This window comes from Heterodontus francisci, chromosome 1 (genome assembly GCF_036365525.1).
Source record: "Heterodontus francisci isolate sHetFra1 chromosome 1, sHetFra1.hap1, whole genome shotgun sequence".
Classification (NCBI taxonomy): domain Eukaryota; kingdom Metazoa; phylum Chordata; class Chondrichthyes; order Heterodontiformes; family Heterodontidae; genus Heterodontus; species Heterodontus francisci.
The window spans coordinates 124,975,588-125,119,766 of NC_090371.1; the positions used below are offsets into that span (position 1 = coordinate 124,975,588).

At 42.8% G+C, this 144,179-nt stretch overlaps 1 protein-coding gene across 6 annotated transcripts; it reads left to right on the forward strand.

Annotated features, from left to right (window-relative positions):
* The first annotated feature begins 3,299 nt into the window (after window positions 1-3,299).
* On the forward strand, window positions 3,300-96,546 carry usp46 (ubiquitin specific peptidase 46). Of its 6 annotated transcripts, none has more exons than XR_010975361.1 (11): window positions 3,300-3,662; window positions 28,023-28,076; window positions 36,859-36,939; window positions 43,489-43,702; window positions 46,048-46,277; window positions 48,679-48,755; window positions 52,114-52,197; window positions 53,555-53,752; window positions 68,838-68,916; window positions 72,295-72,446; window positions 88,089-88,159. XR_010975361.1 is itself a non-coding variant. In XM_068035426.1 (11 exons), exons 1-11 carry the CDS (start codon window positions 3,627-3,629, stop codon window positions 88,188-88,190), a joined length of 1,227 nt encoding a protein of 408 aa, XP_067891527.1. In that variant the 5' UTR covers window positions 3,300-3,626; the 3' UTR covers window positions 88,191-96,546. The 6 variants fall into 6 exon arrangements, 3 of the variants coding, with proteins under 3 accessions (XP_067891527.1, XP_067891545.1, XP_067891536.1); XR_010975363.1 differs by lacking the exons at window positions 72,295-72,446; window positions 88,089-88,159 and adding exons at window positions 60,699-61,072; window positions 66,096-66,274; XM_068035426.1 differs by lacking the exon at window positions 72,295-72,446 and adding an exon at window positions 70,382-70,453 and having other exon boundaries at window positions 88,089-96,546.
* The last annotated feature ends 47,633 nt before the right edge of the window (window positions 96,547-144,179 follow it).

Below are 144,179 nucleotides of genomic sequence, written 5' to 3' on the forward strand. Positions count from 1 at the left end.
CTCAACATTGAGTTCAACAATTTCAGACTGTAACCTCTGTCCCCTTTTTGTTTCTCTTTTCTGTGCAGGTTTTGGTTTATCTCTCGTTTTTCTCTTGTTTTTGCTTTCAGGTGGCAGCTGTTCATCAGTCTCCCATTCACACCTCCTCTAGACACATCTTTTGTTTCTTTACTTGGCCCATTACCATTCCCTTTGGCCTTGCATAACCAACTCTTTTGCCATTTAATCTCTCCTGTCTTCCACCCTATCACAGACCTTCCCCTTTGTTCTTTTCCTCACCCTCCTCCTTTCACTTGCTTAAAACTGATCACATCTCTAAATTTTCCCAGTTCTGATGAAAGGTCATTGACCTGAAATGTCAACTTTGTTTCTCTCTCCACAGATGCTGCCTGACCTGCTAAATGTTTCCAGTATCTTCTGTTTTTATTTGTGGTTCTGTACAGGTTTAACATAACTTCTCTGCTTTTCAATTCAAATCCTCTAGAAATGAACCCCAGTGCTTTGTATTTTCTTGTTAACTTGTGTTGTTACTTTTAATGATTTGTGAATATGTCTGGCTAGATTCCTTTGCTCCTCTACCCCACTTAAATGTTATTTTTCAAGGAGTAAGTGGCCTTGTTATTCCTTCGAGCAAAACACACCACCTCAAATTTATCTGAATTAAAATTCATTTGCCATTTACATGACTATTCTGAAAGTTTATTAATGTCTTCTTTTGTACACAAACTATATTTCTGTGATGTTTTTCAGTTGCATGGAGATGTGTTAGTGCACTTTACAAACAGGAGACAATGAAAGGTCACCAAGCAAGAAGGAGAAAGGAAGAAGAGGGGCTTGGGAGATAAGAACAGTCAAAGGAAGCTTTTGAAAGCAAGGAGAGTAGTGACGAGGTCAAAATGTTAATGAGGAGAAATTTAGAGGGCAAGGTGATCCAGAGTTGGTGGGGGCGGGCGGGGGGGGGGGGGGGGGGGGGGGGGGTGGGGGGGGAGGGGGGGGCGGGTGGAATGGTGGAATGTAAGCAAAGGCATTACTCAGAAGTCCAGACTCTTGACAGTGGAGGATGCTAGCTGGGATATAGCATTGATAGGGATGGCAGAGGGAGGGGAGAGTGATGGTATGGGAAAGACTTATAAATGAGAATGATGCTTTTGAAATATTTGATAGGTGTTGAGGAATCAGTGAAGGAAAGAATTAAGACTGAACAGATTATGGCATAGAATAAGATATGAGCAGCAGAATTTGAGTTTGTGGAAGGTGGAATTCATGAGGCTAATTGGGAGAGAGTTTTTGCAAAAATATATTTGTCTTCGGGATGTAGATGACACTGGCAAGGTCAACCTAATTGGCTTGAGGGCACTAAGAATCAACCATGTAGCATGGGACTGGAGTCACATGTAGGTCAGACCAGGTAGGGATGGTAGGGGGTGGCAGGTACCCTTCCCTGGAGGACATTAGTGAGCCAGTTTTCACTGCTCTATTATCTGATGTCAGCTCACAAATTACCAGATTTACTGAACTGCTATCATAGGGCTTGAACTCACATGCTCTTGATTGCAAATGCAGAGCTGTAACTACAAGGTTACTATACCCCTCGGAAGGGTATTGGAAACTGTACGTCACTTTCTCTGTCTTTTACTCTTATTGATTTGATTATGTAGTTCAATATTCTGTTCGCATGACAGATTGCTGCTTCACAGTGATTGAGAAGGTTAATACTTCTACTGCTCTTTCAACTTCACATTTAGCCATCTCAACATCATTCATGGAAAATGCATATGGTCTTTTTTCTTTCTCTTTCAAAAAACTTTATAACTACCTATGTTAAATGTTATTTATCTACCAACTTACATATTCATTTTGAGGAACCCTGGTTGCCTCTTCAGATTTGCCCCCCTTTAACCAATTGGTATTATTTCTTAGCTTAACCGATGTGTATTGTTCTTTTGGACACAAGTCATGAATGTAAATTAGAAACATTAGCTTTCCCAATACCAATCCTGGGACATTCAATGGTCTCCTCAACTCCAATCTCACTTTGTTAACATGAATGTGCTGCTTCCTATAATGCAACTTACATGAATTTCTTATTCGATTCAAACTTTACCTGAATGATTGCATAAAGCTTATGAAGACATTTTTCTCACCAAATTTTGCCAAATGCCTTTTGAAGTCTAAATAAATGACATCATAGGGCTTTTCACAGTCCATTTGGACATCACCTCTTCAAAAATATCCAGAGGTTAATCAAGGACTTCTGACTATGTTGGCTGGTATTTAAAATTAGATTAACATACAGATAATACTTTGTATAATCAATTCAATTATTTTACCCGTTCTCCTCAATTTCTTTTGAAGTTGAGCAGGACATTGTTAGCATCTCACAAATCGTAGTCTTCCTTCCTTCTTTCTTTCCTAAGAATGAATATCACTGATCCTTAGGGGCATTTGTTTCAAGCCATATTAGCCTGTTTCCTATTAATATAGGAGTGTTAGTTCCATGCATATCATCATCCATTGTAGAGAGTATGTTGCTTATCGCTTGTCTAGTTGAATACTTAGAGAAAGCAATCATTGAGTATATCAACTATGTTGTCATAGCTGTGCCTGATCCTGACCCCTCACCCACACATGAACTTTCAGATAGGAATTACTGGATAGTGATTAAGAATTCATTTTTGGGGGGAATGGGAGAAGATGGGTGAAGGGAAAGGGTCACTGTTCTCCAATCACCCTTTGCATAATATGTACTGCAGTATTAGTTTTTTCCAGCAGTGGATTACCAATAACTTGTTCGGTTATATATTTAATAAAAACATTGCTCAGCAGACTTTACCCAGAATATTAAAATAATTCAGGGCAGAAGATTAATAGTTGGGAATTGTTGTAAATTACACAGAATAACTTTTAAGGTCGATCATAATTTTAGTTTTAGTAGTTTGAACCCACTTCAATAAAAATATTCTCCGCACCGCATAATCCTGCAATTATTTAAGTATTAAAAGTCACTCATTAAAAGCAAGTTTATATAATGCTCATTGAAATAGCGCAAATTTTCTAACTAAAATGCAGATGTGCATATTTAACAATTTGTTGAGCTGACCTTGAGATTTACAAATATCTTCCCTTTCTAACCAAACTGTTCATGACTGGGACCAAGAACAACAGGACAAACCCAAGCGGGTCCCGCGCATGCTGATTGGCCAAGCGACAACGGCTGTAACATGATTGGCAGCTGCTTCCGTGCTGTGATTGGGGATTCCGGATGTCAATCAAAGGTCGCTTCCTCCGGTTGAGCTGTCACGAGTGATCGAGGAGCAGGGGCAGCAGCTGGAGCTGGAGCTGGGATTTCCAGCTCGCTGTCTCTATAGGGAATCGCCATCATGTATTTAAAGCGGATAACATGGCAAGTGAGCGGAGGCAGCTGCTGTATGGCCGCAAATTGGTAATATTTGGTGTGAGGGGTGATTGGACAGTTGATGGGCCTGGACAGGGCGAGCGAGGCTCGGGCGCTTTGTTTACCTTAGAGTGGCCGGTTCAGCGTTCACCGCCGGCTGCCGGCAAAGCCTCCCCTGCCGGGTTTATAATATTTTCATAAAGATGGCGGTGGAACCACAGGCTGCAAACTAATGACTGTCAGAAACATCGCTTCAATTTGTAATATGGTGAGTAAACGGCCGAGGATATTCCCAGAGTCTGTGAACTGGACGCGCATATGAATTTACTGTTTAGATAAATGGCCACCTAATCCAGGCAGAGAATTCGGCTTTAGAGATTCAGTTTAACTACCAGGACTGAATTGAAGTTCGGTTCCACTGTGTTTTCATTTTGTGGAATACATTTAGGATTAAAAGTCGGTATGTACATGAATAGTTCAAATCCGATGCTGCATTTATGTTATCTCCCGATGTAGTGATATATCCATGAACCTGAATACAATCAAATTGCAGATGAATCGAAATCAAACTTCCTCTAACGCACTTTCACAAGTAGAATTTACCTATTACTGCTTTTGAAAGCATAAGGATAATGATGTATTGTGTTTGAAGAATTAACTTCTGGAAATTTGCTTACCCGTTTTTTTTTTGTGCATATCGCAAACACAGCACTTGGGAGCGAGAAATGTTGGCAGTTTAAGCAATTATACTGAGGTTTGCAGGTGTACCGTAGTATGAAGCAGATTGTATTAAAACGTAGTCGTATTCTAATTTAAGAAAAACAATTATTAAAATGATTTTGAAAGAACCTTACAAGGCACAGGTTGAGCCATTCCTGGATACTACATTATGTCTAACAACTGGAATAGATTTCCAGTAAGAGTTCTGCAGGTGATGCCCAAGAATCATTTAAGAAACGATTAGATGCTGCAATGGTGAACTTTAAGTTCTTTTTAGATAGCTGAATTAAAAATAAACTTACATGCATTAATAAAACCCCAAGGCTTTCTATAGGTATATCAGGAATAAAAGAATGACTAGAGTTAGATTAGGGTCAATCAAGGATAGTAGTGGGAAGTTGTGTGTGGAATCAGAGGAGATAGGGGAAGCGTTAAATGAATATTTTTCGTCAGTATTTACAGTAGAGAAAGAAAATGTTGTCGAGGAGAATACTGAGATTCAGACTACTAGGCTAGATGGGATTGAGGTTCACAAGGAGGAGGTGTTAGCAATTTTGGAAAGTGAAAATAGATAAGTCCCCTGGGCCAGATGGGATTTATCCTAGGATTCTCTGGGAAGCCAGGGAGGAGATTGCAGAGCCTTTGTCCTTGATCTTTATGTCGTCATTGTTGACAGGAATAGTGCCGGAAGACTGGAGGATCGCAAATGTTGTCCCCTTGTTCAAGAAGGGGAGTAGAGACAGCCCTGGTAATTATAGACCTGTGAGCCTTACTTCGGTTGTGGGAGGGCGGCGCAGTGGTTAGCACCGCAGCCTCACGGCTCCAGGGACCCCGGTTCGATTCTGGGTACTGCCTGTGTGGAGTTTGCAAGTTCTCCCTGTGTCTGTGTGGGTTTTCTCCGGGTGCTCCGGTTTCTTCCCACAAGCCAAAAGACTTGCAGGTTGGTAGGTAAATTGGCCTTTATAAATTTTCACTAGTATAGGTAGGTGGTAGGGAAATTAGGGTCAGGTGGGGATGTTTGGTAGGAATATGGGATTAGTGTAGGATTATATAACTGGGTGGTTGATGGTCGGCACAGACTCGGTGGGCCGAAGGGCCTGTTTCAGTGCTGTATCTCTAATCTAATCTAAAATGTTGGAAAAGGTTATAAGAGACAGGATTTATAATCATCATCTTGAAAAGAATAAGTTCATTAGCGATAGTCAGCACGGTTTTGTGACGGGTAGGTCGTGCTTCACAAACCTTATTGAGTTTTTCGAGAAGGTGACCAAACAGGTGGATGAAGGTAAAGCAGTGGATGTGGTGTATATGGATTTCAGTAAGGTTCCCCACGGTAGTCTATTGCAGAAAATACGGAAGTATGGGGTTGAAGGTGATTGAGAGCTTTGGATCAGAAATTGGCTAGCTGAAAGAAGACAGAGGGTGGTGGTTGATGGTAAATGTTCATCCTGGAGTTTAGTTACTAGTGGTGTACCGCAAGGATCTGTTTTGGGGCCACTGCTGTTTGTCATTTTTATAAATGACCTGGATGAGGGTGTAGAAGGGTGGGTTAGTAAATTTGCGGATGATACGAAGGTCGGTGGAGTTGTGGATAGTGCCGAAGGATGTTGTAGGGTACAGAGGGACATAGATAGGCTGAGAGATGGCAAATGGAGTTTAATGCGGAAAAGTGTGAGGTGATTCACTTTGGAAGGAGTAACAGGAATGCAGAGTACTGGGCTATTGGGAAGATTCTTGGTAGTGTAGATGAACAGAGAGATCTTGGTGTCCAGGTACATAACCTGGGTAGCAACTTTCAGGGATTTAATAGGGCTGTTAAGAAGGCATATGATGTGTTAGCTTTTATTAGTCGGGGAATCGAGTTTCGGAGCCACGAGGTCATGCTGCAGCTGTACAAAACTCTGGTGAGGCCGCACCTGGAGTATTGCGTGCAGTTCTGGTCACCGCATTATAGGAAGGATGTGGAAGCTTTGGAAAGGGTTCAGAGGAGATTTGCTAGGATGTTGCCTGGTATGGAGGGAAGGTCTTACGAGGAAAGGCTGAGGGACTTGAGGTTGTTTTCGTTGGAGAGAAGGAGGAGGAGAGGTGACTTAATAGAGACATATAAAATTATCAGAGGGTTAGATAGGGTGGATAGTGAGAGTCTTTTTCCTCGGATGGTGATGGCAAACACGAGGGGACATAGCTTTAAGTTGAGGGGTGATAGATATAGGACAGATGTTAGAGGTAGTTTCTTTACTCAGAGAGTAGTAGGGGCGTGGAATGCCCTGCCTGCAACAGTAGTAGACTCGCCAACTTTAAGGGCATTTAAGTGGTCATTGGATAGACATATGGATGAAAATGGAATAGTGTAGGTCAGATGGTTTCACAGGTCGGCGCAACATCGAGGGCCGAAGGGCCTGTACTGCGCTGTAATGTTCTAATTCTAATAGTTTGAGTGGACAATTTGTCTTTTATTAATAATGCCTCCTGTTGGGTGGGGCAAGGGCACTTATTTCTTTTAGGTCATCGGGCTTCTGCCAGTTTAGAATAGGAAGTTGGGAGGAATGGCCTTTCTCATCTGTTATCTTGTGAACGGGGAGGATGAGACTCTGTTGCTTCAAAGCAGCAGTGTCGGGTAATTTGCACTTTCTCCCTTAGGTCAAGTTATAGAAACCTCTGGGGAATGGTTAGGATCGCGGCTACGTTATTTATATAGGTATTGAACTTTATAGAATAGAATTAAATCGACAGTGCTTTGGTTGTGTACTTACAGTGCTGACAGCTGCTTTGCCTGATTTCTGGTTCTTTAACAGGAATGTGAGAGAGAGCAGTACAGTATGCACACAAGCTATGTTTCTGATATTGCTGCCTGTATTTCCTGTGTGGCTTGAGCTTGCATTGTGATTGGAAAAAATAGAGTACTTTTTCAGTCGGATTTAGAATGTTTTTTGCCTTTTTTAAAAAAAAAAATTAGAAATTTTCAGGACACTTAGTACATATGCAAGGAAAATTTGAGATCATCTATCGCACAATGAAGAAACAATGAGCTAATGCTCTAACTTTTAACAGAAGTGCAGTTTATATTTTCAATTAACATTCAGTGGAATGTTTATATTTCTGAACATGTCAGCATAAACACTCAAAACAACTACTCTCTTCATTTTCTAGATTTCATGCATGGTATAAAAGTTTAAGCTTAAAATATGGATGGTAAGTTTGAGGTTACAAGCTTGGCTAATGTGTGGTTATAGGCTGTAAGATTACCTGTAAACTATCTGCTACTGTACAACCAAGTTTCAGACTAGTCAAATGTAAATTTAGGCCTGATATCAGAAATTGTTAACAAAGAGTGATCGATGTACTGAATGGGCTTCTAGATCGAGTAATGGAGGCAGAGCCCTGGAATTATTTAAAAAACAATGGGCTATTGCAGTGTGGAGATTTGTGATCTTTCTGGATGAATTAATTCAGATGGGCCTGAACTGCCTTTCCCACAAGCATCTATGCACAGCTGTTTGTTAAAAGATATCCATAACTAAGCAGTAAGGAATTTAGGTACCATAAACTAAGAGGAAACCCAAAGGAGGTCATTGGTATATGAGCCCCATGTGATATCTGTTTTGTGTAATTATCTTCAACTTACTAGTTTTGTATAGATTTCTGTGCTTTATCGAAAATGGCTGCCTGATTTTTTTTGAAATATTTGTGTTACACTTATGTTAACATAAGCAAGCCTGTGCTGCACCTGAGGTATAGGATTATTTGTTACTTTGGCTATCTCGGGTTCCAGACAGATCATCATTCAGGCATAAAATGGGCAAATGTGGCGGAATGTTGTAAATTATTGGCCCAGGATTATAGGCAAGAAAAGATACATCAGGCCAAGAGCAACAACATGCACTTATTAGCAACATCTCAGTAAAAATACTGTAAGTTGAAGTTTTGGTGTATTTAGCATATTTTGTGATTGTTAAAGGTGGGTGTTACGACCAGGTGAGAGAGGTCTAGAGGTCCCTTTCAGCCTTCACCTGGTCTCATTCACCAGGGTTTAATTTTAAACACACTGTTTTTAGCTCCCCCTTGGTGAATCCTTGTTCCTCTTGCCAATTTTATAAGGCAAAGAAACCAGCACAAACAGGCTTTCTTGGGTTTAAAGAAGAAAAGTAGCAATTTATTAAACTTAAACTTGTACTCTAATTCGGTTAATGCTTACGGATACAGAGCACTCCCCGTGCTAGCATGCATACGCGATACGCACATGCAAATAGAGACAGAAAAGAGCAGAAGAAAAATAAAGTGGAAAAGTTTAAGGCAATATCTGAAGAGTTGTTAAGGTTCTGCAAGCTCACTGTAGTATCCTTGCTTGTAGGTAGATCTTGCTTTTCGTTGTGGCCCAGTATTCTTCTTAAACCTTGTTCACTGTAGGAGACATTTCTCTCTTGGGGTTGATGTGCCTTCAGTGGATTCAGAGGCTTGTGAGAAAGAGAGATAGGAGCAGACAGGAAAGAGATCTTCTCAGAGCAGGAGCAAGCAGCTTTCTGCCCAAACTGTTTGCACAAATTCAAAAAATGCAGGTTTCCCAGCTGGTTAGTCATGTGACTATAATAAAAACAAGAAATGCGGGAAATACTCAGCAGGACTGGCAGTATCTGTGGAGAGTGAAGCAGAGTTAACGTTTCAGGTCACTGACCTGAAATGTTAACTCTGCTTCTCTCTCCACAGATGCTGCCAGTCCTGCTGAGTATTTCCCGCATTTCTTGTTTTTATTTCAGATTTCCAGCATCTGCAGTATTTTGCTTTTATTTTAGTCATGTGACTAGCTGGTTTGACCATGTCTGTTTGTGTATTCGGCTATCTTAGCAGTCAGCCTGGCATGCGAGCTCCCCCACCTTCAACGTCTGGTGATTAAAGGTCCATTGTGGGTTGAATGTCTGGGAATGGCTGCTTTGTCCTTCCAAACATTGTCTGTTAATATGCAAATGTATTTTCCAGCCATGGCTGATCTGTTCAAGTCCTCTTCTCACTCCAGTAACCGTTTAAAATCAATGTTCATGACAAAATTAATGTGCCTCATTCTTGGCAGGTGGTGGCCTAGCATGACAGGGGACACAATTTTTTTGAATTTGGTTTTGCTGAGCTGACAGTTAATCATTTAAACTGCTGTATTTTGCTTGGTACTGTAAATGTTGTATTGTGAGACTCGGGACCACATGAAATTTGTGGCCTTGGGACTCGCAATGCAATAATAACATTTATAGTGAACAGTAAATGTGTCGCCTCTGCCTATTGTATTGCTAGATAAATTGGGCCTATAAGTACAAAATAGCTCTTGTGACTACCACGTTATATGCTTCAATTAAAAATTTATAGTTAAAAGAATGTGTCTAACAATATGAAAATGAATGCTTGAATTGGGTTGTAGCTGTTAACTGAGGAACTCTGAGCTTCATTTACAATTCTATGGAACTCTCAGCTTTGCTTCTTTGAGCAAAACAATTTTGACTAGACATCAGTTTGCTACTCCAAGATGCTAAGAAATAAGTTAACTAATAGGCTTTTAGATCTATAATGCAAATATTTGAAAATATTACAACGTTGGAGAAAATTACTTCCCTATTGATATACCCACGTTGAGTCTTTTCTTTGCAAAAATGCAGCACAAGCCTTTAAGGTTAAAAATTACTGAAATTTCTTCAAGTTCACAGATCTCTCTTTTTCACTATACTCCTCAAACTCACGATCTCTACAGAAATCATCTATCGCTCAGAAATCTTTTCCATTTGCCCCTTCTATCTCATTGACGATGTTACTCTGCCATGTGAAATGTGTCACCTCACAGTTACTGTTATGGAGGCTGCTTTTTGTTTTGATATGCTTGCAGATCTCCACAATTTGTAACCTGTTCATTTTATTGATCAAGATTCCTGTTACAATTTATGATCGTGAGAATTGAAACTAGGATGCCTTCCAACTGGCATCACTAGGCTTTTAATTGCTTCGATCAGTCTGCCAGGGTTTTCCGGAAAGCTTGCACAAAGCAACCTCTTACAGTATTCACAATTACTACAGTTTGTGAATGTAGGCCTTTGAATGACTTGCAACAGAGCCTCAAAACTGGCAAAGATCACCCACAAAAGAGGCTTAAATACTTAATTTGGGTAAATATGTGGCTTTACTAACCCAGAACAGTAAGGTGCACTTCACTTAGTTATTTCTTTTGAAAACTATAAATGAGAAAGATAGCTGTTATTCTTTTTGGTTAAATTCTGGAAGCACTTCCCAGTTATTCCATCAGAAGACTGAGCGTCTCCATTTCATTCGGTTATTGTTCCCTTTTACAGTACCTGCTTTGTGTGAATGAGATTACAAAATGTTTGAACTCTCTCCAATACTAGTTACAAAAGGATTTGACTAATTTTGAACGCCATAGCAAAAAAAGCTCATGTCATATTAAAATTAAAACTGCAACTGAGAAACTTAAAAAAAAAAATTATCTTTTGGTATTTACAAAAAAGGACATCTTGTCTATGCTAATGGATTATTGCTTGCAATTGACTACACTATGGATTTATTGACTGATATAATTAGATCAGGGCAAAATTTTCCCATTTGCCTCTTACAAGGTTATGTGAGTAAAATTAGACGAGCCCAATGGAAGGGCATATTGCAGGTTCACTTGGTTTATATAAATGCAATAGATGGATAAATGTGAAGATTAAATATTATACTGAGATCAGTTGTCTTTTGTTTGTGGGTGTTGCTGGCTAGGCCAGCATTTCTTGCCTATCTCTAATTAGCTTGCTAGGCCATTTCAGAGGGCAGTTAAGAGTCAACCACATTTGAAGTCACATGTAGGCCAGACCAGGTAACGATGGCCTATTTCCTTCCAATCATCAATGGCTTCATGGCCACCATTAGACTAGCTTTATTAATTCCAGATTTTATTTATTGATGGACAAATTTCACCATCTGCCGTAGTAGGATTCGAACCCAGTCCTCAGAGCATTAGCCTGGGCTCTGGATTACTAGTCCAGTGACACTGCTACGCCACCACCTCCTCTCATGTATATCAGAGAAAGGAATAGAAGGTTATGCTGGCAGAGTTAGATGGAGGAGTTGGAGGGGCTCTTGTGGAGCATAAATGCTGGCTTGGGCCAATTGGTCCAAATGACCTGATTCTGTGCTGTATGTTTTATGTATACCATCACCTGTTTTTAGTTGCTATTGGTATTGAATGTAGTTCTATTTTGGGATGAGGAAGAAGTTGCACTATCCTCATTCATGGTCCTTCTTCAGTCTCTATTCAGTTTAATTCCCATCCAAAGCACATTGAATTCTTGAAACTTTTGCTAGCTGTAGGCACACATTGACTTGGCTACCAATAATTTCTAAATTGGAGGGGTGTCTTAATATAAACAGAGTTTATTTTTCCTCAGAAGTGAGGATGGTGGGACACTACACCATGTGTATATGTGAATGTGGCGCTGCCTTGTACAATGCTTGCTGATTAGGGGAAATTATCTCTGGAGGAGCTCCAAAATGTGGAATTGTACATCTTTCAATCTTTGTCTTCAGAATAAATAGTTTGACAGTTCCATTACCCCACTCCATTCCCAAATAGTTGTCCAAGCTTGCACGGGGCATTTTGAATGCACTAAGATTTTGACATCTACCTGTGGGTATCTGTCAAATTCTTTAGATGACTCAAAGATTAAAGCCATATTAATCAGTATCCAACTACTAATGTGACTACTACTACTTACTAATGTGATCCAGATTTTGCACTTTTTTGAAAACAATTTTTTTAAAATTGAATTTTAAGCCTTTTCAGTGTAACGTTTTAAAATTACTGTTGTAGATTTTGCCCCGTACATCTCTTCTGATATATTTTCCACCGATCCCTGAAAGCTTTTTGGTACTTTGGTAGGATACAGTTCCTTAAGTCGTGGGCACTTGATAGTACCTTTTCCAAATGATGTGGATATAGAGACAGAGCGTTTGTATTCTGTTACCTTCAGTGCTCCCTCAGAGCTTTTGAGGTCATTTTGTAGTGTCCCTTTTCCCCTGGCTGGGGTTAGCTAAATAAGTGCAAACGAGGATTGAACCTGGGACCTTCCTGGTCTATATGGCACAGCTATTTGCTGGTTTAAGTAGCTGGACTATTGGGGGAGGATTCTATTGCTCTGGTCTTCTTGAAACAAATGCACAATTAAAATGCATTAAAATTATGTTCTTTCCTGGTTTATAACCTGTTTAGTATTGCAATAGTATGTCGGTGGAGCACTGAATGAGTCCTTGTTGAAATTGTACCTTTCTTCCATTTTACATATCTATTGGAAAAGGACATGTGTTTTGTCCATTTGGAGTCAAAATCATCAAGTTATTGTTTTGAAGTAGTCCTGTGGCAAAAGTTAAGCATTTTGTGATGCAGTTGGCTTCTTTCTTTCTGTCACAGCACATATTGGGTTTAAAAATCCGGTTCGTTCAGAGATAATGGTTCTGGTCAGTTTTGATAAACCGTAGCCCCAGGAGAATCATTACAGCTGTGAAAGTTATTCACAGGAGAAGCCAAGCCATTCAATTCAAATACAAGCATCCTGTGGGTTGTGTTTAAATGTATTTGATTGGCGGCTCTATTTAACTATCCTCCTGTCTCAGTCAAAATGTTAAAGTATATCTCAGCCTGTCTTGTTTTAATTGAGTAGTCTGTCTGAAGCCATCAGTCAGACATGTTGACAGATGGCTAGATAGAGAAATAGGCTACAGAGAGGGCCGGAATTTGTGCTCATCCCGACGGCTGGTTTTGTGGTGGGGGGGGGGGGGAGGGTGGGGGCGGTTGGCGGGGAATCTGGGCAGAATCGTCTGCCATGGAACCCAACGCCGGAAATCCTGGTTCCGATTGCTTGTATCCGCTGGAGTTTAGAAGAGTAAGAGGCGACTTGATTAAAACAAATAAGATCCTGAGGGGTCTTGACAGGGTGGATGTGGAAAGGATATTTCCCGTTGCAGGAGAATCTAGAACTAAGGGTTACTGTTTAAAAATAAGGGGTCACCCATTTAAGACAGAGATAAGAAATTGTTTTCTCTGAGGGTCACGAGTCTTTGGAATTCTCTTCCTCAAATAGCAGTGGAAGCAGAGTCTTCAAATATTTTTAAGGCAGAGGTAGATAGATTCTTGATAAGCAAGGGGGTAGGTAGGTGGTAATGTGAAGTTGAAGTTGCAATCAGATAAGCCATGATCTTATTGAATGGCAGAGCAGGCTCGAGGGGCCAAGTGGCCTACTTCTACTCCTAATACGTATATTCATATCATTCTCCCAGGGATGGGATAGGCTGACGACGGCCTTCTTGCCCAGAGGCCAAATGAGGGCCTCTTCCCGCCTCTGCTGTGCAGGGAGGACCCCCCCCCCCCCCCCCTCCCCGGTCACCAAGGTGTTCTGGACTGTACCCAGTGACCAACTTCTCACGTACCTGAGGTCTGGGGTTCCAGCGTGGGCCTGGGTCTGAGGGTGCTGCTTGGGGTCGGGAACCCCATCCCTATTAAGTGCTCAAAGGGACAGGAATCCCACCTAAAACTTTCACCTCAAAAGACTGGAGCATTGCAGAGGTGGGGTTCTCCCCAACTTTTCGGCCTGGTGTTGGGAGCTCTGCCTCCTGCACAAAATCCAGCCCAGAGTCTGTGGAATGTCAGCACTGTGTCATCACGTAATGTTTATATGCAGAGGTGTTGTGCCAGATTCTGTTCACATTGAAGTTTAGTGTAGCAACTGTGCCTTTTTTACCTTCTGAGAAGGCATAGTTAAATCTGTAAATATAGAGTCTGTTAATATCACTTATCCATTTATTTTACTTCTGAAGTAGCGGAGGAATAAGTACAACTAGTAGGAAAATCCGGTAATTTTTTTTTTGTTCTTCACTAGATGCAATCCATCTAGATATGGGGCAGGTAAAGATACACTTCAGCCTGTAAGTACTGACACCTTTGTCGGAGTTTTCAGAGATGCTGAACCAGAGTAAAATTCCAAACATATAATACAGGAACTGGAAGTAAAATATAGAGGATCTTGAAAGCAATGAATCATAGATTTATTAAGTGAATAATTAAATAGATAAAATAATCAAATTCAGGGGGCTATGGCATTGTAATGGATCAATGTGTTTGAGTTTCAATGGCATGGCTGATGTATGTAATCCAATTCTATTGAGAGAAAATCTGGTAGTTACCCAGGGCCGTACCAGTATCTGGTCACACAATGACATTGGCAGAGGCATGCAAATAGATTGCATGTTCTCTTGTTAGTTTGTTGAGGGAGCAGAAGCAAAAGAAAAATGTTGAACAGAACATAATGGGCCGGATTTTATTCTCCACCTGACGGCAGGTTTCATAGCCGGGCGTGGGGGGCGGCTGGAGAATCGGTAGCGGCTGCCTCAGAACCCGACGCCTGGATTGCCGGTTCCAATTCTCCTGGCGGCGGGATAGGCCGATAACTGCCTTCCCGCCCAGAGACCAATTGAGGCCCTTAAGTGGCCAAGGGCACCTTGGGGAAAGGAGGCACCCTCCCTGCGGGCTTGCGGGGTGCACATCTTCTCTCGGGTTCCAGTGCGACGTCTGGGTCTAAGGCCTCTGCAGTACCAGCAGTGGCCAACGCTTCCGGTGATGCTGTCGGTCCTGTGATTGGCCGACAGCTCTTGGGGGTGGAATCCCCATCCCTATTAAGTCTTTAAAGGGATGGGGATCCCACCTCCTTAACTTTCTGCAGGATTGCTCGGGGTGGGTGGGTGGGGGGGGGGGGGCGGGGTTGCAGGAAAAATGTAGAGGTGGGGTAGTCCCCCACCTTTTCGGCCTGGCGCCAGGAGATGGGGCTCCTGCACAAAATTCAGCCCAATATTTTAAAGCCCAGTATACTTCAATTGTTCATATAAACTGAATTGTATTTTTCTTGTAATATTAGTTATCATTCATATAAATCAATGGATCAATACCATGTTAGAGATATGAACTATGAAATTTTGTCATGTTATAAATGAGTTACAATTTAAAAATAATGGCAGTCATACAGATTTTAATTTGTTTTGTTTCAAACTGCATGACCTCAGAACTTGTACTTTTGTTGTCAGGAATACTTTGTAAATTTAAATGTGTGCCAGAAAATTTTTTTTGTGGAGAGCTGGCAATTTAAAATAAAACTTAGATGAGGTTTATATACAAAACGGGTGTAATTGCTGCTTTAATCTCTCAGCAATCAAACCTTTGTGGGAGGATTGAATGACACACTGCACAGGTTAACCACAGACATTATTTCAGTCTTAATGTGCATCACTGTTTTTAAATTCTTTCATTTTCCAGGGAAGGATAAAGTTGGCAAACATGTTGGTAGCTTGAAGGATGTTCCTTGGCCAGAAAGTAGAGAATGGACCAGAGGCCAGAGTTGGAGGAATGAAGATTTCTTGGAGGGTTTTGGACTGGAGGAGATTATGGGGAGGGATAAGGCCATGGAGGGTTTTGAACACATGGATGAGAATTTTAAAAATCAAGTCGTTGGCGAGGATGTATGTCAGCGAGTACAGGGGTGATAGGTGAATAGGACTTCATTTTTTTTCTTAAATTTGTTCAAGGGATGTGAACATTGCTGACTAGGTCAGCATTTATTGCCCATCACAAATTGGCCTTGAGAAGGTGGTGGTGAGCCACCTTCTTGAATCGCTGCAGTCCTTTGGATGTAGGTACACCTACAGTGCTGTCAGGAAGGGAGTTCCAGGATTTTGATCCAGTGACAGTGAAGGAATGGCGAAATAGTTCCAAGTCAAGATGATGTGTGGCTTGGAGGGGAACTTGCAGGTGGTAGTGTTCTCATGCATCTGCTGCCCTTGTCCGTCTAGTTGGTAGAGGTCATGGGTTTGGAAGATGCTGTCGAAGGAGGCTTGACGAGTTGCTGTAGTGCATCTTGTAGATGGTACACACTGCTGCCACTGTGCATTGGTGCTGAGGGAGTGAATGTTGAAGATGGTGGGTGGAGATGGCTTCTTCCTGGTTGGTGTCGAGCTTCTTGTGTTGGAGCTGCAATTATCTAGGCAAATGGAGAGTATTCCATCGCTGGCTGCTGACTTGTGCCTTGTAGATTGTGGACAGGCTTTGGGGAGTCAGAAGGTAAGTTACTCTCGGCAGAAATCCTGGCTTCTGCCCTGCTCTTGTAGCCACAGTATTTATATGGCTAGTCCAGTTCCTTTTCTGGTCAATGGTAACCCCCAGGGTGTTGATGGTGGGGGATTCAGTGATGGTGCTGCTGTTGAATGCCAAAGGGAGATGGTTAGATTCTCTTTTTGTTGGAAATGGTCATTGCCTGGCAATTGTGAGGTGCGAATGTTATTTGTCATTTATAAGCCCAAGCCTGAATGTTGTCCAGGTTTTGCTGCATGCGGGTACGACTGGTTCAGTGTCTGAGGAGTCGTGAATGGTCCTGAACACTGTGGCATTGTTAGCAAACATCCCCACTTCTGATTTTATGATGGAGGGAAGGTCATTGGTAAAGCAGCTGAAGATGGTTGGGCCTAGGACACTACATTGAGGAATTTCTGCAGCAGTATCCTTGGGCTGAGATGATTGGCCTCCAACAATGACAACTATCTTCATTCCTAGGTATGACTCCAACCAGTGGAGTTTTTCCCCCTGATTCCCATTGACTTGAGCATTTGCTAGGGCTCCTTGATGTTAAGGGCAGTCACTCTCTCCTCGCCTCCTGGAATTCAGCTCTCTTGTCCATGTAATGAGGTCAGGAGCTGAGTGGCCCTTGCGGAACCCAAACTGAGTATTGTTACGCAGGTTATTGCTGAGCAAGTGCCACTTGCCCGCACTGTCAATGACCCCTTCCATCACTTTACTGATGATCAAGATGAGGCTGATGGTGCGGTAATTGGCCAGATTGAATTTGTCCTGCTTTTTGCGGACTGGCATATCTGGGCAATTTTTCACATTGTTAGGTAGATGCCAGTGTTATAGCTGTAGAGGAACAGCTTGGCTAGGGGCGGGACTAGTTCTGGAGCACATGTCCTTAGTGCTACAGCCAGGATGTTTTCAGGGCCTTTTCTGTATCCAGTGCCTTAAGCTGTTTCAATTCACTCCACATGATATCAAGAATTGGCTGGTGACCTCGGGAGGAGGTGGAGATGGATCATCCACTTGACCCGTGCTGGAAGTGTGTCCAGCTGCAGCTCTTGTTAGACCGCATGATGGCTCTGGAGCTGCGGATGGACTCACTTTGGAGCATCCGCGATGCTGAGGAGGTCGTGGATAGCACGTTTAGCGAATTGGTCACACCGCAGTTTAGGATTGCTGAGGGTGAAAGGGAATGGGTGACCAAAAGGCAGAGAAAGAGCAGGAAGGCAGCGCAGGTGTCCCCTGCAGTCATCTCCCTCCAAAACAGGTATACCGTTTTGGATACTGTTGAGGGAGATGGCTCACCAGGGGAAGGCAGCAGTCGCCAGGTTCATGGCACCGTGGCTGGCTCTGCTGTTCGGAAGGGCGGGAAAAAGAGTGGAAGGGCTATAGTTATCGGGGATTCGATTGTAAGGGGAGTAGATAGGCGGTTCTGTGGTCGAAAACGAGACTCCCGAATGGTATGTTGCCTCCCAGGTGCACGGGTCAGGGATGTCTCAGATCGGCTGCAGAACATTCTGAAAGGGGAGGGTGAACAGCCAGTTGTTGTTGTGCACATAGGCACCAATGATATAGGTAAAAAACAGGATGAGGTCCTACAAGCAGAATTTAGGGAGCTAGCAGCCAAGTTAAAAAGTAGGACCTCAGAGGTAGTAATCTCAGGATTGCTACCAGTGCCACGTGCTAGTCAGAGTAGAAATGAAAGAATAGTCAGGATGAATGCGTGGCTTGAGAGATGGTGCAGGAGGGAGGGGTTCAGATTTTTGGGACATTGGGACCGGTTCTGGGGGAGGTGGGACTGTTACAAATTGGACGGTCTACACCTGGGCCGGACTGGAACCAATGTCCTTGGGGGTGCTTTTGCAAATGGTGTTGGGGAGGGTTTAAACTAATGTGGCAGGGGGATGGGAACCAAATGAGGAGGTCAGTGGACAGTAAGGAGGTAGTAACTAAAGCCTGTAAGGAACTAGATAATGAAGTCAGCCTGACTAAGGAAAAGAGTAGACAGGGAGCAGATGATGAACGCAAAGGGACTGGTGGTCTGAGGTGCATTTGTTTTAATGCAAGAAGTGTAGTAGGTAAGGCAGATGAACTTAGGGCCTGGATTGGTACCTGGGAGTATGATGTTATTGCTATTACTGAGACTTGGTTGAGGGAAGGGCACGATTGGCAACTAAATATCCCAGGATATCGATGCTTCCGGCGGGATAGAGAGAGAGGTAAAAGGGGTGGAGGAGTTGCAGTACTGGTCAAAGAGGATATCACAGCTGTGCTGAAGGAGGGCACTATGGAGGACTCGAGCAGTGAGGCAATATGGGCAGAACTCAGAAATAGGAAGAGTGCGGTAACAATGTTGGGGCTGTACTGCAGGCCTCCCAACAGCGAGCGTGAGATAGAGGTACAAATATGTAAACAGATTATGGAAAGATGTAGGAGCAACAGGGTGGTGGTGATAGGAGATTTTAATTTTCCCAACATTGACTGGGATTCACTTAGTGTTAGAGGTCCAGATGGAGCAGAATTTGTAAGGAGCATCCAGGAGGGTTTTCTACAGCAGTATGTAAATAGTCCAACTCGGGAAGGGGCCAGACTGGACCTGGTGTTGGGGAATGAGCCCGGCCAGGTGGTTGAAGTTTCAGTAGGGGACTACTTTGGGAATAGTGATCACAATTCCGTAAGTTTTAGAATACTCATGGACAAAGACGAGAGTGGTCCCAAAGGAAGAGTGCTAAATTGGGGGAAGGCCAACTATACCAAAATTCGGCAGGAGCTGGGGAATGTAGATTGGGAGCAGCTGTTTGAAGGTAAATCCACATTTGATATGTGGGAGGCTTTTAAAGAGAGGTTGGTTAGCGTGCAGGAGAGACATGTTCCTGTGAAAATGAGGGATAGAAATAGCAAGATTAGGGAACCATGGATGACAGGTGAAATTGTGAGACGAGCTAAGAGGAAAAAGGAAGCATACATAAGGACTAGGCGGCTGAAGAAAGACGAAGCTTTGAAAGAATATCGGGAATGTAGGACCAATCTGAAACGAGGAATTAAGAGGGCTAAAAGGGGTCATGAAATATCTTTAGCAAACAGGGTTAAGGAAAATCCCAAAGCCTTTTATTCATATATAAGGAGCAAGAGGGTAACTAGAGAAAGGATTGGCCCACTCAAGGACAAAGGAGGAAAGTTATGCGTGGAGCCAGAGAAAATGGGTGAGATTCTAAATGAGTACTTTGCATCGGTATTCACCGAGGAGAGGGACATGACGGATGTTGAGGTTAGGGACAGATGTTTGATTACTCTAGGTCAAGTCGGCATAAGGAGGGAGGAAGTGTTGGGTATTCTAAAAGGCATTAAGGTGGACAAGTCCCCAGGTCCGGATGGGATCTATCCCAGGTTACTGTGGGAAGCGAGAGAGGAAATAGCTGGGGCCTTAACAGATATCTTTGCAGCATCCTTAAACACGGGTGAGGTCCCGGAGGACTGGAGAATTGCTAATGTTGTCCCCTTGTTTAAGAAGGGTAGCAGGGAAAATCCAGGTAATTATAGACCGGTGAGCCTGACGTCAGTGGTAGGGAAGCTGCTGGAGAAGATACTGAGGGATAGGATCTATTCCCATTTGGAAGAAAATGGGCTTATCAGTGATAGGCAACATGGTTTTGTGCAGGGAAGGTCATGCCGTACCAACTTAATAGAATTCTTTGAGGAAGTGACAAAGTTGATTGATGAGGGAAGGGCTGTAGATGTCATATACATGGACTTCAGTAAGGCGTTTGATAAGGTTCCCCATGGTAGGCTGATGGAGAAAGTGAAGTCGCATGGGGTCCAGGGTGTACTAGCTAGATGGATAAAGAACTGGCTGGGCAACAGGAGACAGAGAGTAGCAGTGGAAGGGAGTTTCTCAAAATGGAGACGTGTGACCAGTGGTGTTCCACAGGGATCCGTGCTGGGACCACTGTTGTTTGTGATATACATCAATGATTTGGAGGAAAGTATAGGTGGTCTGATTAGCAAGTTTGCAGACGACACTAAGATTGGTGGAGTAGCAGATAGTGAAGGGGACTGTCAGAGAATACAGCAGAATATAAATAGATTGGAGAGTTGGGCAGAAAAATGGCAGATGGAGTTCAATCAGGGCAAATGCGAAGTGATGCATTTTGGAAGATCCAATTCAAGAGTGAATTATACAGTAAATGGAAAAGTCCTGGGGAAAATTGATGTACAGAGAGATTTGGGTGTTCAGGTCCATTGTTCCCTGAAGGTGGCAACGCAGGTCAATAGAGTGGTCAAGAAGGCATACGGCATGCTTTCCTTCATCGGACGGGGTATTGAGTACAAGGGTTGGCAGGTCATGTTACAGTTGTATAAGACTTTGGTTCGGCCACATTTGGAATACTGCGTGCAGTTCTGGTCGCCACATTACCAAAAGGATGTAGATGCTTTGGAGAGGGTGCAGAGGAGGTTCACCAGGATGTTGCCTGGTATGGGGGGCGCTAGCTATGAAGAGAGGTTGAGTAGATTAGGATTATTTTCATTAGAAAGACGGAGGTTGAGGGGGGACCTGATTGAGGTGTACAAAATCATGAGAGGTATAGACAGGGTGGATAGCAAGAAGCTTTTTCCCAGAGTGGGGGATTCAATTACTAGGGGTCACGAGTTCAAAGTGAGAGGGGAAAAGTTTAGGGGGGATATGCGTGGAAAGTTCTTTACGCAGAGGGTGGTGGGTGCCTGGAACGCGTTGCCAGCGGAGGTGGTAGACGCGGGCACGATAGCGTCTTTTAAGATGTATCTAGACAGATACATGAATGGGCAGGAAGCAAAGAGATACAGACCCTTAGAAAATAGGCGACATGTTTAGATAGAGTATCTGGATCGGCGCAGGCTTGGAGGGCCGAAGGGCCTGTTCCTGTGCTGTAATTTTCTTTGTTCTTTGTTCTAGTTGATGTTTCAGCCTCATCTTTTGCACTGCCATAGTGGGCTTCCCCCATCATTGAGGATGGGGCTGTTTTGTGGAGGCGCCTCCTCCGATTAGTTGTTTTAATTGTCCACCATCATTCACGACTTGATGCGAGTTAGGATATGGGTAACAGTTTTGAATGAGCTGAAGTTTCTTGAGGATCGGTGCTTGGCCAGGAGGCCATTGCTTTTGTTACCTCTAGGCAAGACTATACCATAGATGAGGATTTAGCAGCAGATGGGCTGATGTCCACAGGTCATGCTGGCATTCTTTTTATCTCTTTCACTTTCCTGCACTGAAAGAAGTTGCTGAAATGTGTTAAATTGTCCTGTTTTTGATCACTGATTTTGAAGTAAGTGGGTGAGATTATTCACCAATGCAGACCAATGGGAATCTAATAATGGCTCAGAATAGTCCCTGCTGGCTCTCTGCCAAACTGTTCGTCGGTCCTCGTGGCCCTGAGGGTCTGTTTCCTTTGGGTGGCCTTCCAATTTCCTTTTGAAGTCATTGTCTCTGCTTCCACCACCTTTTGTGGGCAGCGAGTTCGAGGTCATACCACCCATTGCGTTTTTTTAAAAAAAAGTGCTTCCTCATATTCCCCCTGCATCCAGTCTGTGTCCCCTAGTCCTTGTGCGAGCTCACATAGAAGTACTCATGGCTTTCAACAAAAGGTACCTCTTGCACTGTTTCCACCCCTGTCCAGTTTCTCTTCACCTTTTTAATACATTATCTCCTGCATTTCTGGTTTTGTGCTGTAGTGGGATTAGTTGAATTATTTAGTTTACCAACAAACATCTTTGGGTTAGACTGATACAGAATGTTTTGAACCTGATACTAAATAATAAAGCATTTTTGATTTTCTTTCCTCATTTTTGGTGCTCTTGTACTATTTCTGATGAGATAATTGACAGTTGAGGATCTCCAATGCAATCCAAGGGGTGAAAGGTTATTGGGGGTAGGCGGGAATGTGGAGTTGAGGTTGCAATCAGTTCAGCCATGATATTGAATGGTGGAGCAGGCTCGAGGGGCTGAGTGGCTAACTCCTGCTCCAAATTCGTAAGTTCGTATGAAAACCAACGATCTAGAGTTGGATGAGGGTTGGAAATTTTTTAGCATTTTTTAAATCTAAGATAACACAATTCAGAGAATATCTAGAATATAAGCTTAGTCATCAATTTTTGGATTGGGGTAATTTATTTACTACAGGTCTCCCATTCGACATTTCTCCCTCAACAACACAAATCTTCACTTCTTAATATTTGATGTTTGTTTCTCAAAGTATTTTTCTGTGAAGTAGGCAATAACAAAGCAAGATTAAAAATGGAAAATAATATATTGAAAATCTCATACTGTAGCCAGTACCAAAACATGAAGGAGATTTTGTTGGATATGCAAAAAAATTGAATCTACTGAGAAAAGTCCCATAGAATTCTTGGTGACTGCATTTCAGCAGGCTTTTTGTTATAACAAAATTTGGGAAGGCTCTGCTTGGGACCGTCTCCCATTTCATTTTAAAATTGGGCCTCCTTGAAACCCTGCAGTCCTCATGGATGATGCTCCCACATTCATTTGGGCAGGAAATTCAAGGATACTGGCCCATTGATGAAGGAACAGTGATCTGTGCCTGCCTGGTAGGAGTTCCACTCTGTGAAAACAGAACAATACTAGGAGTTTGTGGTACCTCAGATTGTCACTGGCCTCCTGAAAACATTTATAATATCATTGCTAACGCAGCTGGCTCTGTACAGACCAAGATCACCAAGATTGAGATCTACATTTATATGACTCAGTTGTTATGGACGGAGCAGGCTCACGTGACCCTTCAGTGATCGAACAGCTTGTGAATACTTGCTATTTAGGCAATTTGAGCGGTCACTTGGGTGTGCTACTAAAAGACTGGCTGTAAGACTGGTAGCAACAGTGGAACATTATGCCCCTCAAGGGTCATGTTAGGATAAAGACTAAAAATCTGCCATATCCGAGGGCAATTTATTTCCAACTTTTGCCTCGCCTGAGGTTCCTTTTTATTTAGTACATGTTCACATGTACATAACTGGAAAACAAGTCATATAACATCTACAGTATCGACACCTGAGTATTGGCATATCCCACCTCAACTTTGTCTTTATTGCATATTGCGGAGAGTGGGGAGAGGCTTCACTTCAAAAAGAATGGGGAGAGGCCAGCCTATCTAGTTCAGTGGAACGAGCGGTGAGTGGCGGGAGAGGCTTCACTTCAAGGAGAGCGGGGAGAGGTTAGCCTATCCTATCCTCCAGCTTATCCAGTATCCTATCCAGTTCAGTGGAACGAGCCCTTCAAAGAAAATCAAGTGTGACATCACAGGCAAGCATGTAGGTGATTGGTTGGGGAAGATGCTAGCTGTTTGGTGAGTATCTGGTAAGTGGTTAAAGTCTATTCTAATCCTAACATTTAAAATAGTAAAGGAACTAGTGGTAAGCTTAATAAAATATATAAAGGAAAATAAAATAAATAATTGAAATAATTCAGTAGTTAATTGAGACACATTAAGGATGGCAGGACAGGTGATGTGTCACGGCTGCAGCATGTGGGAGCTCCTGGATGCCAGTGTGATCCAGACCAAACATGTCTGCAGTAAGTGTTTGTGGCTCGAAGAGCTTCGGTTCAGAGTAATTGAATTGGAGGCCAAGCTGCAGACACTGCGACAGGGAAGGGGAAAGTTACCTGGACACTTTGTACCAGGAGGTGGTCACGCCCCTTAGGATCGGGTCTTCTGATTTAGTCAGGGACAGGAGATTGTGGCTGCAGGTAAGGGCACCCAGAGTGCAGGAGCCTCCGTCTTTGCGGTTGTCCAATAGGTTTGAGGTTCTTTCAGCTTGTTTGGATGAGAGTGGGGGATGCAGGGTGGATGTGCAACTTGACCATGGCACCATGATACAGGAAGCCGTTCAAGTGGAAGGAGAAAAGGGATGTAGTATTAGGGCATAGTATTGTTAGGCGGATTGGCACTGTTCACCGCAGCAAAGAGCGAGAGTCCAGATGGCTGTGTTGCCGGCCCGGTGCCAGGGGTTGGGTCATTTGCTCTGGGCTGGAAAGGGAATTATAGTGGGAGGGGGAGGATCCAGTCATCGTGGCCCATGTCTGTACCAACGACGTAGGCAGGACAAGGAAAGCGGTTCTGCATAGTCAGTATGAGGAATTAGGCCTAAATTAAGAAACACAACCTCAAAGGTAATCTCGATTATTACCTGAGCCACGTGCAAATTGGCATAAGGCAAATAAGATTAGAGAAATTAATGCGTGGCTCAAAGACTGCTGTGGTATAAGTGGGTTCTGGGTCGTGGGGCACTGGCACCAGTACTGGGGAGAGTGGTGCCTGTACCGTTGGGACGGTCTACACCCAAACCGTGCTGGACAGGCTAAGCTTATATTTGCTGGAATTTGACTTGATTGAAACATATATGATCCTGAGGGGTCTTGACAGGGTGGATGTGGAAAGGATGTTTCCCCTTGTGGGAGACTCTAGAACTAGGCGTCACTGTTTAAAAATAAGGGGTTATCCATTTAAGACAGAGATGAGAAATTTTTTTTTGAGGGTCGTGAGTCTTTGGAACTCTCTTCCTCAAAAGGCAGTGGAAGTGGAGTCTTTGAACATGTTTAAGGCAGAGGTAGATAGATACTTGATAAGCAAGGGGGTGGAAGGTTATTGGGGGTAGGCGGTAATGTGGAGTAATCAGTTCAGCCATGAACTATTGAATGGCGGAGCAGGCTCAAGGGGCCTCGTGGCCTACTGCTCCTAATTCATATGTTCCTATGAGTACTGAGCAGCTCTCCAAGTCGTAAAACACAATTTCTACAGCTGCAAAGATGGTCATATTGGTCAAAATCTGCTGTACAATATGTTTTAAAATTAAAATCCATTTTCAATTATTTACTTAAGTAACAAAAATCTAAATTGTAACATAGGAGTCAGGATTCTTTTTTTGACCAAAAAAAAGTTCTTGGTTGAGCTTTTCACTACTTATGCTTCTTATCAGCACATGTACAAAATAATATGATGTGTTTTTAAGTGGAATAATCAAACAATTTTCTTATTTGTAATATTTACTATGGGCTGTTTTTAGTTTGAACTGCTCCTCTTGGATGTTCTCATGGGTTGAACAACACAACTATTTAAAACTGTTGGCTTCCTGATGGAAGTTATTCAGACGAGACAGTGAAGGGAAAAATGTGCATACATTTTTTTTTAAAAGCCTAAATTTGCATTAGAATAGTCATATTTAAGCTTTTACAATCTTTTTCTGCTATCAACTTCACATTCCTTTTTTTAAAAAAAAGCAGACATCATTGTGTTGAATCGTTATAATCTACCACCATGTTAGCAGTAGCAGGTTCTAATCAATTTGAATAAATTCACAAAGCTCTGAAAGAATATTTGTATCACTTTCACATACTTGTTCTCTTGGCTGCCCAGTAGCGCATTAAATGACGAATCATATATTAGCAATTATACCAGTTTTACCAATTGTGAGGTTAGAAAAGTTAGGACTGTTCTCCTTGTAACAGCAAAAGTTAAGAGGTGACGTAACAGAGGTTTTCAAGATGAGAGGTTTTGATTGAGTAGATAGAGAAAAACTATTCCCTCTGGCAAATGGGTCAATAACCAGAGATTATAGATTCGCAAAAGATCTGGCGGGATGATGAGAATATTTTTCACTCAGTGTCAGATCTAAAAGGTTCTACCTGAAAAGATAGTGGCAGTGATTCCATAAATAGTGTTGGATAGGTACTCAGATAAAGAACTTGCAGCATTACAGACAAAAAGTGGGGATGTGGGACTAAGCACAACAGCTTTCAAAGAAGTAGCAGAGGCATGACAATTTTATAATCTGTGGTAAATGATAATTGAAAGTTACTGCTGTTGTAGTAGAGAAATATAAGAAATGGGATCTGTTTTAGGCAAACCACTGTTCTGTAATAAAAACAAGAAATGCTGGAACCACTCAGCAGGTCTGGCAGCATCTGTGGAAAGAGAAGCAGAGTTAACGTTTCGGGTCAGTGACCCTTCGGAACTGTTTTGTAAGTCTGATTTTATGATACAGATGTTGCAACATATTTGAATTGCATGGAGAGGGAAGAGGGAGGACGAATGAAGCACTGAGATGGGTTGGGGGGTGTTTGGGGGTGGGGGAGCTGGAAGGGAGAAATATTTGTGTTTTGTTCTATAAGTTCTATGCCTGTTGAGATAGTACTACTGTAATTCTAGATTGGAAACTGGGTTATTGTAAAAGATCCAGTGAAAAGGGTGCTTGAAGCCATGACAAACTCTTGGTACATTCTTGGGGTGGGGGAGGAAATGAAGTTTGGAATTAAGGCTTTTCATCTGAAGAGAAATCTTGGTAGAACCCTTGTTCAAGAAGGAAGAAAGTGATAAGCCAGGAAGCTAGGCTAACCAAGTCTGCGCCCTGTTCACCTATCCTTGTCCTTCTCTGTGTAATCCAAATTCTTTGTAACATTTGTTTGTTTAATATTTAATAAGGAGGCTTGTTGAGTTAAAATGAGTAATTATGCTGTCTGGACCTAAAAATTAACAAGGTAATTGTAAAGAAGGCTGTAAGTGACTTCAGGAGGACATAACCAGGCTAGTAGATTGGGTCATTAGATGTTAGGTGAAATTGAACAGTGAGAACTGAGAGGTGATCTATCTTGAAGAAGAATACAAAGAGGGAATATGTGTTAAATGTAAAAGTTCAAAAGGAGTAGAGGAGCAGAGAATCTTGAGAGTTTGAAATACACAAATCTTTTAAAATGGGTTGGTCAAGTTGATTTTTTTTTAAAAGCCCAGGTGATAATTAATTTTATAAATATGGTCACAGAGTACAAAAGCAGAGGTCATGTTAAACTTACACAAATCATTGATTAGTCTGAAGTTAGAATATGGTGTCCAGAATTGGAATCCCTATATTCGGAGTGATATCCAGACTAAGGGGAGTGTATAGAAGAGATTTACTCGGGTGATGCCAGGGATGTGATCATTTAATTACAAATAAAACTGTTGTTTTTCCACTAGAACAGAGAAGGTTAAGAGGAGATTTGATTGAGCTGTTCAGAATTAAGGAGATTTGATGAGGTAAGTAGGGGAGAACATTTCTAATTTTAAGATCATTAAAAGAATGAAGGGAGAAGATGAGTTTTTTTTTAATGCTTAAGATTGTTAAATGTGTGCTTTTACCATCAACAGCAGATGTAGAGCCTATAATAGTTTTAAATGAAAATGGATAAATATTTGAAAATTGAAGATTTAAGAATCTGAGGTGAGGTCCGGGAATAGGACTGGGAAGATAGCTGCGAGTTGGGGCGTGCACAATTAACTGTAAAATTCTGTCAGGTTTTAAACAAAAATAATTTCTGGAAATTTACAGAAGTCCAGTCAGCATGTGAAACAGAAAGATAGCTTAATGTTTCAGAATGCTGATGGAAAAGTCACATCTGAGATGTTAGTTTGTCTTTTACAGATGCTGATGGAACATTTGCAACACTTACTGTTAAGAGATTTCCAGCTTTTCCTTTTTTTATCTTTTGTAAAATTTTAAATGAGTGACTCTTGTACCGTATTTATCATTTTAATATCTGCCACACAGCAATTGGAATAAAATAACATGATAACCTAATGGTGAATGTCATCAAATTCTGAGCAAATGAAGAGTAAACATTGCAGTGATTCAGGTGTCAACACAAGCTACCTTTTATCTATATGCAGCTGTGTTTTTATATGTTGTATTTTTTTTGTTAATGGGAGAGGGAGGGGGAAGAGAATTGAGATTCTCATTTTTCTCCCTTTACAGGCCCCTCTCTACGGCGAACTGGGCCACGGTCTTCTCCACATCCGCAGTCAGGAGGTGAGATTGAAGCAGGGTGAGCCAAACCACGTTACTGTAGTCTTTTTATTCCCTTTTGCAGGCTGCTGTAAAATGTCCCCCCTGTAATAGAGCGTGGGGGATACTCTAGGCCATAGCTTTTCTCCCCACTGTGGTTAACTGATACCGATAGGGCCACTTCAAGCAGGGGCAGACAGATAGGATTGATTCTTCTAGTGCTGCATCATTGATCAGTATTTAGATAATTATTGCAATGCAGTGAATTGTTTTCAGTATATACATATTGATTGAATTGAAATCCCTTTATTTACAAATATTGATGGAGGTCTAATCAGAATAGCTTGTAAATAAGTTTTAATTTTTGTGCTTTCTTGGCTAGCAATAAAAGACTTTTCAGGTCAGTAAATCATTGGAGCAATTTAATAGGCTGGATTTTACTGTAGCAGGGCATCTGAAGGCACTAGCTATTGGGCTTACCCCTGCATCCTGCAGCTCAATTTATTTCCCCCACAGAGTTGCTGGAATTGTGACCTTATAACAACGTAGTGAGGGAAACAGGGCATCTGGAAGCTGAGTGAACAGGGCAACTAACAGCGTTTCTCCTTAACAGGATTGAGAAATGAACAGCGGAAGGACTGAAAGTGAATTCACCCCTTTTAATTCCATGTCAAATTAGGTACAGAGAGAAATAAAAAGAAGAAATTTTGGATTGAAAGAGGAAGGAAGAGACTCAGGAAAATTTAAAAATATTACATTTGGCATTTTAAAAAATCTCTGAAAAATTCAAAATCTGAAGGAATGAGACTTGCAGTTGTAATAGTTAATTTTCAGTGTGAGGAAGGTTGATTCGCAGTAATTAACATGTTAAAAGATTACTTGCACAACTAATTACCGAATATGTGACAGATTTTTTTCGTGTCTACCGTGCAAATACAGCAACTTCGTGACATTCAATGTGCATCAAAGGTGAGGCAGACAGATTTTTTTTTTGCAAAGCTAATAGTGGAGCAGTGCAACTTGGACTGCAACTTCTGTGATATTTACATTTAACCGTGCATTTGCTCCTCGTCTGAAGTTGCTGTACCATTTACACATAAATGGCACTATTAGCTTCACTTATTTTGACAGCAAATTATGGCCCATTGCTTTATTTATTTTGAAGAGTGTGAAACTTCACAGTAGAATTGCACGCCCTGACATTGTGGTGATGTTGGACATCTGAGCAGCTAATGTGTATGATTTTCGGATGCAAATTATAATTTCTACATTGAGCTTAGTGAGCCTGTCCGCATTAAATGTATGGAAGAGGTTGGTAACCAAAAAGTACATGATACAAATTTCCAGCTCTTAAAGATTCCCAAAAGAGTGGATTTAAAAAATATGAAACTGCAATTCAAAAAGAATTTTGAATCCATGGCTACTGAACCCAGAGGATAGACATTACTATTGATGCTGATGCTAGCATATAAATGCTTAAAGCTCACCTGTATGATAACTTTCAAAATAAAGTGATTAAAGTAGTGGATAGAGGAATATTGTACAAATAAGTTTAGAATTTGTCAGCACCCATTTCTGGCTTTGTATAAGCTAGTTGCTGGTTCAAGTACTAAGGAAATGGCTTCAGACAGTAATGAGCTGGACAGACCAGAATGTGCTGTGTTTGATTTCTAATGTGCTGTGTTGAGTACATTGATCTCAATAGGAACAGCAGCTGGGGTGCTACTGACTTGCTTTGATGTTCTGGGCTGAAGCGTGGAAAATGGCCAAGGTTGCCTCTCTTGATCTCTATCCAGTGATCCTTGGAGAAAGGCGAATGTAGAGTGAGGGCAGGACTGTACTTGACTTGATACCCTCTGTGATTGAATAGTCTGATGGGAACAGTCTAGGCTCACACATGAATAATTTTCAATAGCTGCTGATATTCAAGGAACCATTTTTATGAGTTGGTGTAGTGGGGATGGGGTAAAATTAAAGTAAGCACCAATGAAGTTCTGGCTAATGCTTTCTTTTGCTTTTGATCTGCTCTATTGTGAATGTGTAGAAATCTTGCCATGTTTAGGGTAACAGTTGTGACAGTTTTTTAATTGATCTAGCACAGGATTTTTTGTCAGTTTTGTTAGTGGATGACAAGAAGCAGGAAAAACCTAGGACACTTGACAGAAAATATTTCCATTGACTTCACTGCTTCAGGAAAATATTAATAACAACAAAACCTGTGGTAGCTTAAAAGATTTAGCACACAGCACAAATAAAACTTTTGCATAATCCTTCATTATCTCCTGTCAGCACTTATGACTTTTGTTAGATAAGCTTGTTTTTCTGCAAAATCATACAATATGGCTCCATGTTTAAGAGAGTCAGTTCCTTGAGTAATAATCTGCTTGGGTTTTAACTTGGATGTGTGCAAATGAATCCAAAGTACATTTTGTCCTTCCATCAGTAGGCCTGCTTATTGTTGAAAATACACTTGATGAAATACAAACTTTTCCTATAGAGCTTAGTGCTTCAGTAAATAATTTTGTTTGTGCTATGAGTCTTGCTTTTGAATTAAGTAAATATTTTACAACGTATGCAATTAACATGCACAAGTATTTATTACAAACGCTTGTGTTTGTCACGGTTGTCTTGCATCTTGTTCTCATGAATAATAGAATTCCTGCAGATTTAGGAGTTTTGAAGTATTAAGTCTGCCCTTTATCACTAGAGACCTAGTACAATGATAGTCACTCATAGCAACGCGGGAAAAAAATAGCATTAAGATGAATGTAGTGGCCTGTTCTTTACGTACTATTCCATAATATATTTCTTAATCATTACACGTTGGCACCATGATTAGTTTTTATGATGACATGAGTATAAATTTCTGCTATATCACTTAGAAAACTTGTCTTATCCTGTGTGTCAAGTCTGTCATCTACATTGTGACAGTTGAACGTATCTTAGTTTTTTTCCATTGGTGAAGTGTTTTGTTTTTCTATTTTCTGATTTATTTTTTTCTACTTTAGTTATTTGCCATATTAAAAATCTTTCTTCCCAGTTATGTCCAAGCAAAACACTTTCTGAGCTACAGCTGCCATGTTAGTTCCCCCACCTACTTCACTACGGATGCTGGGGAAGAAAACATCACCTAATAAAACATTTGAGAAAAAAATGATCAAACTGACAATGAAATTTACTTCTCAAGGTTGTCTCTCTTTTCCCTCTCTCTCTAACATCCAGTGCACCCTGTATGGCCTTCAGCATCCTGAACTATGGGTGCACCAGACCCCACCGCCTGCCTAGAGGAAGAAACCATTTTATTTTGACCATCACCAATGCCACAGGAATCAACAGTAACTGTTAAACTCCAGAAAGCTTGTTGTGGAAGGATAATGCTGGAGCCTATCTTTACTCAGTTTCACATTTATTGTACAGAGTAAAAAGATTACAAAAAGGTAGCTCCTCACTCAAACCCTTCACCAGTCTCAGTAGCTGTCTACTTATAAGTGCTCAAGTAAAACCCCAATTAACACCCTCCACCTGCATATAATCAATTGATAGATTAACAGTAACGAATAAATTCTTCGAAGTACTGTTGCTGAACATCAGCAGTGGTAATATTTTAAAAGTTTTAAATTCTTACTGTTGCATGTTCTTCGCAGTGGTCCCACTACAAACCAAACTTCCAAATGGTAGAATCACTAAGTCACGAAATGTTCATTCCAAAATCTCGATGTTTAAGATTATTTTGAAGTGAAGTTAAGGGGAGTTGAAATTGTTCTCTAAGTTTAGTAATGTAGATCCCGTCTTGAGAATATGACTTTAGGCCATTAAAATACAAGTTATTCCCATTGTACTTTACTGCATAAAGTTATCTTTGCATTTTATTAGTGGACACAACTCTGTAATGAAGGGAATGATACATGAAAGATCCACATGATTCATTAAGGGTAGATTGATAAATGCTGATACTATATTAATTTTTCAGAATTTTAGTTTGAGTTCAGTTCACTGTAGGACGACTGAAATCTTCCCTATTTAAAAAAGTTGTGTAAAGTCAGAAGTGACATTACTGTAGTGGGTAAAATATTGGGATGGAAACAGATCTAATATAGATGACTTGCACTGAGGCTGGACAGAATGTTTTCAGAACCCATCTCAGATGAGGAAAGTATTAATTGCTTCTGACATTAAAGAAGGTTTTTTTTTCTAGGTACCTATACAAAATTATAAGATTACACATTCGCTAAAAGCACCAAGATTGTTTTTCTGGTATTCCCAACAGTAGAACGAACCTTCCTGCTGTTGTGATGCAGGTGCGGGACCAGTTGGTACCAATTTTACTATGATGTACAATACTAGAAATAAAAAACCTTTAGTGAGATCTGAAATCCTACTCTGGAAACATGCTTGTGAGTAGCTAGCTGTCTTAGTTTTGAGAGGTATGGGATGAATGGGTGGAAAAATGAGAGATTCCTGTAGTAAAGCAGTGGAGAAAGACTTTTTGAGAATGCAGTTCTCCATTTCTTTGTCAAGCAAAAGGAGTGACCTGGCTTGCAACTGCTGTGCACTGTACCTGATTTAAGATGCGTCATAGAGTTATGGTGGGGGAGGGGAAAGAGGAAGATTGTTTAGTACCCAAAATAATCTCTGGAGATATTGCACAATTATGCATTGTTGAACAGGTTTCAAGTGAAAAGGTGTTCTCAAATTTCAGTTGAAGATAGTCAAACTGGACTGTGTCAGTGATGGGTTGATCTTGTGACATCCAAGAATTCCACATGAGCAGTGGAATCTGGGGATGGGGCTGCACACAAATCAAAGTTTGCTAACTCTTAAATTTAGTAATTTTTACATGGAGAATGTCAAATAATAGTCCATTGATCTTGCTTTATGATTCTATATTTTTTATATTCTCCAGTGTCCTGGTTTATTTTTAGTGGAGTAAGTGCCGCCCCCTGACAAACAGCATGAGTTGGTGACTTAATCTAGATTAAGTCTGAACTGAATGAAACTGGCCTGTTTTGTGGTTCTGATGGGTTTTTTTATGTATGGTTTTTCCTTGCATAATTAGATGGTGGCAGGAGCTGAAGAGGTTGATTGCAAGCTTACCTCCAGTCTTTTGTCCCTATTCATGGTGAAGGATGTTTAATAATGCAGAATGGAATATTTTCCATTTCAGACACCCAGTGTTGGCATCGAGCACTTCCAGGTCCAGTATAGCATAAAATGTGGGATAAAGCTCTGTCTACATTGTCCCAACCTCAAGAATGCCCTGTACTATCTTTTTTTATCCCCCCACAGTTTCCACCCAACAATTATTGGTCTGAGTGACATTGCCAGTTAGGAATAGTTGCTGCTGTCACTGTATGCTCATATGGAATTAGAATAAGTTTGGCCAGGCTCATTTTACATAGGACCTTTTTTTTAAAGCAGGCATAAAGTGGAGACTTTCATTTTATCACTGAGTTGAATTTGAATCCAGGTCCCATGGATGAAAAGCCAGGGTGAAAGCCCTGAGTTTCCACCAATGCCACCCCGCACCAGTCTGGCTTTTCAATATTTGGATTCTGCACACTTCATGGAGCTCAATAATAGAAAATATATTTGCACCTTCAACTATATCATACTTTCCTGTGGCCCACTTCTGTAAAATGGCACCACCACCGCCCGCCCTGCATCCCCCCTCTCCAAACCCCCTCCCCGCAACATCCTCCTCTCTTCCAGGCCTCCTTATCCCACTGTAGCCATTGCACCTTGCATTGGAACTCTTCTTGTGCACATACGGTCACCTCTGTTGTGCCCCACGGTTCAATATATGAACATTCCAAAACAAAGAGAAGACCAGAACATACATACATAAGCCCACCACATCCAAACAATGGTACAACTTCATACATTGTTCACCCATCCCTAGCCATGCTATTTCCTGAGAAGCAGAAACTTGCAGCAAATTTTGGAAAGCATTGGGAAATTCTTCTGATTTGTAAAGGCAATCAAGCGAGCTATGAGACAGCGCTAGCCAGAGCCTGCTTAATCGCAGCCAATAACCTACCCCCTATATAATGGTAATCCAGTATTAGAAAAATGATGTTCTGTTGTATCTCAATTTTATTCTAGCACAATAGTATATGTCAATGTACCTCCAAATCTTGCCAAACAAGTGAAAGTTTAGCCGCCTTAAAATTAGGAGCTAACATTAGATTATTAGCAATATTAAATCGCCAAAACAACTAATTTAACAAAGCAATTTTTGCTGTTGCCTGGAGTTAGTATACTATTTTAGATCACTATAAATTACTAATACGATGTCCATTCCAGGACTTTCCCTGACGTTGAAAAAGGAAAAATCAATAATATGGTTGACAACAAATTCAGTTTTGCATCACACTCCATTAGGCTGCACCACCTAATGTACAGAGTTAAAACCCTCCATGACAACAACATGACCTTCTTCTACTCCTAATTTGTTACCAAAGTTCCTTATTTTGCTTTTTTTGTTGTCTTGGATACTCATAACATATACCAAGTATAAGCCTTTGGTCAACCAAAATGCTCGATAAAGCAGTTTGCTTGATTGGCAACCCATTCACTTTGTAATTTTGCAGGTGCAACATGGCCATAGTGTGCACCATCTAGAAGATGCATTGCAGCAACTTGCTAAGGTTTCTTTGACAGCACCTTCCAAACTTGTTCTTCTAGATGGTAAAGATCACAAGGGCAGCAGATGCATGGGATCGCCACCACATGCAAGTTCCCTGCAAGTCTCATACCATCCTGACTTGGATATATATCGCCATTCCTTCACACTCACTGGGTCAAAATCCTGGTACTCTCCTCCTAATAGCACTGTGAGTATACCTACCTCACATGGACTGCAACAGTTTAAAAGGTGGTAACCACCACCTTCTCGAGGACAATTGGGGATGGGCAATAAATGCTGGCATTATCTGATGCCCACATCCCATGAATGAATACAAAGAAAGTGCTGTGCTGCACCCAGTGATTCAATTCCCTCCTGCTGGTTATTATCCTCTATTGTAGTTATATCCTCATTTTACAAATAAAGCTGCATGCCCTACTTTGTGATCCAATCTTTTTTTAAGAATCCTGTATTACCTTTCAGCTGCATTTTTGATTTATCACTATTATCCAGCCAGATTTCTGAAACCTATTGCATCAGTTGTTGTCTTTGATCTCCTTATATACATTTTCATCTTCAACATTATCCTTAAACCAATCATACATAAACTGATAATGCTCAGTTTTACTTTTTTTATTCCATGACGGTTGCACTGTTTATCCAACAGCTGTGGCTCTGTGGTAGCACAAAGTCTGAGTCAGAAGGTTGCTGGTTCAGAGATTTGAGCACAAAATCTAGGCTGATGCTCCAGTGCAGAACTGAGGGAGTGCTGCATTGTCGGAGGTTTCGCCTTTTGATGAGATGTTAAACCAAGGCCCCAAATGCCCCCTCAGGCAGACATAAAAGATCCCATAGAACCATTCAAAGCCGAGCAGGGAGTTGTTTCCAGTGTCCTCCTTCCACCAGCATTATTAAACCAGATGATGTAGTCATTATCTCATTGGTGATTCTGGGACCTTGTGTGTAAATTGACTGCTGCCTTTTCTACATTACAACAATAATGCTGCAAAAGTATTTCATTAGCTGTAAAGGGCTTTGGGACAGCCTGAGGTTGTGAAAGGCGCTATAGAAATGCAAGTTTCTTTCTTTAATGTGTATGAGCCATAATTTCTAGCAGTTGGCAAATGAACAGATTGTAATTACTCTATAGGCCTTAACCTTTGACTATGACCCACTTCCCAGCTGCACATTGATACTGTTGACTGTATGCAACCTCTGTGCTCTGCTTGACACTGAGTTAAGGCTCCAAAACACATGCATGTCCAGGGCTAAGGCTGCCTACTTTTCAGCTCTAAAACATTATTCTTTTCTGCCCTGCCTCACCCTCACTGCTGCTGAAATCTTTATTTGATGCCTTTACTTCTAGACTTGACTTTTTTTTTTCCAATATTCTCACTGGCCTCCTGAGTGCCATTTCCTATAAACTCCAACTTATTGAGAACTTCACCCTTGCCTCCTAACCCACTTGCTTATTGCTCTGATCTTTACCAGCCTCCATTGGTTCCCTATCCCTTAATGCACCAATTTCAAAATCGTCATTCTTGTGTTTTGGATGCCTCCACTGCTTCTCCCTACGTACACCTTTGCTCTTCCAAATCTGATCTACTGTGTTTCATCCCTCTGCCCTACCATCCGTGGCAGAACTTTAATCCATTGTGGCCCCACACTGGAACTCCCTTCCTAAACTGCTTTGTTTTGTATTGTCACATGTCACTACATTCCAAAAATTATATATTATGTCATGTGCCTTTCCCCTGCACTGTAGAAATTGTATAAATTTTTTGTTCGCCTTTCTCTCTGATAATCGCAAAACATCTTCGATAACTGATTATGTTGCAGGTGCTATATAAATGCAGATTTTTGTTGTTACATTGCCATATAACTGAATCGCTGTACCAGTGTACATTATTAGATAATTCTTGTCGAACAGCGTTTCTGTTTGAAAATATAAACATAGTATCAAATGGCACGGTTCTTCTCATTCACATTTCACTAGCACGATCACTGCAAATGAAAGATCAAGAAAATATCTGCATTCATGTTTTTTCAAGAGAGGAAATATTGTGATTAATTTCTGCTGATAATTGGTTTTGCAGTCGTGCAGCAGGTTGTCCTAAAATCACCATCTAGCTTGCTGTATCTATTGCTATACTCTCACCAACACTTGTGCTTTTGTTGCAGGGCACCAATGCCTCTGCTCTGGAGAAAGACATTGGTCCAGAGCAGTTCCCAATCAATGAACACTACTTTGGTTTGGTCAATGTAAGTTTATTCCACTTTCTGAAGAAACTAATACAAAGTTGTTTAGGTTGAAATTAAAAATAAGTAGCTGTTTAAAGATTGACCAATCTATGCCATATAACATCGTTCTTTGTTTCCTCCTTCCTGGATGAAGGATCCTATATTGGTGAACTTGGGGTGGTTTTCATTAGAACACAGATTATGGGGTGATTTAATAGAGGTAGTTAAAATTTAAGAAAGAATTGGACAGATGGAAACAACTGTTTCCAATGATTGAGGTGTCTAGAACAAGGAAACATAGATACAAGATGATATGAAAGAGATTTAGAACCAAGAGCAGGAGAAACCTCTTTAAAACAGAACTGTGAGCCTGTGCAGTGTGGAGTTAGTGACTGAAGGAGAACTGGCTGGAATTTTTCATTGGGTGGGAGGCCCTGCAAGAAGGCTGCCTGGTTTTTGCTTTTGCCACCAAGGGTAAAATACCCACGGCGGTGGGAGTCGGCCTTTAAGTGCCAGTTCATTGGCAGCTTAAGGGCCTTTTTTTGGCTTGGGGTGGGCAGGCCATTACTTGCCATCACCGCCTTGCATAAAATTGCAGTGGGGGTGGAAGGGGGTCGGGTACACAAACACCCCCACCCCCGGCCAACCACCAGCTTGCTCATTTAGGGGCCATAAAATTCCGGCCAATGTCAACATTTAAGAATAGATAGGTTGTTTGAGGAAAAGAGAATAAAGGGATATGAGAATGAGTATATGAGACTAGGAACACTGCTTGTGTGGAGTAATAACACATACATGTTTCACTTAGCTCATTTTTCGTGTTGCAAATTTCTGTGTAAATCTGTGGTTGGAAAATGAGTTTTTTCCTCTTCTGAAATCTGAGAAAATCTAGGTGTATAATTTCTGAAACTAATCCGGAAACCGCCTCAGGATAAGGGATCGATGATTTAGGACTGAGATGAGGAGAAATTGTCTTCACTCAGAGGGATATGAATCTTTGAAATTCTGTACCCCAGAGGGCTTTGAATGCTCCTTCGTTGAGAACATCAAGGCTGAAGACCGACAGATTTTCCATCTCTCGGGGTCAAGGGATGTGGGAAGCTGGAAAGCGGAGTTGAGGTAGAAGATCAGCCATTTTCATATTGAATGGTGGCGTAGGCCCGAGGGACCATATGGCCTATTCCTCCTATTTATTATGTTATCTTCCTAAAATAAGTTTATCGCCAAAAAATAAGCATTTTAACAAGTGTCCAGTTCTCCACCTGTGAGTAACCTGATTTTAAAATCACTTAAAATGACTTTAAAGGCAGGACTGAATCATTAATACTTCCATTGTGTGCACTAGTCAGTTTTTTTGGAAAATTAAATTTTTTTTTCATACTTTAAAAAAAAATGCTTACTAGTGCCTGAGTGTTTAAGTAAATGGGTGCAATTTGAAGAGTCTTCCCAGACCAGAGCAATTGGTGCGGTGGAACGTCCCAATTTTGACCTGGGGGGGGTGTGGCAAGTATGTGGGTGAGGCCTGAAGAAGTTGAATCCTAAACCAGCGCAAAAGATTGTGATAAGTGGTTTTGGGTGTAAATGAGTTGAGTTTAAAATTCCTCAATCTTTTGAGCTGATTTGGCTGATTTTTGTCCACATTACACTAATATTACATGAGAGAATTCTTCTTCAGGTGGAGAGTGAGAGAGTTGATTCAGAGACTAGGGTCCTGAATCTAAATAAAGGAAACTATGAAGGTATGAGGCGTAAGTTGGCTATGATAGATTGGGGAACGTTACTTAAAGGATTGACAGTGGATAGGCAATGGTTAGCATTTAAAGAGCGCATGGATGAATTACAACAATTGTTCATTCCTGTCTGGCGCAAAAATAAAACAAGAAGGGTGGCTCAACCGTGGCTTACAAAAGCAATTAGGGATAGTATTAGATCCAAGGAGGAGAAATATAAAATGGCCAAAACAAGCAGCAAACCTGAGGATTGGGAGCAGTTTAGAATTCAGCAAAGGAGGACAAAGGGATTGATTAAGAAGGGGGAAATAGAGTATGAGAGTAAGCTTGCAAAAAACATAAAAATTGACTGTAAAAGCTTCTAAAGATATGCGAAAAGAAAAAGATTAGTGAAGACAAATGTGGGTCCCTTACAGTCAAACAGGGGAATTTATAATGGAGAACAAAGAAATGGCAGCATACTTTGGTTCTGTCTTCACAAAGGAGGACACAAATTACCTCCCAGAAATGTTGGGGAACATAGGGTCTAGTGAGAAGGAGGAACTGTATGAAATCAGTATTAGTAGGGAAATTGATGGGATTGAAGGCCGATTAAATCCCCAGGGCCTGATAATCTACATCCCAGAGTACTTAAGGAAGTGGCCCTAGAAATAGATGCATTGCTGGTCATTTTTCAAAATTCTATAGACTCTGGAACAGTTCCAACGGATTGGAGTGTAGCTAATGTAACCCCACTGTTTAAAAAATGAGGTAGAGAGAAAACGGGGAATTATAGACCAGTTAGCCTGACATCATTAGTGGGGAAAATGCTAGAGTCCATTATAAATGATGTAATAGCAGAGCACTTGGAAAACAATGACAGGATTGGACAAAGTCAACATGGATTTACGAAAGGGAAATCATGCTTGACAAATCGACTGGAATTTTTTGAGGATGTAACTAGTAGAATAGATGAGGGAGAACTAGTGGATGTGATGTATTTGGACTTTCAGAAGGCTTTCGATAAGGTCCCACAGAAGAGATTAGCGTGCAAAATTAAAGCACATGGGGTTGGGGGTAAGGTACTGACGTGGATAGATAACTGATTGGCAGACAGGAAGCAGAGAGTAGGAATAAACGGGTCTTTTTCCGATTGGTAGACAGTAACTAGTGGGGTACTGCAGGGATTAGTGCTAGGACCCCAGCTATTCACAATATATATTAATGATATAGATGAGGGAATTAAATGTAATATCTCCAAGTTTGCAGATGACACAAAGCTGGGTGGGAGCGTGAGCTGTGAGGAGGATGCAGAGAAGCACAAGTGTAATTTGGACAGGTTGAGTGAGTAGGCAAATACATGGCAGATGCAGTATAATATGGATAAATCTGAGATTATCCACTTTGTCAAAAACAGAAAGGCAGATTATTATCTGAACGGCGATGGATTGGGAAAGGAGGAGGTGCAGTGAGACCTGGGTGTCCTTGTGCACCAGTCACTGAAAGTAAGCATGCAGGTGCAGTAGGCAGTTAAGACAAATGGTATGTTAGCCTTCATAGTGAGAGGATTAGAATACACGAGTAGGGCTGTCTTGCTGCAGTCATACAAGGCCTTGGTGAGACCACATCTGGAGTATTGTGTGCAGTTTTGGTCTCCTTATATGAGGAAGGATGTTCTTGCTATGGAGGGAGTGCAGCGAAGGTTCACCAGACTGATTCCTGGGATGGCAGGACTGAAGCATGAAGAGAGATTGGGTCGATTAGGCTTGTATTCGCTCGAGTTTCGAAGAATGAGAGGGTATCTCATAGAAACCTACAAAATTCTAATAGGACTGGACAGACTAGATGCAGGAAGGATGCTCCCAATGGTGGGGTGGAGTCCAGGACCAGGGGTCACAGTCTAAGGATAAGGGTAAGCCATTTAGGACTGAGATGAGGAGGGATTTCTTCACCCAGAGAGTGGTGAACCTGTGGCATTCTCTACCACAGAAAGCAGTTGAGGCCAAATCATTAAATATATTCAAGAAAGAGTTGGATTTAGTTCTTGGGGCTAATGGGATCAAGGGATACGGGGAGAAAGCGGGAACAGGGTACTGAGTTTGAATGATCAGCCATGATCGTATTGAATGGCGGAGCAGGCTCGAAGGCCATTTGGCCTATTTCTATTTTTCTATGTTTCAATATTACTAGCATAAACCAGTGGAAACTCTACTGTCTAGGGCTAAATTTTATCAGACCCTCGATGCTGGGGGTCGTGGCGGGGAGGCCCATAAAATGTTAGCAGAAGTGGCCCACCTCGACCCACAATGCAGAGAAGGCCCTGCCGATATTAGTGGTGGCAGCGAGGCCTCGGTGCGGCCCCGGCGGGGCTTTCGTTAAAATATTGAAATGAGTTAAATTAAAATTCAAATTAATCTACCTGCTGCCAGCGGCTGTCCCACGTCAATTTTACGGCCAAGCGGCTGCAACTCGCACGTCTTTGGAACTCCATTGGAGTTCCGAGGCAAGCCACTGGTGCGGAGCGGGGTTGTGGGGGGAGGGTGGGGGCGAGCGGGGAATACGATTCCTATTGGTTGTGGGGATGGTGGGAAGGGGTTGAGGGTCAAAGATACTGAAGTTTGGCGGGGGTGAAGTTCAGAATTTGTGTATTTTTTGGGGGGGGTGGGGATAGGTCAATTTTTATATGTTTTTGGACTGGGAGGGGGGGGCGGTGGTGTGGGTGGGAGAGGGGATTCAATGTTACATTACAAGTTTTTTTTTAAGCTCACCAGCACCTTTTAAATATTAAATATATCCTGAAGGGCTTGATGCCCTTTTATAAATGGCACCTGTGTGGTGGTGCAGGACGCCGTTGACAGGGACGCAGTGGCCATCCACTCTGTCATCAGGGGTGGCCGCTCCGCCCCCTCCATTTAAATCAGCCGCTGCATGTAATATCGCGAGGGCTATGCGGCGGCACTTCCGTGTTGGAAGAGTGCCGCTGTGGAGCATGGCGCGCTGATAAAATTTAGCCCGTAGTATTTAATCCTGTAAAATACAAGCTTTTAACCAATGGATATTTAGTATGCATAAGCCTATGTATTTTAGCAGCATGGTAAATGATGGGTCTATTGCAGCAGAATAACTATGTAATATAGTTGATCCAAGATTCAGCTCTTGACTGAACGAAGCCTAAAATTACAAGTACCAGATCACTTTCCTCCACCTCCTGTAGATGAAAACAGAAAATGCTAGAAATACTCAACAGGTCAGGTCGCATCTGTGGAGAGAGAAACAAAGCTATCTTTTCAGGTCAATGACCTTTCACCAGAACAGGAAAAAGTTAGAGATGTAAAAATGGTTTTAAACAAGTACAGTGGCAGGGAAAGGGTGAAAAGGAGGATAGAACAAAAGGTCTGCGATAGGGTGGCAGACAGGAAAGAGCAAATGATCATGTAAGGCAAAAGGAGACGGTAATGGGACAAGTAAAGAAGCAAAAAGATGGATCTAGAAGAGGTGTAAATAGTAACAGCAAAATCATTATTAAAAGCTGCTGTCTAAAGAAATGGGGGCAGTGGATATAATCTGAAATTGTTGAACTCAATATTGAGTCTAGAAGATTGCAAAGCATGTAATCAAAACCTGTCATACAGTATCTTAGGCTTCCGATGGGCTTCATTGGAACGGTGTGGGAGGACAGAAAGGGCAGTTGTTGCATCTCCTGTACTTGCACCAGAAGGTGCTGTGGGATTCCTCTCCTTTTACATCCTGCCTTCCCACTGCTTGCTTTGCCAAACACCTCCGTTCAGTCCACAAGCTTGACCCTGAGCTGCCAGTCACCTGTCGTTTTTTAATTCTCCACTCCATTCCCACTCTGACCTCTGTGTCCTTTGCCTCCAACATTATTCCAGTGAAGCTCAGTGAAAACTGGACGAACAGCACCTCAACTTTCAATTAAGCACTTTACAGCCTGCTGGCCTCAAGTTGGAGTGCAACAATTTCAGATGATAATCACTGCCCCCATTTTTTTTTTTTTGTGCAACAGTTGCTGGTAATGATTCTGCTTTTACCATTTATAACTCCTGGACCCTTCTTTTGTTCCATTACCATCCCTTTTTGCCTTGCACAATCATTCTTTTTGTCATTTAATCTCCCCTGCCTTTCACCCTATTACAGATCTTCCCTTTTGTTCTTTCCTCCCCTTTCCCTGCTTCTCCTGTTGCTTAAAACCTGTTACATCGCTAACTTCTATTTCTGATGAAAGGCCATCAACCTGCAACTTTAACTCTGTTTCTCTCTCCACAGATGCTTCCTGACCTGAGTATTTCCAGCACTTTCTGTGTGTTTTTAAATTTTCAGCATCTACAGTTATTTGCTTTTGTACTCTAAGTGTAAAATGTTGCCCAGGTAAGAAAAAATTGTCAGCACTGCCAGAAGTTGGATAATAGCAATTTGAAAATTTCTTGTCCTGTGGTTCTTTTGTAGATGTGATAATTTGAATGAAGACCTTCATTATTCTTATCTCACATTGTCTAAATTACATTGCTGAATGATTTTAAAATGGCTAATGGTGTATGAAGCTGGTTACTTTTGGCCTTTTTTCAAAACAAATCTTGATTTCAAGCAAAACCAGTTCTGTACCTCATTGTCAGTTGTGTCTTCAAAGCAATGCATGTTGTAATGAAAATGTACAGCTTTAACTATAATATGTTATGAAATATACTTGTGATTTAATGAAAATTTGTGAGACTCTTGATCACCATTTAAGCAAATATTCCCAATTTGTGGTTGACTGAAAAATATATTTTAAATTAAGGAATGTTGTTGGTTTGGAATGGTCTTAATATATGATCTAAATGCCACATGTCTTTTACTGTGGTAGTTTGGGAACACCTGCTATTGTAACTCTGTGCTGCAAGCTCTCTACTTCTGCCGACCATTTCGAGAGAATGTGCTTGCATATAAGGCACAGCAGAAGAAGAAGGAAAATCTGCTGACGTGTCTAGCCGACCTCTTCCATAGCATTGCTACCCAGAAGAAAAAGGTCGGTGTGATTCCTCCCAAGAAATTCATTTCAAGGTTACGTAAAGAGAATGGTGAGTATTGCAATGAGAAGATTATGCACATTCTGAATGTTTAATTGCTATAAATTTTAGTTATTACTTGCCCAAATAATCAATTTTTCATAGTTTTTAGACCCACATTGTGTAGTGTCATACTGAAGGTATAATTATAATCGTCTTAGACTAACTTTGAAAATTCTGCAGGCGATTTTTTTTTTTTTTTTTCAGCTGATATTTACATAATAGCTGTTTTGGTATTTGACTGTATTGCATATCAACTGGAATATACTACACCATCTTATAGATAATTACATTACATCATCTTCAGTCTTCATGTCGAAACATATTGTTACATATCGTATTGTTAGGTATACATCAGGTAATGGGGAAAATTCTGCAGAAGTCAGTTTGTTTTTGTCATTTTCACTCAGTTGATGTCCAGTTTTATGACTTTGCTGAATTGTTTATATTAACTCTTGCACTGGGTATCAGATTTCTTTTGAACTAGTGCTAACACAGACATGAATAATTAGTACTGCATGTAACAATTGTTACGACTATTTACAAAAACCTCCCCAAAAGTAGACTAATGAACTTTGTAAGTGGGATCTTGGCATGTGATCTTGATATGTGAAGGATGCTTTCAGCTGGCATAAATATATATACTCTTGCGCCCTCTAATATTGCAGGCAGCTGCATCAGTATTGGTTGGACAAATAACAGCTTGATCAGGCCATACCCTGAGTATAGGGGTGGTTTGTCTTCTCTCAGGCCCCACTATGGATCAGGCACCAAACATTATAGGATGATGATGCAACCACACTTACTACAGTTTCACTCAAAGTTGGTCATAGTTGACAGGTTGTATTTCCTTTTGCCCTGCACCTTCAACATGTCACCTTTCATAGTGCGGAAAGTAGGCAGTGGCACTCTGCCTGTGGAAAACTGCTCCCTGGACTACATATTGATCCTTCAGTTCTTTAGGTTCTATATAACTGTATACGTGAAATGGTCAAATTGTCCTCCACAGGAACATTAGCTGTCTTTCAGAGGTGACAACCTGGTGAAGGTATAACACAGCACTGTCTGCATGCTATAAACAGAGCTAAGTGATCCTGCAACTAGCTGATCACGTCAAAGCTTAGCAATCCTGCCTCATCCAGTTGTGAATAATGGTGGGCAATTATTCTGTTCTTGAGTTCACTGTCATCACAGATGCCAGTTTTCAGCCAATTCGATTCACTCCACATGATATCAAGAAACTGTTCTGTGCGTTGGACACAGAAGGAAGGCTATGTGCCCCACCAACATCCTGGCTGTAGTAAAAGACCTGTATTCGTGAGCTAGCCATGCCGCTAGCTAAGTTGTTCCAGTACAACGACTACACTGGCATCTACCTGACAATGTGGAAAATTGGCCTGGTATGCCTTGTCCATAAGAAGCTGGACAAATCTAACACTGACAGTTACTGCCCCATGACCTACTCTAGGCTGAGATTAGCTAACTTAATGCAGACCAGAGATCTTTATGACTCTACATTTGTACTGGGTAGTGAGTTCTTTTCCCATCAAACATTTTTAATATAATTTTATTCTTGACTGTGAATGGCAAAGATTTCCTCCTGAAAGGTGCTAAGTGAGCTCAGTATGGAAAAGCTGAACAGAAGTAATTTGTCCCAGAGAGCTTTTAACTGTTAGCAGACGCCACACATTGCCAGCTCAGTAACTCCTACGAACAAATGTCCTGGATGTTATTAGGCAATTGCATTTAAAGCAAAACATCATAACCTGAAAATAGGACAGAAATAAACTCAGCGGTGCTAGTGATGGTGGCTGCTTAAACTCCTAACCATGCAGGAAAGATTTATTAATTTGCAAAAGACTGAAGCTAACATATTTAGGATATCTGGGTGACAAATATAGTGATTAATAAACCAATCTGTATAACAACTGATCCATGAAGTTTAATGCTGGAATAGAAGGCATGGAACTAAATCTCAAGGCTCACTGCTTTATTTAAATCTTTATTTATTCCAATTCTATTATAAAATAGTTGGATCATTGTTCGATAAACAAGTATAATGTAACAAAAACATACTTGTAGTAAAATCTTAAATGTGCTATTTATAAGTGCATTTATGATTTTGCTACAAGTAGGACATCGGGAAATCTCTACCTTCTTTCCCATGCTCCACACTGCTAGTATGAGAGCAGTCTTCAGATAGAGCTGAAGCCAGGTGTTTTTATATCATGTGGGGAAGGAAGGTCATGCGATGAATGCCTTAGTGTTGGTAATGCTACCCTCATTTGCTCTGCAAACTGTGTAACCCCATTCGAAGTTGATCAAAGTAGACAGTTACATTTTTTTTTTAACTGTAGACTTGTTTGATAACTACATGCAACAAGATGCACATGAGTTTCTGAACTACCTGCTGAACACCATCGCTGACATCTTGCAGGAGGAGAAGAAGCAAGAGAAACAGAATGGGAAATTGAAGAATGGAAATGCGAATGAAATCGAAGAGAATAATAAGCCTGAACCCACATGGGTGCATGAGATCTTTCAAGGAACACTAACTAATGAGACACGATGTCTGAACTGTGAAACAGTAAGCAAAAATTTTAAGAAAATTTACATATTTCTTCTTGATCATTTTGTAGATGTTTTCTTGGCTGTTTCTCAATACTACTTCATTCCCAGTTGTGGATGACTGACTAAGGAGAGTTTTGTTTTGTTCTACCTGTGTGCACTTACTTGTCGTGTGTCTCCTCTGCTTTGTATCTTCCCTAATACTAGTTTTCCGCCTCTTGGCTAAGATAAAGTCTGATATCTTTCCCAGACAGTACAATTATGATTATGAATTCAACAGAAATTTCTCAGCATTTCTAAAGCAGGAGAGTATCTGAGTGTAGCTGAATTGTAATTTTTTTATCACCTAATATTTTTATCTTGGCTTAAAAAAATTAAAGAGAATTTATTCATAGAATGCAAGTTTTAACTTTTTTTTTCCTGAATTGTTCAAACCCCAATCCAGGGCTGAGAGTGCTATGTTGTCAGCAGGGCTGTTGTTTGGATAAAATGTTAAACTAAGGTTCAGGTCAATGTTGAAGATTCCATGACATTAATCGAAGAAAAAAACTGGACGTTCTCCCAGTGTCCTTGCAAATGTTTTTTCTTTGAATACCAGCACCAGCTAAAACTGATTAACTAACTGGTCGTTCATCACGCTGTTGCTGTGGAACTTTCCAGCATTCATGCACCTATGACTGCATTCATAGCATTTTATTTTACATGGTGTTTTCCGACATTGCGGAGATGTCATGGGTGCAATATAAATGCTATTTTTCTCACTACTTCCTTTGAGCCACAGACATTCCTTGTATCCAAATAAAGACAGCAGAATATCATAGAATTTATCAGTAAAGGAAGTCAGCACAAATGTGGTGAAAGTTTGTTTTCTCAAGATGGAATATTGTTTAATCTTTCCATGAAAGTCTTGTGAAAATTATCTGTCCTTTATCTCTTCTATTTTGTATTTTTGGCCTAGACGTAGTGTTCTTTCAATACGTTCAATTACAGAAAATGGCAGCACGAAATGTTGATACTTTGTAAAGGGAAAAGATAGCCATGATAATCAGATCAAGGTACAGAATGTTGTATCCTGCCATAATCAAGATTTTTACATTTTTAGGTGTGCATTAATTTAAAAAAAGTTTGCTATTGTTGCTTGGGGGGAAAACATCAAGTTTCAATTTTGAATACAATAAATGTACAAGGATTCAAATGATCTGTAATTGGAACTACCGTGTCATAGTGTCAGTCTCCTTACATAAGGAAGGACATACTAGCCTTAGAGGTGCAACAAAGGTTCACCAGATTGATATCTGGGATGAAAGGGTCCTCTATGAGGAGAGATTGAGCAGAATGGGCCTATAGTCTCTGGAGTTTAGAAAAATGAGAGGTGTTCTCATTAAAATGTCTGAAATTCTTCGAGGGCTTGACAGGGTAGATGCTGAGAGACTGTGTTTCACCTGGTTGGACAGTCTAGAATTAGGTGGCATAATCTCAAAATAAGGGATCAGCCATTTACGACTGAGATGAGGAGAAATTTCTTCACGCAGAGGGTTGTCAGTATTTGGAATTCTCTCCCCCAGAGAGCTGTGGATGCTCAGTCGTTGAGCATTTTCAAGACTGAGATCAACAGATAGGTTTTTGGACATTTTAAGAGATGTGGAGATGGGGCGGAAGTTGAAGGAGAAGCTCGACCATGATCTTACTGAAAGAGCATACTTGAGGGCCCGTATGACCACCTCCTGCTCCTTTCCCCTTAGATTTTTATAGAATCATAAAGTTTTACAGCACAGATGGAGGCTATTCGGTCTGTCGTGCTTGTGCCAGCTCTTGGAAAGGGCTGTCTAATTTAGTCCCATAACCCTGCAATTTAGTTCTCTTAAAGTTCATGCCGGATTGCCTTTTGAAAGTTACTATGTGGAATCTGATTCGACCACAACTTCAGGTAATGCGTTCCAGATCTTAACCCTCTGTGAAGGGATTTCTCCCATTTTACCCTCTAGTTCTTTTACCAGTTATTTTAAATCTACGATTTCTAGTTACCATCCACTTGCCAGAGGAAATCGAGCAAGTTGGGAGAAACTGTCAAAACTCTGCATAATTTTGAATACCTCTGTTAGTTTCCTCTTCTCCTCCTTTTCTGCTGTAAGGAGAACAATCTCAGCTTGTCCCATCTCTCCCCATAATTGAACTTCCCTCATCCCTGGTATCATTCTGGTAAACCTCCTCTGCATCCTCTCCATGGCTTTGACATCCTTCCTAAAGTGTAGTGCCCAGAATAATACACTATTCTCTGGCTGAGGTCTAACCAGAGATTTGTAAAGGTTTAACATGACTTCCTTTTTTTTTGTATTCCGTGCCCCTATTAAAAAAAGTTAAAATTTCTGTTGAAGTATATTTTGATCTCCTATTTTACTGCATAAATGGGTATTCTACAGGTTAGCAGCAAAGATGAAGATTTTCTGGATCTTTCAGTTGACGTGGAACAGAACACATCAATTACACACTGCCTCAGGTAAGTGGTGTTCAGATCAGTATCTGGAAAATTGCGTACATGAAGATGTCTTTTTAAAGCATTAATTTTGACTCTCATTGAGGCCTGCAGTGGCCGGTTTTATTTCAAAGGGGACATTTCTCTCTCTCCTTTGCTCTTCAGTTTTTTAAAGTATAACTTGGCAGAAGCAAGAAAAACAAACAGGAAACCTGAATTCCCTATTCTACAGAATAGACATGCTGAAGGATATGTCCCTGTTTGATTTCAGGCTGGTTCTAGATTCATTTTGCTTGTGCTTAATAAAGTCTGCTTCCGTAGGCAAGCCCTCACTTCCCATGAACTAAAGCATGACCTCAAGTGTGAAGCAAGCTGGGGTAGCAGGTCTCAGAGCAAATAATTTCTGCTGCTAAAGTATCCACTGGCAAAGGACCTTGTGTGCTCCTGATCTTGCAACTGATGGACAATATATTTCAGGCTGAAAACTGAATCAAGTGTATTGAGTAAAAATATAAAGAAAAGACTGACTGGCTAATTTACAAAACGTCACTTAACATTCCAAACAATAATACCTTGGAGCGCTAATGCTTTTGTAGCATAAGTTCTGATGTGTCTTCTGGACTCTGCCTGTATAGTGATACAATAACAGTAGACTGGTGAATTAGGAAAAGAGTGCCATACTTCCACACGCTTTTCAGGCAGCTTCCATCTACAGAATTATTAATGAAAATGAATTTTAAAGATATCTTAGTAACTCTTTACACCCATGCTGGCTGGTAGCCTGTTTCTCACCATTCAACCACTTCCAGTATGAAGTAGAGGTTGGTATACAAAAATTACAGCTCCAGGCTCTTTATTGTAGCAAACCTTTTTAAAAAGTTTGTAAAAATGGGCAGATCAACTCTCCATAAGATCCCTATTGATATTTTGATTACCTGGAATAAAAACAAAAATTGCTGGAAACACTCAGCAGGCCAGGCAGCCTTTGTGAGGAGAGAAACAGAGTTAATGTTTCCGGTCGATGACTTCTCATCAGAAATGAAAAATGTTAGAGATTTAACAGTGCAGAGTCAGATAAAAAAGGTGGGGGAGGAAAGAACAAAAGAGAAATTCTGAGATAGGATGGAAGGCAGGACAGATTAAATGTCAAAAGGGAATGTTAATGGGACAAGTAAAACAACATAAGATGGATCTAGAGGCAGTGTACATAGATTGCAGCAAAATCATCAACGGCTGCTGTCCACAAAAAAAAAATGGTGGCTATAATCTGAACTTGTTGATTTCAGTGATTCCGGAAGGTTGTAAAGTGCCTAATTGAAAGATAAGCAGCTGCTCCTCGATCTTCCGTTGTGCTTCATTGAAACAGTATAAAGGCTCAGGACAGAGAGATCAGGGTGGTGGGGGGGGGGGGGGGAGAATTAAAATAACAGGTGACTGGAAGCTCGCGATTACAGTTACGGACTGAATGGAGGTGTTCCTCGGAGCGATTGTCCAATCTGTCTTTGTCTCCAATGTAGAGGAGACTGCATTGTGAGCGGCTAATATGGTGTACTAAATTGACAGGTATGAATAAATCACTGTTTCACCTGGAAGGAGTGTTTGAGGCCCTTGGCAGTGGAAAGGGAGGAGGTAAAGGGGCACATGTTTCATCTCCTGTGCTTGCATGGGAGGTTGCTGTGGGAAGGGTTATTGTGATCGAAGAGTGGACCAGGCTGTTGTGGAGGGAAGGATTCCTTTGGAATGCTGAAAATGGAGGGAAAGATGTTTAGTGGCATTATGCTGGAAGTGGCAGAAATGGCAGAGGGTGATGCATTGAATGTGCAGCAAGTTGGAACCCTATCATGGTCCTGGGAAGGAAGGAGTGAGCAAAAATGCAGGCAATAGGACAGACATGGTTGAGAGTTCTCAGTTGAAGAAAACTGAAGCCATACCTGAAACATGGGTATGGAAGGTGGCATCGTCAGAACAGATGAGTCGGAGAAATTGGGAGAATGGAATAGAGTCTTTTTTAAAGAAAGGAGTTTCAGTTGGAATCCCAGCGGAATAATTCAGAACTGGAAACCGTTGCTGAGGAAAAAGATACGGCTATGAAAGTGTGTTTGATCAACAGCCCATCATAGTCCTTTTTGTTCTTTCCTCCCTGCCTCCCTTTCCCTGCCACTGTACTTGCTTAAAACCTGTTACATCTCTTGAATGTTTCTAGTTCTGACAACAAGTCATCAACCTGAAAAATTCACTCTTTCTCTCTCCGCAGATGCTGCCTGACCTGCTGAGTATTTCCAGCATTTCCTGTTTCTATTTCGGATTTCCAGCATCTGTGTGTATTTTGCTTTTGTAAAGGTTCTACATTTGCATTCAGCATCCCTGGAGGAGATGGAATATTTGTTTCTCCCTCTTTCCTTTCCTTTCCCACCCCTAAATCCTGTTGAAAAGTACATTTGGGAAAGATGGAATGAGGTTGGGACCTTATTTTAGAATTGAATTTTTTTTTTCCTGTCCTTTCGACTCCCTATCCCCATAGAGAAATGCTTGACTTCCAGTTGTCAACAGTCAGCAACTTGCCAGTGTTTGGGTTCATGAGTTGAATCCTGTTCCCAGCATCTTAATACATTGTTTCATAGAATGGATACAGTACAGAAAGAGGCCATGCTGGTTCTCTGCAAGAGAAATTCACCTAGTACACACTTTCCCCATAGCCCTGCAAACTTTTTCTCTTCTGCTTTTGAAAGCCACGATTTGAATCTGCTTCCACCAGACTCTCAGGCAGTGAATTCAAGATCATAACCACTTGCTGCATAAATGTTTCCTTGTCTCACCGTTTTGCCATTCACCTTTTATATTGGTGTCCTCTGGTTCTCGACCCTTCCACCAATGGGAACAGTTTCTCTGTATCTACTCTGTCTAGTCCCCTCATGATTTTGAACACCTCTATCAAATCTCCTCTCTGCCTTCTCTAAGGAGAACAGTCCCAGCTTCTCCAGTCTATCCATATAACTGTAGTCCCTCATCCCCCATTCCCATAACACTTTTCTGCACCCTCTCAAAGCCCTCGCATCCTTCCTAAAGTGCGGTGCCCAAAATTGGACACAATTCTCCAGTTGAGGCCGAACCAGTGTTTTATAAAGGTTCATCGTAATCTCCTTTTGTGCTCTGCCTCTATTTGTACCTCAGTGTGGTAAAGTACATGGCTGTGTAATTTACCACACTGCACAACTTTCTTTTACTGTTTGCTGATGTATTTCAAATCTCAGTTGTCTTTTTCAAATGATTGAATCTTCCTGTACAGCTTTTTTTCAAAAAAAGGCACTTAAAACAATCATGATTTCTTCAATGTTTTACATGCATTAGTGCACTGTGATAGTTTTGCAACTTTAATTTGCAGAGATTTCAGCAACACAGAAACACTGTGCAGTGAACACAAGTATTATTGTGAAACATGTTGCAGTAAACAGGAAGCTCAGAAAAGGTGAGCATATAACAAGTGCTTAGTCTGTAATTCAGCATTATATCTACAAATTTCATGAATTATAAATGCCTTTCACTAATTTTGGTATCTCGTCTTGTTCTGTGGATGTTTTATTTTTAAATAGAAAATGTTTCAGGAGACAAAACTGCCAAACAAATTAAATTGCTAGGCAGTGCTTAATCGATGCTTAGAACAGTTGAAAGCATAGACATATAAGGGGAATGGGAATCAGATGACTATTGTGTTTGTCAATCCATAGCCATATGAATAGAAAGAAAGAAACCTGTATTAACATAGTGTCATCACATCTTCTGCATGCCCCAAAATGCATCATATACAGTTTATCACTTTGACACAACTGGTATGTGGACAACACTTTCAAATGACTCTTCATTCCAGCATTCAGCTGTTGGAATATTCTATGATCCATGGCATTACATTGTGTGATTTACCAGTTTTCACCCGTTACTCTTCCAGATGAAATTGTTTCTGTTACCTGTTGTATTACTCTGCAAAATGTCTTTGGCTGGGGTGCAAATTAATGCAGAGGCTCAATTGACCATCTGCTGGAACTGGAGTCAAAATTTCTTTACGCAAGAAGGTTTCTTGCTTTTGTCTTCTGCAACTAATCACCAATGTCAGGACATTTTTTTGACGTTACGACCGAGGTGGGAGGAGTGCATTGTCTTTTCTAGTTCCACTTCTCCACAGGTCACAACATATATTTAAATGTTACCCATTTACCGATGAGATCAATCATATACTCTAGTCTTTATCCCAGAATAAAATACACTAACCAAGTTTCTTTAATAAACAACAAAATTATCAGTTTATTATAAAACAAGTCTTAACCAGTAACGAAGCAAAGCATTAACACAGATTGGAATATGAAAGTTCCCTTTTTACCGTAGGCCCTCAAACACACACACAAACACACACACACACACACACACACACACGCTCTGTTACAAAGAAAAAAGACCAAAAAAGAATACTTTGACCAATTACTTGCTAATTCTTGAAGAAAAAAAGATATGGAAAGATGTCAGTTGTCCCCTTTTGGTTTGGCATCCTGAATACGCATAGACGGCCGTCACTGGGATCTTTCTAGAACCACTCTTTCCAGGCGACGTTGAAGATCAGTTTGGCAGGCTTTCCAGGAGAAATACCACACGGGTTTAACAAAAATGTAGAAGCACCATCATCTCATTGAAAATAATGAGATTAGTTATTTATTTAATTTAGTGGCTCTAAGTGTCATCTTGGTTGTTTGGTTTTAAAAGATCACTGGATGACCAACAGTGTGTATGCATTTTTATATAAACCATTCTATACTAATTTTGTCTTTGGTTGACAGAATGTGCGTGAAGAAGCTACCCATGATCCTTGCGTTACACTTGAAGAGATTCAAATACATGGAACAATTACATCGATACACAAAACTCTCTTATCGAGTGGTGTTTCCGCTGGAGCTGAGGCTGTTCAATACATCAGGAGATGCTATTAATTTGGACCGCATGTATGATCTGGTGGCTGTTGTTGTTCACTGTGGCAGGTTTGTTTGAGGAAAGCTTTTTCATTAATTGCATCTGAACCAGTTCTTAGAGCAATTTAACTGTACTCCCATTACATAAGGGGAATGGATTTCATAAGTGAGAAACTGTGTATTTGGAATAGTAGAACGTGCTGCAATGGAAGCTGAGACATCGATCATCAGGAACTGCATCACTGTTGGATCCGCAAGTGTGTTAATGGGGTTCGCCCCACTTCCTTGCTGGAAATGTTGGGCTCCAAGCTCTACGGAAAGCCCTGTGCCAAGTTGGTGCCAGACTTCTTGACATTGACCACAGGCTTTCTGGCAGGCTTCCCAATGCAGCAAGCATTTCAGTGTGCATTCCCATCACAATTTTCTGCATGGTGCCCCATTGAAGTCCTTGTCTGAGTCCTCTGCTGTAAACTTGTGCATGACCTCACCCTCTGGCAAGCTGACACTTGCGCTATCCTTGCCTTCTGCCCTGCCTTCAGCGCACTTGTGCCAAGTGTCTCACCACGTGCAGATCCCGTTTCTAATCTATCCTCTTAGATACACAGTGTGTCAATATCTGAGCTGGTGGCTGCAAGTGTGAAATGCTAAGTGTGTGAGGGTGAGGCAATTGAATGTTCATTTTGAATTCTGATAAAGATTGTTGGTAGGTGAGTGATGGAGGTGTGGTGAATTGAGCAGTGTCTGAGGCTTGTGGTGCAGCTAGTGGGATATGGCATTTAAAGATGCATTCACTGACTTGACCACTTGCATGAGGTCATTAAACTTCTTGCAACACTACACCCAAGACCTTTTGGAGCTGCTTTCATGGCATCGACCTCCAGTGGTTATCTGCTTCACTGCCTTCTCACCATGTGTTTGGAGGACCTCTGGGAACCACTGAGTTTACAGGCCATCTCTCCTTTCCACTTCCTCCACCAGGAGCTCCAATGTGGTGTTGGAAAACCTTGGTGCCCTCTCTCTTCTGGGTCAACTATTTTCTTTTGTTGCGGGTGGGCTACTACAATGTCCATCACCGAGTAGCTTGATAGCACCACTACTGACCAAGCTGGCCAATTCTTGCCAAACTGAGCTTGCAGCAGGTGGTGAAAGAATTAACATGAGGGAAAAACCTACTTGACTTCATCCTTAATCTGTCTGTTGCAGATGCATCTGTCCATGACCATATTAGTAGGAGTGACCACCGCACAGTCCATGTGGAGATGAAGTCCCATCTTCACACTGAGGATGCCCTCAATTGTGTTGTGTGGCACTACCACCATGTTAAATGGGATAGATCCAGAACCGATCAAGCAACTCAAAACTAGACATCCCAAGAGGAGCTGTGGGCCATCAGAACAACATAATCTGTAACCTCATGACCTGATATATCCTCACTCAGTCATCATACAGTGTATCATCAAGAGTATTAGCACTGAGCAGGTCTAGAGGTATTAAAATTAATAGTTAAAACAAGGTACTAGCTAAATTCTAAAAGAGGGAGTAGATGTTTTTTACATCCTGGATGGGCAGCTGAGACCTGCTGCTTGTAATTTTTGCACCATGTAGCAACTGCAGGCCACTTCATGTGTCGTGTTCCCCCAAGTGTAGGAAGTGTCTCCAGCAGATTGAGTTCAAGCTCCAGGTTTGAGTTTGAAGGGCACCTGGCGTCACTGTGGAGCATCAAGGAGTCTGAGAGTTTCCTGGATAGTACATTCCACACCACAGGCACAGAGTTTGAGAGTAGATGAGTGGCCCTCTGGAAGAGTAGGAAGAGGCAGGAAATGCAGGACTGTTCAGGCTGTGTCCCTTTCAAACCAGTACTCTGCATTGGAGACTGCTGGGAGTAACGACACCTGAAGGAGTGCTGTCCAGACCATGGCACCAATGGGTAAGGGATTGAGCAGGAGGGAACAGCAAAGAGTAGCAATGCTGTCTTTATAGGAGATTCCATAGTTAGGAGAACAGACAGGCATTTCTGTAACCATCATGTGTCCCACATGGTGTGTTGCCTCCCTTGTGCCAGGGTAAAGGACATCATGGAGAAGGTGCAGACTATTCTGCCGGGGACAGGGAGTGAGCCAGAAGCTGTGGTACCTGCCGGTACCAATGAAATAGAGGGGGCAAATATTGAGTTCCCACGGTCAGACATTCAGGAGCTAGGGAGGAAGTTTGAAAAGTAGGACCTCGAAGGTCTTGATTATTCTCCGATCTCTGGATTACTCTCAATGTCATGTGCTAACGAGAGTAGTAATAGGAAAGATCAATGCATGGTTTAAGGAACGAGGGCTTCAGATTGTTGGGGCACTGGGACCAGTTCTTGGGCAGGAGGCACCTGTTCAAAAGGAGCGGGTTGCACCTCAACAGGACTGGGACCCATGTCCTCGTGGGGAGGTTCATTAGTGTTGTTGGGGAGGGTTTAAACTAAATTGACGGGGGAGGGGATGGTGGGAACCAGCATATAGAACTGGAAAAGAGGAATGAAGTGCATAAAGGAGTGAGAGTGTCGGATAGTACTAGAGAAGGAAGTAGTACCATTTTAGATAGCAGACTAAGGAGGACTATAAGAAATACAAAGACAGGTTTAGAATGCATGTATGTAAACCCACAAAGTGTGGTGAATAAGGTTGGTGAGCTACAAGCAGGAATATGATGTGACAATAACAGAAAAGTGGTTTAAAAATAGTGAGGTCTGGGTGCTTAATATTCAAGATACAAAGTGTTCTCAAAAGATAAGGAAGGAAACAAGGGGAGGTGGGGTGGCAGTACTGATTAGGGAAGACACTGTAGTTTTAGGAAGGGAGAATGTCCTTGAGGGGGCAAGGAAAGAATCCATTTGGTTAGAGTTGAGAAGGAAAAAGGGTTTGATCATGCCAATGGGGGGGCTAATCTATAGGCTTCCAAGTAGAGAGAGAAATCTGCAGGGAAATCACACATGTGCAAGAACTAGAGTATTCGTATTGGGGGCTTTCATTCCAACAAAGGGGAAAAGCAAGCAAACCAAAGCCAGAGCGGCTTGGATGACAAAGGAGATTGAGATGAAACTCAAAAAAAGGGTGTATGATGCACACTGGGTGAATTCTTCAAGTGAGAACCAAGCCAAATACAATAATTTTGGGAGGGGAAGTGAAGAGGAAAGTAAGACTGGCAAAGAAAGAATATGAAAATAGAATGGCAGTTAAAATAAAAGGTACCTCAAAATCTTCTACTGGCATGTAAATAGTGAGCAGATAATAAGCGGGGTGGGGCCTGTCTGGGACAAAGTATGCGGAGAGGTGCAAGGCAAGGCTAGAATACTTAAGTATAAATAAAAACTAGAAATGCTGGAAATACTCAGGTCTGACAGCATTTCAGATCAGTGACCCTTCATCAGAAAAAAAGTTCTGATGAAAGGTCACTGACCTGAAACGTAAAATCTGCTTCTCTCTTCGCAAATGCATTTCTAGTTTTTATTTATACTTAAGCATTCTAGCCTTGCCTTGCACCTCTCCGCATACATCACCTTCTTTGTCCCTAACAGGCCCCACCCCACTTATTATCTGCTCACTATTTACATGCCGGTAGAAGATTTTGAGGTACCTTTTATTTTAACTGCCATTCTATTTCCAGTATTTTTATTTCAGATTTCCCGAATCTGCAGTGTTTTGCTTTTATTTATATTAGAATACTTAAGTACTTTGTTTCAGTGTTGACTTAAGGAGGAGGATGCTGACAAAATATTGATGGTAGCGGTAATGAGGTGAAAATTGATGGGCAGAGTTTACTGGAAAGACTAGCTATGCTTAGTGGATAAGTCACCTGGCCTGGATGGTTTGTGTCCCAGATTGCCAAAGGAAATGGGAGTGGAGATAGTGGAAGGGCATAATCTTGCAATCTTCCCTTGATGTGGGGGAGGTGCCAGAGGTTTGGAAAATAGCAAATGTGACACTCTTATTCAAGAAAGGGTGCAAGGACATTCTGAGTAGCTACAGGCTAGTCAATTTAACATCAGTGGTGGGTCAGGTTTTCGAAGCAATAATCAGGAAAGCATCAACCGGCAATTAGAGAGGTTTGAGTTAATTAAGGAGAGCCAGCAGATTTTGTAAAAGTTTGACTATGTTTGACTAATCTAATTGAATTTTTTGATGAAACAACAGAGAAGGTTGATGAGGGGAATGCAGTGAATGTTGTCTTTATGGATTTTAACAAAGTGTCAAAGTACCACAAAAGGCTGGTTATCAAAATTGAGGCTCATGCAATAGGAGGGTCAGTGTCAACTTGGATAAACGAATTGGCTTAAGGACAGGAAACCAGGAGTCATAGTAAATGGTTGTTTTTCAGACTGGAGGATGGTAGACAGTGAAGTTCTCCGAGGCTCAGTGCTAGGACTGTTGCATTTTTGGATGTATATAAATGATTTCTATATTGGAATACAAAGTAAAATTTCAAAATTTCCGATGATGCCAAACTTGGAGGTGTGGCAAACAGTGAGGATGATACCAATTAACTGCAACAGGATATAGACTAGCAGAATGGGCAGACAAGTAGCAGATGGAATTTAATAGAGAAATGTGAGGTGATGCATTTTGGCAGAAGGGATAGGGAGAGGTGATATAGACTTAATGGCATAGTTCTAAAGTGTGCAGGGACAGGGACCTGGGGTTTATATGCATAGATCTTTGAAGGTGGTAGGATATATTGAGAGAGTAGTTAGCAAAGCATATGGAATCTTGGGCTTCATAATAGAGGTATTGACTAAAAAAGTAGGGAAGTTTTGCTGAACCTTTTATAAAGCTCTGGTTAGTTCCCAGCTCGAGTATTGCGTCCAGTTCTGGCCACCACATTTTAGGAAGGATGTGAGGGCCCTTGAGAGAGTGCAGAGAAGATTTACCAGAATGATTTTAGCTACAAGGATAGGTTGGAGAAGCGGAGGTTGATCTCCTTGGAACAAAGGAGGTGGAGGTGTACAAGATTATGACAAGTTTAGATAAGCTAGACAAAAGCTGTTCCCATTCACTGATGGTAAAAGGACAAGGGGACACAGATTGCAGGTTTTGGGCAGGAGACACTGAGGAATTTATTTTTATTTATTTATTTATTTATTTAGAGATACACCACTGAAACAGGCCCTTTGGCCCACCGAGTCTGTGCCGACCAACAACCACCCATTTATGCTAACCCTACAGTAATCCCATATTCCCTACCTACACTCGGGGCAATTTATAACAGCCAATTTACCTATCACCTGCAAGTCTTTGGATGTGGGAGGAAACCGGAGCACCCGGAGAAAACCCGGGTTGAGGAATGAGGAAGAATTTTTTTATGTAGCGAGTGGTAATGACCTAGAACTCGCTGCCTCCGAGGGTGGTGGAAGCGGAGGTGATGAATGATTTCAAAAGGATTTGAAGGAAATACACTTGTAGGGCTACTTGTAGGGATAGAGTGAGGGAATGGGACTGACTGAATTGCTCCACAGAGAGCAGGCGCAGACTTGATAGGTTGATTTCCCTCCTTCTGTGCCGTAAATGAAACTATGGGCTGAATTTTCAAATCTGGATTGAGAACCTGTCGCCGGAATAATTTCCGGGTCCAGACACCCTCGTTTCAGCTGTGTTGCTAACAGACACAATTATGTAAAGGCCCTAATTAGCATAAGTCAAGTTCGGCACCAAGCGTCTGCAGAGTGCAAGCAGCAAAGGCTGGCAGCAGCCATGATTGGGCTGCTGCTGCCTCCTTGCAGATGAGTGCAGGAAGCTGCATGGAGAACCTGTGGAATAAAAAGGTGAGGCAGTGCTTAGAAAATAAAAAAAGTCCTACACTGGGCCTGGTACTAGATTCCCACAGGCCCAAACCATTTCATCTCTTACCCAAAAGGTTTGCCACCTACCCCTTGCAAGCCCGACTGCTGTGCACTACCATGCACTAGACTGGTCAGGCTTGCTGGAATCTTCACAGAAACGTACCATGCAGAACTCCAGCCCCTTAACGAGCTCCTTCATGGGACTATTAGGCCCTTCATTGGAGGTGAGCAGCTTCCCCGTTCCCTCCCCTCCCCACCCCCAGCCCTCACATTGAAGGCATCAGGTTCCAGACCTCCGGGACTGCAATTTTCGAATTGTGTCTGCACCGGCTCCTGACTCTGTGGCCTTTTGTGACGAAGTGAGAAAGGGGTCCCGGGGTTCCCCCTCGGCCTTTGCCTGGTTTAACCATAACCGGGTTTAATTTTTAAAACAGTTTCAGTTCCCCCCTCAGTTCACCGCTTTCTAATTGTAAGGCAAAGAAATCAATTAGACAGGTTTTCTTAAACTTTCACCTTTCTTGTTTAAATCTATTAGCCTTAAACTCTAATACGGTTCATGACTACAGAATACGAGACTTGACCACGCTAGCATACATACGCAATAAACACACTCCGATAGAGACAGAAAAGGTAGAAAGAATAAAGGGGAAAAGTTTGAGGCAATAGCTGGGTGTATTTACAGTCCTTTGAGTTCAAGGTGGAGTCTTTGGTTGCCGGTAAGCCCTGCTGTTCTTTGGGGCCCAGTGCACGCTTTAACTTGTTTCTTTTCTCTCTTGAGGTTTGTGAGAAAGCGAGGGAGAGCCAGCCAGAAGAGAGGCTCTCTTGTTCCAGGTTCAGTTGCAAACTGCAGTCTGTCTTCAAACTGTCCTGGGGCACAATTCAAAATTCCAAGTTGGCCAGTAAGTTAGTCATGCGACTAACCCCTTATTTGGGAACAACCGCTTCTGCGGTTTGTGGATTTCAAAGTTCTCAGTGGGGGGTGTAGTGCTGTCTCTTGCACCGACCAAGGTGTGGATTGCCGTTGCCCAGACCAATCTCTGTTAATTGAATCAGTGAGCATTCCCATTGTCTTTTCCTAGGTATACAAATATCCTCCAGCCAAATGTCTGGTGATCTCTTTAAACAAGTCATTTCTTCACTCCAGCAACAATTTAAAATTAATGTTCATATGACGAAATTAATATGCTTCATTCTTGGCAGGTGGGGGTCTTCATGACAGGCCCTTTGAAAATTCAGCCCGTGAATCTAAGTCCGGGGAGCAATCCTGGTTCTAACAGGAGTGTAGAAGAGCGGACTGGCTTTTAAGCAGCCCTTGATGTCGAGATCCGCGACGGGCTCTGGATGAGGCCCACCACGGACCTAGATGCCGGCAGGGTCTGGCCCAATCCTCTCTGTGGCAGTGAGGCACCGTGGTGGCCGCGCCCTTGCTGCTTGAGACAGGACCACACTCAGCATCTTCAAATCAATAAAACTGATGCATTTACCTCAGATGTTGAGGGCCACAGCAGCTGGCACTCCCACTCCTTCGGATTCCCGTCCAGGGAAATGAGGCACCACACTGGTGGGGAGGGGAGGTAAGTTTCAGTGTAGAGAGACAGGTTCAAATAAACATCATGGGTATAGGGATGGTAGGAAGGGGTTGTACTTTAAACTTTGTGCAGTTTGTGGCGTGGTGTGCGGGTGGGGGGGTGGAGGTCAGATGTTAAAGGTAAGTGTTTTTGGGGGGGGGTGGTGGAGGGCAGATAGTTAATGTAATTGTTATTGGGGGTGGGAGAGGGGCAAAAGAAATGTATGTATTTAATTTTATTATGTCTTTAAATATTTAAATTAGACAGCAGGGCTGGCCGCCATTTTAAAAATGGCATCAGCGCACAGGCAGCTGATGCCATTGCTGCACTTAAAATTGGCGTATGGCCCGTATGGGCGGGCCACCATTTTTTGAGCTCTTGGCGGCAGGCTCATAGAATCCAGCCCAGCATGTCAGGAGCAGCAGCAGGCATCACACCTTAAAAAATGAGGTGTCAGTCTGGCCAAGCTACAACACAGGACAACATGCATGCTTAACAGTGGTAGCAACATGCTATAGACAGAGCTATGAATTCCCACAACGAGTGATCCGATCATAGCTCTGCAGTCCTGCCATATCCAGTCTTGAATGCTGAAAGTTTTGCAGTGATGTGACAGAAGGAAAAACTTTTTTTATGCAACGAGTGGTTAGGATTTGGAATGTACAGTCTGATAAGGTGGTGGATACAAATTCACTAGTAGCCTTCAAAAGGGAGTTGGATAAATACTGGAAGGAGAAAAATTGTAGGGATATGGGGGAAAGAATGGGGAGTGGGACTAACTTGATTTCTCTTTGGAAGAGCTGGTACAGACTTAATGGGCCAAATGGCTGTATTATTGCATGATTCTATTCTGCATGATTTCAGCACCTTCAGCAGATACAGTGCAGCTTCTAAAGAGGTCCGGGCTAGCTTTACGTAGTACTAGCAAGTAATGATTTAGGGGCTCCATGCTGATGCGTGCAGTCAATAAACAGCACTGTTAGTGCTGGCTGTGTGGCGATATCATAACGAATAGGTAGCACAAAGATTCACTGCTGCCTGCATTACATCAAACAGGCACAGGCTAGTCGAGCATCGCAATTCTTTGCACCCGTTTTTGGGGTTTATCCAGTTTAGTCCCCAGTAGCTGATGCAGTGATAATTAATAAAAGGACAAAGGAATGCGCAAATAGTATTCAGTGAAAAGACAGGATGGGTTCATCCAACCAAAAGTGCAAGAAAATGAAGAAACCTAGAGAAGGCAGAAAGAAATCGGTGCTGCTGGTTTCGAATCAGTAATGTGGCCAAAGGAGATTAATCGAGGTGTTCTAAATTGACGGGTTTTGTTAGATTCAATGGGGAGAAACTGTTTCCAGTGGCAGGAGAGTCAGTTGCCATAATAGAGATTTAATGCAATTGACAAAAGAACCAGAGGGGAGATTAGAATTATTTTTACCGAGTGAGGTATTAGAAATAAAGGGTGCGGGAAGCAGATTCCATAATTCCTTTAAAAAGGGAATTGTATAAATATTTTCAAAAGGAATATTTTGCAGGGACTGGGACTAATTAGATAGCTCCACCAATGAGCCAGTACAGGAACAATGGACCAAATAGCCTCCTGTGCTGTATTATTCTATGAATAAAAATCTTCAATAAATTAGTAACCTAATCTGTATCAGGTATCCCTGTCTGCACATCATGAGAAGTGGGATTAGTAGAGTGACATCATCCCACCAGATGTACCAGCAGTTTTGTTTTCATTTCCCACAATGGAAGGTGTCGTTTCCTTGCCAGCATTACATATGGATAGAAGTAGGCCAATATTGCTTTGCGAATGGCAATTAGTCGCAGAGCAATCCATGTGCATTTCAAAAACTGGTAAATGTCAATTTGTTTATCCTGGGTGTAGGAGAGAGGAAAGACTACTTCCCAACCGGACTCCCCTCACAGCACCAAACTCTGGCTGCATTGTGGCCTGTCAGGAATTTTGAGGCTGTTTTTCTATTTGCTCTGATGTAATCTGTGATTTCTATATTTTGTATTAGAGAGAGAGAGAGAGAGAGCAGTGGGAGCAGAGATTTAAAAAGCGGGCCAAGAAATCAGAGGCCAGAGAGAGAGAGAGAGAGCAGCGGGAGCAGAGCTTTAAAAAGTGTACCAAGAAATCAGAAGCCAGAGAGAGAGAGAGCGAGCAGCGGGAGCAGAGATTTAAAAAGCGCGCCAAGAAATCGGAGGCCAGAGAGAGAGCAGCGGGAGCAGAGCAGGGGGAAAAAAAATCGAAAAACAACATCAGAGTTACGTCACTGTCGACAGAGAGCAGGGAAACAGAAAGCCGCCGGGGTGAGTATACTGGTAAATTTTTAATTTAATTTCATCTAAAGCGATCAAGTACAAAATAAGCTTTGATCGATTCATTGGTATATAAACTTAAAAAACTAAAGCGGATTTGATAATTTATCATAGTGGGAGAGACTGACCAGCAGGGAGTGTATTTGCTTAAATTCAGACTGCTTAATACATAAGCTGTATTAAGTATTGCTGTTTATCAGTACTTGTAAAACTTACTAATAAGACTTATTAGAATTGGCAAGCGCTCTTACCAGTAGGAAGGTCTACATATCTATATAATCAAGAAAAGTATAACTTTAGTTGAAGGTGGTGCTAGCATTTAATAAGCACAGTAAGTTCTATGATATATAGGAATTATTTTAAGTTAATTAAGAAATTAATCAAAGTAAATTAACTAATAGTATAAGTAGCAATGCCAGGACAAGTGTTATGTTGCAGCTGTGCTTTGTGGGAGCTCCTGGATGCGAAGGTGATCCAGGACAAGCACGTCTGCAGAAAGTGTAAGAAGCTAGAGGAATTCTGGATCAGGATTATTGATCTGGAGGCCAAACTACAAACACTGTGCAACATGAGGGAGGTGGAGAAATACCTGGAAATTTTGTTCCAGAGGACGGTCTTAGGCTCTTAGAACAGGGTCATCTGTTTTGGTCAGCAGTGAGGGACAGGAGGATGTGACTGTGAGTGAGGCAGGTAAAGGGACTGAGCAGACAGTAGTGGAGGAGCCTCAGACTTTGCAACAGTCAAACAGGTTTGAGGTGCTCTCAACCTGTGTAGATGAAAGCCAAGTCTGCAGGGTGGATGAGCAGACTGGCCATGGCACTGGTACAGGAAGCCATCCAAGTGGGGGAGCAAAAAGGAGTTTAGTGGTAGTAGGGGATAGTATGGTGAGGGGGATTGACAATGTTCTGTGCAGCCAAGAGCGAGAGTCCAGAAGGCTGTGTTGCTCGCCTGGTGCCAGGGTTTGGGACATCTGCTCAGGGATGGACAGGAACTGGGAGGGGGAGGATCCAGTTGTTGTGGTCCATGTAGGTACCAACGACATAGGTAGGACTAGGAAAGAGGTTCTGCTTAGACCATATGAGGAGTTGAGCAACAAATTGAAGAGCAGAACCTCAAGGGTGGTAATCTCTGGATTATAACCTGAGCCACATGTCAATTGGCAGAGGGCACATAAGATCAGTGAAATGAATACGTGGCTCAAAGACTGGTGTGGGAGAAGTGGGTTTCAGTTCGTGGGGCACTGGCACCAGTACTAGGGAAAGTGGGGGCTGTATTGTTGGGTCTGCACCTGAACCGTGCTGGGACCAGTCTTCTAGCAAACTGTAGAGAGGGCTTTAAACTAAACAAGGGGGGAGAGGGATCCAGCTTGGGTAGATGTAGCCAATCAAGGGGTAGAGTCCAGGCAGGAGAGCAGAATAGTAATATGGGAAATGAAGGTCAGAGAACGGCAGGAAGGGACTGAGGAAAAAAATCCAAGAATACACCAATAGTCAAGACTAGATGTTACAAAGATAACAAAGACAAAACTAAAGGCTGTATCTGAATGCACATAGCATTCACAACAAAGTAGACGAACTGATAGCACATGTTGAAGTAAATAAATACGATCTGATAGCCATTATGGAGACATGACTACAGGATGACAAGGATTGGGTCCTCAATATCGAGGGGTATATAACCTTCAAGAAGAATAGGAAGCTAGGTAAAAGTGGAGGAGTAGCGCTGTTAATCAAGGATGGCATTGGTGCAATAGTTAGAGATGATCTTGGTTCAGGAAATCAGGACGTAGAATCAATTTGGGTGGAGATGAGGAATAGTAGGGGAAAGAAGTCACTAGTGAGAGTGGTCTACAGGCCCCCTAACTGTAACCACAACGCAGGACGAAGTATCCAAGAAGAAATATTGGGTGCTTGTGATAAAGGCACGGCAATAATCAGGTGATTTTAATTTACATATAAACTGGAAAAATCAGATTGGCAATAGTAGCCTGGATGAGGAGTTCATAGAATGCTTTCGCGAGAGTTTCTTAAAGCAGGGCGTTCTGGAACCAACCAGAGAGCAGATTATATTAGACTTGGTATTGTGTAATGTGACAGGATTAATTAATGACCTCAGAGTAAAGGCACCTCTAGCAGTGACCACAATATGATTGAATTTTACAGCCAGTTTGAAAGAGAGAGGAGTGGGTCGAAGACTAGAATTTTAAACTTAAATAAGGGCAACTATGTGGGCATGAAAGCTGAACTAGCTAAAGTGAACTGGGTTACTAGGCTAGGAGATGGATCAATAGAGAAGCAGTGGCAGACATTTAAGAGGATATTTCAGAATAAGTATATTCCGACTATAAAGAAAAATTCTAAGGGGAGGACCCACCATCCGTGGTTAACTAAAGAAGCGAAGGAAAGCATCAAACTTGAGGAAAAAGCATATAATTGTGCAAAGATGAGTGGCAGGTCAGATGATTGGTCAGAATATCAAGAATGGCAGAGAATGACTAAAGGGTTAATCAGGAGAAAGAAATTAGAGTATGAGAGGAAGCTAGCTAGAAATGTAAAAACGTATAGCAAGAGTTCCTACAGGTATTTAAAAAGGAAAAGAGTAAGTAAAGTGAGTGGTCCTCTAGAGAATGAGAATGGGGACTTAATAGATAATAAGGAAATGGCGGATTAAGTGAACAAATATTTTGCTTCTGTCTTCACTATAGAGGCTACAAAAAACATTGCAGTAATCGCTGTAAATCAGGAGGTGGAAGGAAGAAAGGAACTTGGTGAAATTACAATAGCCAGGGAAGCAGTACTGACCAAACTGATGGAGCTGCGGGCTGACAAGTCCCTGGGTCCTGATGGGCTTCATCCTAGGGTCTTCAAAGAGGTGGCTAATAAGGTAGTAGATGTGTTGGTGGTAATTTTTCAAAATTCGCTAGATTTTGGAAAGGTTCCATCAGACTGGAAAGTAGTAAATATAACCCTTCTATTCAAAAGTGTGGGGGGAGCAGGCAGAAAACTGGTAACTATAGGCCAGTTAACTTGACATCTGTCGTGGGGAAGGTGTTAGAATCAATCATTAAGGAAGCTATAGCTGGGCACTTAGAAAAACTCAAGGTCATTGGAAATAGTAAGCATGGTTTTGTGGAAGGGAAATCATGTTGAACCAATTTTTTGGAGTTCTTTGAAGGAGTAACATGCGCTGTGGATCAAGGGGAGCCCGTTGACTTGGATTTCCAGAAGGCATTTGACAAGGTGCCACATAAAGGGTTATTGTGTAAAGTAGGAGCTCATGGTGCAGAGAGTAAAATATTTGCATGAATAGAAGATTGGCTGGCTGGCAGTAAACAGAAAATAGATAGGTCCTTTTCTGATTGGCACGATGTGGCAAGTGGAGTCCCGCAGGGGTCTGTGCTGGGGCTTCAACTTTTTACAATTTATTTCAATGAACTAGATGAGGGGAGCGATGGCATGGTAGCTAAATTTGCAGATGACACAAAGATACGTAGGAAAGTATATTGTGAAGAGGACATAAGTAGGTTGCAGACTGATGTAGTTTGAGTGGGCAAAAATCTGGCAGGTGGAGTATCATGTGAGAAAATGTGAAGTTCACTTTGGCAGGAAGGATAAAAACAAAAGCGGAGTATTTCTTAAACAGGGAATGACTGCAGAATTCTGAGGTGCAGAGAGATCTAGATGTTCTAGTGTGTGAGTCACAAAAAGTATGCAGGTACAGCAAGTAATAAAGAAGGCTAATGGAATGCTATCCTCTATTACGAGAGGAATTGAAAATAAAAGTAAGGATGTTATGCTGCAGTTATACAGGGCATTGGTGAGACCACATCTCATACTGTGTGCGGTTTTGGTCTCCATTTTTAAGGAAGGATGTAAATGCGTTGGCGGTTCAGAGGAGGTTTACTAGATTGATACTTGGAATGAGCAGGTTGTCTTATGAGGAAAGGTTGGACAGACTGGGCTTGTTTTCACTGGAGTTTAGAAGAGTGAGGGGAGACTTGATTTGAAGTATATAAGATCCTGAACGGTCTTGACAAGGTGGATGTGGAAAGGATGTTTCCTCTTGTGGGTGAGTCCAGAACTAGGGGGCACTGTTTGAAAATTAGGGGTCGCCCTTCTAGGACCGAGACGAGGACAAATATTTTCTGAGGGTTGTGCGACTTTGGAATTCTCTGCCTCTGAAGGTAGTGGGGGCGGAGTCATTGAATATTTTTAAGGCAGAGATAGATAGATTTTTGGGCAATGGAATCAAAGCTTATCGGAGGTAGATGGGAGTGTGGAATTCGAGACAGAAACCGATCCACCATGATCTTATTAAATGGTGGAGCAGGCTCGAGGGGCTGAATGGCCTACTTCTGCTTTGAATTCGTATGGCATTGCTCGCTTTAAATCCTAGAAAGTTGAAACTGATACTGGGTCTTCAAAAGGTTAACTATCTCCTATTGGTGGAAAGTGAGAAATCACACTGCTCATTTTGCTAATTGTGCTCCAGTGTATTGCATTTATGTCTGTGTATAATGTGATGAAAGGCCTGTTCTCACATCTTCTCCACATGTGTTTCCTAAGGGATAGCATATGCTGACAACAGTTTGCCATGGCAGCTATTCATTTAAGAAAAGGTACTATATCCCCCATCATTTCTGCTGCCCATTCTGACTACAGCTACAAGGCATGTTTTTTTTTTATAAGACTTGATTTCTGGGCATCTAGCCAGTCCATTATCTGTTACTGTTAGGATTTAAGTATTGATCAGAACCTTTTTCCTTCCTGCCCATTTTCTAGTGCAACCCAATTATAATAAATTGTTATCTCCTCTTCTTTCTTATGTTCCGGCTACTTCCTGTAAACTAGCTGTGCAGGAGGGGATTTGCTTGCTAAACGACTTAATCTTTTTTTTCTGCTCTGCTGAAGCACTGGAGATTAAAAGAGGCCAGAAAAAGATTTGCACAAGCAATATAAACTTGAGTTTAAAATGAGAGAGATTTAGAAAACTAGATGGAAATGGAGAGAAAGGAAGATTTATTGAAAAATTGCAAAATAGAATGCTCCTATTCTTTATGTTCTTGGGAGGATGCTGAGAATAGAAATGATATGAGCTATGAAAAATACCAAAGAATAAAGAATGCTGTAGATTTACAAGAGGATCTCCCTGCATTAAGTGAAATTGATATGTTGGTTGAAAACTGGTTCATTCTTGTATAAATTGACATTGACTCATTAACTATTATGGTCACTTAAAAGTGAGCTCTTCCTGACCATGTCTACTTTTTTTCTAGCAAAATCCATAATCAAATATGAGTAACAGTTTTTCTGTGGCGATTTTAAAATAATAAAGCAAGAATTTTTAGCTACAATGCAGTTGTATAAATTTTGCTCAGTTATCTTATCTACGTTGTACTTAATATTTGGTTTGATGTCCTAATTTTTTTTTTTCCCTTCCATTTCAGTGGCCCTAACCGTGGACATTACATAACTATTGTGAAAAGTCATGGCTTCTGGCTTTTGTTTGATGATGATATTGTTGAGGTTAGTCTTGTAAATATTTATGCTTTATAATAAAACAAGTTTAAGCGGGCAGAAATAAAGTAGATTTTCGTCTAACACATGGCCATTGCACAGGGTGGAGAATCAGATGCGGAAGATTGCACACCCATAATGGATCTTGCCTGTTTTTTTCCTCCTTTTAAATTAACAGTTGGATTAGGGTGGCGCAGTGGTTAGCACTGCAGCCTCGCAGCTCCAGGGACCCGGGTTCGATTCCGGGTACTGCCTGTGTGGAGTTTGCAAGTTCTCCCTGTGTCTGCGTGGGTTTTCTCCGGGTGCTCCGGTTTCCTCCCACAAGCCAAAAGTCTTGCAGGTTGATAGGTAAATTGGCCATTATAAATTGTCACTAGTATAGGTAGGTGGTAGGGAAATATAGGAACAGGTGGGGATGTTTGGTAGGAATATGGGATTAGTGTAGGATTAGTATAAATGGGTGGTTGATGTTTGGCACAGACTCGGTGGGCCGAAGGGCCTGTTTCAGTGCTGTATCTCTTTTTAAAAAAAAAAAAAAAATCTGTTATGGGGGGGCTCTGTTAAGAGCATGCAGTCTCCCTACCTGATTTTTTTTTTTCCCCTCTGTGCTGTGGCCAGGTGGTGATCCACATCCTTGCAGTACAGGGGAAAACTTACTCCAGACAGTTACAAGCGGACAGTCAACCATCTCCCAGTCCTGTGGCGATGTCCGTCCCAAAATCACTACAAGAAGAATCATAGGAAAAGGCTGAGCTGACATACCTGCTGTTTTGTTTTCTTTCATGGCAGACATTAATTGTTGGCTGCTTTTGTTTTTCGTCTTTTTATAAACCATAGATTTTTGCAAAATTCAGATGACTTTCTGGGGACACAGAATTAATTGACTGTGTGCAAGTGGACTACAGTAACCAGAACAACTTGCATTTATTTAGTGCCTTTAATTTAGAAAAATGTCTCCAAGCAGTTCACAAAGGTATGATCAAGAGAAAAGTGTACATGGAATAAGAGATATTATGAGGTGGGCCGCTAAAGATTTGGTTGGAGGTGGATTTTAAGGAGGGTCTTGGAGTATAAGAACATAAGTAAGCTATATGGCTCCTGAGCCTGCTCCACCATTCAATAAGATGATGGCTGATCTTTGACCTCCACTCCACTTCCTGCCTGATCCCCATATCCCTCGACTCCCTTAGTGTCCATAAATCTATTGATCTCCGTCTTGAATGTACTCAATAACTAAGCATCCACAGCCCTTTGGAGTAGAAAATTCCCACCCTTGTGAGTGAAGAAATTGCTCCTCGTAGTCTTAAATGGCCGACCCCTTATCCTGAGACGATGCCTCCTAGTTCTAGACTCTCCAGCCAGGGGAAACAGTCTCTTAGATTCTATCCTGTCAAGCCCCCTCAGAATCTTATTTCAATGAGATCACCTCTCATTCTTAACTCAAAAGAATATTCTATTCAATCTCTCTTCATAGGACAAGAAATGCTGGAACCACTCAGCAGGTCTGGCAGAATCTGTGAAAAGAGAAGCAGAGTTGACGTTTCAGGTCAGTGACCCTTCTTCGGAACTGATCCGAAACGTTAACTCTGCTTCTCTTTTCACAGATGCTGCCAGACCTGCTGAGTGGTTCCAGAATTTCTTGTTTTTATTTCAGATTTCCAGCATCTGCAGTATTTTGCTTTTATCTCTTCATAGGACAACTGTTTCATCTGGGAATCAATCGAGTGAACCTTCTTTGCACTGCCTCTAAGGCAAGAATTGAGAACAAAATTGTACAGCCGTGTACAATTGCAGCAAGACTTTCTTTCTCTTGTACTTCAATGCCCTAGCACTGAAGGCCAACATACCATTTGCCTTCCTAATTGCTTGCTGTACCTGCATGTTAACTTTATGTTGTGAACAACAACACCTTTGAATCCTCTGAACATTTAATAGTTTCTCACATTTAAAAAAAAAAAAAATTGCTTTTTTTTTCTACCATAATAAATAACCTCTCATTTCCCCACATTCCACTCCATCTGCTATCCTATTGCCCACTCACTTAAACTGTCTATATCCCTTTGCAGGCTCCTTGTGTCCTTCTCACAGCTTACTTTTCCACCTAGTTTTATATCATCAGCAAACTTGGCTACATTATACTCGATCCTTTCATTTAAGTTATTTATATAGATTGTAAATAACAGACCTCAGCACTGATCCTTGCAGCTCACCACTCTTAACAGCTTGCCAACCTGAAAATGACCTGTTTACTTCTACTCTGTTTACTATCCTTTTAACTATTCCTCTATCCATGCTAATGTATTATCCCCAACTCCATGAGCTTGTGTTAACAACCTTTTGTGTGGCACCTTATTGAATATTTTTTGAAAATGTAGATACACTACATCCTCTGGTTCCCCTTTTTATCTACCCTGCTAGTTACATTCTCAAAAAACTCAATAGATTTGTCAAACATGCTTTCACTTTTATAAAACCATGTCTTAAAGGAGAAGCAAGGGGTGGAAGGCTTTGGTGAGGAGATTTCAGAACATGGGGTCTATTTGTCTGCCAATAATAGGTAAAGGGTTATAGGGAATATACAAGAGGTCAGAGTTCGAAGAAATGAGTTCTTGGGGTGGGGAGTGTGGTTTTACTGTTGCAGGAGTTTACAGAAATAGGGAGGGCAAGGCCACTAATGTATTGAAACACAAGAGTGACTTTATATGGGAGGCATTGAGGCATTGTAAATCAGCAAGGACTGGAGTGATGGATGAGTAGGACTTGTTGTGAGACAGGATTCAGGTGGAAGTAGGCGGACTTTGATGGAGAGGATATGGGGTCGAATAGGACGTTAAAATTGTGAATGATCAGGTTCAGCTTAAGTTAATGGCTGGGGAGGGGTGTGAAATCGGTGACAAGAATACGGAGTCTGTGACTGTGCCAAAGTCAGTGCCTTTGGTTTTCCCAGTGTTTTAGCTAGAGGAAGGAGAGACTTATCAGACTGGATGTCAGATAAGGAGTCTGACAACACACGGGAGAGATAGAAGTCTATCTTATTTAGTACTTGGACTGAACTGGTTAATAATTGCCTTTGTGCATAGGACCAGTGAACTCACGCCACCAAATATGATTTTGGTACAGTCTTCAGTATGGTACATTTTGTAAATTTCAAATTACATTTCTCATTCTTCTCAGTTGCTAAGAGTCCAGATATCTCTCAATTGCATCTGTCTCCTCAGAACATTTTGCTTTCCACCTAATTTAATATCCAAAAACTTCAATATTCTATTTACAATATCTTTGGCCAATATTATTCACTTAAATATGATGGGACCTAGGATTAATCCTGGGGGAGTGGGAGCTCTTAGAATTCACTGCTACCCATCTATTAACTATCTTCTTCTTCAGAGCTTTCAAGTGTCAGCTTGGCTCACTGGTAGCTCGTTCACCTCCTGAGTCAGAAGCTTGTGGATTCAGGACCCACTGCAGCACATAATCTAGGCTGACACTTCAGTGCAGTACTGAGCGAGTGCTGCATTGTCGGAGGTGCCATTACTCAGGTGAGATGTAAAAGATCCCATGGCTCTATTTGAAAAAGAGCAGTGGTGTTCTCCAGACATTCTGGCCAAAATTTATCCCTCAACCAACATCACCAAAACAGATTAATTGGTCATTTATGGGACGTCGCAATACACAGATTGGCTGCCACATTTGTCTACATAATGTCAGTAATTTCACTTTTCACCGTTCCCAACCAGCCTGTGCTTGCAAAACTGAAAACCGTGTCCAACATTAGAAGTGATTCTGCGATTGGATAACATTTGCTAAATAATCCTCAGTGTGCTAAGAATTATGCTGACAACCAATTTAAGATTGTTAGTTGGGTTCGCAGTGTGGCGCATTTGCATGTACTGGAAGCTACATATATTAATACACAGGGCCCTGTTCTTTGCAGACAAAGAATATGTACAAACATTGCGCCTGTTTCAACTGAACAAAATAAGTGACAGCCATTTGCGGGTTCATTCCTCAGGGTAATGCCTTGACCAAACTGGGTCAAGCTGCTTGGTTTAAATTTCAGACAAAGCTTGGCAGTTAACTTGGTCACCATAAACTGGTGCATTCTCCGTGGCAACGCCTCTACCAATCAGCACTCTCTTCTCATGCAGTATGTTTTTTTTTCCCTTACATTGGTTATTGCAATTATCCTGATGAGTGCAAGACGAAAAGCTTTGACAACATATCTCTATTTTCAGCAATACTCATTTCACTTTTAAATAAATTCATTGATTTTGAGCTCTTTGAGACATCCTGAGGATAAGAAAGGTGCCATTTTTTCTTTTTCACTCTTGTCTCCTTCCCTGCTCCTGCATTGAAGGTGTTGATATCTTACTGCTATACATTTCCTTCGGCACCTTGCACTACCTCACTTAAGTTGCCAATATTCATAAATGAGCCTTGCTGATGAAGTCTTAGTATTCACTAGGTAGGCTATTTAACCATAGGCAGAGCGAGAGTGGAAAAAGAGGGGTTATTCAGCAAAAACAAATCCTGTCCTTGTGAATGCTGAGGGGGTGATGGCGAGCAGTTATAGGGAAGTAGTGACACCACCTAAGTTACAGGATAAAGGTAGCTGGGTGACCGTCAGGGGAGGGAGAGGGAATAGGCGCACAGTGCAGGGATCCCCTGTGGCCGTTCCCCTCAATAATAAGTATACCATTTTGGATACGGTTGGGAGGGGGGGGTGGGCGACCTACCAGGGGAAAGCCACAGCGGCCAGGTCTCCGGCACTGAGCCTGGTTCAGTGGCTCAGAAGGGAAGGGGGGAGAATAGGAGAGCGATAATGATAGGAGATTCAATGGTTAGAGGAACAGACAGGAGATTCTGTTGTCGCGAACGAGACTCCCAGATGGTATGTTGCCTCCTGGGTGCCAGGGTCAGGGATGTCTCGGATCGAGTCCACAGGATTCTTAAGGGGGAGGGGGAGCAGCCAGAGGTCGTGGTACATATCGGTACCAATGACATAGCTAGGAAAAGGGATGAGGACCTGAAAAGCAAATATAGGGAGTTAGGTTGGAAGCTGAAAGGCAGGACAAGCAGAGTAGTAATCTCAGGATTGTTACTGGTGCCATGTGCTAGTGAGGCTAGAAACAGGGAGCGAGTGTAGCTGAACATGTGGCTAAAGAACTGGTGTAGGAGGGAGGGCTTCAGATATGTGGATCATTGGGATACCTTCTGGGGAAGGTGGGACTGTACAAGAAGGACGGGTTGCATCTGAACTGGAGGGGCACCAATATCCTGGGCGGGAGGTTTGCGAGAGCTCTTTGGGAGGGTTTAAACTAGTTTGGCAGGGGGATGGGAACCAGAGCCACGGATCAGTGGATGGGGTAGCTGTTGAACAGGCAGATACCGAGTGCAGAGAGTCTGCGAGGAAGGTTAGACAGTTGACAGGGCAAAGTTGCAGCCAGTATGATGGGTTGAAGTGTGTCTATTTTAACGCAAGAAGTGTCAGGAATAAGGGTGATGAACTTGGAGCATGGATCAGTACTTGGAGCTACGATGTTGTGGCCATTACGGAGATGTGGATATCACGGGCAGGAATGGATGTTGGATGTTCCGGGGTTTAGATGTTTCAAAAGGAATAGGGAGGGAGGTTAAAAGAGGTGGGGGAGTGGCATTGCTAATCAGGGATAGTATCAAAGCTGCAGAAAGGGAGGTCGTCGAGGAGGGTTTGTCCACTGAGTCATGATGGGTGGAAGTCGAACAGGAAAGGAGCAGTCACTTTGGGAGTTTTCTTTTGACCCCCCAACAGCAACAGAGACATGGAGGAACAGATTGGGAGGCAGATTTTGGAAAGGTGCAGAAGTAACAGGGTTGTTGTCATGGGTGACTTCAACTTCCTTAATATTGATTGGAACCTCCTTAGTGCAAATAGTTTGGATGGAGCAGTTTTTGTCAGGTGTGTCCAGGAAGGTTTCCTGACTCAATATCTAGATAGGCCGATGAGAGGGGAGACTATGTTGGACTTGGTGCTTGGCAACGAACCAGGCCAGGTGGCAGATCTCTCGGTGGGAGAGCATTTTGGTGATAGTGATCACAATTCCCTGACCTTTACTATAGTCATGGAGAGGGACAGGAGCAGACGGGATGGGAAAATATTTAATTGGGGCAGGAACTGGGGAGCATAAATTGGGAACAGATGTTCTCAGGGAAATGCACGACAGAAATGTGGAGGTTGTTTAGGGAGCACTTGCTGCGACTGCTGGATAGGTTTGTCCCGATGAGGCAAGGAAGGGATGGTAGGGTGAAGGAACCTTGGATGACAAGAGATGTGGAACAGCTAGTCAAGAGGAAGAAGGAAGCTTACTTAAGGTTGAGGAAGCAAGGATCAGACAGGGCTCTAGAGGGTTACAAGGTAGCCAGGAAGGAACTGAGGAATGGACTTAGGAGAGCTAGAAGGGGACATGAAAAAGTCTTGGCGGGTAGGATTAAGGAAAATCCCAAGGCGTTCTACACTTATGTGAGGAACAAGAGGATGGCCAGAGTGAGGGTAGGGCCGATCAGGGATAGTGGAGGGAACTTGTGCCTGGAGTCGGAGGAGGTAGGGGAGGTCCTAAATGAATACTTTGCTTCAGTATTCACTAGTGAGAGGGACCTGGTCGTTTGTGAGGACAGCGTGGAACAGGCTGATATGCTCCAACAGGTTGAGGTTAAGAGGGAGGATGTGTTGGAAATTTTGAATGATATGAGGACAGATAAGTCCCCGGGGCCAGACGGGATATACCCAAGGATATTACGGGAAGCGAGGGAAGAGATTGCTGTGCTTTTGGCGATGATCTTCACTGTCCACTGGAGTAGTACCAGATGATTGGAGGGTGGCAAATGTTGTTCCCTTGTTCAAGAAAGGGAATAGGGATAACCCTGGGAATTATAGACCAGTCAGTCTTACGTCGGTAGTGGGCAAATTATTGGAGAGGATTCTGAGAGACAGGATTTATGATTATTTGGAAAAGCATGGTTTGATCAGAGACAGTCAGCATGGCTTTGTGAGGAGTAGGTCATGCCTCACAAGCCTTATTGAATTCTTTGAAGATGTGACAAAACACATTGATGAAGGAAGAGCAGTGGATGTGGTGTATATGGATCTTAGCAAGGCGTTTGATAAGGTTCCCCATGGTAGGCTCATTCAGAAAGTAAGGAGGCATGGGATTCAGGGAAAGTTGGCTGTCTGGATACAAAATTGGCTGGCCCATAGAAGTCAGAGGGTGGTAGTAGATGGAAAGTATTCAGCATGGAGCTCGATGACCAGTGGTGTTCCACAAGGATCTGTTCTGGGACCTCTGCTTTTTGTGATTTTTATAAATGACTTGGATGAGGAAGTGGAAGGCTGGGTTAGTAAGTTTGCCGATTAACATGAAGGTTGCTGGAGTTGTGGATAGTGTGAAAGGCTGTTGTAGGTTGCAACGGGACATTGACAGGATGCAGAGCTGGGCTGAGAAGTGGCAGATGGAGTTCAACCTGGAAAAGTGTGAAGTGATTCATTTAGGAAGGTCGAATTTGAATGCGGAATACAGGCTTAAAGACAGGATTCTTGGTAGTGTGGAGGAACAGAGGGATCTTGGGGTCCACGTCCATAGATCGCTCAAAGTTGCCACCCAAGTTGATAGTGTTGTTAAGGCGTATGGTGTAGAACATAGAACTTTACAGCGCAGTACAAGCCCTTCGGCCCTCGATGTTGCGCCGACCTGTGAAACCATCTGACCTACACTATTCCATTTTCATCCATATGTCTATCCAATGACCACTTAAATGCCCTTAAAGTTGGTGAGTCTACTACTGTTGCAGGCAGGCAGGGCATTCCACGCCCCTACTACTCTCTGAGTAAAGAAACTACCTCTGACATCTGTCCTATATCTATCACCCCTCAACTTAAAGCTATGTCCCCTCGTGTTTGCCATCACCATCCGAGGAAAAAGACTCTCACTATCCACCCTATCTAACCCTCTGATTATCTTATATGTCTCTATTAAGTCACCTCTCCTCCTCCTTCTCTCCAACGAAAACAACCTCAAGTCCCTCAGCCTTTCCTCGTAAGACCTTCCCTCCATACCAGGCAACATCCTAGTAAATCTCCTCTGCACCCTTTCCTAAGCTTCCACATCCTTCCTATAATGCGGTGACCAGAACTGCACGCAATTCTCCAGGTGTGGCCGCACCAGAGTTTTGTACAGCTGCAGCATGACCTCGTGGCTCCGAAACTCGATCCCCCTACTAATACAAGCTAATGCACCATATGCCTTCTTAACAGCCCTATTAACCTGGGTGGCAACTTTCAGGGATTTATGTACCTGGACACCAAGATCTCTCTGCTCATCTACACTACCAGGAATCTTCCCATTTGCCCAGTACTTTGCATTCCTGTTACTCCTTCCAAAGTGAATCACCTCACACTTTTCTGCATTAAACTCCATTTGCCATCTCTCAGCCCAGCTCTGCAGCCGATCTATGTCCCTCTGTAACCTACAACATCCTTCGGCACTATCCACAGCTCCACCGACCTTCGTGTCATCTGCAAATTTACTAACTCACCCTTCTACACCCTCATCCAGGTCATTTATAAAAATGACAAACAGCAGTGGCCCCAAAACAGATCCTTGCGGTACACCACTAGTAACTAAACTCCAGGATGAACATTTACCATCAACCACCACCCTCTGTCTTCTTTCAGCTAGCTAATTTCTGATCCAAAGCACTAAATCACCTTCAATCCCATACTTCTGTATTTTCTGCAATAGCCTACTGTGGGGAACCTTATCAAACGCCTTACTGAAATCCATATACACCACATCCATGGCTTTACCCTCATCCACCTGTTTGGTCACCTTCTCAAAAAACTCAATAAGGTGTGTTGGCTTTCATTAACAGGGGGATTGAGTTTAAGAGCCGCGAGGTTATGCTGCAGCTCTATAAGGCCCTGGTTTGACCACACTTGGAATATTGTGTTCAGTTCTGGTCGCCTCATTATAGGAAGGATGTGGAAGCTTTAGAGAGGGTGCAGAGGAGATTTACCAGGATGCTGCCTGGACTGGAGGGCATGTCCTATGAAGAAAGATTGAGGGAGCTAGGGCTTTTCTCATTGAAGCGAAGAGGTGACTTGATCGAGGGGTACAAGATGATGAGAGGCATAGATAGAGTGGATAGCCAGAGACTTTTTCCCAGGGTGGAAAGGGCTATCACCAGGGGGCATAATTTTAAGGTGATTGGAGGAAGGTTTCGGGGAGATGTCAGAGGTAGGTTCTTTACACAGAGAGTGGTGGGTGCGTGGAATGCGCTGCCAGCGGTGGTGGTAGAAGCAGATACATTAGGGGCATTTAAGCGACTTTTGGATAGGTACATGGATAATAGTAGAATGAAGGGTAGGTAGTTAGTTTGATCTTGGAGTAGGTTAATAGGTTCGGCACAACATCGTGGGTCGAAGGGCCTGTACTGTGCTGTTCTATGTTCTATGAAATGTGCAACCACATGCATTTCCGTTAAGGGTCTCTAAATAATGATAGGCCATTTGTAGTGCATCTAACTCTAGTACAAATGGCTCTCTGAGTGATGGCCTTGATCGTTGTTAAAGAGATCTTGTTGGGAGTGCACATGGTTGCATATTGCATGAGGATATGGCTGAGATCACCTAATTCTGTGGACTGAAGTTGAACTGTCAGACTGACCATATCTGTGTGGCTCTGCTACTCACTGCCGCCTTCAGTTGAGCTTCAGTTTTCATGTCAGTCAAATATTATTTGTGAAGGTCCTTGCAAATGTTTTCTGAAAGTTAAAGTGGGCAGTAATCACCACTTTACCCCCTTCAACAACTTTGCATCTTTTAAAGATGGGCAAATTGTCTTTCATTCTGTTGGATAGTTGTAGATTTGAATCTGGTTGTGTATGAGTTGTATTAGCTTGCATCACTTAAGTCAGGAAATCTTAGTGATTTTTTTTAAATGGCACCATTTGGTTGATGCTCACTGTTTCTACCCACTTTCATTTAAAAAAAATTATGCAAATATAAGCAACCGTGTCTCCGAGAGAACAAATCCCTAGATAAGCTCAACACAAAATAAGTTCAAAATTGATCAGAATTACTAATCTTGAGCAGAAACTACAGGACCTAGCTGAAAGTTTCATTTTGTTTGAGGGGAGACTGTAGCTTGACTGTTATTTCCTTCCCTCCCCCATTCCCAAGGTCATATAACCTGCTAAAACTCACTCTCTAGTCTTGCACAAAAAATCATACACCTTTGGGCAAGGTACCTAGGGAATAACTGCACCCCAGCAAGGTATCAATGTCTGGAGGATGGAACTGTAAAAAGTGGCAGAAAAAGATGCTTTGTTTGTAGAAGTCCAAGGAGTTTGAGGGTTATTACAATAACTGGCACTATTGAAAAGACTTGGGTGGAATTGAACCATTGGCTGGTTTCTGTGCTGCAGCATTCTATTTAGTCCATCGGCTCTGTCCTTTACATGCCAGCTAGTCTAATCTCGCTCCCCTACTCAGTCCTCATACCATAGGACCATAGAAAAATGATGGCACAGAAGGAGGCCATTCAGCCCGTTGTGTCTGTTGCGACCATCGTGTCCCACCTTCCAGCACCTGGTCCATAGCCTTGTAGGTTAGAGCATTTCGGGTACTTTTAAATGAGTTGAGGGTTTCTGCCTCCACCACTGATCCAGACAGTAAATTCCAGACACCCACTGCCCTCTGGGTGAAAACGTTTTTCCTCATGTCCCCTCTAATCCTTCTACCAATCACCTTAACTCTGTGCCCCCTGGCAATTGACCTCTCTGCTAGGGGAATCCGGTCCTTCCTGTCTATCTACAATTAAGTCACCCCTCAGCCTCCTCTGTTCTATTGAAAACAACCCTAGCCAATCCAATCTTTCCTCATAGCTGCAATTTCAAGCCCTGGCAACATTCTTGTAAATCTCTTCTGTACTCTTTCCAGAGCAATTATGTTCTTTCCGTAATGTGGTGACCAGAACTGTATGCAATACTCCAGCTGTGGCCTAACCAGCGTTTTATACAGTTCCGGCATCACATCTCTGCTTTTTGTATTCTATACCTTGTCCAATAAAGGAAAGCATTCCATATGTCACCTTCACCACTTTATCAACCTGTCCTGCCACCTTCAGGGACCTGTGGACATAGAACAAAGAAAATTACAGCACAGGAACAGGCCCTTCGGCCCTCCAAGCCTGCGCCGATCCAGATCCTCTATCTAAACCTGTCGCCTATTTTCTAAGGGTCTGTATCTCTTTGCTTCCTGCCCATTCATGTATCTGTCTAGATACATCTTAAAAGACGCTATCGTGCCCGCGTCTACCACCTCCGCTGGCAACGCGTTCCAGGCACCCACCACCCTCTGCGTAAAGAACTTTCCACGCATATACCCCCTAAACGTTTCACCTCTCACTTTGAACTCGTGACCCCTAGTAATTGAATCCCCCACTCTGGGGGAAAAAGCTTCTTGCTATCCACCCTGTCTATACCTCTCATGATTTTGTACACCTCAATCAGGTCCCCCCTCAACCTCCGTCTTTCTAATGAAAATAATCCTAATCTACTCAACCTCTCTTCATAGCTAGCGCTCTCCATACCAGGCAACATCCTGGTGAACCTCCTCTGCACCCTCTCCAAAGCATCCACATCCTTTTGGTAATGTGGCAACCAGAACTGCACGTAGTATTCCAAATGTGGCCAAACCAAAGTCTTATACAACTGTAACATGACCTGCCAACTCTTGTACTCAATACCCCGTCCGATGAAGGAAAGCATGCCGTATGCCTTCTTGACCACTCTATTGACCTGTGTTGCCACCTTCAGGGAACAATGGACCTGAACACCCAAATCTCTCTGCACATCAATTTTCCCCAGGACTTTTCCATTTATTGTATAGTTCACTCTTGAATTGGATCTTCCAAAATGCATCACCTCGCATTTGCCCGGATTGAACTCCATCTGCCATTTCTCTGCCCAACTCTCCAATCTATCTATATTCTGCTGTATTCTCTGACAGTCCCCTTCACTATCTGCTACTCAACCAATCTTAGTGTCGTCTGCAAACTTGCTAATCAGACCACCTATACTTTCCTCCAAATCATTTATGTATATCACAAACAACAGTGGTCCCAGCATGGATCCCTGTGGAACACCACTGGTCACACGTCTCCATTTTGAGAAACTCCCTTCCACTGCTACTCTCTGTCTCCTGTCTCCTGTTGCCCAGCCAGTTCTTTATCCATCTAGCTAGTACACCTTGGACCCCATGCGACTTCACTTTCTCCATCAACCTACCATGGGGAACCTTATCAAACGCCTTACAGAAGTCTATGTATATGACATCTACAGCTGTTCCCATATCAATCAACTTTGTCACTTCCTCAAAGAATTCTATTAAGTTGGTAAGACATGACCTTCCCTGCACAAAACCATGTTGCCTATCACTGATGAGCCCATTTTCTTCCAAATGGGAATAGATCCTATCCCTCAGTATCTTCTCCAGCAGCTTCCCTACCACTGACGGCAGGCTCACCGGTCTATAATTACCTGGATTATCCCTGCTACCCTTCTTAAACAAGGGGACAACATTAGCAATTCTCCAGTCCTCCGGGATGTCACCCGTGTTTAAGGATGCTGCAAAGATATCTGTTAAGGCCCCAGCTATTTCCTCTCTCGCTTCCCACAGTAACCTGGGATAGATCCCATCCGGACCTGGGGACTTGTCCACCTTAATGCCTTTTAGAATACCCAACACTTCCTCCCTCCTAATGCCGACTTGACCTAGAGTAATCAAACATCTATCTCTAACCTCAACATCCGTCATGTCCCTCTCCTCGGTGAATACCGATGCAAAGTATTCGTTTAGAATCTCACCCATTTTCTCTGACTCCACGCATAACTTTCCTCCTTTGTCCTTGAGTGGGCCAATCCTTTCTCCAGTTACCCTCTTGCTCCTTTATATATGAATAAAAGGCTTTGGGATTTTCCTTAACCCTGTTTGCTAAAGATATTTCATGACCCCTTTTAGCCCTCTTAATTCCTCGTTTCAGATTGGTCCTACATTCCCGATATTCTTCCAAAGCTTCGTCTTTCTTCAGCCACCTAGACCTTACTTATTCTTCCTTTTTCCTCTTAGCTAGTTTCACAATTTCACCTGTCATCCATGGTTCCCTAATCTTGCCATTTCTATCCCTGATTTTCACAGGAACATGTCTCTCCTGCATGCTAATCAACCTCTCTTTAAAAGCCTCCCACATATCAAATGTGGATTTACCTTCAAACAGCTGCTCCCAATCTACATTCCCCAGCTCCAGCCGAATTTTGGTATAGTTGGCCTTCCCCCAATTTAGCACTCTTCCTTTCGGACCACTCTCGTCTTTATCCATGAGAATTCTAAAACTTACGGAATTGTGATCACTATTCCCAAAGTAGTCCCCTACTGAAAGTTCAAGCACTTGGCCAGGCTCATTCCCCAACACCAGGTCCAATATGGCCCCTTCCAGAGTTGGACTATTTACATACTGCTGTAGAAAACCCTCCTGGATGCTCCTTACAAATTCTGCTCCATCTAGACCTCTAACACTAAGTGAATCCCAGTCAATGTTGGGAAAATTAAAATCTCCTATCACCACCACCCTGTTGCTCCTACATCTTTCCATAATCTGTTTCCATATTTGTACCTCTATCTCACGCTCGCTGTTGGGAGGCCTGTAGTACAGCCCCAACATTGTTACCGCACCCGTCCCATTTCTGAGTTCTGCACATATTGCCTCACTGCTCGAGTCCTCCATAGTGCCCTCCTTCACAGCTGTGATATCCTCTTTGACCACTAATTCAACTCCTCCACCCCTTTTACCTCCCTCTCTATCCCGCCTGAAGCATAGCTATCCTGGGATATTTAGTTGCCAATCGTGCCCTTCCCTCAACCAAGTCTCAGTAATAGCAATAACATGATACTCCCAGGTACTAATCCAAGCCCTAAGTTCATCTGCCTTACCTACTACCCTTCTTGCATTAAAACAAATGCACCTCAGACCACCAGTCCCTTTGCGTTCATCATCTGCTCCCTGCCTGCTCTTCCCCTTAGTCACGCTGACTTCATTATCTAGTTCCTTACAGGCTTTAGTTACTACCTCCTTACTGTCCACTGACCTCCTCATTTGGTTCCCATCCCCCTGCCACATTAGTTTAAACCCTCCCCAACAGCGTTAGCAAAAGCATCCCCAAGGACATTGGTTCCAGTCCGGCCCAGGTGTAGACCGTCCAATTTGTAATAGTCCCACCTCCCCCAGAACCGGTCCCAATGTCCCAAAAATCTGAACCCCTCCCTCCTGCACCATCTCTCAAGCCACGCATTCATCCTGACTATTCTTTCATTTCTACTCTGACTAGCACGTGGCACTGGTAGCAATCCTGAGATTACTACCTCTGAGGTCCTACTTTTTAACTTGGCTCCTAACTCCCTAAATTCTGCTTGTAGGACCTCATCCCGTTTTTTACCTATATCATTGGTGCCTATGTGCACAACAACAACTGGCTGTTCACCCTCCCCCTTCAGAATGTTCTGCAGCCGATCTGAGACATCCCTGAACCGTGCACCTGGGAGGCAACATACCATTCGGGAGTCTCGTTTTTGACCACAGAACCGCCTATCTACTCCCCTTACAATCGAATCCCCTGTGACTATAGCCTTTCCACTCTTTTTCCTGCCCTTCCGAACAGCAGAGCCAGCCACGGTGCCATGAACCTGGCTACTGCTGCCTTCCCCTGGTGAGCCATCTCCCTCAACAGTATCCAAAACGGTATACCTGTTTTGGAGGGAGATGAACGCAGGGGACACCTGCGCTGCCTTCCTGCTCTTTCTCTGCCTTTTGGTCACCCATTTCCTTTCTCCCTCAGCAATCCTAATTTGCGGTGTGACCAATTCGCTAAACGTGCTATCCACGACCTCCTCAGCATCGTGGATGCTCCAAAATGAGTCCATCCACAGCTCCTGAGCCATCAGGCGGTCTAACAAGAGCTGCAGCTGGACACACTTCCAGCACGTGAAGGAATCAGGGACATCAGCCGTGTCCCTAAGCACCCACATTGAGCAAGAGGAGCATAACACGGGTCTGAGATCTCCTGCCATTTTTATTCTTAAGCTTAACTTAGTCTTAACTTCGATAAATGAAAAAGGAACGAAAAGTTTTTACGAATCACACGAAAAAAAAAATAGAAAAAGCCTTACCTTATCTACACACCACCGAGTCCTTTTTTTTTTTGGTTAGAGGAGGAGGGCAGGTGGGAGACACTACAGGTGTAGTGTCTCGGGTTTAGCCGCTGCCCAAATATATAGGACTTACTTACCCAGCTGCCACCTTGCTCTCCCTGTCGCCGCTGCAAAACATGCACTCCAAAGTCTCACTTCTTCTACCCCTCTCAACATCCTCCCATTTATTGTATATTCCCTTGCTTTGTTTGCCCTCCCTAAATGCATTACCTCACACTTCTCCGGATTGAATTCCATTTGCCACTTTTCCGCCCACTCAACCAAACCACTGATATCATCTGGAGTCTACAGCTATCCTCTTCACTATCAACACAGCCAATGTTTGTGTCATCAGCAAATTTCCCAATCATGCCTCCCACATTTAAGTCCAAATCATTAATATATACCACAAACAGCAAGGGGGCCAACACCCAGCCCTGTGGAACGCCACTAGAAACCACTTTCCATTCACAAAAACAGCCGTCGACTGCTACCCTTTGTTTCCTGTCACTGAGCCAATTTTGGATCCAACTTGCCACATTCCCTTGTATCCCATAGGCTTTCATTTTTTCTGACCATGCGGGACCTTGTCAAATGCCTTACTAAAATCCATGTCGACCACATCGACTGCACTACCCTCATCAATCCTTCTTGTTACTTCCTCAAAAAACTCAATTAAGTTATTAAGACATGACCTTCCCTTAACAAATCCATGCTGACTATCCTTGATTAATCCGTGCCTTTCTAAGTGGCAGTTTATCCTGTGTCTCAGAACTGGTTCTCATAATATACCCACCACCGGTCAGACTGACCAGCCTATAATTATTTGGCCTGTCTCTCGCACCCTTTTTAAACAACGGTATAATGTTCGCAGACTTCCAATCTTCTGACACCTTGCCCGTATCCAGTGAAGATATAAAGATGATCCTCAACGAATCCGCTATTTCCTCCCTGGCTTCCTTTAACAACCTGGGATGCAATCCATCCGGCTTGGGCAATTTATCCACTTTCAAGGATGTCGGAACCTCTAGTACTTCCTTATCGTATCTAATATTTCCTCTTTTACTACAATGTCTGCATCATCCCTCTCCTTTGTGAAGACAGAGACACAACAACTCATTAAGAACCCTGCCCACATCTTCTGCATCCATGCATAAGTTCCCTTGTACAAGTCTGTTGGGCCCCACCCTTTCCTTAATTATCCTCTTGCTTTTAATGTGCTGATGAAAAATTATTGGCAGGTAAAATCAAGGAAAACCCAAAGATGTTTTATGTCCCCTCTTTGCTTTCCTAATTTCTTTTTTTACTTTACCCCTATACTTTCTATACCCCTAGGCTTTCTGAAGTATTCAGTTTTTTTTAAGATCATGATAAGCTTTCGTTTTCTGCTTTAACTTACCCTGCATGCTTCTAGATAACCAGGGGCTCTAGATTTGGCCGTACCACCCTTTATCTTTGTGGGGACATGCCTACACTGTGCCTGTAGAATCTCGCTTTTGAATGCCTCCCACTAGTTTGCCACTGATTTTCCTTCAAGTAGCTGTATCCACTTCACTTTCACCAGATCACCTCTCTGTTTCATAAAATTTGCCTTCCCCCAATTTAGAACTTTTACTCCTGTTTTATCTTTGTCCTTTTCCATAATTATGCTAAAACTAACTGTATTATGGTCACCCACTGCTGCTTTATCCACTTGACCAGCTTCATTACCGAAGACTAAATCTAGAATTGCACCCCCTCTCAATATCCTTTTGAAAGAGTTGTTGAAAATTGCTTCAACCACATTCTAATAATTTTTTTTCAATTTTGTGATTATTGTAAATTTTGTGCCTTCTGTTGCCATCTTGCTGACCAACGGAAACATATCTGTTGTTATACATCCTGGTCGAGGGCTAACCTACTAGAGGCGTTTTCTTCAGTGGAACAAAACCCTTACCTCTCAACTCTGTTCATAACTGTAACCCTCTGCTCCCTGGTAACAACATCCTAGCGAATAAAGGCGGCTGCTTTTCCATTACTTTAATATCCTTTATATAACAGTGTGCCCGAAACTGCATATAACATGCTTTATTGCAGCCTCAAATCTGGTACACATTTAACATGATAAATCTATGATTTTATTTGCCATCTTCTCCTTTTCCATTTAGTCTGAGTAAGATCCTTGTTATCGTGCTAAATTTACTTCAACCAACCAAGTACCCTTGTCCTCAACTTTTTGTGTACTCAACCTGATTCATATTGTGGTTACCTTCTCCCAAATGTTTCTCTATTCTTGCGTCACCTATGTATTTCACTTCATTACCCAGAATCTGGTCATGTTGTACTTCTTTCCTTGTTGGAATATCAATTTATTGAATGAGAAGATGGTCCTGAATTCATTTCAAAAACCCTCCCTTTTCATCACAACTATTTTCCCCACATGGATAATTAAAATCTTCTACAACTGTAACTCAGTTGTTTATATATGCTCTTCTAATTTGTCATCAGATATCATTCTAAGTTTAATTTCTGCTATGGCAATGTATAATATACTTCCAGTGGTGTGACTGATCCCGTGTTATTTAGTTGAATTCAAAGGGATTCTCTTTGGATCACTTTTCTATTAAATCCTTATGCATTAGTGCTACGGCATCATCTACAATTAATATCACCACCAACGTCACTTTTTTTTCCCTATCTCCCCTAAAGGTTTGATATGCAGGGATATTTAATTACAAATTCTGACCCCAACTGCACTTAATGCTTGAATATTACAATTTTCTACTTTAATCAGTTACTCTAGTTCCCTAGTTTTGTTTCTTAAACTCTGCATTAGTATCAATAAATCTATTCTGTTGCTAGAAGGGCAGTGAGGTGGGATTTCTGACTCTCAATCTGGCCTAGTGTTGATCCAGCCTCAAAAACCTGGGAATTGGGTCATTTACATAAAGCTGGCAGGCACCAACATAAATTATGGCAATCCTTTGGTATCTCCCTTGTATTGAGTTGGGAAGGGGTGCAGGTGGATGAGTGCCTTGAATATTGAAGCAGTTCCTGTTCCTTCGGGAGTTGAGGAAGGTGGACCATTTTGGCTGAAGATTTAAAGCTAAAAAAAATGCTGGCAGTTTCTTGAGTTTTCGTAATAGAAATTGATTGATAAACTGGCATGAGCGCCAACTTCCATATTTGCATTATGCAGGAATAGATTCCCCTGGTTTGCAGGAAAGATGATGGTGGCAGAAAAAGACATAATCCTGCAGTCTTGCCACTTCCAATGACATTGGGAGGGAAGGGGCTCGGGGTAACTAGCAGCTACTCCCTCCCATCAGAATTTTTAACAGTGGGTAGAAATAATTGGAGATTCAATGGAACCAGGGTCCTGCCCTAATTTCTGCCCCTGCAGCTCCACTCCACCTCATCCCACTCACCTTCACTGAATTTTGATAGACTGAACAGGGAATGTGTAGGATATTGATGAGGAATATGTGATCTAGGGCTAGGAGCGTGTGGAGAGCATATGATGGAGGGAGTATTTGCATGAGAACTGAACATTTTGTTATGCTGAAATTAGATTGATTAAAGATCAACTGGTTGTAAGATGGAGACTGCAAAGTTTGGGGAGTTAACAGTTTTTAAACAAGCTGCAGGGTAGAATGAATTATTTTATCTAACCTATCTAATTGTGTTTGGTCGGCATGCAAAATATTTGTCTGACATAATAAAAAGTCACTTAAATTTTCGAAATAATGAGGCTGAGTTCTGCATTTAAGCAGTGATTGGCCAATACTGGTATTTTAGAGAACGTAACTGTAAACGTCCACTTGGCAGAAATTCTCTCAGTTAATGCATTGTATTACTTGAATTTTTATCTGGTTATATTCATAATTATTCCAAAATTACTAAAAAAATTCTATTTCTTTTACAGAAAATTGATGCTCAAGCTATTGAAGAATTCTACGGTCTGACTTCAGACATTTCAAAAAACTCAGAGTCTGGATATATTTTATTTTATCAATCAAGAGAGTAAATTGTAAAGTACTGGTTTGAATAATCAGATAGATGAATAGTTAGCCAGTCCAAAAGTGCTCAGACCATTGCCAACTAATGATTAGGACATGCATTGTCCTTTCAGGGCCCTTTTGTATAGGGCATCAGAACCGGATTTACGATCATACTCCGGGCATTTGTAGGCTACTGGCAAATGTGTGATCTTATGAAAGAGTTCTGTAAGTCAGAGTAGCTTTGGCAGGGAAATATCCAGTCAAAATACTAACAAAAGTAATGCAAGTACGCATGCAAGACTGAATAAGTATTTTCCTAATACATGACAGTAAAGCAATAACAATGGTAGTATTCCAGATTTTGCTCACTGAGGTGTACTTTCGTTTACTGAACCCAAATACTATTTATCTTGCTAATATTAGACCTTGGTTTTAGAGGAGGTTGGGGAAGAGAGAAGATAAATTGCCTCTATACCATGTTGAAGTGGGAGTTTGCCTAATCTAGAATGACTGTTAATTCACTGGATTGTGGAACAGAATTAATTGTATTCTGTTTGATAATGTGTTTTTCTCTCAATGGAAATGTAACTGCAAATATTATTGCACACTGCTTCACAACGTGATTTGTTTTCTTCATGTTAAAGGCCCTTTAATGGCAGACTGGCATATAGCGGGAGTGTGTCACAGAAAATGAAACTTGATTAGTTTGATTTTTTTTTAGCAACTAAATGATTATATTTTCTGTTATTTGCATGTGTAGTAAGGTCCTGTCTGCTGAAAGATCAAGAGAGTGGGAACAAGTCTTGGACATTATTTTATCCTGATGTGCAGTGAAATCATTTTCAAGCAAAATTTGAACCTCATGAACAGTCACTTTTAAATGATGCAGTATCATATTTGGCTGTAGTCTAATGGTTTAGGCTTATATTCTATAGGTGGCTTCCCATTATAGCTGGATAGTACTAAAGGATTATGTTGATCATTGTTAACGATCAAGTATATTGTGGTTTTTTGGGATGTTATCTAGTGTCTCATTTTAATCATATCCTATTTATGGGAAAATGTATTGGATGGAATAGTATGGCATTACTGCTAGAGATTTATGAATTATAGTATCTGGTCTTTGACAAAGTGAGTAGATGTTAGCTGGCATAAATAACTTTTAAAAAGGAACAAAAAAAATTCAACAAAAATGCTTAGTCACCTAACTGAAGCCAAATTCTGTACACTTTCAGTTGAAAACATTGGGTGCTTGATACAGTAGGTCAGTTTTAAAGTATATATTCTCTTATATTTAAATTATGGTTTATATTGTGCAGTCAAATGAAAGCTTAACTTAAAATCTAATGATTAATACTTTCTATTTGCAAATTTGATACTCTCACTTTTTAAAATCTTTACAAAGTATTTACTGTTCTCTTATTTACTTTGTTTCTAAATTAAGGTTGCTAGTTGTAATCAGTAGTCCACATCAGACTGATCTGGTATAAAAGGATTGTGTCCTACTCAAGATATCTTCAATTTTAAAACCGTAAACTGTGTCATATCTTCCTTCTGTCTCCTCCCCCTCCAAAAGTTGTCTTGGTTATTGGTTACTTATGCTGTTAAAAATGTGTTTGTTTACACTTAATGATGAACTTCCAAAGTAAGAACTAACATTTTATAATAGCAAAATTCAAGGAAGCTTAGTGGAAAAGAGAAAACTTCAACAGATTCTTCCTTTCAGCTTTTACATAGAAAGAAGTGGAGTGTTGCACAGCAGAAGAAAAACACCTAGAGACAATGTTCCTTACAAACGCTGTACAGCCTTGGTTGTACATTTTAAATTGTACAGTTATTGCCTTTATGAAAGTTCTAACAAATGTTGGTTTCAGTTGCGTTTGAAGTGAATCTGATCAATAGCCTGAGGTCTGGCCTCTAAGATTTTTCTGTGATCAAATTATCCTTGGTTCCAATTCATTTGAGTCCTACTTTAAGATCTGTTTTATATATTAACTTCTTACTTATGACAACATCTGTAGCACTTGCTTATATTTCCTAGCAATGCTGCACTGTTTTTATAAAGTCTGCTTTAAGTTCAACAAAAAGGTCTGCTTGACCATTTTAATTTGCCAGGAAAAAAATCCATGAAGATTAAAATTACCTCTTTTGATCCTCCATGCAGTGAGACTACAGTCATTAAATCAGCTTGCTAATGCAAATCCTGTAAACATAGGAAGATGTGATCAACTGAAGATTTGTTGCCCTTGGAACTTACCTAAAGGATTTCCTGAAGCTATCTCCTTGGGTGTAAAAAGTTTTTCTGAATGCCTTGCAGGAATTATCAAGGCAATGTCTTTTCCAGCATTGGTGTCAGTAGATATTACAAGTTCCTTGCGAATACTGGCCAAGATTCCTGGACTGTTTGCTGTATAAATTAACCAAAGCTGGTGGGATCTGTCCACAGTTTAGACTTTCATTGAATGGGACATATGACAAAAGAGCATTTATGCACATTGTGTCCTAGTCACAATTTGATTTGATTGGAATTTCTACACCCTCTTAACTAGGCCTAGTCATAGAGTCTCTGCTAAGTCTCCATGAATATAGTGAATATTTTTAAGTTTATCTGTCTCTCCTATTCATCTATTAAGACTTCAACAAAGATCATCTGGCATAATTGAGATCAGTTTGTCTTGGTCTTATTTGAGCCTGATGAACTGTATAGTCTGACTAACTTCAGAATACTCTCTCTGGATTCAGCTGTTGTTAACTTCCCTTTGTCTTACCATAATTAGGCTAAATATTAGACCCAGCCAATAACACACAACAATCTTGTGGTCCTCAGATGAACATTGTCTTATCAGATGGTTGGATGATGGAGATTGTAAGATGTCTGTGCCTTACATTTCAGATGCCCCTCTTCATGCTCCCAAAGATTCAAGTCATTTTCTTGGGATTCACATTGTTAATTCCAGGAAATTTTGAGCGTAGAAGTGTATTTCCAGACCAGGAAACTCCAGTTCAGTTTCTAAGAAGATTCCAGTCCTCTCTGGATTTATGAAAATTGAACTCCTTTGTTCTGAAGGAATGTTCAAGATAGCATTATTTTGCACAAGTTATTTTGGAGCTGCTTAGTGGCTGTGCACTTCCAGGATTTGAGAAGGTCAGAGAAGCAAGTGTTTCTGACCTTGGGCGGAGGAGAAAAAAGAACAAAAGATAAGTGCTCCTGCACTTGGATCTTAAAAACTTCCTGCACCACTGAAATTACTTGACCCTCAATGTCCAGGAATAACATACCAACAAGTACTGTTTTGTTTTACTCCTGGCTCACTCTCTCTCTCGCTCACACACAGGGTGGTCTTCCTTTAGTTTAGATCATTCACTCATGGTAGTTACTGCTAAAGATTGCATGGGCAGCTGTTAAGCAGATTTGGTTTTTTTTTGGAAAGCCCAAGCTATCTACCATAGCAAATTCATCCTTCTTGATTTTTGCATTACATTGATTTCTCAGCCCCTATTTTGTGATAGCGTTATTTATTTGGGACAACAGTAACTAACCCTCGTTTGGGGGTAATCGCAAATGTCTAATATTCCAGAATGCCTATCAACCAGAAGCTAGTAAGTGCCTTAAAATGGCCTTCGGGCACATGTATTAAATGGACGATGTTTAGACACAATACTATAATCTCTTCCCCACCCTCCTTTCCTTCCCTGTCTCTCTTTCCCCTGCCCCCGCCCCCCCTCCCCCCCCTCAAAAAAAAAGTCTTGTCCTCACTGAATAAGGGCATAGATGGAATTTGGAACAACCACAGATGGTATAGCATGCAAACCGGATCAAACTATGTACATTATTGAGAATAAAAGAACTAGCAACAATTCAGTTTGAGCTTGGAAAAATGCCAGTGTCGTGAGCAGGACTGTCAGTGACACTGAGCAAGGCAAAACTTTCTCATTAGTCAACAATTTTGCAGTTATAACTGTAGTCATGATTCTTTGTTCAACATGGTTCAAGGATGATGCCTATAACTAATTGATTTTGCATTGTGAAATAATACTCCTGTTGGGAATTGAAACCGTATTGGGCCGTTCAGCCTATTCTACCATTCAATTTGATCATGGCTGATCTATATTTCAACTCTATCCATCTTTGCTCCATCTCCCTTGATACCCGTGCCCAACCAAAAAGTTATTTCTTTTGGTCTTAGAAATTCTGATTGATCAAGCATCAAGCCTTTTTTGGTGGTGGTTTTGGGGGGGCGGGGGGGAAGAATCAAGAGTTTGATTTCCACTTCCGTTCTGCATTTGAAAAGCTTCCTGATTTCACTTCCAAATGGCCTAGCTCTAATTTTAAAATTATGCCCCCTTGTTCTGGATTTCCCCCACCATAAGAAATATTTTTATCTGTGTCTACCTAGTCAAATCCCTGTATTGTTTTAAAACCTCGACTTCGATAGTTCTTCACCCTTTGAAACTGTAGGGAATGGGAAAGTTGATACAACCTATCATCATTTAACCCTTTAAGCTCTGGTGAATCTACACTGCAGCTGTCACTCTATCTCTGATAGATTCCAGTAACCTGCTCATGGCAGATGTTAAACCTTTACAGGTCTGTAGTTACACGGGTTTTCCCTCCCTCCTTAAGTAAAGGAATGATATTTTAATTTTTCAATCCAAAGGCACAATTTTTGTATCCAGAGAGCTTTGGAAAATTGTGACTAATCAATCTGCAATTTCTTCCCTTTTTAATACCTTGAGGTAAAAACCATCAGGTTCTGGAGCTTTTCTTTTCTAAAGTCCTATTATTTTCTCTATTAAATTAAATCTACTCAGTTTCTCCCTTTGACTTATTTTTAATTTTCCTTGTATAGCTTCTATTTTAACCTCTTCCTCCACTGTATGAGAAAATGTAAAGTACTAATTTTAACAAGTTAACCATTTCCATATTGTCCATTATAGTCTTGCCTACATCTCCTTTCAGTAGCCCATATTTCCCTTTACCACTCTTTTTTTTAATATATTAAAAACATTTACTGTTGACTTTGACATCCCATGCAAGTTTTTTTTCATATTTTTCCCCACCTTTTTATTGCTTTATTTGTATCCTTGTTGATTTTTATAGCTCTCTGATGTTCTGGAAATTGAATAAGTGGGAGTACCCAGAAACTGACCTCTATAATCTATTAGAAAAAATGATTATTGGCATTCTGTTGCAGAAGCCATAACTGTTGAGCACCACCTTTCAGTGTTCAGCTGGTCGTCTGGTGCAGTAAGTTGCTTTTTTTTTTAATGTCAAGTGTGGTTAAGCACAGCATTATTAGTATCTTTTCACCTCATGTCTCCCCCCCAATCCAATTCAGAAAATCTTGGTTCTCAGGCCTTCCTATTCTGAGCATCATTTAATCATTCCAGTTCCTGTACAAATGGAACACACTGTTTCTGATACACTATCATATCAGGCGCTGCATCAGCCCACATTTGAGGGTGCAGCTGTTGAGAGGACCAAACTGAGTCGGCATGCTTTCCTCTGTGACGGGGACCATTTCTATTATCTTAAAACTTTCCGTTTTAAAACCCACAATGGAAAAGGGTTCTTTCACAGGTGTCAAAATCTCAATGACAACCTTTTGAGGTGTGACTTTTCAGTTATCCTGTGTGTTGCTACTTACTAGCTCTGCCTCAACAACTCTTGAGAATTGATGTGATTACTGTTTACATCTCATCCAAAAGGACAGAGGTTTAGCATACAAGCATGTCTGCTGATTCAGCTAATGATCCCATGGTACTTAGAAAAACAGTTCTCTCGCAATCATGGCCAACATATTTTCCCTCAACCAGTATCTTAAAAACAAGTGTCCCTTCATCTTGTTGCTATTTGTGGAATATTGCAGGTAGACAGACAAGCTGCTGTTTTGTTGTAAATCTAGTGCCTGTATATCTATGATGTGCTATATAAAGGCAAACATTTTTCAAGTTTTTTTAAAAATCAGATTCATTATTGAACATAATGGTTACATTAGTAAAAGTCACTGAGTAATTTAGATCATTTCACCAACAGCTAATGTTCAATTTTAATTATATATTGGTAAACTTATCTGATTTTATGTAAACCTTTTCAGTTATGTGTATTCTTAGATTTAAGATTGCTTCCTTCAGCAGACTATTGGTAAACTTTGCCTTGCTTTGAGATTCGAGAAAAGCTTGTCGTGACACTGTGACCCTGGTTTTCTGTGGAATTCTTCCACTCTCCTACTGTAACTTCAGGAGATCAGAGGAAATCCTGGAGAAATGGCACTTTCAGCAATTGCTGCTATGTCTACGGGGGTTCCGCCAAGCTTATAGCATGAGATTCGGAGAATTTGTTTGCAAATTCAGGGCTCATAACTTTAGTCTCTTGCAAGTTTCACTTGCCTTAGGAAATAACTGCTGCAATCGTACCAGTGACAACATAATGCCTCCCACTGAAAGAAATCATAATTTTGATGTGCACATTGTGATAGTATTTTATGTTAGTAAAAGAACAGACATTTGTCAGACAGAATTTGTTTCCTATGAAGATCAGCAAATTGAGTTGTGGAATGTATCTCCACATATACCATTCCCTCGCTGATGGAAAAAACTATCAGAAAATTTGAACCTGTTTTACTTGTGTAATGGTCACATTGTTAGCTAAAATATGATGGTTTTTTTCTCTGCACAGTATCGAGAAGGCAACCAATTGGAGTGACTTGCTAATTGTGTTGGTTAGACAGTTCAAACTGACAGGTGCACTAGTCTGATGCTGAACTTTTGAGTTCATGCCTCCTGTGTTTTTTCTCAGTTTGATGTAAATATTTGTACCTGGAGGATGAAATCTGTCTTGATGCTGCCTGTAATTGGAATTAAAGATTGGACCAGGATGAGGCTTTGCAGTGAGGTGGGGTGAAATGTCCAAGCAGGATGGCCACACATGGTGCAAAGTTTATAGAGGAAGACTACCTGTTGGTGTATTTTACCCAGTTGAATGACTGACTGACTGAGTATTCATTTGCATTTATCATTGAACAATTTCAAAGAATGAAGTAGACTATATCTGTGGTGGATAATTTAACCTTGGGCAGTGTGTGCTGTATAAATATTTAGCTATTGTCTGGCGAAGTACACTGAGCACTAGGGATATGCTGAATCCTAAACAATAAGAATTTCCCTGCCAGCAGATCATTTGCACTATCAACATTTTTTTAAAGCAAATATTATAAATTGAGGATGGCTCTTGCCAAAAGTCTTGCTCAGGTTCAGCTGAAAATGTCAGATGACATTGTGAACAAACAATGGGGGCGGGGCGGGGCGGGGCGTGGGGTGGCGGCGAAGGAAAAAATGAATGTTGGCCACTTACGGCAATAATCTATCAATCAACGTGTGATTCGATTTCGTCAATATGAAAAGCAAAATAATCACAGGACAATACTGTTCATTTCCTCTGCGTTCAAAATATTTCTGGAGTATTTATGTAGTCTTCACACATTGCAAAATAAGTTAGGAAGCCAATTCAAGTAACTCAAAACTAAGGTACTGTATTAGAAGTTGAAGGAGGATTTGCAAAGGTTGTTTACTGAAGTGTTGGATGAACCTGCAAAGTATTTCTGACCACTGGGACTATGGAGCATCTCAATTGCTTTTTTTTTGAAACCTTTGTTTCATAACCTGTTGCTTTGTGAGTTTACATGCAGGGATGTAGGAGCAGCCTGTGGACTTTAAGCGCTAGTTAATTTTAACATTGGTATCTTGTGATTATATTTCTTCCCTCCCCCCCCCCCCCCACACACACACCCAGGAACACTGGTCAAGGCCGATGGCCATGTTTCCTCCATTTACATGTAGCTAATGTGTGACTGTCTACAGGTCTACCAAACAATGGGTGGGGAGGAAGGCAACAAGTGTAGGTTACTACTTTCGAAGACTGTTTTGATATTTAAATTTGTACCTACATCTGTGCCTACCTGTACTGAGGAAACTTGTGCTTATGTTTTATAAATTTATTTTGGTTATAATCAAAATCATGCCAGTTTAAAAAAAAAAAAATGTTTTTACCATACATTCCAGCTACTGATTGATTCGGTAAAGTCTGGTCACGAATCACAAAGGTTTTGCACTCATCACTCACATGATTAGGCTTTCCGATGCGAGGACACTGGTAATCAGTGTGGTTTTCAGCTGTTTATACATCCACTGCCTTCCCTTTAGTAAAGTATTTTTGTCCATTAAATTGTTTATTTGGAGTTACGAGAAATAAGGAAGTTACTCAGCTCATCCTCCAGTCTTCCTTACCAGTAACTTTTCTGCTAGCATTTCACCTTTTGAGGTATTTGGGGTTTAAGTAGATTATTGCATTCAGCTGTTTGTGCCACAATGTATTTTTTTTTTTATAAAAGTCCTTTCCTTTCAAATGCGGGCAGTTTTGCTATTTATTATATCTCATTGTTTAAAATTGGAGCATTATGACGTAACTCAGAACAGTTGTCATTGTAAAAATGGGCTAGTGCAATTGTGAATGAAATGACGCAAGGTACATTTAGAAGGAATAAAGTGATTAGATTTAGTGCTGTCAGTTCAAATAACTGTTTCAATGTTTTGTATCTGCACCCTTACTAGCAATAATCTAGTTTCTATATGTGGTGCCATGACTTGTAAAATTGCCTTCCAGTCAACATACATTGCGGTTTTTAAACTGTGTATTCCTTTTGAGTGTTGAAGCAGGACACTGATTGAAAAAGATTATCAGGTTGGCCATTTACTGGCGAGTTACCTTTACTGTATACACATTTTAATTGATCTATAATACTGCTGACATTGTTGCAATAACAAACTAAATGTCAACATGTAAATTTGCTTTTTCTTTTATGGCTGGTCAATGATTTTTTTTTTAAACCGGAACGTAAATGAACTGAGGTTGATTCAGTATGATTTTTAGCACATCCCTGTATGTGGCATTCAATGCACACCTTGGGAACCTTTTTCTGTCCTAGTTTGCACACCTTGATACAAATAAATGCTGCAAAAGTCAATATTTTCACGGTACTATTTGTCTCAGCATGATGGAGTATATTTTTCTACATTGTCACAACCATTGAATTGAAGAAACTAACACAATTTCTTTCTGGCCAGATGTAATATTGCTGTAAATGTTTTTGTTCGACAGTAATCAATTTGCAATGTATACATAGTTCTATATATTTCTTGCATTGGTATTGTAAGCAGCAGAAATTTACAGAAACCAACTACTGACAAATGAAAATGGGTATGGTGTGAAAGATACAAAGCCTTTTCAGTGTTGAGAGGGTTAAATATACACAATCTACTTTGCGATTCTGTTAGATGCTGTAAGAATTAATTGCAGGGTTAGAGATTTAAGAGGTGCCAAAACTAGACTTCAGTGGATATGTATTGGAAAGGATTTCTTTCAGGTTGCCTTAAGTGGTTAAAACAGCAGTGCGATATCCAACGTGGGTTTGACATTGTAATCTGCTTTAGTGAAATTACATCAACATGCTCAAATGTCAGATTAGCTTTGTATACACTTAAATCTAATATAATCCTTGGATCACTTTGGAAAAGTTAATGAACATATATATATTATAAATACTTCAAGAAACATTGTTAAATTGGCATTCCAAATGTGATATAGTACCAACAGATAAATTATGCATTCAAGATAACTTCAGACATATACACAAGGGCAATAATATTGTAAACCTGGTCAGCATAATGAATAATTTCTCATAATCTTAGTCTGTCTTTTTTTTTGTTTCATTGTTATATTTGGTTCAATCAGCATTGAAATCTGAGTGAATAAATGTGTATCAATAGAAAGCAGGTTACATGTAAAACTTCCAAGATATCAACATTTGGCTTGCAAACCTGAACTTGGAAGGGGGAGGGGGGGTAAATTTTTAAATATTAGCGTACCTGTGTATGTATATCCACTCAATTTGATTTTAAATGTAATATGCCCGTTTAAATGGGGGATGGTAACAGTGGATGCATACAGAACTTGTTCATAATCTGTATTTTGTTCAATAAAATCTAATAAACTAGTGTGATTTATTTCCTTTAGATCTCATTATGAAATGTTAAAACAAATACTTTAATTTAAACTTTATCATTAAGCAATTGGCAGCAAGTTGTCAAAAGTTGCTTGCTATATATTTTAATATCATTCTTTGAATAAGGGTGGTGCTAGGAAGGCTAGCATTATTTGGCTGTCCCAAGCTGCCCTGAGAAAGTGATGGGCTGCCATCTTGAATTGCTGCAGTCTGTGTAATGTTTCCACAGTGTTTTTACATATGGAGTTCCAAGATTTTGACCTAGGGACTATGAAGGAACGGTAATATGTCGAAATCAGGATGGTGTGTGAATTGGAGGAGAACTTGCAGGTTACGGTGTTCCCCTGCAAATGCTGCCCTTGTCCTGATGGGGATCGAGGTCACTGGTTTGTGGGAGGTACAAACATCTGTTATACTGTCTGATTCTCCTTGTGCTTAAATTTTATGACAATTTAAAATACTACACTGGAATCCTGCTATAACATGGGTCAAATCACAAGACCATCTTACAGGTAAGACCCCATTATAATGAGGTCCTTTCAAAAACGCTAAGGCAGTAGCCAGAATAATATACCAATCGAAATGAAGGTAATTAATTCAAATAAAGTTTATTAACAGAAATGGGAATATACATGAAGCATGCTCTTGTATGCCTTGCAATGTTAGAGACTGATTACAGAGGGCTTTGAAGCAGAAAGCTTGCCTTGTTTCTCTTCGGCTAAGAATTGTGTAATCAGTGGTGGAAAACACAGAATTAAAAATCGGAGATAAACAATGTCCAGTTTGGGCTAACTTATCCAAAATGTAAACTGTTCATTTTATTCTCCAAGAAAGTTGAGCAATTATTAAAGTTTTTTTTCTTCAATTCATTTTCAACAGCAACAAAACAATCCTGAGAACTTAAACCATGATGTCACTGAACCTCTGCCCTGCCCAGTCAAGTTTTGGGTTTAGCAACAAGGTGTGAATGTTGCATTGGAAATCGCACAGGCTGATAACAGACCACGGCTGGATCAGCATTAGAAAAGTCTGCCGTAGAGCCAAATAGATGATACAAATGCAATAGGAAGATGTCCCTTTCCTGTTATTTTAACTTTTAACATGGCTACTTTTGTGGGGAGTTTTCTTTGTGATGACAATGGCCAGAGTGAGTACGTACTCAGATTTGCCCAGTTATAGGAGCCACATCACTCCTACCACTGCTGCTGCCCAGCTTGGTGGAAATCAGTGACATTCTGAGAGGCCACAGTTAAAGATTCTTTATCAACCTGTTTAAGGTGCCAAACCAGTTGGCATCCAGTCATGGTTTGCACAGATTAATTTGAAAGCCTTGCTTGAAGCTCCATGGTGATTACACACACTCTCCATTTAGAAATTCTCGCAATTCTCTGCCCCACCAATCCACCAGTGATTGAGTTGGATTTTTCCATTCTCCCTGCTATTGAGGGGTGTGTATGGGACATATCACTCAACACCTGGCTAAGTTGCTGATGCACCTCTAGCATTCTGCTTGTCAACGATAGCCTGCTGGGTTCAGCATCTGTGTGCAGCTGAGCAGAGTTGGTTAGAGAGCATGAAAACAGACTAGCAGCTAGCATTATAGGAATCGCATAGTTTTCTATGGACATATAAATAGTAAAATGAGGAGTGGGGCCAATTAGGGACCATCAAGGGGATTTACACATGGAGGCAGAGGGCATAGCTGAGGTATTAAATTAATACTTTGTATCTGTCTTTACCAAGGAAGAAGATGCAACCCAGGCAATGGTGAAAGAGGAGGTAATTCAGACACTAGAAGTGTTTAAAATTGATATAATTGTTATATAATTATATAATAAAATTGTTAAAATTGCCTGTACTTAAAGTGGATAAAGCACCAGGACTGGATGAGATGCAGCCAAAGATACTGAGGGAAGTGAGGGTGGAAATCACGGAGGCACTAGCCATAATTTTTCAGTCTTCCTTAGACTCGGGGGGTGGTGCCAGAGGACTGGAGAATTATAAACGTTACACCCTTGTTCAAAGAAGGATGTAAAGATAAGCACAGCAACTACAGGCCAGTCAGTTTAACTTCGGAAGTGGGGAAACTTCTAGAAAAAATAATTTGGGACAAAATTAATAGTCACGTGGACAAATGCAGGTTAATTAAGGAAAGCCAGCATTGATTTCTTAAACATGATTTTCCCTTAACTAACTTGCTGGAGTTTTTTGAGAAGGCAGATCAGTATCCAAAGATGCACCCATCACTTTGGCTAGCGCTCTGATATCCAAGTATCCTGAGTGTTTTGACAAGATCGGCAGTTTTCAGGGACATGGAATGCACTTGAGAAAGGATGCCGTAACACTGATCTATCACGCAAGTGCAGCATCCACATGCAGGCAAAGTTGAAAGTCGAGGTGGACAAAGTGGGAACAGATGGGATAATTTGGAAGGTACAAGAGCATACGGATTGGTCCAGCTCAATTACGTGTGTCGGCAAGAAGGACGGGTCATTCTGAATCTGCATGGATCCGAGACGTTTGAACAAAGCGCTAAAGTGTTGTCCACATTGAATCCCTACTTTTAGAAGAGCTCAATCTGAAATTTGCAGGAGCAAAGTTCTTTCCAAAACTTGATGCAAAACATGAGTATTGGTCAGTACATCTGGCAGAGAAGTCCCAGGAGCTGACTATATGTTTCGTGCCCCATTTGGTTGTTGTTGCTTCCAACGGCTTCTTTTGGGGCTCTCCGTTAGTCAAGATCTTTTTCAAGCGCCTATGGATCATATCACCCGTACAGTACCGGATGCATATGCACTGCAAATGACAGCTGTTGTGGGAAAGACAAAGCAGAAGCATGATTGAAATTTACATCTGCTGATGCAAGTGTAATCCTGTTTTTTTTTTTGGGAAGTATGCAGTATGTCTAAGACAGCAAAAGATCAGTACTGCTTTAAGAACAAGCCAGCCTCCGATGTTAGCAGGAGTTATAGAGAATGTGCATTCTGATTGCCATTGGATACAACCTGACAGCGAAGAACCAACCAATTTCAGCTAGTGCGCCCTGGTTGCTTGGACACAGCCACTCAAACTAAGGATCGAGATACAATGTTGCAATTATTTTTTGAATTTTTTTAGTGGAGACAGTCTGTCCTAACAGACAGCTAGACCAGCATAAAGGAACATCTCTGATCATTTAAACTGAAAGAAGGGAAGTTAGATTCTGACAATCTTTTATCCCTCAAAAATTCTAAAGCCAAAATGATTCATTGAAAAGTGTTTGCGAGTGGTTGATCTACAATGGTCATCGCTGGAGGGACGAGGAGTTGAAGCTTCGAATGTTGGACATTGTGATTATTCCCATCGGACGGCTGCGAGGACTTCAAGCAACCTTGGACTGTTCGCATTGGAAGATTTCACTTTGGCAGGAGCATAAATCTGCACGGACTTTTATCGTATTTACTATTTTTAAAAATGTTGTTTATATCTCAACTAAATTCTTAAACACTAATTAAATAGTTAATTTGTTCAGCTAAAGACACCTGGTTTGGTTTGCCTTTTTTAAAAAATTCATTCATGGGATGTGGGCGACGCTGGCCAGGCCAGCATTTATTGCCCATCCCTAATTGCCCTTGAGAAGGTGGTGGTGAGCTGCCTTCTTGAACCGCTGCAGTCCATTTGGGGTAGGTATACCCACAGTGCTGTTAAGAAGGGAGTTCCAGGATTTTGACCCAGCGACAGTGAAAATACGGCGATATAGTTCCAAGTCAGGATGGTGTGAGACTTGGAGGGGAATTTGCAGGTGGTGGTGTTCCCATGTATTTGCTGCCCTTGTCCTTCTAGTTGGTAGAGGTCGCTGGTTTGGAAGGTGCTGTCTAAGGAGCCTTGGTGCATTGCTGCAGTGCATCTTGTAGATGGTACACACTGCTGCCACTGTGCGTCGGTGGTGGAGGGAGTGAATGTTTGTGGATGGGGTGCTGATCATGCGGGCTGCTTTGTCCTGGATGGTGTCGAGCTTCTTGAGTGTTGTTGGAGCTCCACCCATCCAGGCAAGTGGAGAGTATTCCATCACACTCCTTACTTGTGCCTTGTAGATGGTGGACAGGATTTGGAGAGTCAGGAGGTGAGTTACTCGCCTCAGGATTCCCAGCCTCTGACCTGCTCTTGTATCCACAGTATTTATATGGCTACTCCAGTTCAGTTTCTGGTTAATGGTAGCCCCTAGGATGTTAATAGTGGGGGATTCAGCGATGGTAATGCTGTTGAATGTCAGGGGGAGATGGTCATTGCCTGGCACTTGTGTGGCGCAAATGTTACTTGCCACTTATCAGCCCCAGCCTGGATATTGTCCAGGTCTTGCTGCATTTCTACACGGACTGCTTCAGTATCTGAGGAGTCACGAATGGTGCTGAACATTGTGCAATCATCCGCGAACATCCCCACTTCTGACCTTTTATGATGGAAGGAAGGTCATTGATGAAGCAGCTGAAGATGGTTGGGCCTAGGACACTACCCTGAGGAACTCCTGCAGTGATGTCCTGGAGCTCAGATGAATGACCTTCAACAACCACAACCATCTTCCTTTGCGCTAGGTATGACTCCAGCCAGCAGCCAGTTTTCCCCATAATTCCCATTGATCTCAGTTTTGCTAGGGCTCCTTGATGCCATACTCGGTCAAATGCTGCCTTGATGTTAAGGGCAGTCATAGTCATACTCACCTCACCTCTTGAGTTCAGCCCTTTTGTCCATGTTTGAACAAAGGCTGTAATGAGGTCAGGAGCTGAGTGGCCCTGGCGGAACCCAAACTGAGCATCACTGAGCAGATTATTGCTAAGCAAGTGCCGCTTGATGGCACTGTTGATGACACCTTCCATCACTTTACTGATGACTGTGAGTAGGCTGATGGGGCGGTAATTGGCCGGGTTGGATTTGTCCTGCTTTTTGTGTACAGGACATACCTGGACAGTTTTCCACATTGCAGGGTAGATGCCAGTGTTGGAACAGCTTGGCTAGGGGCGCGACAAGTTCTGGAGCACAGGTCTTCAGTACTATTGCCGGAATATGGGTAAGGCCCATAGCCTCATCTGGGGGTTAATAGATGATTCAATTCGGCTGCGCATTTCTTTAATTTGGAAAGTTTAAAGTTATATGTTAGGTGATCTGTGGCGGGACAGGTCTGAATTGACTGCGTTTCTCCCGCCGCAATCAGAATCATATATTTTGATTGGGAGCTTTGTCTTGAGCGGTCAGTTGTAACACAAGCGGTACGTAAAGAAGGGCTGCTGTTCAGTCACAAATGCAACATTAACATGCAGTAAATCTTATGGAACCTGGGATTCTTCCCACCCATCTCTAGGAATCCTATTGACAAATTCCGAAGTGCCCCATGCCACACGTGGGGTAAGGGTCCCTATATATTGGCCCCTGCTTGTAAACGCTGTCAACGTAGGTATGTGGGTTGAGCAGGCAAAATAGAAACTCTACAGATGGGTATAGCAGCTTTCTTAGCAGTTCGATTGGAAGACTCTTAAACAAGGTGAATTGTTGTGAAAAGGGGAAAACAACTGCAAATGTTGGAAATCTGCACTAAAAACTAGAAAATATTGGACATACGCAGACCTGTCAATATCTGGGCAGACAACAGACCAATAATGTGTCAGGCTTTATCCTATCTGAAAAGAAAAAAATAAAGCTGAAGCGGATTAAGAACACACACATTTATATATTAGATATCTATCTCCCGGGGGACGGGGGAGGTGTTCTTCGCCCTCCTTCCGTTTGCCAAAAAATTAATTCCTTCTCTGACAATCTCGAATGGGGTAGGGGTAGGGCCTGTAATCGTTGCAGGAACGTTATGTACCTTTTGATTAATAGCAAAGAAAAACGTTTGGAAAATGTTAATGAAATCGTCGTTTAAGTCCTATCTGCATTGTTCATTTACCACCTAGGCTGATGAATTCCTTCATCTTAAACAAGTTGCCAACTGACAGTAATAATTGCACAGACTACTCAACTTCGATAACCTATTCACTGCCGGCTCCCTCAAGATTTACTTTGAGTTATAGCAACACACACACTAAAAACCGAAGATACAATGAAAAATCACAGCATTCTTGAAAATGGCACTATATTTTACAGTATATATGGAAAAGTGCAATTACTTTAACGATGATTCGAACTTCACACCCACCAGGTTATCTTCCCCATTCGAATCATCTGGCCAGATTCCTAAATCTGGCACGTGACTGACTATTCAGCTGTAGGAGGATGCAGGCACTGGGAGCGCGCATTTCCGGTTGGCTTTTGTAGCTGCTGCCCCATAGCAACTGTCTAATACACAGCCTCCAGGTAAGTGTTTATTAACGGCGTCTTCAAATGGTATGTCATCTCATGAAGGTGGCAAATATACAATGAAATGTTTACAGGGAATTAATATACAGTTCACACGGCAGAGGCTCACCGCTGCTTTTAGCAAAATCAGAACCGCTCCAGTTCTGCACTCATGTTGGCCATCGGGTAACTTGGCTCGAAAACCAGACTTTAGTGGACCTAACTTGCCAATGTAGTGGAACAGTTGTTTTTAAGAATTTGGTTAATTGGTGCTTCACAATTCGTTGGACACCGCGGAGATACTTGCTCCCAGAGTTTTAAGGTCTGGCTTCCGAAACGTGTTGAAGTGACCGCGACTTCATTTTTAACAGAAGAAAAATGCTGGAAACACTCAGCAAGACCGACAAAATATTTGGGGATATCGACGCTGCAACATAAGTTGATGCAGTGACATGGACATTAGAAATTAGGGGATAACATACAGGATTAAAAATTGTTAGGAGAAAACAGAGAATAGGAGTTAAGGGCTGCTTTACAAAGTGGTTGTTTTTGGGTAGTGGTATCCCTGAGGGTTCAGTTCTTGGACCATTTATGTACATTTGTATATATCCAAATTTTGCATATAGACCTAGAGGGTGTGGTGTTCAAATTTGTAAATGATACCAAGATAGGAGATATAGCTGGTAGCTCTTTCAGAGAGCTGGCATAGGCAGGATGGGCTGAATGGTCTTCTGTATTGGATGATTCTAGTCCTGTCACATCCAGTCATGAATGGTGGTGGATAATTAAACAACTAATGGGAGGAGGAGGCTCCACTAACATCACCATTCTCAATGAATTGGGAGCCCAGCACATCAGTGCAAAAAACAAGGCTGAAGCATTTGTGACCATCTTCAGCCAGAACTGCCGAGTCAGTGATCCGTTTCTGCCTCCTCCTGAGGCTCCCAGCATCACCGCTTGTCAGCTAATTTAATTCACTTCACATGATATCAAGAAGTGGCTGAACACACTAGATACAGCAAAAGCTGTGGGCCCTGACAACATCCTGGCTGTCGTACTGAAGACCAGTGCTCCAGAACTAGCCACACAGCCAGCCAAGCTGTTCCAGTACAGGTCTAACACTGGCATCTAACTGACGATGTGGAAAACTGTCCAGGAATGTCCTGTCCACAAAAAGCAGGATAAATTCAATCTGGCCAATGACTGCCCTATCAGTCTACTCTCCGTCATCAACAAAGTAATAGAAGGTGTCATTGACAGTGGTATCAAGCGATACTTACTCAGCAATAACCTGCTCAGCAATGTGCAGTTTGGGTTCTGCCAGGACCACATAGTTCTAGCTCTCATTACAGCCTTGGTCCAAACATGGACAGAAGAGCTGCATTCCAGAGGTGAGGTGAGAACGACTGCCCCTGACATCAAGGCAGTATTTGATGGAGTGTGGCGTCAAAGAGCCCTAGCAAAATTTGATGTCAATAGGAATCGGGGAAAACTGTCCACTGGTTGGAGCTATACCTGGCACAAAGGAAGATGATTGTGGTTGTTGGAGGCCAATCATTTCAGCCCCAGGACATTGCTGCAGAAGTTCCTCAAGGTAGTGTCCTAAGTCCAACCATCTTCGGCAATGACCTTCCTTCAATCAAGGTCAGAAGTGGGATGTTTGCTGATGATTGCACAATGTTCAGCACCATTCACAACTCCTCAGATACTGAAGCAGTCCGTGTAGAAATGCAGCAAGACTAGGACAACATTCAGGCTTGAGCTGCTAAGAGGCAAATACCGTTCACGCCTCACAAGTGCCAGGCAATGACCATCTCAAACAAGAGAGAATCCAACCATCTCCCCTTGATGTTCAAAGACACTACCATCGCTAAAACCACATTGACATCCTGGGGGCTACCATTGCCCAGAAACTTAGCTGGAGCAGCCACATTAATAGTGTGGCTACAAGAGCAAGTCAGAGGCTGGAAATTCTGCAGCGAGTAACTCCTTTCCTGACTCCCAAAGCCTGACCACCATTTAAAAAGCACAAGTGAGGAATGTGATGGAGTAATCTCCACTTGCCTGGATGAGTGCAGCTCCAACAACACTCGAAGCTCGACACCATCCAGGACAAAGCAGCCAAGCCTCCTTTGGCAGCGCCTTCCAGACCTCTATCACCTAGAAAGACGAGCAGCCGACGCATGGGAATACCAGTACCTGCAAGTTCCTCTCCAAGTCTCACATCATCCTGACTTGGAACTATATCATAGTTTCTTCACTGTCACTGGGTCAAAATCCTGGAACTCCCTCCCTAACAGCACTGTGGGTGTACCTACCCCACATGGACTGCAGCAGTTCAGGAAGGTGCCTCACCACCACCTTTTTGAAGTGCAATGGGCGACCATCCAATTTCCTCCTGAAGTTATTGTCTCTGCTTCCACTACCCTTGGGGGCAGTGAGTTTCTGGTCATTACCACTCGCTATGTTTAAAAAAAGTTCTTCCTCATATTCCCCCTGCATCTCTTGCCCAAAAGCTTCAATCTGTGTCCTAGTCCTTGAACCATTAGTTAATGGGAATGGTTTTTCCTTGACTACCTTATCTAAACTTGTCATAATCTCATGCACCTCTATCAAATCTCCCCTCAACGTCCTTTGTTCCAAAGAGATCAACCTCAGCTTCTCCAGCCTAACCCTGTAGCTGAAGTCCCTCATCCCTGGAACCATTCTGGTAAATCTCCTCTGCACCCTCTCAAGGCCTTCACATTCTTCCTAAAGTGTGGTGACCAGAACTGGATGCAATACTCCAGTTGGGGCCTAACCAGAGCTTTATAAAGGTTCAGCATAACTTCCCTGCTTTCATACTCAATGCCTCTAGTTGTGAAGCCCAAGGTCCCATATGCTTTACTAGCCACTCTCTCAATATGTCCTGCCACCTTCAAAGATCGATGCACTTGCAGCCCCAGGTCCCTCTGTTCCTGCGCACTCTAGAACTGTGCCATTATGTATATATTGCCTCCCCCATTCCTTCTGCCAAAATGCCTCACCTCACGCTTGTCAGCATTAAATTGCATCTGTCACCTGCCTGCCCATTCTGATAGCCTATCTATGTCCTGATGCAGGCGATTCATATCATCCTCACTGTTGGACACACCTCTAAGTTTGGTATCATCGGCAAATTTTGAGATTCTACTCTGTATTCCAAGATCCTAGTCATTTACATATAGCAAAAAAACAGTGGTCCTCGAGTATGAAAAACAACCATTTACTACAACTCGCTGTTTTCTGTCCTCAAGCCAATTTTTTATCCAATTGGATAAATACCCTCCTATTCCATGAGCCTCAATTTTGTCAACCAGCCTTTTATGTGGTACCTTATCAAATGCCTTCCTAATTTCCATGTAAACAACATTCACTGCATGCCCCTCATCAATCTTCTCTGTTACCTCATCAAAAAAATTCTTAGATTAGTCAAGAATGAGCTGTCTTTTACAAATCCATGGTGGCCATCCTTAATTAGCTCAAACCTCGCTAAGTGTCTGTTGATTTCTTCTCTAATTTTTGTTTCCCAAACCTTATCCACCACTGATATTAAACTAACTGGCCTGTAATTGTTAGGACTGGCCTTACACCCTTTCTTGAATAAGGGTGTCACATTTGTCACTCTCTAATCCTCTGGCACCTCCCCGTATCCAAGGAAGATTGGTAGATTATTGCAAGCCCTTCTGCTATCTCCACCCCCAGTTCCTTTAGCAACCTGAGATGCAAGCTGTCCGGACTAGGTGATTTATCTACCCTAAGCATGGTCAGCCTTTCTAGTACATTTCTCCGCCCCCCACCCTCAATTTTTACCCTAACCATTGCCTCTAGCCTCTCTGCTTCCCCTGATATTTTGTTAGATTACACTTCCTTATTGAACACTGATACAAGGCACTCATTAAGTATATTAGCCTTGCCCTGCGCCTCTAAGCATCTATTACCCTCTTTGTCCCTAATAGGCTCCAATCCACCTCTTGCTGCCAGCTTACTATTTACATGCCGATAGAAGATTTTTGGGTTCCATTTTACGTTTGCCATTTTATTTTCATATTCTCTCTTTGCCAGTCTTATTTTCCTTTTCACCTCCCCTCTCAACTTATTGTATATGGCCTGGTTCTCCCTTTAAGAATTCACCTGACTTGCATCATCAATTTTTCTTATTATTCACTACTGAAATGAATTTTATTTTGGTCTGAAATATATTCCATTGTTGCAACCATGTGTAGTAATTTTCAGTTTAAGGAATTTTACAACCTCTTGGAAATTTCAATTTACCTACAGAAGGCTAAAAAACAATCATATGAGCATTAGTTTGTTGGATTCAACAATTGACCTTCAAAATATGAATACACCATTTCAGGGTTGTACAACCTGGGCCACTGTTGCAGCTGCTTCTGTGATTTGGAACAGCTAAGAAAAATAAACCAATAGGTAGATGCGTAGAAAATGTGTCACCGGTCTGTTTGACTGATGTTTTACTGCACAAATGTGCTACGGTTTTGCTTATGTTCCTGTATGAAGGATTTTCCGCACATGTATGGGATGCCATTTCTATGGAGTGGAATTTTGTTTTATTTCATGCCATCGGAATCCAACATTTACAGGCAAGATGTTGTATTTGTTACAAGTGGAGTAAAGCTTCTCGCTTTGTCTCAATAACATGCCTGAAGAATGCCGTCTGATATAGCATTGTGACCTTTCTGTTTCCCTCATCAATTATCCGTATGGTCTCTGAGATAATGTGACATTCGGGGCAAGTTTGTGTAATGTATGGGTGCTATGAAACTGGGTGGTGACTGCCTAAACCCATTATCATCGCAATAGTTTGATCCAGACTCAGAATCCAACATTTCACCAGGAAATCTTTTTGAAATTATAGGTTAGTTTGCAATTGTTATAGCAGACTAAACAGTCGTTTGACTTCAACTATTTGGGAATCTACCACTTTTTAACTTAGACAATCACATTTACAGAGAGAAGTAAAAACTTACAGGACCAGTACCAGTTACTGGACAGTAACTTTTGGTAGCTGATCTAAGTTAGAATGATACGAAACAGAAAATGCTGGAAATACTCAATAGGTCTGGCAGCAACTGTGGAGAGAAAAACAGTTAACATTTCAAGTCTGTGACCTTTCATCAGAACTGGCAAAAGTTAGAAATGTAATAGGTTATGAGCAAGTGAAAGGGGGGATGGGGGGGGTGGGGTTGGAAAAAGAATGAAAGAGAAGGTCTATGATGGGGCGGAGGGCAGGAGACATTAAATGACAAAAGGTTTCATGGTACAAAGCCAAGGGGAGTGGTAATGGGTGGTACTGACCTGGAACTTGCTGCCCATGAGGATGGTGGAAGCGGAGACAATCAATGACTTCGAAAGGAAATTGAATGGCCACTTGGAGGAACTAAACCTGCAGGGCTACGGGGATCGAGCGGGAGAGTGGGACTGACTGGATAGCTCTGTGGAGAGCTGGCATGAACTCTGGGCCAAATGGCCTCCTTCGGTGCCATAAATGATTCTATGAAGAAACAAAAGATGTGTCTGGATGAGGCGTAAATGGCAGGATAGCAGCCATCAGAACACAAAGTATAGGGATTAAGAAAGAAACAAGGGGCGGGGGAGAAAGAAAAGAACAAGCAAAAAAAATAGGTAAAATGAGAAAAAGGGTTAGAAGTTGTGATCTAAAATTATTGAACTCAATGTTGAGTCTGGAAGGCTGTAAAGTACCCAGTTGAAAGATGAGGTGCTGTTCCTCCAGGTTGTGTTGACCTTCATTGGGACACTGTAGCAGGCCAAGGACAGAAAGGTCAGAGTGGGAGCAAAGTGGAGAATTGAAATGACAAGTGACAGGAAACTTGTGGTCACACTTGCAGACTGAACGGAGGTGTTTCGCAAAGTGATCGCCCAATCTGCGTTTAGTCCCCCCAGTGTAGGGGAGACCACATTGTGAGCAGTGAATACAGTGTACTAAATTGAAAGTACAATGTAAATCGCTACTTCACCTGGAAGGAGTGTTTGGGGTCCTGGCTGGTGAGAAGGGAGGAGGTAAAAGGGCAGGTGTTGCATCTCTTGCTCTTGAAGGTGCCATGGGAAAGAGGGGAGGTATTGGGGGTGACTGAAGAGTGGGCCAGGGTGTCGCGGAGAGAACGTTTCCTTTGGAATGCTGACAGGGGCGTGGAGATGTGTTTGGTAATGGCATCACGCTGGAGGTTGCAGAAATGGTAAAAGATGATCCGTTGAATACGGAGGCTGGTGGGTGGAAGATGAGGACAAGGGGAAAGCTATCATGGTTCTGAGAGGGAGGGGATAAGAGCAGAAGTGCGTGAAATAGATTGGACACAGTTGAGGGCCTGTCAACCATAGTAGGGGGAGAGGGGTGGAATTCCTTGGTTGAGGCAAAAGGAAGACATATCAAAAGCGCTGGTATAGAAGGTTGCATCGTCTGAAAAGATGCGACAGAGCTGGAGAAACTGGGAGAATGGAATCAAGTCCTTGCAGGAAGTGGGGTGTGAGGAAGTGTAGTCCAGGTAGCTGTGGGAGTCTGTGGGCTTATAGTGAATGTTGGTTGATCGCCTATCCCCAGAAATGGAGACAGAAGTCAAGGAAGGGAAGGGTAGAGTCAGAGATGGACCATGTGAAGGTGAGACAAGGATGGAAATTGGAAACAAAGTCAAAGAAATTTTCCAGTTCAGGGCGAGAGCAGGAAGTGGCACAGATACAGTCATCAATGTACCGAAAGAAGAGGCGAGGGAGGGGGGTGCTGAGTAGGACTGGAACAAGGAATGTTTCACACAGCCCACAAAAAGGCAGACATAACTAGGACCCATGCAGGTACCCATAGCAACACCTTTTATTTGGAGAAAGTGAGTGGAGTTGAAAGAAAAGTTATTCAATGTGAGAACAAGTTCAGCCAGGCAGAGGAGGGTGGTAGTGGATGGGAACTGGTTGGGCCTCCGTTCAAGAAAAAAAGCAGAGAGCCATCAGACCATCCTAGTGGGGGATGGAGGTGTAGAGAGATTGGATGTCCATGGTGAGGAGGAGACCGTGAGGGCCAGGAAACTGAAAATTGTTGAAGTGACTGAGGGCATTGGAAGAGTCATGGATTTTGGTGGGAAGAGACTGGACAAGGGGAATAAAAATAAGAACATAAGAAGTAGGAGCAGGAGTAGGCCATTCGACCTCTCAAGCCTGCTCTGCCATTCAATAAGCTCATGGCTGATCTGATTGTGGCCTGAACTCCACTTTCCTGTCTGTCCCTATAACCCTTTACGTCCTTGTCAATCAAAAATCTGTCCAACTCAGCTTTGAATATATTCAGTGACTCACCCTCCACTGCTCGCTGGGGAAGAGACCCTCAGAGAAGAATTTCCTCCTCATCTCCATATTAAATGGAAGACCCCCTTAATTTGAAACTGTGCCCCCTAGTTCTAGATTCCTCCATGAGGGGAAACCTCTTCTCAACATCTACCCTGTCAAGCCCCCTCAGAATCTTATACATTTCAATGTGATCACCTCTCAATCTCCTAAACTCCAATGGGTATAGGCCCAACCTGCTCAAACATTCCTCTTAAGACAAACCCCTCATCCCAGGAATCAGCCTAGTGAACCTTCTCTGTACTGCTTCCAATGCAAGTATGTCCCTCCTTTAAATAAGGTGACTAAAATTACACACTGTACTCTAGGTGCAATCTCACCATTGTCCTGTACAGGTGTAGCAAGACTTCCCTACTTTTCTACTCCATCCCCCTTGCAATAAAGGCCAACATTTCATTTGCCTTCCTAATTACTTGCTGTACCTGCATGCTAACATTTTGTGATTCATGTACAAGGACACCTAGGTCCCTCTGTATCACAGCATTCTGCAGTCTCTCTCCATTTAAATAATATTCTGCTTTTCTATTCATCTTGCCAAAGTGGAGAACCTCACATTTTCCCACATTATATTCCATCTGCCAAATTTCTGCACGCTCACTAAATCTATCTATATCCCTTTGCAGACTTTGTATCCTCCTCACAACTAGCTTTCCTACCTATCTTCATATTGTCAAAAATTTGGCTACAATGCAGTTGGTCCCTTCGTCTAAGCCATAAATATAAATTGTAAATAGTTGAGGCCCCAGCACTGATCCCTGTGGCACTCCATTAGTTACAGTTTGCCATCCTGAAAATAGCCAATCCCCTCGCCATGCTAGTATATTACCCCCAACACCATGAACTCTTGTGTAATAACCTTGTGTGGCACCTTATCAAATGCCTTTTGGAAATCCAGTACACTACACCTACTGCTTCCCTTTTATCTACCCTGTTGTTACATCCTCAAAGAACTCTAATAAATTAGTCAAACAAGATTTCCCTTTCACAAAACCATGTTTACTCTGCCCGATTGTATTGTGATTTTCTAGTTTGTTTTTTTTATTCGCTCGTGGGATGTGGGCATCGCTGATTAGGCCAGCATTTATTGCCCATCCCTAATTGCCCTTGAGAAGGTGGTGGTGAGCTGCCTTCTTGAACCGCTGCAGTCCTTGGGATGTAGGTACACTTGCAGTGTTAGGAAGGGTGTTCCAGGATTTTGACGCAGTGACAGTGAAGGAACGGCGATATAGTTCCAAGGATGGTGTGTGACTTGGAGGGGAACTTGCAGGTGGTGGTCTTCCCGTGCATTTGCTGCCCTTGTTCTTCTAGTTGGTAGAGGTCGCAGGTTTGGAAGGTGCTGTCGAAGGAGCCTTGGTGCGTTGCTGCAGTGCATCTTGTAGATGGTACACACTGCTGCCACTGTGCATCGGCGGTGAAGGGACTGAATGTTGAAGGTGGTGGATGGGGTGCCAATCAAGCCGGCTGCATTGTTCTGGATGGTGTCAAACTTCTTGAGTGTTGTTGGAGCTGCACCCATCCAGGCAAGTGGAGAGTATTCCATCACACTCCTGATGTGACCTGTAGATGGTGGACAGACATTGGGGAGACAGGAAGTAGTTACTTGCTGCAGAAGAGCTGACCTGCTCATGTAGCTACGGTATTTATATGGCTACTCCAGTTCAGTTTCTTGTCAATGATAACCCCCTGGATGTTGATAGTGGGGGATTCAGCGATGGTAATGCCATTGAACATCAAGGGGAGGTAGTTGGATTCTCTCTTGTTTGAGATGGTCATTGCCTGGCAGTTGTGTGGTGCAAATGTTACTTGCCACTTATCAGCCCAAGCCTGGATATTGTCCAGGCCTTGCTGCATTTCTACATGGACTGCTTCAGTATCTGAAGAGTTGTGAATGGTGCTGAATATTGTGCAATCATCAGCAAACATTCTCACTTTTGACCTTATGATGGAGGGAAGGTCATTGATGAAGTAGCTGAAGATGGTTGGGCCTAGCACACTACTCTGAGGAACTCCTGCAGTGATGTCCTGGGACTGAGATGATTGACCTCCAACAACCACAACCATCTTCCTTTGTGCTAGGTATGACTCCAGCCAGCAGAGTTTTCCCCCTGATTCCAATTGACTTCAGTTTTGCTAGGGCTCCTTGATGCCATACTCAGTCAAATGCTGTCTTGATGTCACCTCCCTGCCATGCCCCCTCCATTTCCTGCTACTACCTCTTTAATAGTGGATTCTCGCATTTTCCCAACGACAGACATTAGGCTAACTGGCCTATAGTTTCCTGCTTTCAGCCTCCCACCTTTCTTGAACAGAGGTGTTACGTTTGCGGTTTTCCAATGTGCTAGGCCATTTCCAGAATTGAGGGATTTTTGGAACATTACAACCAATGAATCCATTATCTCTGCATCCCTTTCCTTTAAGACTCTCGGATGTAGGCCATCAGGTCAAGGGGACTTGTCAGGCTTTTAGTTCCATTAGTATTCCCATTACCTTTTCTCTAGTAATTGTTTTAAGTTCCTCCTTTCCTTTTGCCTTCTGATTTTCTACTCTTCTTGGGATGCTTTTTGTGTCTTCTACCTTCTACCTTCCGGGAGAGCAGCGGACAGGAACGGACCTGTGAGAGGAACATGGAGCAAGGAGCAGTTAAATAAAGGCCAAGGATCGTGGCCTAGAGCACTTGCCTTCTGGGAGAGCAGCAGACAGAAGTCCAAGCGCACCTGAGTTTGGAAACAAGTGCACAGTGACATCACAGGAAAGCTGTAAGGTGATTGGTTGGTGAGTAACTACTGTTAGGGTGTGTGTGTAAATAGCTAGATTATAGCGTCTTAACAACTGGCAGACTAAAAAATTTAATTAAGTATGAACAATAAGGAATAAGTGAGTAGCTGGTGAGTATTATCTTTTTTGAGTAAGGTTTATTTTAATTAGTGAACTGTATTGATGATTAGTAGGATTTATCAGTACTCGTAAGGTTTTCTTAATAGTTCTAAGGTGTTGTAGTATTAGTAAGGTTTCTTTTGTTTGCAGTAGTAAAGGGTCAACTAATAAATAAAAGAATGGCAGGGTTGCTTCAACCTCGAGAGTGCACCTCCTTTTGCTATGTGGCAGTTCCAGGATGCTTTCCGTATCCTGGAGAACCGTTTGTGCAGGAAGTATCGTCAATTGCAGCAGCTTGAGCTCTGGGTATTGGAACTTGAGCAGCAGCTGGGGACACTGCAATGCATTCGTGAGGATGAAAGCTACGTGGATAGCACATTTATAGATGTGGTCACCCCATAGCTTAAGAGTATGCAGGAAGAGAGGGAATGGGTGACTGCCAGGCAGTCAAAAAGAAACAGGCAGGTAGTGCAGGAGACTCCTGAGTGCATCTCACTCTCCAAAAGGTATTCAGTTCTGAATACCGATGAGAGTTATGGTTCACCTGTGGAGTGCAGCCTGAGCCAAATCCATGCACCATGGGTGGCTGAGCTGCACAGTGGGCTACAGGGAAGACTGGAAGAGCCATAGTGATAGGTGATTCAATAGTCAGGGGAACAAACAGGCATTTCTGTGGCCGCAGATGTGAATCTAGGATGCTTCCCTGGTGCCAGGGTCAAGAATATCACTAAGTGGCTGCAGAGCATCCTGAAGGGGGAGGGTACATATTGGTATGAATGACATAGGCAGAAAGACGGATATGGTCCTGCAGTCAAAATTTCGGGAGCTAGGTAAGAAATTAGCAAGCAGGACCTCAAAAGTAGTAATCTCCAGATTACCCTCAGTGCCACGTGCAAGTGAGCACAGGAATAGAAGAATAAGACAGATGAATGCGTGGCTGGAAAGATGGTGCTGGAGGGAGGGCTTTAGATTCTTGGGACACTGGGACCAGCTCTAGGGGAGACGGAGCCTGTACAGGCCGGACGGGTTGCACATGAACAGAGCCGGGACTGAGTTCCTTGCGGGGCTTTTTGCTAGTGCTGTTGGGGAGGGTTTAAACTGGTTTGGCAGGAGGATGGGGACCTGAGGGGAGACTCAGTTGGGACAAAACCAGAAATGAAAATGGAAGGCAGAAAATTAATGGATGAGTCTGGAACAGAGGAAACAAAGGTTAGAAAAAAAAGTTTGGCAGTGCTCAAGGGTATCTATTGCAATGCAAGGAGTATAGCAATTAAAGCAGATGAGCTGAGGGCACAGATAGACACATGGCAGTATGATATCATAGCTATTATAGAAATATGGCATAAGGAGGGAGCTCTTCCGTCGCCTCAACCTCCACACCCACTTCTCTGGTCTAAGAAAAAGGTGACTTCAGCAAATTAAGCTACCTCCATTTACCTTAGAGAGTGCAAAGAAGAAGAAATTTGCAAGAGAAGAGGTTTTTCCAACAGTTCCTCCCCCATTCAGCATTTCCAGTCAGTGATCTCCAGTTTGTTTGGATGTTTTGATAATTAAACGTGGACGCTAGGTTCGACTGAAATTCATGTTAATTTTTAGTTCTATTTAGTAAATGTTCTTGCCTTTTTATGGCTTTAACCTTTCCTTGTATGTTTGTAAGTGTGTGTTGAGAAGTTAATTCTCCCCCTTCCTGAGTTTGTGTGTTATTTTATTCGTTCACGGGATGTGGGCTAGGCCAGCATTTATTGCCCATCCCTAATTGTCCTTGAGAAGGTGGCGGTGAGCTGCTTTCTGGAACCACTGCAGTCCTTGGGGTGTAGGCACAACAACAGTGCTGTTAGGAAGGGAGTTCCAGGATTTTGGCCCATGACAGTGATATAGTTCCAAGTCAGGATGGTGTGTGGCTTGGAGGGGAACTTGCAGGTGGTGGTGTTCCCATGCATCTGTTGCTCTTGTCCTTCTAGGTGGTAGAGGTCACGGGTTTGGAAGGTGCTATGTTAATAAACCCTAATTCTTTGATTTAACTTTAACAACCGCGTTGTTGTTGCAGTCAATTATTATCAGGGTTTAAGGGATAGAAAAACTCGGTCACTAATCTGTTTACAGACAGGTGGTTGGAAAAACAGAGAAATTTGTTTAGAGAAAAAAAACTACCTGTTCCTAACACTTTTCTCGATTTTATAGTTGGTTTACTCCCTGAGGACCAGTATGCTAGTTAACCTGATATCGGTCATTGTAAAATTCTGGAATCTATCATTAAGGAAGTGCTAATAGGGCACTTAGAAAATCATAGCATAATTAGGGAGAGTGCACATAGTTTTATGAAAGGAAAATCGTGTTTGACAAATCTAATTAGAGTTTTTTGAGAATGCAACTAGGTTAGATAAAGGGAACCAGTGGATGCAATAGATTAGGATTTTCAAAAGGCATTCAATAAAGTGCCACACACCAGGTTGTTGCACAAGACAAGGGCTCTTGGGGTTGAGGCAATATCTCCACATAAATTGAGGATTGGTTAATGGATAGAGAATTGGTTAATGGACAGAAAATAGAGAGCAGGAATAAACCGGACATTTTTAGGTTGGCAGGCTGTTACTAGTGGGCTGGCACAGAGATCAGTGCTGGGGTGTCGGCTGTTTATAATCTATATTAATGATTTAGATGAAGGGGCCGAGTGTAATCTATCCAAATTTGCTGCTGATAGAAAGCTAGGTGGGGAGGTAACCTGTGAGAAGGATGCAAAGGTTTCGAGCTTTATTTTCTTGGCCTAGCAAGAGCTGGGGTTTCTGGAAAGGTGTGGGGAATCAGGAAGTTGGATTGCCCCTCATCCTGTGGAGCAGGGGGTGCAGGTCAATCTGGGTGCAGGTGGGGGTGGAATCGATCTTGAGTGGGGGTTCGATTGGGGTTGAGGGTTTGCTCTCAAGGCAGCTGCCAATCCTGGGGTCCAATGGGTGGAGAGGGGGGTCAGAGGTGAGAGGCTTGGGAAGGGGAACGGAGTCCTTTGGACTTGGGGGAGGGGAATGGAAATCAGAGGCCTGTAAGAGGGGTGTGGTTTGAGGCCTAGGGTGGAGATTGGCAGCTTTGTGGGGGAATGTCAGAGGCCTGGGGGCGAGGGGGAAGTTCGCAGGCCTGATGAGGGAGGGAGGGTGGTTCTCAGGGGTTGCTCAGGCAGGCACACTGAATCCAGGTGGTAAGCGTAAAGCTGCCTGGTTTCGAACATACAAACTTACCAATTGGGAGCAGGAGTAGGCCACTCGGCCCTTGGAGCCTGCTCCACCATTAAGTAAGTTCATGGCTGAACTGATTTAATCCACATTTCCACTTACCCCCAATAATCTCCAACCCCCTTGCTTTTCAAAAATCTATCTACCTCTGCCTTAAAAATATTCAAAGACTCTGCTTCCACCGCCTTTTGAGGAAGAGAATTCCAAAGACTTAGAACCCTCTGAGAAAAAAATTCTCCTCATCTCTGTCTTAACTGGGCAACTCCTTATTTTTAAACAGTGACCCTGTGTTCTAGATTCTCCCACAAGGGGAAACATCCTTTCCACATCCACCCTGTCCAGACCACTCAGGATCTTACATGCTTCAATCAAGTCGCCTCTTACTCTTCTAAAATTTCAGCAGATATAAGCCTAGCCTGTCCAATCTTTCCTCATAAGACAGCCCGCCCATTCCAGGTATTAGTCTAGTAAACCTTCTCTGTACTGTCTCCAATGCATTTACATCCTTCCTTAAATAAGGAGAGCAGTACTGTACACAGTACTCCAGATGTGGTCTCACCAATGCCCTGTATAACTGAAGCATAACCTCCCTACTTTTGTATTCAATTCCCCTCGCAATAAATGATAACATTCTATTAGCTTTCCTAATTACGTGTTGTACCTGTATACTAACCTTTTGTGATTCATGCACTAGGACACCCAGATCCCTCTGCATCTCAGAGCTCTGCAATCTCTCACCATTTAGATAATATGCTTTTTTATTCTCCCTGCCAAAGTGGACAATTTCCCACTTTCCCACATTATACTCCATTTGCCAGATCTTTGCCCACTCACTTAACCTGTCTATATCCCTTTGTAGCCTCCTTATGTCCTCTTCACAAGTTACTTTCCTACCTATCTGTGTGTCATCAGCAAATTTAGCAACCATACTTTCGGTCCCTTCCTCTAAGCCATTTATATAAATTGTAAACATTTTAGGGCCCAACACAGATCCTTGTGGCACACCACTCATTACATCTTGTCAACCAGAAAATGACCCATTTGTGCCTACTCTCTGTTTCCTGTAGGCTAACCAATCTTATATCCATGCCAATATGTTACCCCCCACACCATGAGCTTTTATTTTCTGCAATAATCTTTGATGTGGCACCTTATCAAATGCTTTATGGAAATCGAAGTACAATACATCTAAGTACAATATTGTACAATAGAATACAATAATTTATAAGTATAATATAAATGCTGTCCTCTTTATCCACAGCATATGTAATTCCCTCAAAGAACTCCAATAAATTGGTTAAACATGATATCCCTTTCACAAATCCATGTTGACTCTGCCTGATTACCTTGAATTTTTCTAAATCCGTGCTATAACATCTTTAAGAAAACCTTCTAACATTTTCCCTATGACAGATGTTAAGCTAACTGGCCTGTAGTTTCCTGTTTTCTGTCTCCCTCCCTTTTTGAATAAAGGAGTTACATTCGCTATTTTCCAATCTGAAGGAACCTTCCCTGAATCTAGGGAATTTTGGAAAATTAAAACTAACGCATCAACTATCTCACTAGCCACTTCTTTTTCCACCCTGGGATGAAGTCTATAAGGATCGGGGACTTGTCAGCCCACAGCTCCAACAATTTGTTCAGTACCACTTTCCTGGTGATTGTAATTTTCTTGACTTCCTCCCTCCCTTCCATTTCTTGACTTGCGGCTAATACTGGGATGTTACTTATATCCTTAATAGTGGAGACCGATGCAAAATATCTATTCAATTCATCTGTCATCTCCTTATTATCTATTATTAATTCCCCAGACTCACTTTCTATAGGACCAACGCTCACTTTGTTAACTCTTTTAAAAAAAAAAATCTATAGAAACTCTTACTATCTGTCTTTATATTTCCAGCTAGCTTTCTCTCGTACTCTAATTTTACCTTCCTGATCAATCTTTTAGTCATTCGTTGCTGTTTTTTATATTCTGTGCAATCTTCTGACCTGCCTCCCATCTTTGCACAATTATAGGCTTTTTGTTTAAGTTTGATACTATCTTTAACTGTTTTAGTTAACCATAGATGGCAGGTCCCACCCATGAAATTTTTCCATCTTGTTGAAATGTATCTATTCTGTGTATTCTGAAATATCCTCTTTAAATGTTTGCCACTGCATCTCTATTGACATATCCCTTAACCTGATTTGCCTGTTCACTTTAGCTAGCTCTGTTTTCATGTCCCCATAATTGCCCTTTTTTTTAATTCATTCATGGGATGTGGGCGTCGCTGCTAGGCCATCATTTATTGCCCATCTCTAATTGCCCTTGAGAAGGTGGTGGTGAGCTGCCTTCGTGAACCGCTGCAGTCCATCTGAGGTAGGTATATCCACAGTGCTGTTAGGAAGGGAGTTCCAGGATTTTGACGCAGTGACAGTGAAGGAACGGCGATATAGTTCCAAGGACTTGGAGGGGAACTTGCAGGTGGTGGTCTTGTGTGCATTTGCTGCCCTTGTTCTTCTAGTTGGTAGAGGTCGCCGGTTTGGAAGGTGCTGTTTAAGGAGCCTTGGTGCGTTGCTGCAGTGCATCTTATAGATGGTACACACTATTGCCACTGTGCGTGGGGTGGAGGGAGTGAATGTTTGTGGATGGGGTGCCAATCAAGCAGGCTGCTTTGTCCTGGATGGTGTTGAGCTTCTTGAGTGTTGTTGGAGCTGCACCCATCCAGGCAAGTGGAGAGTATTCCATCACACTTCTGACTTGTGCCTTGTAGATGGTGGACAGGCATTGGGGAGTCAGGAGGGTGAGTTACTCGCTGCAGGATTCCTAGCCTCTGACCTGGGGAAAATTGATGTACAGAGAGATTTGGGTGTTCAGGTCCATTGTTCCCTGAAGGTGGCAACACAGGTTAATAGAGTGGTCAAGAAGGCATACGGCATGCTTTCCTTCATCGGACGGGGTATTGAATACAAGAGTTGGCAGGTCATGTTACAGTTGTATAATACTTTGGTTCGGCCACATTTGGAATACTACGTGCAGTTCTGGTCGCCACATTACCAAAAGGATGTAGATGCTTTGGAGAGGGTGCAGAGGAGGTTCACCAGGATGTTGCCTGGTATGGAGGGCGCTAGCTATGAAGAGAGGTTGAGTAGATTAGGATTATCTTCATTAGAAAGACGGAGGTTGAGGGGGGACCTGATTGAGGTGTACAAAATCATGAGAGGTATAGACAGGGTGGATAGCAAGAAGCTTTTTCCCAGAGTGGGGGATTCAATTACTAGGGGTCACGAGTTCAAAGTGAGAGGGGAAAAGTTTAGGGGGGATATGCGTGGAAAGTTCTTTACGCAGAGGGTGGTGGGTGCCTGAAACGCGTTGCCAGCGGAGGTGGTAGACGCGGGCACGATAGCGTCTTTTAAGATGTATCTAGACAGATACATGAATGGGCAGGAAGCAAAGAGATACAGACCCTTAGAAAATAGGCGACAGGTTTAGATAGAGGATCTGGATCGGCGCAGGCTTGGAGGGCTGAAGGGCCTGTTCCTGTGCTGTAATTTTCTTTGTTCTTGTAGCCTTTTTAAGTTTAAAATACTAGTCTTGGACCCACTCTTCTCTCCCTCAAACTGAATGTAAAATTCAATCATATTATGATCGCTTCTACCTCGGGGTGCCTTAACTATGAGGTCATTAATTAACCCTATCTCCTTGCACAATTCCAGGTCTAGTATAGCCTGCTCTCTAGCTCCAGAACGTATTGTTCCAAGAAATTATCCTGAAAACATTCTATGTATTCCTCATCTCGGCTACCTCTGCCCATCTGATTTTTCCAGTCTATATGTAGGTTAAAATCCCCCATAATTATCAGTGTACCTTTCTGACAAGCTGCCATTATTTCTTTCTTTATACCCCGTCCTACAGTGTGGTTAATGTTAGGTGGCCTGTACACCACTCGCACAAGTGACTTCATGCCTTTATCATTTCTCATCTCTACCCAAACTGCATCTACATCCTGGTCTCCTGAACTTGTATCATCCCTCCCTATTGTGCTAATACCATCATTAATTAACAGAGCTACACCTCCACCTTTTCCTAGTTTCCTGTCCTTACTAAATGTCATGTACCCTTCAATATTCAGGTCCCAATCCATGTCATTCCTGTAGCCATGTCTCTGTAATGGCTATCCGATCGTACTTATTTATTTCTATTTGCGCTCTCAGTTCATCTGTTTTGTTTTGAATGCTACATGCATTCAGATACAGAGCGTTTTAGTTTTGTCCTTCTTATTATTTTTGAAACCTCTAGCCTTATCTGTTGATTTACTCTTAGATTTGTAATCACTGTCCCTTCCTGTTTGTTTATCATTTCCCATATCTTCCCAAATTTGATCCCTTGCCCCCACTATTCAGCTTAAAACCCTCTCGACTTCCCTAGTTTCCTGAGTCTCAGGAAACCCGGCCAACCAGAGTTAAAATTGAAAAACTAAATAACAATGAGACTTGCAGCCTCATTACCGTACTTAAAGTGCCAACCTGCCTCCTTAGAACCGGGCATCTAAGAGGCACCGTGGGCCATCATCAAGAGCAGAATTGTATTCCACCACAATTTGTAACTTCTTGGCCTGCCATATCCCTTACTGTACCTTTACCACCAAACCAGCAACCACCCGTGATTCAATGAGGAGTGTAGAAGAGAATGTCAGGAGCAGCGCCATGCATACCTGAAAATGAGGTGCCAACCTGGTGAAGCTACAACACTGAAGTACATGCATGCTAAACAGTGGAAGCTGCACGTCATATAGAGAGCAAAGCAATCCCACAACTAACAAATCAAAGCTCCAGTCGTGAATAGTGGTGGACAATTTAACACCTAACAGGAGTAGGTGGCTCCGTGAACATCTCCACCCTCAACAATGGTGGAACCATGCATATATGTACAAAAGACAAGGCTGAAGCCTTCATAAACCATCTTCACCCAGAAGTACTGAGCGAATGATCCATCTCAGCCTCTTCCAAGGTCCCCAACATAATCGATTCCAGTCTTCAGCCTAATTCAATTCTTCTTCTTTGGCCTCCTTGTCTCGGGAGACAATGGGTAAGCGCCTGCAGGTGGTCAGTGGTTGTGGAGCAGCGCCTGGAGTGACTATAAAGGCCAATACTAGAGTGACAGACTCTTCCACAGGTGCTGCAGATAAAATTGGTTGTCGGGGCTGTTACACAGTTGGCTCTCTCCTTGCACTTCTGTCTTTTTTCCTGCCAACTACTAAGTCTCTTCGACTCGCCACACTTTAGCCCCGCCTTTATGGCTGCCCGCCAGCTCTGGCTGGCAACTGACTCCCACGACTTGTGATCAATGTCACAGGACTTCATGTCGCGTTTGCAGATGTCTTTAAAGCGGAGACATGGACGGCCGGTGGGTCTGATACCAGTGGCGAGCTCACTGTACAATGTGGCCTTGGGGATCCTGTCATCTTGCATGCGGCTCACATGGCCAAGCCATCTCAAGCGCCGCTGACTCAGTAGTGTGTATAAGCTGGGGATGTTGGCCGCCTCGAGGACTTCTGTGTTGGAGATTCGGTCATGCCACCTGATGCCAAGGATTCTCTGGAGGCAGCGAAGATGGAATGAATTGAGACGTCGCTTTTGGCTGACATACGTTGTCCAGGTTCACTGCCGTAGAGCAAAGTACTGAGGACACAGGTTTGATACACGCGGACTTTTGTGTTCTGTGTCACTTCCCTTTATATCAGGAAATGGCTAAGTGCACTGGATATGGAAAAAGATTTGAGCCCTAACAACATCCTGGCTGTAGTACTGAAGACTTATGCTCCAGAAAAAATTGCACCTCTAGCCAAGCTGTTCCAATACAGCTACAACACTGGCATTTATCCAACAAAGTGGAAAATTACCCAGGTATGTCCTGTCCACAAAAAGCCAATTGCTGTCCCATCAGTCTACTCTCAATCGTCAGCAAAGTGATGGAAGGTGTCGTTGACAGTGCTATCAAGCGGCACTTATTCACCAATAACCTGCTCACTGATACTCAGTTTGGGTTCTGCCAGGACCACTTGGCTTCAGACTTCATTACAACGTTGGTCCAAAATGGACAAAAGAGCTGAGTTCCAGAGGAGAAATGAGAGTGACTGTCTCATTAAGACGGCATTTGATCACGTGTGGCACCAAGGAACCCTAGTAAAATTCAAAGTCAATGGGAATGAGGGGGAAAATTCTCCACTGACCAAAGTCATACTTGGCACAAAGGAAGATGGTTGTGGCAGTTGAAAGTCCATTATTTCAGTTCCAGGACATCACTGCAGGAGTTCCTAGGCCCAGCCATCTTCAGCTGCTTCTTCAATCACCTTCCCTTCATCATTAGGTCAGAAGTGGGGATGTTCACTGAGGGTTGACTGAGTCCCATTCGCAGTGTCTCAGATACTGAAGCAGCTCATGCTCAGATGGCTGAAGTGGGATTTTCCCCACCTTTTCAGCCCGGGCTAGGAGCTCTGCTGTGGGCACAAAATTCAGCCTTATGTATCTATTCTGGCAATGTTCAATGACCCATTCTGTAAATTTATTGCCTAATTGCAGTCACTTGCTAGGTTTTCCCCTGTTGCCGCTTTTATTCTTTGGCATCTTCATGAGCTGTGTGGTAAGCTTTCTCCAATCTCTGACATTCTTCTCTGATACTTTATAGAGTCATAGTCGTACAGCATAGAAACAGGCCCTTTGGCCCACCGCGTCCATGCCGACCATAATGCCAATCTATACTAATCCCACCTGCCTGCATTAATTCCATATCCCTCTATGCCTTGCTCATTCAAGTACCTGTCCAGATACCTCTTAAATGTTGCTGCTGTTCCTGCCTTCACCACCACCTCAGGCAGCTCATTCCAGATATCCACTATTCTTTGTGTGAAAAAATTGCCCCTTTGATCCCCTTTAAATCACCTCCCTCTCACCTTAAACCTATGCCCTCTAGTTTTAGTCACCCCTACCATGGGAAACAGACTGTGGCAATCTACCCTATCTATGCCTCTCATAATTTTATATACCTCTATTATGTCCCCTCTCAGCCTCCTTCGCTCCAGGGAAAACAGACCCAGCCTATCCAACCTCTCTTTATAACTCAAGCCCTCCAAACCAGGCGACATCCTTGTGAATCTTTTCTGCACCCTCTCTAGCTTAATCACATCTTTCCTGTAGTACGGCGACCAGAACTGCACACAGTACTCCAAATGCGGCCTAACCAACGTTATGTACAACTGTAACATGACGTCCCAACTCTTGTACCCAGTGCCTCGGCCGATGAAGGCAAGCATGCCATACGCCTTCTTCACCACCCTGTCTACCTGTGTTGCCACTTTCAGGGAACTATGTACTTGCACCCCAAGGTCTCTCTGTTCAACAACACTCCCCAGGGCCCTGCCATTTACTGTATATGTCCTGCCCTGGTTTAACTTCCCAAAATGCATCACTTCGCACTTGTCTGCGTTAAATTCCATTTGCCAATCCCTTGCCCACTTTCCCAGCTGATCTATATCCTGTTGTAACCTTAGACAACCTTCTTCACTGTCCACTATACCACCAATTTTGGTGTCATCTGCAAACTTACTAATCATGCTCCCTACATTCGCATCCAAGTCATTAATATATGTGACAAACAGGGGGCCCAGCACCAATCCCTGTGGCACACCACTGGTCACCGGCCTCCAATCTGAAAAACAACCCTCCACTACCACCCTCTGCCTCCTATCACCAAGCCAATTTTGTATCCAATTTGCTAGCTCACCCTGGATCCCATGTGTTTGAACCTTCTCGACCAGCCTTGCAAAGTCCAGGTAGACAACGTCCATCGCCCTGCCCTCATCAATCCTCTTGGTCACCTCCTCGAAAAACTCAATGAAATTCGTGAGACATGATTTCCCAAGCACAAAGCCATGCTGACTATCCCGAATCAGACCATGCCTTTCCAGATGCATATAAATCCTGTCTTTCAGAATCCCTTCCAATAACTTTCCCACCACTGATGTAAGGCTCACTGGCCAGTAGTTTCCTGGCTTATCCCTGCTGCCCTTCTTAAATATTAAGGCATAACATTAGCTATCCTCCAGTCGTACGGTACCTCACCCGTGGCTAACAATGATACAAAAATCTCTGCCAGGGCCCCAGCAATCTCCTCCCTTGCTTCCCATAGCATCCTAAGATACACCTGGTCAGGCCCTGGGGATTTATCCACCTTTAATGTGCTTCAAAATCTCCAACGCCCCCTTCTTTGTAATGTTGATATGCTCCAGGATATCGCTGTTCCCTCCCTTGAACTCAATAGCTTCCATGACCACCTCCATGGTAAATACGGATGAGAAATATTCATTTAAGACCTCGCCCCATTTCCCGTGGCTCCACACAGATTGTCACACTGATCCTTAAGGGGACCTACTCTGTCCCTAGCTACCCTTTTACTCTTAATATACTTATAGAATCTTTTAGGATTCTCCTTTATCTTATCTGCCAGGGAAATCTCATGGCCCCTTTTTGCCCTCCTAATTTCCTTCGTAAGTGTTGTCCTACATCCCCCTATACTCCTCGAGGGACTTGCGCGATCCCAGATTCCTGTCCCTGACATATGCTTCCTTTTTTGTTCTGACCAGACCCTCAATATCCCTCGTCAACCAAGGTTCCCTAAACTTGCCAGCCTTGCCCTTCCATCTAACAGGAACATGCCGGCCCTGAACTCTTCCTATCTCACTTTTAAAAGCCTCCCACTTGCCAAACATCCCTTTGCCTGTAAACAGCCTCTCCCATTCAACTTTTGAGAGTTCCTGTCTGATGCCATCGAAATTAGCCTTCCCCCAATTTAGGACTTCAACCTGAGGACCAGTCCTATCCTTTTCCATAACTATCTTGAAGCTAACTAACTTTGAATACTCTTGCTGCTGCACATTTTTCAAGTGATTAAGTAGAAGCAGCTTGTCTAGGTATGCTTTTCTGTTGGACTGAAGACATAACTACTATTGATGTAGAGTCATGTGCAGCACAGAAGGTGGTCATTCGGCCCATTGAGTCCATGCCGGCTCTCCACGGAGTTATCCAGTCAGTCCCACTCCTCCGCTTGATCCTCATAGCCCTTGTTTCCCTCAAGTAGCCATCCCATTTTCTTTTGAAGTCATTGACTGTCTCTGCTTCCACCATTGTGGACAGCGAGTTCTAGGTCATTACCACCCACTACGTAAAAAGGTTCTTCCTCATATTCCCCCTGCATCTCTTGCCCAAAACTTTCAATCTGTGTCCCCCAGTCCTGGTACCATTAATTAATGGGAACAGTTTTTCCTTGTCTAACATACCTAAGCCTGTCATAATTTTGTAAAGCTCTATTAAATCTCTCCTCAATCTCCTTCGTTCTAAGGAGAACAAACCCAGCTTTTCCAACCTAACCTTGCAGCTAAAATCCTCCATCCCTGGAATCATTCTGGTAAATCTCCTCTGTGCCCTCTCAAGGAAGATGAGGTATAGTATCGTGAAATCTCATTTGGTATAGGAGGGATAAAATATAAAACAAGGTTAACCATGTTCATAATTCATGTTTAGTGTTTTTCATTAGACAACATTCAATGCTCTAGTTTAAATTTGTTAATCTTGAATGAGTACAGTCCATGTTACAACGGATACATGTACTCGATAAGTTAAAGCTCTGACTACTTTTTGGAATTTCAGTACAAAATGTTCAGGTCCTTCTGTACTCTACAAACATCAGGGGCAAGTTCAGAACACAGCTGTCCTTGTTGTAATTTTCTTTGGCTAAACCTTTGTTGTGTAGGTAGCAATAACTTGTGATATAGCCAATTATTATCACAAAGTAACCTCTTGATTTATAAAACACTATGACCCGGATTTTGCAATTGTAATGATGGAGAAGCTATGCAGCTAAATGCAGAAATCCAGAAATTGCTGTCAGTGATTCCCTGCTTTTTGGGATTTTCTTCTCCTTGCTGCTTTCACATGCGTTTAAGTCCTCTGAAGAAGGAATTTTCCTCCACACAAGATCAGGGGGCAGGTTGTTCAACCTTGCCCGTCAAAGAGCGAAGTCCAAAGTACGGAAAGTCCTCATCAGGGAACTCCTCTTTGCTGACGATGCTGCTTTAACATCTCACACTGAAGAGTGCCTGCAGAGTCTCATCGACAGGTTTGCGGCTGCCTGCAATGAATTTGGCCTAACCATCAGCCTCAAGAAAACGAACATCATGGGGCAAGACGTCAGAAATGCTCCATCCATCAATATTGGCGACCACGCTCTGGAAGTGGTTCAAGAGTTCACCTACCTATGCTCAACTATCACCAGTAACCTGTCTCTAGATGCAGAAATCAACAAGCGCATGGGTAAGGCTTCCACTGCTATGTCCAGACTGGCCAAGAGAGTGTGGGAAAATGGCGCACTGACACGGAACACAAAAGTCCGAGTGTATCAGGCCTGTGTCCTCAGTACCTTGCTCTATGGCAGCGAGGCCTGGACAACATATGTCAGCCAAGAGCGACGTCTCAATTCATTCCATCTTCGCTGCCTCTGGAGAATACTTGGCATCAGGTGGCAGGACCGTATCTCCAACACAGAAGTCCTCGAGGCGGCCAACATCCCCAGCTTGTACACCCTACTGAGTCAGCGGCGCTTGAGATGGCTTGGCCATGTGAGCCGCATGGAAGATGGCAGGATCCCCAAAGACACATTGTACAGCGAGCTCGCCACAGGCATCAGACCCACCGGCCGTCCATGTCTCCGCTTTAAAGACGTCTGCAAACGCGACATGAAATCCTGTGACATTGATCACAAGTTGTGGGAGTCAGTTGCCAGCGTTCGCCAGAGCTGGTGGGCAGCCATAAAGACAGGGCTAAAATGTGGCGAGTCGAAGAGACTTAGTAGTTGGCAGGAAAAAAGAGAGGCGCAAGGGGAGAGCCAACTGTACAACAGCCCCAACAAACAAATTTTTCTGCAGCACCTGTGGAAGAGCCTGTCACTCTCGAATTGGCCTTTATAGCCACGCCAGGCGCTGCTTCACAAACCACTGACCACCTCCAGGCGCGTATCCATTGTCTCTTGAGATAAGGAGGCCTAAAAGAAAAAAAGAAGATTCCCTGCTCCTTCATAGGATGCGCAATTGAAGTCCCTGTGGACAGCAATCTTTAAAATTTGTTTGAACTGATCTGAGCTTCACATTTACGTTGTAATATTGCTGTTTTAAAAGAAAAAGTTGAAAAAGTTACATTAGAATTAGAACATTACAGCGCAGTACAGGCCCTTTGGCCCTCGATGTTGCGCCGACCTGTGAAACCATCTGACCTATACTATTCCATTTTCATCCATATGTCTATCCAATGACCACTTAAATGCCCTTAAAGTTGGCGAGTCTACTACTGCTGCAGGCAGGGCGTTCCACGCCCCTACTACTCTCTGAGTAGAGAAACTACCTCTGACATCTGTCCTATATCTATCACCCTTCAACTTAAAGCTATGTCCCCTCGTGTTTGCCATCACCATCCGAGGAAAAAGACTCTCACTATCCACCCTATCTAACCCTCTGATTATCTTATATGTCTCTATTAAGTCACCTCTCCTCCTCCTTCTCTCTAACGAAAACAACCCCAAGTCCCTCAGCCTTTCCTCGTAAGACCTTCCCTCCATACCAGGCAACATCCTAGTAAATCTCCTCTGCACCCTTTCCAAAGCTTCCACATCCTTCTTATAATGCGGTGACCAGAACTGCACGCAATACTCCAGGTGCGGTCTCACCAGAGTTTTGTACAGCTGCAGCATGACCTCGTGGCTCCGAAACTCGATCCCCCTACTAATAAAAGCTAACACACCATATGCCTTCTTAACAGCCCTATTAACCTGGGTAGCAACCTTCAGGGATTTATGTACCTGGACACCAAGATCTCTCTGCTCATCTACACTACCAAGAATCTTCCCATTAGCCCAGTACTCTGCATTCCTGTTACTCCTTCCAAAGTGAATCACCTCGCACTTTTCCGCATTAAACTCCATTTGCCATCTCTCAGCCCAGCTCTGCAGCCTATCTATGTCCCTCTGTACCCTACAACATCCTTCGGCACTATCCACAACTCCACCGACCTTAGTGTCATCCGCAAATTTACTAACCCACCCTTCTACTCCCTCATCCAGGTCATTTATAAAAATGACAAACAGCAGTGGCCCCAAAACAGATCCTTGCGGTACACCACTAGTAACTAAACTCCAGGATGAACATTTGCCATCAACCACCACCCTCTGTCTTCTTTCAGCTAGCCAATTTCTGATCCAAAGCTCTAAATCACCTTCAACCCCATACTTCCGTATTTTCTGCAATAGCCTACCGTGGGGAACCTTATCAAACGCCTTACTGAAATCCATATACACCACATCCACTGCTTTACCCTCATCCACCTGTTTGGTCACCTTCTCGAAAAACTCAATAAGGTTTGTGAGGCACGACCTACCCGTCACAAAACCATCTTATTGAATAAGGTGTAACTGCTTTTTAATGGCATACGATGTCAAACTTACTGCTGAGCAACCTCTCTGGCCCTGATAAACTAATTTTATATTTGTGGAATGTCAAATTTCTACATTCTGACAATTCTATAGGTTTTTAATATTCTACTTTAAAAGATAGTTTGATATTTAAGTTTCTACCTTATTCCCATGTGTATGTTCCAATGTTTATTTTACATTTTTTTTTACAGTTTTTACAGTGAAATAATCTCTGCATTTTACTGGTTTGCTGTTTGTGCAAATTTTACAATGTGATTGGCTGCTTAGCCTTGATGACATCACAGTTGGACGCCTAGAGATCCCCTTAGACTTGATGCCAGATTCAAACTAAATCGGGAAAAGTAAAACCCAAACCATAGGAATCACTAGATCTTTTTGGGCAGCTTACTTCTTGGTCAGCAGCAAGTGCTACACTTTGCTGCTGACTGCAAAATCTGAACCGTATGTGTTTTAATTGCCCCAAACCTTTCTTGTAATTTTTTTTCATAAAGGACTTGAATGTCCCTCTGCTTTTTTTGCCCCTGTTATGAGGGCAGATGAGAGGAAGTAGGTATGCACTACAAAGTTTGTTCTCATTACCATTACCTCAGACAGCAATGCCCCATTTCTTCTTCTAGTAGTTGGAGTTGGTGGTACTTGAGGTGCAAGGCAGGAAAATGAACTGTTTTCGAGAGCTATGAACCCCAGTCCTCCAGTACCAGATTAAAAGATAATGTAAGGGTGCTATTTAAATGCAAGTTGTTACTGAATAAATGTGCAAAAGTTTGTTAACCCAGAAAAGCCTACATTCTTTAAAACAAAATGAAAGTGATGAACCTTATACAGTTCATCCAGAAGTGATCTTGTTTTCTTTCCCAATCCCTCATACAATTCTAGAATATAATTAACGCAAATATCCAATATTAACATCCATCTATATAGTATATATGTTAGCCTTTATAAACATCTGCATAATTAATAGTCTAGAAAGCACTGTAGCTGATTGGGAAAATTGCTCATACTTCTAGTTAAATGCAAAGTGCCAATTATGATTGGCACAAATATCTGTAATATATTATAAGATGATAGGTGGTTCATTGTAATTTTTTTTCATAAAGGGACTTGAATGTCCCTCTGCCTTTTTTGCCCCTGTTATGAGGGCAGATGAGAGGAAGTAGGTATGCGCTGCAAAGGTTGTTCTCTCTCATTACCATTACCTCAGACAGCAATACCCCATTTCTTCTAGTCGTTGGAGTTGGCGGTACTTGAGGTGCAAGGCAGGAAACCCCACTGCCTTGTGGGCGTCTCGGGAGAGACCAAGGCTAAGGGAGTAAACCCTAACAGAAAATCCAGAGCGGAACCCCGTAGGCGGTCATGTGTCACCTTTGGCATGTTTCCGGCAGTTCCTGCAGCCATACCGGTGCCAAACGTCATGCTCTGCACTCCTTTGGACCCCACTAGAAAGGCCGAGAGGGGGGTTTTGATGCTTGGGCAACTCTCAACCTCCATACATTCGTCCAGGCATGCGCCATGGAGAGGTCACTCCATAGTTGCCTCACAGCGACTGAAACAACACTGAAGGCAGCAGTTACGGGTTATAAGTCCAGTTAAATTGGCGTAGAGATTGGGTGCCACGGGTTGCCTTTGTCGGTGGGAGAGGTCATCGCACCTCACTGGACAGCTACCGCCCGCCTCAAACCGGGCAGCCCCCGGTCAATAAGGTTCTGTCCCGCCACAGTCTGCCTGCTTCAATGGGTGCTTGGAGCTCAGGGTCACTGCTCGAAAAGTGGACTGCAACACCGCACCAAACAACATGAAAAAAGGAAAGAAGGTACCAGCCCTTCGCTTTGCAAGCTGGAACGTCAGAACTATGTGTCCTGGCCTGTCGGAAGACCTTACACAAATCAAAGATTCTCGGAAGACCGCCATCATTAACAACAAGCTCAGCAGACTCAATGTAGACATTGCAGCACCTCAGGAGACAAGCCTCCCCATGAGTGGATCTCTAGCAGAGCAAGACTACATCACCTTCTGGCAGGGCAGGGATCCTGAAGAACCAGGACAGCATGGAGTGGGCTTCGCCATCAGAAACTCCTTGCTCACCATGAAAGAGCCTCCCTCAAATGGCTCGGAACATGTACTGTCCATCCGACTGCTCACTACCTCTGGTCCAGTACACCTACTCAGCATCTATGCTCCAACACTCTGCTCCCCACCTGAAGCTAAAGACCAGTTCTACGAGGGACTCCATAATATCATTAGCAGCATCCCCAACACCGAACACCTGTTCCTGCTGGGGGACTTGAATGCCAGGGTTGGGGCCGACCATGACTCATGACCCTCCTGCCTTGGGCGCTATGGTGTTGGAAGGATGAATGAGAATGGGCAGAGACTGCTTGAGTTGTGTACCTATCATAACCTCTGCGTCACCAACTCGTTCTTTCACACTAAACCCTGTCATCAGGTTTCATGGAGGCACCCAAGATCGCGTCGCTGGCACCAGCTAGACCTCATCGTCACAAGGCGAGCCTCCTTAAACAGTGTTCAAATCACACGCAGCTTTCACAGTGCGGACTGCGACACCGACCACTCCCTGGTGTGCAGCAAGGTTACACTCAGACCAAAGAAGTTGCATCACTCCAAGCAGAAGGACCACCCGCGCATCAACACGAGCAGAATTTCTCACCCACAGCTGTTACAAAAATTTCTAAATTTCACTTGTAACAGCCCTTCAAAACATTCCCACAGGGGATGCTGGGACCAAGTGGGCCCACATCAGAGACACCATCTGAGTCAGCTTTGACCACCTACGGCAAACTTGCGAAGAGGAATGCAGACTGGTTTCAATCTCATAATGAAGAGCTGGAACCTGTCATAGCCGCTAAGCGCATTGCACTGTTGAACTACAAGAAAGCCCCCAGCGAGTTCACATTCGTAGCACTTAAAGCAGCCAGAAGCACTGCACAAAGAACAGCCAGGCGCTGCGCAAATGACTACTGGCAACACCTATGCAATCATATTCAGCTGGCCTTAGACACCGGAAACATCAGAGGAATGTGTGATGGCATTAAGAGAGCTCTTGGGCCAACCATCAAGAAGATCGCCCCCCTCAAATCTAAATCGGGGGACATAATCACTGACCAACGCAAGCAAATGGACCGCTGGGTTGAACACTACCTAGAACTGTACTCCAGGGAGAATGTTGTCACTGAGACTGCCCTCAATGCAGCCCAGCCTCTACCAGTCATGGATGAGCTGGGCATACAGCCAACTAAATCGGAACTCAGTGATGCCATTGATTCTCGAGCCAGCGGAAAAGCCCCTGGGAAGGACAGCATTACCCCTGAAATAATCAAGAGTGCCAAGCCTGCTATACTCTCAGCACTACATGAACTGCTTTGCCTGTGCTGGGACGAGGGAGCAGTACCTCAGGACATGCGCGATGCCAATATCATCACCCTCTATAAAAACAGAGGTGACTGCGGTGACTACAACAACTACCGTGGAATCTCCCTGCTCAGCATAGTGGGGAAAGTCTTTGCTCGAGTCGCTTTAAACAGGCTCCAGAAGCTGGCCGAGCGCGTCTACCCTGAGGCACAGTGTAGCTTTCGTGCAGAGAGATCGACCATTGACATGCTGTTCTCCCTTCGTCAGATACAGGAGAGGTTTAAACTAGTTTGGCAGGGGGATGGGAACCGGAGCCACGGATCAGTGGATGGGGTAGCTGTTGAACAGGCAGATACCGAGTGCAGAGAGTCTGTGAGGAAGGTTGGATAGTTGACAGGGCAAAGTTGCAGCCAGTATGATGGGTTGAAGTGTGTCTATTTTAACGCAAGAAGTGTCAGGAATAAGGGTGATGAACTTAGAGCATGGATCAGTACTTGGAGCTACGATGTTGTGGCCATTACGGAGACGTGGATATCACGGACAGGAATGGATGTTGGATGTTCCGGGGTTTAGATGTTTCAACAGGAATAGGGAGGGAGGTAAAAGAGGTGGGGGAGTGGCATTGTTAATCAGGGATAGTATCACAGCTGCAGAAAGGGAGGTCGTCGAGGAGGGTTTGTCTACTGAGTCAGTATGGGTGGAAGTCAGAAACAGGAAAGGAGCAGTCACTTTGGGAGTTTTCTATGGACCCCCCCAATAGCAACAGAGACATGGAGGAACAGATTGGGAGGCAGATTTTTGAAAGGTGCAGAAGTAACAGGGTTGTTGTCATGGGTGACTTCAACTTCCCTAATATTGATTGGAACCTCCTTAGTGCAAATAGTTTGGATGGAGCAGCTTTTGTCAGGTGTGTCCAGGAAGGTTTCCTGACTCAATATCTAGATCGTCTCCCCTCTCGTCGGCCTATGTTGGACTTGGTGCTTGGCAACGAACCAGGCCAGGTGGCAGATCTCGCGGTGGGAGAGCATTTCGGTGATAGTGATCACAACTCCCTGACCTTTACTATAGTCATGGAGAGGGACAGGAACAGACGGGATGGGAAAATATTTAATTGGGGGAGGGGGATTTACAATGCTATTAGGCAGGAACTGGGGAGCATAAATTGGGAACAGATGTTCTCAGGGAAATGCACGACAGAAATGTGGAGGTTGTTTAGGGAGCACTTGCTGCGACTGCTGGATAGGTTTATCCCGATGAGGCAAGGAAGGGATGGTAGAGTGAAGGAACCTTGGATGACAAGAGATGTGGAACAGCTAGTCAAGAGGAAGAAGGAAGCTTACTTAAGGTTGAGGAAGCAAGGATCAGACAGGGCTCTAGAGGGTTACAAGGTAGCCAGGAAGGAACTGAAGAATGGACTTAGGAGAGCTAGAAGGGGACATGAAAACGTCTTGGCGGGTAGGATTAAGGAAAATCCCAAGGCGTTCTACACTTATGTGAGGAACAAGAGGATGGCCAGAGTGAGGGTAGGGCCGATCAGGGATAGTGGAGGGAACTTGTGCCTGGAGTCGGAGGAGGTAGGGGAGGTCCTAAATGAATACTTTGCTTCAGTGTTCACTAGTGAGAGGGACCTGGTCGTTTGTGAGGACAGCGTGGAACAGGCTGATATGCCTGAACAGGTTGAGGTTAAGAGGGAGGATGTGCTGGAAATTTTGAATGATATGAAGACAGATAAGTCCCCGGGGCCAGACGGGATATACCCAAGGATATTACGGGAAGCGAGGGAAGAGATTGCTGTGTCTTTGGCGATGATCTTTGCGTCTTCACTGTCCACTGGAGTCGTACCAGATGATTGGAGGGTGGCAAATGTTGTTCCCTTGTTCAAGAAAGGGAATAGGGATAACCCTGGGAATTATAGACCAGTCAGTCTTACGTCGGTAGTGGGCAAATTATTGGAGAGGATTCTGAGAGACAGGATTTATGATTATTTGGAAAAGCATGGTTTGATTAGAGACAGTCAGCATGGCTTTGTGAGGAGTAGGTCATGCCTCAAGCCTTATTGAATTCTTTGAAGATGTGACAAAACACATTGTTGAAGGAAGAGCAGTGGATGTGGTGTATATGGATTTTAGCAAGGTGTTTGATAAGGTTCCCCATGGTACGCTCATTCAGAAAGTAAGGAGGCATGGGATTCAGGGAAAGTTGGCTGTCTGGATACAAAATTGGCTGGCCCATAGAAGTCAGAGGGTGGTAGTAGATGGAAAGTATTCAGCATGGAGCTCGATGACCAGTGGTGTTCCACAAGGATCTGTTCTGGGACCTCTGCTCTTTGTGATTTTTATAAATGACTTGGATGAGGAAGTGGAAGGCTGGGTTAGCAAGTTTGCCGATGACACGAAGGTTGCTGGAGTTGTGGATAGTGTGGAAGGCTGTTGTAGGTTGCAACGGGACATTGACAGGATGCAGAGCTGGGCTGAGAAGTGGCAGATGTAGTTCAACCTGGAAAAGTGTGAAGTGATTCATTTTGGAAGGTCGAATTGAATGCGGAATACAGGCTTAAAGACAGGATTCTTGGTAGTGTGGAGGAACAGAGGGATCTTGGGGTCCATGTCCATAGATCGCTCAAAGTTGCCACCCAAGTTGATAGGGTTGTTAAGAAGGCGTATGGTGTGTTGGCTTTCATTAACAGGGGGATTGAGTTTAAGAGGCGTGAGGTTATGCTGCAGCTCTATAAGGCCCTGGTTCGACCACACTTGGAATATTGTGTTCAGTTCTGGTTGCCTCATTATAGGAAGGATGTGGAAGCTTTGGAGAGGGTGCAGAGGAGATTTACCAGGATGCTGCCTGGACTGGAGGGCATGTCCTACGAAGAAAGATTGAGGGAGCTGGGGCTTTTCTCATTGGAGCGAAGAAGGATGAGAGGTGACTTGATAGAGGGGTACAAGATGATGAGAGGCATAGATAATTTGGATAGTCAGACTTTTTCCCAGGGTGGAAAGGGCTATCACCAGGGGGCATAATTTTAAGGTGATTGGAGGAAGGTTTCGGGGAGATGTCAGAGGTAGGTTCTTTACACAGAGAGTGGTGGGTGCGTGGAATGCGCTGCCAGCGGTGGTAGTAGAAGCAGATACATTAGGGGCATTTAAGCGACTCTTGGATAGGTACATGGATGATAGTAGAATGAAGGGTGGGTAGTTAGTTTGATCTTAGAGTAGGTTAAAGGTTCGGCACAACATCGTGGGCCGAAGGGCCTGTACTGTGCTGTACTGTTCTATGTTCTAACAGATGCCCCTCTACATTGCTTTCATTGATCTCACCAAAGCCTTTGACCTAGTCAGCAGACGTGGTCTCTTCAGACTACTAGAAAAGATTGGATGTCCACCAAAGCTACTAAGTATCATCACCTCATTCCATGACAATATGAAAGGCACAATTCAACATAGCGGCACCTCATTAGACCCCTTTCCTATCCTGAGTGGCGTGAAACAGGGCTGTGTTCTCGCACCCACACTTTTTGGGATTTTTTTCCCCCTGCTGCTCTCACATGCGTTCAAGTCTTCAGAAGAAGGAATTTTCCTCCATACAAGATCAGGGGGCAGGTTGTTCAACCTTGCCCGTCTAAGAGCGAAGTCCAAAGTACGGAAAGTCCTCATCAGGGAACTCCTCTTTGCTGACGATGCTGCTTTAACATCTCACACTGAAGAGTGTCTGCAGAGTCTCATCGACAGGTTTGCAGCTGCCTGCAACGAATTTTGCCTAACCATCGGCCTCAAGAAAACGTACATCATGGGGCAGGATGTCAGAAATGCTCCATCCATCAATATTGGCGACCACGTTCTGGAAGTGGTTCAAGAGTTCACCTACCTAGGCTCAACTATCACCAGTAACCTGTCACTAGATGCAGAAATCAACAAGCGCATGGGAAAGGCTTTCACTGCTATGTCCAGACTGGCCAAGAGAGTGTGGGAAAATGGCGCACTGACACTGAACACAAAAGTCCGAGTGTATCAAGCCTGTGTCCTCAGTACCTTGCTCTATGGCAGCGAGGCCTGGACAACGTATGTCAGCCAAGAGCGAAGTCTCAATTCATTCCATCTTCGCTGCCTCCGGAGAATACTTGGCATCAGGTGGCAGGACCGTATCTCCAACACAGAAGTCCTCGTGACGGCCAACATCCCCAAATTATACACACTACTGAGTCAGCGGCGCTTGAGATGGCTTGGCCATGTGAACAACATGGAAGATGGCAGGATCCCCAAAGACACATTCTTCAGCGAGCTCGCCACTGGTATCAGACCCACCGGCCGTCCATGTCTCCGCTTTAGACGTCTGCAAACGTGACATGAAGTCCTGTGACATTGATCACAAGTCATGGGAGTCAGTTGCCAGCGTTCGCCAGAGCTGGCGGGCAGCCATAAAGGCGGGGCTAAAGTGTGGCGATTCGCAGAGACTTATCAGTTGGCAGGAAAATAGACAGAAGCGCAAGGGGAGAGCCAACTGTGTAACCGCCCCGACAAACAAATTTCTCTGCAGCACCTGTGGAAGAGCCTGTCACTCTAGAATTGGCCTTTATAGCCACTCCAGGCGCGGCTCCACACACCAGTGACCACCTCCAGGCGCTTACCCATTATCTCTCGAGATAAGGAGGCCAAAGAAGAAGAGGTTCATTGTATTCCATTTTGATTTACATTGTAAGTTTTTATGGGCTAGAAGTTCAGCTCTGGAGCTGGTGCTCGGGAAGCCAGAGGCCTCAATGGTGCGTGCACCACTTCTGGCATGGCTCGCATAGCATTCCATGGGTGTGGGCATGCCATGTCCGCTCCAGCAGCGTCCCAAATGACCAGACTGTTCTGGCTGATTTGACACAGCTTTCTGATATTTGGGCATAGAAACTAGGAGCAGGAGTCGGCCATTCGGCCCTTCGGGCCTGCTCTGCCATTCAAAAAAGATCATGGCTGATCATCTAATTCAGTACCCTGTTCCCGTTTTTTCCCCAAATCCCTTGATTCCTGGACTGCACAGGTCCACCCTGAATGCATGCACTATCCACTCACAGCTGAACATGCGTATAGTTGCAGGAGGGAACCCCACTATTGCTGTTTATTTCCAAGCTGAATGGCTGGTCCAGTGAAGTGATTTTGACTAACCTCTGCTATTGTAAAGACTCTGCAAGTACTGTGGAGTATTTTTGGAGGTGTTATGGAGAGTTGTTGGATTTGGTAGGGAGTATTGCTGCATCCTCTAAGGATTTGGTGACCTGTCTACACAAAGGCTACAATAGGTATGGGGGCTGTCATTGCAGAGCCTCTAAGTCTGCAGCATGATGGGGAGAAGGAATAAGGCTTCGGTGAGGGGAAGCTGTACGCCAAGGGAGGAAGACTAGGAAGGAGGCATCTGGGACGTCTTCGTATTACACTTCAGAAAGCCAGTTGGCGAAGGATAGTACTGGAACCAATCTTTATTCAGTGTGACATTTATTGACAGTGAAACAGAACAAGCATACACCTCTAACTCAACCAATCCACAATTTCAGTAGATGTCTCTTTATATATGCTCAAGTGAAACCTGATTTAATTCCCTCCACTGCACAGGTACAAATGAAGCAGTCTTTGGCCAGGCTCCAAATCCCTGAGCCCGTCAACCAAGAGCCTCGCAGGGATCAGAGCAGCCTTCCTCTACTTTGGCTGAAACCACAGGGGTGGGTTGCACCATGCAGAAGTGCTAGGAAAAGGAAGAATAAAGATTTGTAGCTGCATAAGGGTATGCTCATATATATGTTAACTTTCTGTTTTATATTTGAGGCACATATTTTTTTCTTTTGCAGCACTTTCCCATCTTGCCCATTATTAGTTGCTGTCTGGCAAGTGGCCTTTTCGTTTGGGTGATGATGAATGGGAAGACATGAATTGATGCTGTGCAATAGGGGTTGTAAAAGGGAGGTTTGGTTGTTTGCAGGACTGCTTTGTGTTAGTGGTATTTGGTGGGAGGAGAGGGGAGAAGTGGCATTTGCAGGTGGTTGTTAGATGGGTGCACTGGTGGAACATCTGTGAACCTCACGATAAGGAGGGCACTCCAGGCAACAATGCACTGCTCATGGTGTAGAGCCCACATCACCTTCCACCTCCCCCTCATCTTCCTTGGAATTGCCTGAAGAGACTCTGTGCTCTGCACCTTGTTGCTCGTGCACGTCCAGACCTTGCTGCTGTGCAATGTTGGGCAGAGTACAGCCCACCAGGATCATTCTGGAGATCCTTGCTGGTGTGTATTGGAAAGCACCTCCAGATCTGCCCAGCAGCTGAAGCTCATCTTCAGCATGCTGATGGCTTGTTCGATGACACATCTGGTGATCATATAGAATTCATTGTATCATATCTGGGCCTCATTCCTCGGGTTTCTGAGAGGTGTCCTCAGTCACATTTTAAGTGGATATCCCTCATCTCCGAGCCGCCAGCAGTAACTCTGCTTCAAGGTACAAAGAGATCAGGGTGGGTGGACTGTCACAGGGCAAAGGCATCATGGCAGCTTCCTGAAAATCTTACACCTGCATAAAGATCTCTGTGGTCACACACCAGCGACACATTAATGTGGAGTGGAGGTTCTTGCAGTTGACTAACACTCCTGGGATACCTACGGGTGTCCTAATTGCTACATATATGTAGTCGATGCCACCCTGCGCCTGAGGGAAGCCGGTCAGAACCACAAATCCAAGCGCCCATTCATTCTGACTGGTGTTATTGCAGGAAAAGTGGAGATAATTGCCGAACCTGGCAAAGAAGCAATCAGTCACCTGTCTTATGTATTTGTTTGAGGATGACGGCGAAATCCTACGAATGTCTCTGGCACAGCCCTGGAAGGATCTAGAGGCAAAAATATTGAGGGCGGTGGTGACTCTTGACAGCCACTGGTAAAACATGGCCATGAGGTCCAGTTGGTAGCAGGTCTTGGTCCAGCAGGCTGTAAATGTTTGCCCCCACCTGATACAACACCCTGAGCCTCTTGAGACACTGGTGTACTGATAGAGAGGGAGTTTAACCTCTGCCTGTAGACCATGTGTTCTGGGTGTGGCCTCCTTTCTAATTGCACCTCTGTTGATCCCCTCTCTCCTCGGGAGCTGCAGGCCCGTGAGCTACAGGTTGTTGGTGCAGCTCTTGCTGCTGCTGTTGCTGGTGGTCATGTTGGTCCTCATCTGCGGTCCAAAGTAACAGAGAGTAAGCAGCACCCTCCTGAGTGGCTGCTCACACGCAGCCTAACGTGCTGGAGTGAAATGCGGAAGTTGGCATATTAGAGCTGGCTTACTGACATTTTTCAGGGTTTTCAGGATTTCACCCAGCACACAAACTGTACCCTTACCAACTTTAACATTCTCCCATTAATGTTTTGCTTGTGAACTAACACTGTGGGGGGGGGGGGGGATCTTAACCCCCAAAATGGGTGGGTTTGGGTAGGGTGGGATGCTGCAGCGTAAAAATCTCCAACCCAAACCCAATTTACCTCGAACCCGCCCACATTGGCTGTTGACAGGGGCAGGCAACCAATCCCTTGCCAGAAGGTGAGTCATTCATTTGAATATTTTAATGAGGCTACGCGCCTCAATTTTATCTCTGTTCCAACTTTAACGCTGGTCGGTCAGGTATCCCAGGAAACCTGTCAGCTAAAGGGCGGCAAGACTATTGCATGGAAGAGGTAACTGCTTTACCAGTACTGTTTGTGGGCTAGGAAGAGTAGGAGAGCTTCCTCCTCTAACCCTCCAAGCAAAACTGATTCCATTCAATGTCACCGGATCCCCCACTCCCCACGATCACCAAGCACCTACCCCATGATCCCCAACCCCGGACTATGATCAGCGACTCCCCGCCCTCCCCATCTCCCCCGCTGATCTCTCTCGCTGATCTTTATGTACATCCAAATTATTGCTATCTTTGAGCAGAATAGGACCTGTAAGAGCTGAAAAATATTGAGAACAGTAAAACTTGGATCAAATGACGAAAGATACAAAGGACATGCAAAAACCAATAAAAAATTGTTTACTCTGGCAAGTGAGTCAGTAACCAGAGGTCATAGATTTAAAATAATTGTCAAATGAACTGGAGGGGAAAATGAGGAGAAAGTATTTCACACAGGGGATTGTTATGACCTATTATGCACTACCTGAAAGGGTAGTGGAATCAGATTCCGTAGGAACTTTCAAAAAGCCATTGGCCATGCATTTGAAGAGAACTAATTTGCAGGGTTATGGGGTGAAATCTGGGATGCTCTTTCATGGCACAATGGGTCAAATGGTCCCCCACTGGGCTGTAAGATTCCATGATTCTTTGCCTCAACATCCATATTTACCTGATTATCCCTCTGCAAATTGCCTTGGGAAGTTTTACTACATTAAGAGTGGCTCAGTAGCATCACTACTGACTGAGCTGGTCAGGTCCTGGAGGACATAGCTGCCAATCTGGTCATGCAGCAGCTGGTGAGAGAACCAACGCAAAGGACAAACTTACTGACGTCGTCCTCACCAATTCACCTGCCGCAGATGCATCTGTTCATGACAGTATTGGTAGGAGTGACCACCGCACAGTTCTTGTGGAGCCAAAGTCCCATCTTCACACTGAGGACACCCTCCATCGTGCTCTTGGATACTGCCATTGTGCTAAATGGGTTAGATTCAGAGCAGATCTAGCAGTTCAAAACTGAGCGTCCATGAGCTGTGTGGACCATCATCAGGAACAAAATTGTACTTCACCAAAATCTATAACCTCATGGCTAGGCACGCTACCATTACCATCATACCAGGGATCAACCATAGTTCAATGAGGAGTGTACAGGAGTAGTGCTAGGAGTACCTAAAAATGATGTCCCAACCTGGTGAAGCTAGGACGCAGGACTGCATGCATGCTAAACAGCAGAAGCAGCATGCTATAGACAGAGCAAAGTGATCCCACAACAAACAATCAGGTCTCTGCAGTCCTGCCACATTCATTTATGAATGGTGGTGGGACGCAATTAATCAACTAATAGGAGGAGGAGACTCCATAAATATCTACATCCTCAATGATGGGGGAGCCCAGCAGTGCAAAAGATGAGGCTGAAGCTTTTGCAACTATCTTCAGCTAGAAGTGCCAAGTCAATGATTCATACCACTCTCCTAAGCACCTCCTTAGGTCACCACCATTGCAGATTGCCAGTCTTCAACCAATTTGATTCACTCCACTTGATATCAAGAAATAACTGAAGGTACTGGATAGAGCAAAGGTTATGAGCCCTGACAACATCCTGGGTTTATTGCTGAAGACTTCTGTTCCAGAACTAGCCGGGTCCCTAGCCAAGCTGTTCCAGTACAGCTACAATACTGGCATCTACTCGACAAAGTGGAAAATTGCCCAGATATGTGCTGTCCTCAAAAAGCAAGACAAATCCAATATGGCCAATTACTGGTCCATCAGTCTATTCTCCATCAGCAAGGTGATGGAAGATATTAATGACAATGCAACCACCACCTCCAATTCACACTTGGAAATATCTCGCCATTTCTTCATTGTCACTCGGTCAAAATCCTGGAACTCCCTCCCTAACAGCACTGTAGGTGTACCCGCACCGGATGGACTGCAGCAGTTCAAGAAGGCGGCTCAGCACCACCTTCTCAAGGGCAATTAGGGATTGGTAATAAATGCTGGCCTTGCGGGTGGTGACCACATCCCATGAATGAATAAAAAAATGTTGCTACGTAAATGCAGATTGTTGGTTTGTTTGTAAAGATGGGGAAGAAAGATGGATGGCCTTTGGGACAAAGTTTCTGAGAGTAGGTCTGAAGTGATTGAGTGCTCTTGTCACCAGTGGTGGATGAAGGAAGCTCCTTTTGCCTTGCACCATTATACCTTTTGTCATTTAATCTCTCCTGCCTTCCACCCTATCACTGACCTTCCCTTTTATTTTTCCCAACCCCCCCTTTCCTTGCCTCTGTACTTACTTAAAACCTGTTACATCTCTAACTTTTTACAGTTCTGACAAAAGATCGCCAATCTGAAATGTTAACTCTGTTTCTCTCTCCACAGATGCTGCCTGACCTGCAGTTTCTGATTTTATTTCACTTTTTAAACATATTTTAACCTTGTACATTTAGAAGATAAGGTTTAATTAACTTCATTCCTTTGCCTTCATCACAGGCTGCATCGTTGCACAGATCTGGGGAAATGAACCAGCAACACATTACTGAAGAATGGGTAGGAAGAAAACCAATTGAGAATTACTTATCTGGAAAGTCCTTGAAAGAGGAGATTTGGATGCAGTGTG

Bases quoted from the DNA above. Each gene is read 5' to 3' on its own strand.
- usp46 (XM_068035426.1), top strand. From the start codon at position 3,627: ATGACTGTCAGAAACATCGCTTCAATTTGTAATATG. The intron at 28,077-36,858 runs GTGAGATTGAAG...CTTTTGTTGCAG, and splicing joins TCCACATCCGCAGTCAGGAG to GGCACCAATGCCTCTGCTCT. The intron at 48,756-52,113 runs GTAAGTGGTGTT...TTTAATTTGCAG, and splicing joins TCAATTACACACTGCCTCAG to AGATTTCAGCAACACAGAAA.